Genomic DNA, 144,179 nt, shown 5'->3' with positions numbered 1-144,179 from the left:
TTTCTGTCGTTTAACAATTAATTTTCTTTTCTGACAATGCAGGCCGTTTAAATCCAGTAACATTTATAACTACCCACTATTGTTGTCTGAATAATTAAAACAAACTGTATGAACTCTCTTTAATTATTCAGTTGTGACATATATCTACCTTCATCTCAAAGACAATAATGGACACAAAGTGAAGCACACAGTATTTAAAATAGAAGGTGATGTTCACCCAAAAGTCATGGCCAATTTGCTATCATATCTGAATTTCTAATGTCAGTGTGTACATAGTCCATAGTATGTGCTTCTTTTCTCTTAAGTTTTACTTCAAGTAAATGTGCTTCAACTTTGTTTCACACTTGGGGATCTAAGATCTGTTTTAAAATACTACAAATATCACAAGATTGTGTAAACATAAATGTATGTACTAAGTATTTTTCTGACATAAGTATATGTAGTACATCATATAAAATATCACTAACTTCACATCCAGGTTTGCTTTGCTTTTTCCTTTCAGAGTAAAAACCAATCTTTTCGTGAGTCAATGACTCTGAGAGTAGGGCTTTGTATAATTTTTTTTCTTATTCTGAATACTTGTCACTCATTCCGGAGAGGAAAATTGAACAGATTATCTTGGGAAAAAAATGACTGTGATTTTCATGTGATGAAAGTTGAGTATCAAGTTAAATCTCCATGGACAGAGAGAATTGAAAACCTAAAGCAATTATTCAGCTAATTAAAGAGAAAAAGGGCAGAACATGCTCTCTAACCTTACTCACTGCGGTATTTCAGAATCTTTGCATTACATTATACTGAACATGTAAAATAGTTATACCTTTTAAATAACAAAATTACAATGAAGAAATTAAATATTAACAATAATAATTTTTAGTTGCCATTTATTTAAGTGCTTTGAACAAATCAGTAACTATTTACAATTGCAATATATATATATATATATATATATATATATATATATATATATATATATATATATATATAAATAATTTGTCTGTGTTCTGATTTTTGAAAAAGAGTTAAGTTAGGAAGCAAATGCAAATTTTCACTTTTTTAATGGGTAAACAACTTGGAACATGGGTTATACTCTACAAGTTACTTGATGAACAACAGAAAAAAATACATGAAATTAAAATACATATATATAACTATATATTAAAAGATATATCTTTATAATTATGTGTCTTATTGTTATTAACTGCTGTCTTATTGTCCTGGTACATGGGCGGACATTCATCCAAAATATAAAAACATAGAAAGAAGCTTATACTCTGTGATAAAATAAAACTGTTGTCCAATATTGAACATTTCATCCAACTTCATTATCCAATTAAATTGTTTCTTGAAAGGTTAGTTGATGGAGAGGAGAGGCCCTTGGCCCTGTGAAGGTTTAATATCCCAGTATAGGGAATGCCAGGACAGGGAGATGGGAAGGGTGGGGAAACACTCTCATGAAAGCAGGGGGAGGGGGGAATGGGATAGGGGGATTCCAGAGCGCAAAACAAGAAAGGGGATAACATTTGAAATCTAAGTAAAGAAAATATTCAATCAAAAAGAAAACAAAAAAAGAGGTTAGTTGATGAGAAAATAAATACAACAGCTAATTGTCCTGATAATTATACAAAGGGAATGGTAAATTTTAATGAATTCAGTGTCTTATTTGAATTTCATCTAAGAAGAGTATTTTATGCATTGGTAGATATTTTCATGTCAATTAAGAAAATAAGCATAAAGCATTTGGAATGCTAAGTACACACTTAATATTAATTGCTTGGCAGTTAATCAGCCACCAGCAGCGATGCATTTTAATTCTGTTTTGCTTTCCCTCAGTTCCAAATCTGTGAACTTCGCCATCAGCTATTTGTTTTTGAACAGATAGTGTGTTGACTCGTTACCTGCATAATTCTCATCCTCAAGTTAGAATTCCATTTTTTTCAAGCTCTGAAATGTTTGCTTTCGGTTTTGCCTGTTGCTTAGATTACAGTGTTGCTCGTCTTTGCTTTCTCAGGCAGGAGTAGTGATTTCACAGTGCAAAAGAATGAAATAGTGTTTTAAACTATAATAAGCATTTCAAGAAAAAATAAGGTGTCAGATACTGTAATTCTCAGAAATAAGAGAAATTAATAACAGGATATTAATATTTATGCTGACAACTACACGGAGAATAAGATGCAGATAGAGAGAAGGGAACAATATAGAAAAGGAAGTTGGGTGCTGTTTATTCGAACATGGTTTGAATGTTTGAACATCATAAATAAAGAGGAGGATACTGAAATACAGAGAATCAAGAGCAGTAGCCAGATTACTTAGGATAATCTAGGGCTTATTAGGGAGTGTAGATGAAAAGAGTCTTCCTTCTTCTAATGTCCTTATGTTGGTCTCCAGCAGATGCAGGAATGGTGGTATACACCTTTAATATGGGACACACCTTCTGCTGGAATTCTCTTTGCCTGCTTGCCTTGTGGGACTGAGCAACTGATAGATCCTTGGACTTCCATTAACAGCTCTTGCTGACCATTACTGGAGAGTTGGACTATAGACTGGAAGTCATCAACAAATTCTTTTACTATATAGAGACTACCCATAAGTTCTGTGACTCTAAAGAAACCTGACTAACACAGGAGCATAGTCCATGTTGGAATGATTAACTTTGTTAATGTACAAGTATTGTGTGCTTCAGCTGGTATCTGGTCCAGAGAACATTTTACAATATGTTTTATCTTCTGCCCTGTGGTATTCTTTTTAATCCTACTTTTACAATGTTCCTGTAACCTTGTGCTGACAGTTGATTTAGATGTCTTGTCTATATTTGAATATGCAATTGCTTTTTTCAGGACTGTAGACAGAAATGAGCCTTTGCATTAATCACTCATTGCAATAAGGAGTTTTTCAGATTAAGATTGAGATAAGTACAAATGTGTATACATATATACATATACTATGTATATGCATTCACATAGGCATGCACATATACATGTACATACACATATAATATATATATACACAGCTTAGAGTCATTTAGGATGAGAGATTAGGATGGGTCAGGTAGACCATGGGTACGTCTTGAGTGGACTGTTCTGATTGTTAATTGACTTACGAAAGCTTAACTGTGGGTGGCATCATCCCTTAGGCAAGTGGTCCTAAGATCTCTAAAAGATGTTAGCTGATTATAAGCCTCATAACAACCCAGAAAGTAAGCCATTGGCAAGATTTCTTTATTGTTTCTGCTTTGGGCTTCTGCCTAAATTCTTGCCCTGACTTCCCCCATTGATGGAATGGACCCTGTAGGTATAAACAAGATCTTTTCTCTCCTAAGCTGTTTTTAATTAGAGATTTTGTTGTCACAACGTAATAAAACCAAGACAACGATGATTTTGCAAAACAACATCAATGTATTTTTAGCTTATGACTTTTATGAATTTTGACTATGTTCATTGTACTAGGCAAATGTTCAAAAATAATGGTTTCAATGAAATGTGACAAGAAATTAGCCAACAAGCAGAATTGCAAGTTAAAATGATGGTAGTTGTTTGACTCATAGCAGTGCCAGAACTCAATGTTTAAATATTTTATTTAGATTTATTTAGTAACTAAAAAATTCTAGAATTTCAGAAGCTATTATAACAGTTTATTATGAAATTATTTTACTAAACTGGGGAGAATAAAAACTAACCAGATTTACCTAGTGGGTGTTAAAGACACTAGGGCTACATCTCAAAGGAGAAAAATGCACAATTCTTTGAGAAATAAGAAGATCTTACCTTTAAAATTATGTAAGGAAAACTATGTACACTTCTATTACAGAAATAAGACTAGAGCTGAGGGAAAGGATTGTGAGTAAATTCTCAGAAGAGAAGATTAAAGAATAAATCCAAGAATGAGATCTAGGCCCAAAGGCTCTCAGATCAAAAGCAGCTTTTTGTAAGCCTGTGATACAGATGATGGGATTTGCATTTAGACTCACTAACTAGAAGACTAATATTTCTTGATGTCTACGTATAAAATTAGTTGATAAGATTATAAATTTACTCTCTTAAAGCTTTTTTTCCCCTGTAGTTATGTCTGAACACCAGCTTTACCAATAAGACATGCCAGATATAATTTACATTATGTAGGTATTAAAAATAAATCTTGTGATATTGCTGGCTCTGATTCAGAAGACTAAAGATTTCAAAACCAATGTCCCATTTGGTGGATGAACATTCCATGATCTCCAGTTTTCTGCACTTTGACTGGTTGTCAGAAAACCGTAACCCTCTTGGTTAGGGTTCTAAGATATATTAATCCATAAGCATAATGATAAATGCTTAGTACTTAATTAAATACTGTGTGCACTTAGGAGCAGATGGGAATATCTTCTCTGCTTTAGCTTATGTCCTCTCTAGCCACAGGTTCTTGGCCTCACTACTGTAACCTGTTTCAGGTTCAATCTTGGGGAACAATACTTACGTTATAAAATGGTTAGATACTCCTATGGCATTCATGCCATGATTACATCAGTAAGCATGTTGTCAGGCCAGAATTGTATTGTATATTCAAGTGTGCACAGTAAAAGTGTCAGGTTGACGGATTTTTTTTTGTTTAAAAGCACTCAACATGTTAACTATGATGTAAGTATAAAATTCAGTAATTTTAAGTGACTTTACATTGTTGTGAAACATCTTTTGAATATTTTCACTTTGAAAATTTAAAATCTACATCTGTTATTGATCCCCACTGAACCTGCTCCAATCCTACAACTTTTAAATTCGATTGGCTTTAATGTTCTTTTTAATTAAAGTACTTTAAATAATACATATATATGAAACCATATAGTATTTGCCTTTATGAGCATGGTTTACTTCAACATGTCCTCAATTTTCATTCATGTTATAATATTTAACAAGATTTAAATTTTAACCTGAAAAATTATATTTTAAGTATACTGGTGTTTTATCCCTCATATCTCTGTGCACCATTTATGTGCCTAGAGACTGTAGAAGCTGGGATATGCCATCAGATCTCTTGTATATATAGATGATGATTTAGTCACCATATAGTTGCTAGTATTCAAACATAGATCTCGCAAAGAGCAGCAAACCTTCTCAAAACAAGCTACAACTATGTAAGACATATATATGCATATATAATTATTTGCATATAAACATGAAGAAAAATATATGTATGTATGAGTTTACATATAAATATATATTTGCATATATATGTATACACATATAACACATATATATGTATATTTGGGAGCTTCTAATGTAGTAGATTTCCAAATGATTTTCCAGAGGTCTTTAGCGTTATTTATCTCTCTATACATCTTCTCAAGGGTTAGTATTCATAAAATACTTATTTCAAGAGATGGACACCTAGCTTTCATTCACATGTAGTCTTTAGTGATTAAAGTCATGGTTCTCAAGCACGAAGACTCAAATTTGTCTTCAGAACCCACATAAAGCAGAACAGCATACCATGTGACCAATGTCCCACTGGTCCTACTGGGATATGGGAAGAGGAAACAGAAGATTCCTTGGAAGCTTGGGGGACAAGTAGTCTGGAAAGCCCAGAGGTGAATCACAACAGAGATACAGAGATATCATTTGTTAAGCAATGTAGAAAATGATTGACACCTAGAACTGTCCTCTAACCTTCACATGGGCATGCAACCACACCCCCTCACACGCACCCAAATGTGCACACATAAATGTACTTGGTACCCATCATATAAACAATGAATACACAAACCTGATAGTTATACTTTGTGAAGAGTTACTTTGTGTAAATGTAAGTTAGCATAAAATGTCTATGATGAAATTCTTCATAAATAAAATACTTTAAAATCACATGATTTAAGAGGATCCTGGATAGTTTTCATAATGGTATATTACCCTATTGCTATTTGCAGGGACTATATTAACTGGTAAATTCCAAAAAAATAATGATGAATTATTAACTATTTTAATTATATGAATGTCAGGAACTAAATTTCTTAAACAAACTAGGAGCATTTCTGCATGTGTTGCCCATGGCAACCATGAAGTTGAGCAAAGAGGACTGGCTGCCTGCTAAGCATTGTTTGGAAGATGTAACATCTGTGTATTTACAGAAGCAGAGAGGGACATTGCAAGGCCTTCCTTAGCATTTAGGATATCTGCCTGGTCTTGAAACATAGATTTATGGCTTTCCAAATTATTTTTGCATCTCTCAGCCTTAATATAACCATTTCAATGATAATATAGGTTTATTGTATTGCATTCCTTCCTTCCTTCCTTCCTTCCTTCTTTTCTTCCTTCCTTGCTTCCTTCCTTCCTTCCTTCTTCCTTCCTTCCTTCCGAAGTGTTCTCAATATTTACTATAGCCAGTCAGGAACACTGAGAATGTTACCTCTTGATTATTGGTGCGATTGACCAGATTACCCCTTAGAAAATCAGAAGTGTATGAAATTGATTACATAGTTTGCTTATAGAGTTTATTGTATCCGAAAACCACAATTTTGGTGCCTCTTGGGTGCTCTAGTTTAAACTGCAATTCCATGTGAAACAGACAAAGTACTTATTGATATTTTTTCTAATATTGCCCTGAAGTTGTTGAGTACCACATGCTGTCAAATGAGACAGCTTGCTTGTCCCTGGCAGAGTTTTACAGTGGTTATTGAAATCTACACCTGTTATAATACAACCACTAAGACAGGGATCTCTCTCATACCAATCAGATGTAGTAGAGTAAGTGGCCCACAGAGAGATGTTTATAAACACAATGAGAATATGTTTTGAAATTTTGATGGTATCAGAATTCTCCCTTTATTACTTTCTGGAGCCCCCAAATCCATTTATTCCCGATGAAATCAGAAAGAAGGCATTGCCTTGGGAGGGCAGGAGGATGTTGGGAATGTGAAGATGCATTCCTTGCCAATTCAGGGGAGAGGGGCAGATACAAACTCTGTTACAAAACATTCTCAGTGGATTCGTTAAGGGACACAGATTAAACAGACACGGAAGCAACTCTAGGACTAATAACTGAGAAAGATTTGTTTGTTTTGCTTTGTATGTTTATATGAAGTCATTTTTGGCAATCCTCAGGCCTCTGCTCCTGGTGCTGAGATTCCTGACATATTCTTCCACATCATTTTCAAAGGAGAAAATTTGAACCTGGTCTTTAGAGTCTGCATTTTAACCAGGTCCTGCAGATGAATAGTAGGATTTTTGGGTCACATATTCTAGCCTGCTAATTATTTTCCAGATGAAAAACTAAAATGTAAGTAGTCTAAGAAACTTTAAGAAAACCAAGGAAAAATGTAACAGTGATATTTTAAAAATATTTTTTTTGAAATCAGAAACCAGAAAGGGAATTTACAAGGTGGGGGAGGTAAGAGGCCTGTGTCATAGCTGGCCGTGTTCACGTTTGCACACAGGATGTATCAGTTCCTTTACTTTCTCCTTGGAATGTTCCTGTACCTGTTTATTCTTCAGCTGGGATTTTAAATGTTGTTGACCTGAACTCAGCTTCAAATCACTTGACAAGAAAGACAGGTAATGTCACAATAAGTCTTTTATATTTGCAGTTTATATTACCTGAGCTGAAGACAAAATCAAAACACTGTAAAGGAAGAAATGACTTTGTATGAATAACATTATATTTAAAACCATCTGTCCCGTGGAGAACCTCAGTGATGGTATTTACTTATCAACACCATTGGGATTTGGTTAAATTTCTTTCTAAAACCATGATCTATGATATCCCTATTCACTACAAGGAAATTCATTGTTTTTAACTCTGGTTCTGTTCTTACTTTAGTTTGATGAAAAGGTATATGCACCTCATATAGCAGGTACATCTTCAATGCCTTCTACATTTGCACACTTGTAATATATTTAATATTCTAGTGTATTTATTCTTCATTTCTCTTTAACTTATGAAAACTAAGAACACATGAATATATTCCCTTATTTGAAGATTCTTTAGTCACACAAATTATTACCTTTCTAAGAAAATAGGATTTTAAAGATTTTGTTCTTTGTAATATCATCTTGTCAAATGGGGTTTATTTGCTAGCAATTAGAGAAGATAGAAAAGTACTCTGATGTTTGCTTAAAATAACTGTGACTTGGAAAACTATACAGTTTTAAGTATCATCATCCACACTACACTGGGTAGGGTTCCATGCATGTTGCTTTTAGAAACTGGTGTGTGTGTGTGTGTGTGTGTGTGTGTGTGTGTGTGTGTGCCGTCATATGTACACACAATTATCACCTCCCACAATTGAAGACAAATGTCATTTTTCACTTGTGTGGGGTATTCTGTTTTATCCTCCCATTTCTCTGCAATTATAGACACATGCCTTGGTGCCTTGCTTTACATAAATTCTTAGGAAGGAAACTTAAGTTCTTATACGTATGTAATAAGTACTCTTGCCTATTGAGCCATGTTCATAGTCCATGCAAAATAATATGCATTTAATGTTAAATATTTTATGATTTTTTATTGTTACTGGGAATAATTGGAGGCTTATTCATATGTGAATATAGAGATGTTTTAAATATTAACATAGTTTAAATTAAACTTTATTGTGCTTTAGGCATGTTGTTGTTTGAGTTTTTTAAACATGTTGCTTCCTTAACTCAAAGGCTAATCTCAGAGCATATATTCATAACTGAACATTACAATTCTCAAATAGCATTTATTAGATAAAGATGTGTTATTTCCTGCACAGCATAACATGTTTACTGACATATTTTTCAAATACAAAAATAGAATTAAGGTTTATTTATACCCTATTTTTAATTTTAAAATATAAGATCAAACTTTAAATAGGATTATCAACTATCATTGCTTATAAAAGAAAAGTAATAGAGATGATGTTGGTGCATTTTCCAAAGAACAATGTGCTAATCTCCTGTATTTAAGGTTATTCTATTTAAAGTCAAATTTGCTTGGAAGTAATTTGTTCATATGCTATAAAATAAAATTGAAATGTTGCAATTAAATAAAAAGAACAATGAGAAGCATGTTTAACTATGAAATTCAATAACATGCTACTGAAGTTATTGAACTGGACACCTTAATTAAATATGGGACAAGAATTAGCACAGTTATTGCAACAACAATAATTATGTTATAATCCTTACAAGAACTATTATTGTCACATCTATTTATTGAAAGTCAATATTCAGGACTATACTAAGTAGTTAAAATATTTTGTTAGCCTTAATGGTACAGAATTTGCATAAGTTAACTGTATGATGAGAGATATGATTGTAGTAACAGGAGTAAGAGTAAGACATGGGAAAAAACCAAAACTTCTGATTTAGAGACTAATTTTAATTTTTATAGAATAAAAATATCACCTGAAAATAAAAGTATCAACAGTAATGCATTTAGTTTGTAACTTAGGCTTCAATATACCAACAGAAGCCGTGTGAACTATGAGTGTTGCAATTTTATCATTATATTCTTTTATGTACGTGTGCATCGGTATGAATGTGGTCATTCATATCTCTATGGATGCACGCGTAACAGGCTGGAGGTCAATCTTAGCATATTTTCCTCAGGCTTTGGATATCATTTTTGTTTTTATAGAGGAGTGCTTCTCTTATTGGCAAGGAGCTCATGGTGTAGGCTAGTCTGGTCAGTGGGCAATAAGGATCGATTTACCTAACTTCAAATCAGAAATACAGTGGTTCTGAGTGTGTGTACCACTTTAAAACCTTTTGATTTTAACTTTTATTTTTTAGGTTCTGCAAATTAAATACAGATCCCCATGCTTGTGTGGCAAGTATAAGATGCACTATTTTTACAATCTAGAAGATTGTGGTTTTGCAAGCTATTCGAATGATGATATTCTGTAATGTAAAAGACTAAGTTAAAAGGCCATCACTGGGCTGGAGTGATGGCTCAGCTGTTAAGAGCACTGGCTGTTCTTCCAGAGGTCCTTAGTTTAATTCCCAGCAACCACATAGTGGCTTACAGCCATCTGTAATGTAATTTGATACCATCTTCTGGTGTGTCTGAAGATAGCAACAGTGTACTCATAAATAAAATACATAAATAAATCTTAAAAGAAAAAAAATCCATCATTACTTAGTAGGTATGTGACTTAAAACACAGCACTATTTTCTATGGGCCTTGCTGTTATCATCCATACAATGAGTATATCAAAAATACCAACTTCACGTAAAAATGAAGGAAGAAGCAAGTGAGTTAATACATATCAGGTTTACAGATTGTAGGTAGTACAAAGGTTGGACACAGGGCTAGTATTCTACTACACACAAACTTTGTCCTTCTGGACCAAGACATTGTGGGACAGGTATCAAGTGTCAACATTTGAAAAAATAAAAGAAAAAATTGAAATTATGAAAAGTATGGATGGTTTTTTGGGTATTCTGAGATTTTTGGGCTAGTATCCACTTATCAGTGAGTACATACTATGAGTGTTCTTTTGTGACTGGGTTACCTCACTCAGGATGATTGTTAAAAGTTCCATCCATTTGCCTAGGAATTTCACGAAGTCATTGTTTTTGATACTGGAGTGAGCAGTACTTCATTGTGTAAATGTACCACAATATCTGTATCTATTCCTTTGTTAAAGGACACCTGTGTTCTTTACAGCTTCTGGCTAGTATAAATAAGGCTGCTATGAACTTGGTTGTACATGTATCCTTATTAGATGTTGGAGCTTCTTTGGGTATATGCCCAAGAGTGGTATAGTTGGGCCTTCAGGTAGTACTATGTCTACTTTTCTGAGGAACGACCAGACTGATTTACTCAGTAAGAACTTGCAGAATGAATTTGCAATACCAGGAACCATCATAAAGTAAGAAACAGTAAAGTGAAGGGGAAATGGTGTTTCTGCAACTTAGTGTTTTAGATTTTTATCAGTCAGACAGTGAGCTTAGCAGCAATCTTCAAATACAGCTGTCAGGCTCAATGGTGTTCCTGGGATCTGTTCACCACAAAGATGGAGCTCACTGAAGTCACTGATTCCTTCAGTATTGTGAAAAAAACAGCATAGTCTCAATTAGTCTCTTAGAAACCGTGCCCTGAAAGTAGTTGAAATGTCAATATTTCTAGAGATTTTTTGGGGCAATAGGGGCAAGTAAACGTATGTGAACAGATGCACACTTACTCATATAAAAATCAGTAATATGATGATAAAATCAAAGCCTTGTAAGGGGTGTTAGAATTTGTATTTGTTTTTGTTTTGTTTTTCAGTATTTGGGAATTTCTCACATGCATGGAGTAAGCTTTTTAAAAATCCACCCCTTATTCCCTTAAATCCTGTTCCTTCCCTATTCCTACTTTTCTGCCAAATTCATGTGAGCATTTTTTTTCTTTTTGTTTCTGCTTGTTTTTGCCTACAAATTCTATTTAGTTTTTGTGGATCTGGACGAAACCTTTTTCTCTAGATTTGGAAAATTTACTTCTGTAATTTTTATTTAAAATATTTTCTACATCTTCACTATGTTATTCATCTTTTATGCCAATATTCTGAAGATTATGCCTCTTCATGATATCTAATAGCTCACCTATATTCTGTTTACATATTTTTTTTAAAAATTTACCACTGAGCTTTACTTAGTGATGCAATTTTCTTACTTTGATGTTGATCTCTAATTCTGTTTTCTACATGACTAATTCTCCCATTGACACTCTCCTCTGAGGTCTCAAGTTGGGCCAGTTTATTTCTAACACTGTTGTAGTTTGACTTTTATTCAACTATTCTATCTCTTGTTGAATTCTCTCTCTCTCTCTCCCTCTCTCTCTCTCTCTCTCTCTCTCTCTCTCTCTCTCTCTCTCTCTGTCTCCCTCACACTCACTCTCCAGAGAGCTTTTCTGCAAAAACAGCAAGTATTCTTTAATGATGAGCCATCTCTCCATTCTGAAAATAATTGAAACTGAAAATAAGTTTCAGTGTATGGTTGGTCTATGACATGTATTCTTTCCCTTGCATCCTCAGTTAGAAAGGAGAGAAATGACTCCACACAGTTGACCTCTGATTTCCACTTGTACACCATGGCATGCACACACTTCACTCACACATACATACCATGCACACATATTATTGTACATGATAATAATAGGTTTTTAAATTTTTCAACAAGTAAAATAAGTTGTCATAAATTTATTTTAAGCTAGCATTATTCACATAATAAGTACACAAAGAACCAATTTGTTGAATATTTTAAGATGAAGACTTATTTGAATATTTTTGGTGAACTTTTAGTATTTTCATTATAGCTATTTATCAATTTATGTATTTAGGGTGATTTGGAGTGGTGTGAGGTGTGTGTGTGTATGTGTGTGTGTGTGTGGTGTGTGTGTGTGTGTGTGTGTGTGTGTGTGTGTGTGTGTGTGTGTGTTTAAGAGCCATGCTGCCTGTGGAGCTCAGAGGACAACTTGTAGGAACTAGTTTTCTCCTTCCACAGTGTGGGCTCATGGGATCAAATTAACTTTATTAGGTTTTGTAGCAAATAAGAACTACTTATTTTAATGATGTAGAACAAATTTTAATACTGTGCATGATTTGACATGTAAGTTCATAACTGTGCTTTTATATTTTATAATGAATACTTTGGCACTTGAAACTCACTATTAACTTCCCAGCTCAGCAAGACTTCATTTATGTTGGCTTAACATATATTGCCCTAAAAAGCAAAAATGGTTTTAGTGAATGCCACCATGCTATTTTATAAGGATTAGAATCATAATAAAAAAGTGCATTAACTTTTCATAACACTATGTATTATTAAATAATGCCTTGTAATTCTATTATGCTGAAACCACACAATGATATAGCATAAGCAGTACACCATATAGTAAAAATCATGAGAAGAACTTTTTTACCATCTACCATTCTTTAGGGAAGAACACATAGAAAAGTAGAGAAGAAACCTAAAATGCAACAGAAGATCTCAATAACCTAAACCGCAGTGTGGTATAGATGTGCATATAACTCACATGAATCAATATTCTATAGAATTATATATAAAACTGAATAAAATTTGCATTTTATTTGGAACAGATAATAAGGAAATCATTTTGATCATATGGAAATGAACAAGCAAAAACATGAAAAAAGGATTGTAACATCGCAGAGCCAGTGTTAATGAAGGGCTCACAAGGAGATTGGTTTAGCTCAGATCAGAGAATATTGAGCTCTTATTTCATGGCACATGTGCCCAGCATGCTGAAGGTGGAAGCCACAGAAGACCACAAAGAGTTTTTGTCTCTCAAAATTTGTAATACAGAAAAATTTTGAAGTGGTTGTTAAACATGCTGTCAAGTTTCCTAATCAAGTAAGATGCCCAGGAGAATTGACATCTAATGGTTCCTAAAACCTATTCTGGATTCTGATCCTTAGATAATCCCTTGCCCTGAATATATAGACTGGGATTACTGATTTTTTCAAAAAACAAATAGACTATGTCAGAATTGTACATTTATCCATTTTAAAACAATATAATAAGAAGACTATTACATATATTGGTCATTGTGGCTACTTATGGTAAAGCAAGTGTCATGTATTGCTACCTAGTAACCCAGAGGCCAGAAATAGAGTGTCCAAACAATAGTTAGTAAGAAAAAGGACAGGTTTTCTACCAGTTAGGCCCTTGGCAGTAGAGACTCCTTGCAGCAGCTCTGGATGGATAAACCAGTAATAGTACCCGTATGATATAGAGTTATATAGAACAGTTTATATATATATATATGTTAAGCCATATGTGCTCTGGTGAGCTATGCTGCATTCCTGAAACAAATGTGTAATGTGAAACTGCTAGGAATTAGTAATAATTTACTATGCAGCAGCAGGTGTCTAATGTCATATGGAACAAAACATACAAACACACCAAGCCAGAAATAACAGTAGTGAGCCTAGAAATCTGTAGCATCCACAGAAGGTTGACACTTAGTCAAATTTGAGTTTTTAAAAGCACTTCCAGAAACAGCTATTTAAAATGGTTGGTATGAAAGAATAAAAGCTATACAACTTAAGAGAAGCCTGCTCCAAGTTATTAAATGTATCATTATCATTAAAGCAAGATGTAGTCATATAGCATGTTTGGAAAACACAAATCCTGGGCAAGAATCATTAGATGTTAAATTGCAATACAGAAATTAGCGCAATTCACCACCTGAGGGGGACTTTAGTTTAATTCCTCAGGCACTGAAGGTTTGAACCAATAAATAATCCGATCAATTAGATATGCAATCCTTCTTCTGCACAGTGAATAATGAATAGGAGAGTAATGCATAATGCGTGTGGGGCAAGTAACATAGAGAGTCTTCCGGTTTCCAGTTGTCTTCCTTAGAAACAAGGAAATGGGATTCTGAGAACTTTGTGCAGGACAAGAAAACATAAAAACTGATGATGGAATACACAGAATATCATGTGAGCAGGACATCAGTGAGCACCAGGACCTTGATTTCTAAGGTGCACAAACGAAATGGAAAATACAAGTAAAAACAATGTATTGCAATCTGCATTGAATATGTTAACATTCAGTATGTTGTTTTTATTAATGTAAGAAAAACTGAATTTCTGTGTGGGTGAAAAGATAGCTGGTTTGAAAAAGCACTTTAAATGCCAAGCAATGGGCATGCACATGTGTGTGTGTGTGTGTGTGTGTGTGTGTGTGTGTGTGTGTGTGTGTGTGTGTGAGTGTGTGTGTGTGTGTGTGTCTTAGTTCAGTTTAATTGCTGTCATGGAACATCATGACCAAAGCAACTTTTTTAAAGGACAATATTTAGCTAGGGCTGACTTACATTGGCTTATAGTTTCAGAGGTTCAATTCATTATCATCATGGTGGAAAGCAAGACATCATGCAGGCAGACATTATGCTAGAGGCGCAAAGAGTTCTGTATCTTGATTTAAATGCATACAGGAGGAAACTGCCTCACTGGTTAGACCTGAGCATATATATGAGACCTCAAAGTCCCACCTCCACAGTGACATGCTTCCCCTAACAAGGCCACACCTGCTAATCATGCGACTTTCCATGAGACAGCATATTCAAACTGCCATATGTATATGGTGGTATGGGAAGGGAGACATGTTTTGATTATATCATAATCTCAAAACTAAAGTGCACTAAAATCAAATCAGAGAACTCCAACTCTCTTTGAAGATTACTGTAGTCACTTAACTAGAAGAGAAACAAAAGGACAGGAGTATAAGTCATTGTTCTTCACTTTTTCCACCTTTATGTTGCCTAAATGCAATCAGACATTTTTCAATTATGAGGTCTCCTCTCAGCTTAAAGCCATGAGGTTAAACTGATAGAGCATTAAAGATAAAGAAGCTTAGCCCATAACTGCAAGTAGAGTTTCATCCTGGTATTCTTGAACTCTTAAAATTTGGTTCATTCGTTTGTATTTAGTTTGTGTGTGCACGCACATGTGTGTGTGTGTGTTTACCACATATGTGTGGGTGTCTGAAGGTCAGACATGTATGTAGGATTCATCAGAGCAGAGTGAAATGGAGCTATGAATCAACCTCTGTGGGTGTATAGCACCTGATCTCTACCTCTCTAGATGACAAAGAAGTGCCTTTTAAATATGGAGCTATTTCTCCAACCTCTTCCTCAATGGTTTATGAATTAGAATAAGCATCTGTACTTGAAAATCAAATTTGTTAATATACTTAACCCACAATAACACATTTTTGGATATATAGTTTTCTAAGAGCTTTCAAGTGTCCTTTTGAAGAAATCTCAGTGGGGAATTCTCTACCCACCCTCCACTGCCTTACATATTGCTTAAATTCTCCTATTTCCTGCAGTGCAGAAACAATGGCCCAGCAGCCTGCCCCTCAACCTAAAAGAATTCCTTGAGTAAATCACTGTCAGGAGAATCATAGAAGGAACTGACTGACAGCCATCTGACCCTTTAGTCCCAGACATACCTGTCTCATATGCTCACTAACAAACTGGTTTAAAGGTCAATATGCTTAGCCATTGAATTTAAATTATAACCTTGCTGATGTAACCAGTACCCCTAAGAAGTATAAAAACTGCTTGTAACAGCCTTTTGGGGTCACCTCACCTCTGAATGTAGGATACCCCAGTGCACTGGACTAATAAGCCTCTTGCTTTTGCATCGATTACTGCCTTCCTGTCTCTTTGAGAGGGGGTCTCCTTTAGACAAAGGCTCTCTGATTCTTTTACTTTTTAAAAATTAATCAATCCATTTGTTACATCCCAAATGATATCCTACTTCCCAGTTACCCCTCCACAATCCCTCTCCATACCATCCTATTCTCACCACTCCCCTTTGCCTCTATTAAGGTGCTCCTTCACCCACTTACCCATTCTTGCTTTACCACTCTAGCATCCCCTTACACTGGGACATCACTCCTGCACAGAACCAAGGGCCTCCCCTGCTATTGATGTTAGATAAAGCCATCTACTGCTACATATGTATCTGGAGCCATGGACCCATCCATGTATACTATTTGGTTGTTGGTCTAATTCCTGGGTGCACTGGGTGGTCCAGTCAGTCATCATTCTTCTTCCTATCTTCCCTCTGCTCCTCTAGTTCTTTTACCAGCTTTCCAAAGGGAGTCCCTAGCTTAGTCTGATGATTGGCTACAAGTAACCATATCTGCATTTTCAGGTGACTGAACCTCCCAAGGAACATTTACACCAGGTTCCTGTCAGCATGTGGCCACTATTGTCAGGATCTGCATCACCTGGGCATGCTTTCTATAGATCTTGTAGGCCTGAAGCCTCTGGGTTGTTGCTGTTTTCTAGCCATCCTTTCCCCTGTAAGTAACCATTCATCAAAACCCTGCTAGCAATTCCCCATAAAAAATATATTGGTTCACAAAGTTCGACTCTGGTATAATCATTACTTTGAAGTGTCATGAGTTCTTTTACTGAGATGATGAGAATGTATGTTCCCTCTCCCCGGGAAAAGCCACACAATAATAACCAAAACCCATTTGCTTCATCACAAGCCCATCCTACCTCAGGTGATGTGTTAGGTCAGGTTTTACTGCTGGGAACAGACACCAGGACCAAGGCAACTCTTATAAAGACAACATTTAATTGGGGCTGGCTCACAGGTTCAGAGGTTCAGTCCACTACCATCCAGGAAGGCACGGAGCAGGAGGAGCTGAGAATTCTACATTTTTATCAGGAGACTAGTAGCAAAATACTGACTTTCAGGCAGCTAGGATGAGGATCTTAATCTATTCTATTCCACAGTGACACCTACTCTCACAATGCCACACCTCCTAATAGTGCCACTTCCTGGGCCAGGTAGGTACAAACCATCACTGGTGAAAACTCTCAAAACCTGCAGACCTGAATGCCTCTGTAAAACCTGTAGAAGGATCAATGGATTCTTAGTAAGTTCTTTTCCCACGACTTCTGTTCCCTCAATTCAGAGGAAACTGCCATACAACAGGAGTTGCTTGCAAAATAACAATAGTTGTCAATTTTGAAATCTCCCAGGAAAATGGCAGGTAGACAACTCTAGCTATAGTTAGTATAGAATTTTTTGAAACTAGTTTCTCACTTTTCACCTTAAAAAATCAGGGAAGTAAGAAAAATTGTAATTCTACATCACAGAAGCATATTTAAAAATTAGAATGAAATGATAGAAACTACAACAAAACAAAACAAGCAAGTAAACAACAAAAAAGAAAAACAAAATTCCATTAAATTTTAAAATAATGGTTTAAAATTTAAAAACATTTTGAGTACTTGTTTCTCTTCAAGGGGCCAGAATTCCAGATCCTAGGACCTATGATATCTGCTCACAACCACATATAACTTCAAGTCTCAGATTTCAACACACTCTCAGAGCCTCCACCAGCGTACTCACACACACACACACACACACACACACACACACATACATAAGAAAGAAAACAATTAAATTAACAGAATTAAGAACTGGTCATATAGTAGGTCAAAATGATATTATTTAACCAATCTTCCAAAAGAATAGCATAAAAATTTGAATTTAAAATCAAGAGATAAACAGAGCTAAAATGACCAACCTTACAATAAAGAAAAAATATAAGGACACATTATCAACAACTATATGTCAAAAGTCAGATGACATCAATGATGGTGTCTGTAATAAACCAGTTTATTAAAATATTTCCAAAAAGAAACTAAAACTTGAAATAGTTTTGTAGTAAAGGAACAAATTGTTTTCATAGTTTAAATACTATTTAGTAAAAAGCCTAGTCTCAAATGGCTTAAGAGATAAATTTTTCCAAACTTCTTTGAGAGTTCTTATTAATATTTTACACAGCCTTCCAAAACAGAATTATTTAGTACATAGCACATCTCAGCTCATTCTGTCAGTCCAGTATTATTCTGATGACAGAGTCAGATGAAATGACCATGTTATGATCAGCTACAGCACACTGGCAATATCCAATCCCATAACAAGGAGTTGCCATTACTATCCATAGATTTTTTTAAAGTAATTTCTCTTTAGAAGCTTTCAGCTTGAGTTATGATTATGTGTGTGGATTTGTGCACTTTAGAGTAGCATAGTGAAGGCAGGAAAAAAGCACAACCAGGAAAAAAGCACAACCCATGGGTGAATTTGGGTCCTTTTAAAGAACAGAAAAGACTCATAACAGATGAGTTGTCTCTCCTGTCTCCAACTTTCAGATTTACACCAGGAATATAAGATTATGTTTATGCTTAAAAATCAACCCATGTAGTCCACTGCGCTATCAAAAGACAGGACAGAAGGACCCTAGGAACTAAAACAGGAATAGTCAGAGATGAATATTAAACATCTCTCTTCCAATCAGAGTACATACAGGAGTGCTCCCAGATCAAAGAGAACAAGAGAATTCGCTGCATTTTGACCTTGGCAAACTTTGGTAACTGCAGGGTGTCAGCTGCAGATGACCAGCAGGAAGTGAGTGTGAGCCTGAAGCTGAAGAACACATGCAGGCCTCACAGCCAGGTGCACGTTTTAAAATAAACTAGGTCAATGAGTCATCTGCTGTGCTGTGTTATACTCGAGAAATATAGATACTAATGCACTTCAAAAAATGCTCAAGGGTCACGATGAATTTACATTGTGATGGAAATATTTAAAAGTGTTTTATAACACTAAATATATAGGAACACATTTTATAAGACCTAGAGAGAAATTTTGGTATGTTTTTGGGGTTTTGTTGTAAAAAGTCCTTCATTGGAGAGCTATATTACTTCTGAGTTCTTTTGTTCAGAACATGAATAGATATTGATTTATGGAATGAATATTGCTTTATGGATACACAAATGTCAGTCATAGGGATAGAGAGGAAAGGCAGTGGTCAGGGGAATCTTCGATGACCTCCTGATGACTACACGTGCTTTAATTATATGTAACTTATGGATACTGTTTCTATAACACCTACTTATTTAAGAGCATTTTATGACTGTGTAATGTACATGTGTTCTATACCTATTTATATTTCATGGTCTTATGATTCCATCATTCTATAATCTCAAATAGCTTGAAGGATAAATACATAAATTATTTTAATTATCTTTTATTTTTTAAAAATTTATACATCTAATAAATGTGGCTGAAGACTATTCCACCCTCTCCCACCACCTTCCATACACACCAACCAATATTGCTCCCTCCCAACATTTTTTTTGATAACCCATGAGTCCATTAATCCTGTTTGTACAGAGGTCATCCACACTGAGGCACGCACATTGGCCCCATCATCAATGAATTATGATCCCCTCTTCCCCAGGTCTTCACTGCCAATATCTCTTTCGTATAAGGTGGGGAGACACTGACTGCTCAGCCATACATGAAATGTGTATATAAACTGAAATTTTCAACTTGTTCAAATTATGAGCAAATATAGCCTAACATAAAAAAATAAGAACTTTGATTAACAATTTTTTTAAAAATATCCAATAGGAATGGTTGTCAGGGACTTGCCTTATCTTGGAGAGGGGTTCTGAAAGGAGGGGTGTATGGGAGTAGTGAAAATAAAGGGCTGGAAATCAAAGTATGGGTCCAAGATGGTGGCTTTTTTTTTTTTTTTTTTTTTGTGGACCTCTATACAGCACTTGCTCTATGCTCTGCTTGAGGCAGTTCTCCAAAAGGTTTTCTCTTGCTAGTCTAAAACATTCTCTGGCTATTTCACCTGACAGATCATAAGCCAGCCTGTGCCCTCTCCCCATCTCCAAAAGAATACATGCATCTTCTTCAGGTTTCCTTGTGGTTATCTCTGAATCAGGATCTGATGACCTCAACCCCTTAATTCTAAAAAAAAAAAAAAAAAAAAACCAGCAATAATACATTTTCTTTTAACATTGCAAAAGATTTCCGAGATCTGCCTGCCTTTCTTAAAGCAGGGATGGTAAACTAGTTGGGTGTGACCCCTGAAATTAGCATTTTTCCCACATGTGGGCTTAATATCACTCTATCCCAGGCTAACTTTGTATTCAGGAGCCTGCTGTCCTCAAGTCCCCAGAGTTTACCATTTCTCTGAAACATAAGCCACACTTTCACCTCCTGTACTCATGCTGCCTCAGATTATCATGGTGCCATTAACATTGACAGGGAGCACATTTCTTGGAGGAACATGAAAGTACCTACATTATTATACAAGCAAACCATATGCCTACACCAGCCATCTACAACTGTGGAGGTCCATATCTGCAGGCCCTGTTCCAAGAGCAGGAACCCTGTCATTCTGTCCCTACCAAGGCCATGCCAGACTCTGAAATCGGTCATTATTATACTTGATATTTACATTATCTTGTTTTCTCTGTTGCTATAATCTAAGACAATCATAAAAGGTAGGGAGAAATATGTAATGAAAGAAATAATGTCTGTTTTTATAACAGGTCTACAACATTTATCCACAAATCTAAAATCCTCAGAGTAGAAATATAACAATGCAGTGATAAATATTATAATATTTACTAAATTAATGTGTACTCATATATACTCATAGTAATCTATCATATTTATAGTCTTATGTGCATATACATATGCATATATATTTAACTTCAGCCATCAACCCATTAACAAATTTTTGCTCCTGTGATAGCTAAGTCAATAAATATCTTATGAGCATGTTACAACCTGAGTTCTAGCCTCCACAATCCATATTAAAAAATACAGGAATACTTGTGAATACCAGTAATCCCAGCACTGGGGAGAAAGACACAGATGCATTCTACTCAAACTACTCAAGTCTGAGCACAATGAGAATCCTATATCAAACAAACCACCAACAGCAAAGGAGGGTAAACTACAGCCAAAGTTGTTAAAATTAGACTTCTCAAGGTATGCCACCCTGTAGGTCAAATATTATAATGCACATGGTTGCTAACATTGGTTTTAATAATCTGTTTTCTACATCTAAAATAAGTTTCAAGTATATTTCCATGATGCATTTAGAGCTTTTCTTACTATGATTTAGGCACACAATATGATATTCACTCAAAGCTATACACAGGCCTGCAGTCTCTTATGTTAACAGAACAAATCAAAGGCTATACTTGGACAAGGAGTACAAATCATTCTCAAGCTACAGCTAGTCTTGCTTCCTGAACCACTCAATAAACTGTTGAATTCCTAACGATGATTGACTTGGACCAATGATGTTCTTGTAGCTGAACATTACAGTATCCCAGAGAACAAAGGATGTCAAAGAGAGGCTTTGAAATTGAGTTCTAACACTAACATCAGTAGGTTTTAAAAGCATTTCTGACCCTGCTAATGTGCTGTCAGCATGGAGATAAAGTGGTATAGATTAGAAACAGTACTTACTGTGAACTGAAATCAATCTCAACATCTATTGAATGAACATACAGCAAAGACAGTAGATAAGGCAATTGAATTTTCTAATATTGTACTATTTCTTTAAAAACCATTAATTCAAAGTCTGTTCTCAATTATACATTTGAAAAGAGTGCTCTAAATAAAGGGTTAATTTTTTTTTCATTGAAAAATCTTATTATCTTTTGATCTGTTCCATCATTCTCACCTTTATTATTCATTTATCTTATGTTCATTAGGTTGCCTTACATACAGGTAGTGTTAATGAGGTATTAGTATATCCTAGGATAGGTGATGTATAGATAAAACAAAGTTTTATGAAGTTGTTCTTGAAAGTCATTTCCTGAGAAAGAATCTTCTTGTAAGATCAGTTTGGAAGAACATTATTTTAATAATTTAGGAACTACCTGCATATGTATAATTATGTGCACTTCCTGAAACAATGGTTGCTTCTACTGCCATCAAATGTCTTTAATACTTAAACGTTCTCATAGAAAATATCTCAGTTCAAATGTAATACAAAACATTTTAAAATTGTCTCAGCAGATGTTATAAGGTTGAAAATATACACTTCTTAAAATAATATTGTCTTCAAATCTTGAAGAGCCAAAACAATCCTGAGCAGAGCAAGCAGTGTTTGATGTCTTGTCATAGCCTTCAGATATCCGGAACTCCAGTTACAGGGAATCCCACGCTAACCTGGTCTCTGGGGACAACAGACACAAGAACAGTACACATACATATAAGATAAACTCAAACACAAAAAAAATAAGAGTGAATGAATTGAGTGGAAAAAAATTTCTTAAAATGTAATATTCTCAAGCCTAAAGAGAAATAACTCCTATTATAAATAAGAAAATAATCTGACCTGGCTATAAACAGTGCAATTGCATTACTAATTCTGGTATGACTTGATAAATATGACAATATTTTCCTATAAACAGTTAAATTACATTATTCTTATAAGATGACTCAAATATCAACAAGCAACAAATGTGAACTATTTTCCCAACAAGATTAATCCACGTAAGCCTTGCCCAATGTGTTAACTGTGAGACAGCAGAAATGGGCTAAACTCAAGAGGAAATAGGATCAACTTCTATTCCAACATGACATAATGTTTTCTACTTCCCATCTCCTCTGGAAAGTGTGTCATGCAGGTAGTGTCCATTTTCTTCTATACACAGGAGGAAGTTTATTCATGTCCATTATATAACAGATTTATGCTCCAGTTCCAGAAAACCATTGTTTGAAATATGCATGTCTTTCATGAAGTGATTAGGAGATACTTCACCTTGAAGCAAAGACACATAGTTTTCTGGTTGAGTTGTAGTTGAATGTGTGATGAATTGTTTGAGAAAGTACTTAGGAGTAAATATGTAATAAAAGTTAATATCTGTTTGTGATATACATTCTAAGTTACAAGCTTACGTGACAAACTGTCAAAAGAAAAAAAAAAGAGATTACAGTCTCTGAAGAAAACAATTTAGCATAACTTTAAGAGATTAGTGTAGTCTTCTGTTAACCTAAAATAAAATTAAGAGTTTGTTTTGAGAAAGCTAGGCTTACTCCATGACAGGTTTCAAATTGGCAGTTTAGGAGACTAGGTCTAAGTCAGGCAAGTCAGTTACTAGCAAAAGCAAAACTCAGGCTTCAGGCAGCTAGTCAGAAACGGCCTTGTTCTCAGAGGGTACCCTGACACCTGGGTCAGCAACACATTCCAAAGTTCCTAAGCAATAATTTTTAGACTTCCTCAGCAACTATCCACCTGCTTCATGGTATTGAAATTCCTAGAGAGAAAGTAAGATAAAGCTCACCTACCCCACAATCCTATATTTAAATTGGACTTTCAAGCTCCATTGGTTGTCTCTCTATCATGGCCAATGGTAGACCCCAGCATGCTGGTCTTCTGCAGAAAAACACTCTTTGCATTTACATATGACTGGAGTCCAGAGTATCTATCATTCTTTGGAGGAAATCATGGACCCCTAAAATTTAGGCTAGGTGAACCGGCAAACAACTACTTTATTGTAATGTAAGTAGTAAGTGAGGAAGTTTAAAAATGATTCTACCAATGGAAATAAACAACAACAAAAAATATAAAGTGGCCAAATAAATTCATTGCATTTTACATTTATCTATTATCTGCAAATACCAATACTATAAGAGTTAATAAAGATCATCAGCAAGATATGGAAGAAAACTCATCAACTTTTCAAAATGAGACATCCAAAAAGTAGAAACCTTAAGTAATGTTCCGGGCATATTAAACAGCTGGTGGTTCTGTCCTCAGACTTCAAATATGAGAAAGTTGTAAAAGTTCATCAGCGATATCTTGGGCAGGGAATTGGCAATTATGCCACAGGAATATAAAACAGTATGGACAAAGATTCATAAAAACACAAAAGTGTGGTTTGCTTTTAATTCTCTTTAAAAAGAGATTGTTATTTTAAAGAAGGAAAAAGAAGGAAGGAAAAGGAAAGAGGCCAAATATCTGAAAATTGAGACTCAAATTATGGGAAACCATAAACCCCACTAAAAAGAGAATAGGATATCATCTCTGCATATGATGTTAATGTTTCCTAAAGGTTCATATGATGGCTGTTTGATTTTCAAGTGAGATAATAAAAGAGATTGTGGTAATTTGAAGATCTGGGACATAATGGAAGGTTTTTTTTTTTTTTTTTTTTTTTTTTTTTTTTTTTTTTTTTTTTTTTTTAATACTGCCCAGCTCTATGATTCTGGAATTTTTAACCATATAAACGCTTCTCCTTAGTTCTTATCTTAAAAAGGATAATAGAACTCCACTGAAATTCACAAGTGGTTGAGTTTTTGTTGCAAAGCAAACTAACGATTGTATACTCTGGAGAGACAGCCTAGAGAAGACTTATCCAAAGAGGTAGAAGGGATTTTCATAATTTATCTTCCTGTTGGTATATAATATGCTGACAAGACTACTAAGAGGTTTACCTAACACTACTACTAAGAAGTGGTTTACTTAGGCACACAATTGAAAGATCACGGGCATCAACACAAAGAAGTTAAGGCATCAAGAGATTCCAGTAGGTGGTCGTGTCATTTTTATAGTGAGGAAAGAGGAAACAGAACAAAGAATGCTTCTGTTGAACTCGGCTTTTCATACAGTTTAATACCCATGATGGTTTGTATATGCTCAGCCTAGGGAGCAGCACTATTAGAAGGCGTGGCCCTGTGGTAGTATGTGTGTCCCTGTAGGTGTGAGTTTTAAGACGCTTACACTAGCATCCTGGAAGCCAGTATTCTGTTAGCAGCCTTCAGATGAAGATGTAGAACTCTCAGCTCCTCCTGTCCTGTGCTTGCCTGGATGCTGACATGTTCCCACCTTGGTAATAATGGTTTGAACTTCTGAATCTATAAACAGGCTCAATTAAATATTGTCCTTATAAGAGTTGCCATGGCTATGGTGTCTATTCACAGCAGTAAAACCCTAACTAAGAGAACACCCAAATCTAGAAAACTGTCACCTAACTCAGTTAATTCAACATCATAACCTCTCACAGTTATGCCCAGAGTTTATATAATTTAATTTCACCCTGGTGTACCTCATGGATGGTCTGCAAACTGATGAATATCATGTCTATTTTGCAAACACTAACATCATGGTAGGGTAACATTGAACCTTGATTTATGAAATTTGAAGAACTTTTGATGAATAATTTATGATAGATTATTTATTAGGATATTCATGAGAATAATTTGATTCTTTTTCAGTCTGAAATCATAGGTCTGATTTCCATCTTAGAAGAATTTCATTTTATAGTCTTCTGAAAGACACATAAAAACCAAGATTTATTTTAGTGTTTCACCTCAATACCTGTGCAGTCTATTTTAATAACATAAGATAATCTGACTACCTCCCAGCCAAAAATCATAGTAATACTTTCAAGGAGCCTAAATAGAATTTCAGCAATGCTTCACTACAAAGGTACATTCTAATCATCATGACAAATAGGTAACAAAATTTAATGCAGTTTTCCTTGTTCATTTCACATCTAGCAACTTGACTAATTTCCTTCCTTCCTTCCTTCCTTGCTTCCTTGCTTCCTTCCTTCCTTCCTTCCTTCCTTCCTTCCTTCCTTCCTTCCTTCCTTCCTTCCTGTTTGGTTGTCTTTCATGTGGAAGGTAATTTCCCTGAATGAAAGTATGTGTATCATTTCTTGCCTGACACACAAGAAGACCAGAACAAAAGTTTGTCAGAAGTGGAGCTATAGATGGTTGTGAGCCATGATCTTGGGGATTGAATTAAATTCTGGTCCTTAAGAAGAACAGCAAATGTGCTTAAAAAATAAGCTAACACAGCCCATCCCAGCTGTTCTTTATTCTTGGTTTTTCTTGAGACAGTGGAGGGGGAAGAGCTTTGACAGGCAAAGACTTGGTCTTAAGAGATATTTAGGGTTACAGGTCAATAATAAAACAGGTACCTATCTTAAGTATAAGTCACTCTGCTACTGTAGCTGGACTAACTGCGTTCCTTTTGGGCCAGGAACTGGATCTTTTATCATTGAGCACCTCATTCTAATAGAGCATGATATTAGTAAAGGATTACTTGCTAGAACCTTTTCCTTCTTGTTCTCCCTCTTGCTTGTTAGGCTAGTGTAGGTTGATGTCAAGGTGATACATGATTGGACAATGGAGAGGTAGGTAGGGGAAATTCTTGGAAAATGGAAGAGGAGGAGAATAGGCAAGAGGAAAACAAGAGGGAAGCAGGCAAGGATGTTGTCTCGACACATATCTAGACTGATATGGCTGTTATGATTATTTCTAAGGGCTTCTTTTTCTAAAACTTTTATTGGATATTCTCTGTATTAACATATCAGATGTCATTCCATTTTCCCCAATCTCAACAACCCTCCCCCTCCCATTGTCTTGATGAAGGTGCTCCCTCTCCCAAACACCCTCTCCCACTTCAACACCTTGCCATTCCCCTACACTGGGGAAATGACCCTTCCCTGGACCAAATTCCTTTACTCCAATTGATGCCAAAGAATGCTATCCTCTGCTACATATGCACCTGGGGCCATGGTTCTTTCCATGTGAACTCTAGGGTTGGTGTTTTAGTCCCTGGGAGCTGTGATGGATTTGGTTAGTTGTTCTTCCCATGGGGTTGCAGACCCTTTCAGTTCCTTCAGTCCTTTCTCTAGCTCCTTCAACACTGTTTCTATGTTCAGTTAGATGGTTAGCTGTAAGCATCTGCATCTGTATTATATAGCTCTGGCAGAGCCTCTGAAGAAGCATCTATATCAGGTTCCTGCCAGTAAGCACTACTTGACATCAGCAATATTGATGAGTTAAGTGGGTACATAAGGGGTAGATCCCCAGGTGAGGCAGTCTCTGGATGGTCTTTTTTCCCTGATCTATTTGTCCCTTTATTTTTTTCCCCATGATTGTTTTGTCCCTAAGTGTTTCTGTAAGTCAATTGATTTTTTTCCTGGGTGGGCAGCTTTATATCTTTTTCAGCTGGTTGTGTAGTGGGATTGTGGATTGAGAATTTAACATACAAACCTGTTTGATAACTTAATGATTGTGCAGTCATGTTTTATAGCGGGCAGTGGAGGAAAGTGAGTGAAAACAACACGCAGAGGTGGGTGGAGTGAAGTTAGAGATACCCTGCAGTGCTAAATAGTCCCACAAGAGCCAACCATAGTCTGGGATAAAAGGTTATCACTTTTAATATTTACCTCAACAGACTAGGGGGAGATTGGAGCAATAAATTTCTATTAAATTGGGAGAAGAGAGCTATACTCACTGAGAGAAAACCTTTTGTATGAGAAAATGTGGATTAAACTTACATAAACTCATATACAGATTTATATGTACATATTCTTAAATCTCCATATGAACCAGTTTATACTAGCTTACATGCTGTCTTAGTCAGGGTTTTTATTCTTGCACAAACCATATGATGAGAAAAAAGTTGGGGAGGAAAGGATTTGTGCTGCTTACACTTTCCACAATGCTGTTTATCACCAAAAGAAGTCAGGACTGGAACTCAAGCAGGTCAGAAACCAGAAGAAATGCAGAGACCATGGAGTGATGTTACTTACTGGCTTGCATCTGCTGAGTTTCTCAACTTGCTTTCTTATAGAACTCAAGACTACCACCCCCAGGGTGCTCTCCTATATTGATCACTAATTAATAAAATGTTTTACAGCTGTATCTCACAGAGGCATTTCTTTAAGGGAGGCTTGTTTTTCTGTGATAACTCAAGCTTATCAAGTTGACACAAAAAGCCAGTCAGTACATATGCTGTCTCATAATTACTTACTTATACTAACACACACACACACACACACACACACACACAAAGGAGGGATAGAAGAGAAATGAATCTCAATCTTCATTGCACAGAGAAAGAAAAGGCTCACACACACACACATACACACACACACACACACACACACACACACACACACACACACATATGTGTGTGTGTTATGTGCATTGCCTTGCTATTAAGAAAAGACCTGACCCAGCGGGCCCCTTCATGCAGACCCAGCAGGCACATGTGTGCATAACAGGCACTCAGGCCATCTGCCACCAGGAACATCAGAGATCCAGGGACACAGGCCTGTTGAGACAGAGCTACGAGTAGCAGGGACACAGAGAGATCTGGGTCAAGCACCCAGAAAGTGCCACCCCATTGGTTCAAGGGAGCAGAAACTGTGCCTTAGGGACTTGCTTTCCAACCAGAGGGCACATGCATGCAGAACAGACACTCAGGCCATCTGCCACCAGGAACAGTGGAGATACACGGAAGAGATGGAACCAATCACTGACAACAACAACACTTATAATCACAGATGACAAGATGGTAAGAGGAAAGTGAAGGAACTTACCCCAGGGAAACCAAGACAACCTGGCAACACCAGAACCTAGCTCTCCCATCACAGCAAACAGCAGAATGTCAAACACTCCAGAAAACGAAGACTCAGACACAAAATCATACCTCAAGTTGATGATAGAGATCCTTAAATAAGAATGGGAGGAAAAGCATAAAGAAATAGAAGCTTTTAAAGAGGAAACAAGAAAAACACTCAAATCTAAGAACTAGAGGAAAACAAAACCAAAGAGATGAAAGAATGGAAGAAGAAATTGAAAATGGAAATGGAAACAATAAAGAAAGCACCAAAAGAGTCAATCCTAGAGGTAGAAAACCTAAAAAAAAAATCAGCAGTCACAGATGCAAGCATATTCAACAGAGTATAAGAGATAAAAGAGAGAATCTCAGGGGCCTAAGACAACATTAAAAACATAGACAAAACAGTCAGAAAAGATGCAAAAGCCAAAAAGCCCCTGACCCAAAATGTCAAGGGGAACTAGGACATAATGAGAAGATCAAACTTATGGATAATAAGAAGAGAAGAGGGCAAGGAATATCAACTAAGAGGCGCAGTAAATATCTTCAACAAAATCATAGAAGAAAACTTCCCTACCCTTAAGAATGAGATGACCATGAGCATAAAAGAAGCCTACAGAACTCCAAATAGAGTGGACCAGAAAAGAAATTTCTCCCAACACATAATAGGCAAAACACCAAGTGCCCCCCCCCCAAAAAATAAGAAAGAATACTAAAAGCAGTAAGGGAAAAAAGTCATGTAACATATAAAGGCAGACCAATCAGAATCACACCTGACATCACACCAGAGACTATGAAAGCTAGAAGATCCTGAACAGACATCATGCAGATTCTGAGAGAACACAAGTGTCAGCCCAAGCTGCTATACCCAACAAAACTCTCAGTCACCATAGATGGAGAGACCAAGATATTCCAAGACAAAACTAAATTTATACAATATCTGACCACAAACCCAGCACTACAAAGAATTATAGGTGGAAACCCCAATACAAGGTAGGAAACTACATCCTAGTAAAAACAAGAAAATACTCAAGCAAGAAAACCAAAAGAAGAAAGACACACAGGTACAATTTTACCTCCAAAAGCAAAAATAGCAGGAAACAGCAACCACTATTCCTTGATATCTGTTAACATAAATTTACTCAGTTACCCAATAAAGAGATATAGGCTATCAGACTGGATACATTAAACAAAATCCAGCATTTTGCTTCATACAAGAAACTCATCTCAGAGACAAAGATAGACACTATCTCAGAGTAAAAGGTTGGGGAAAATCCTTCGAAGCCCCAAGAAGCAAGCTGGTATGGCTATTCTAATATTGAATAAAGTAGATTTTCAACCAAAAGTTATCAAAAAAGATAAGGAAGGACACTTTACTCATTACAGGGAAAATTTGTCAGGAAGAACTCTCAATCCTTAACATATATGCTCCAAGTAAAAGAGCACCCATATTCATAAAAGAAACCCTACTAATGTTCAAAAAATACATTGGACCCCACAAAAAATAGTGTGAGACCTCAACACCCCAGTTTCATTAATGGACAGATCATGGAAACAGATACTGAACAAGGACACAGTGAAACTAGCAGAGGTTATGAACCAATTGGAATTACTAGACATCTATAGAACTTATCATCCTAAAACAAAAGAATATAACTTTTTCTCAGCACCCCATGGCACCTTCTCCAAAATTGACCATATAATCATTTGGAAAACAAGCCTCAATAGATATAAGAAGATTGAACTACTCCCATGCATCCTATCAGATCACCATGGTCTAAGGCTGGTCTTTAATAACAACAAAGATAACAAAAAGCCCATATACATATGGAAACTAAACAATGCTTTATTAAATGATAGCATGGTCAAAGAAGAAATAAAGAAAGAATTTAAGGATTTTCTAGGAATTAATGAAAAAAAAACACAACATACCCAAACCTATTTATAATAGGCAGAATCTGGGAAGAACCCAGATGTCCTTTAGTAGATGAGTGAATGCAAAATTGTGGTATATTTACACGTTCGAATACTACTCAGCTATCAGAAAGAATAACTTTATGGAATTTTTAAGAAAATTAATGCATCTAGAGAATATCATCTTGAGTAAGATAAGCCAGTCACAAAAGTACAGACATAATATGCAGTCACTGTTAGTGGGATGCTAACCCCAGAAAGCCCTGAACATCACAGAAACAACTCACAGACTATATGAAGTTCAAGAAAAAAAAAAAAAGAAAAACCATTATGCTTAATATTTGTACACCAAGAAAACTTTGACTATTTCCAGGTTACATCTTGTTTTACAGGTACTTTATTCTCATTGTAATTAGTAAGATTTTAATGCATACTATCAAACCTTTAAAAAAATCAAGTACTGACAAAAATGTATTCGGGTACTTTTATGCATAAATGCTTAAAATCTGTACATTTATCTTTGTTTAAAAAAATAAAGTTGTAAAAAAATACAAAGACTAAACTTTATGAGTAGAACAGAAAAAAATCAAAAAAAAGAAAAAAAGAAGAAGAAAAGACCTGTCCTGACCCACAGTAAGAAGAGTCCTGCCTGCTCCTTCTGCGCTCTCTGCAGCTTCTTCTTATCTCTTTTCCTCAGCATTCTACATATTGCTCTCTTAGTATTTTAAGCTGCCTTATAATTTCTAAGTTATTCCACTCTGCATTCTCCTACCAATCTTTCACTTTCCTCTCCCGCTGATGTTACAATGCTCTGCTTCAAATGTCTTACTCCCAATGCTTTCTCTCTATTTTGTATCTCCCAGTGTGATGTTTTTAATCTTATAAACATAAATTAAATAAGTTACAACAGAGAATGATTACATGCATATCCATTAAGAGTAATTATCTGGCTAAACATTAATCCTCTGTGACCTGTTAGTTCTACAGGTTCATGGAAAGTTAAAAATTATACCTTTTGTGAATAAGTTATTAGTGAAGTTTTGTATAGATTAATCCAGTCAATATTTTGTTTTCTGTCCATTCAACTATAGTAGAATATTAGTTCATTTTTTAAGACCTTTGGTTAATGGTTTTACAACCTCTGTGAATGTTTTCTTAAGAGGCAGATACCCTCTTACTAACTCAGAAATAATTAACTGGTGACACTTGAAAACTGACAAAGTACTTTACGCAGTTTTTGCACCAGAAAGGATTTAATAAATATCCTATTATAAAAGAGCTTAATAATTACTAATATAATAATGTGAATTCCTATAGTATCATCATTAAGAATTAAGAAGTCGTCTTTCTATGTAGCATCACTATAAGACAATATATTTTTGTTAATTTGCAGAAACCTGCTCAAAAGGGTGGACTAATATGTAGTGATTGTTATATATATTTAATAACAACAGGAAATGCATATTAATAACAGGGATCTTTCCTAAACTGAAATTTTCCTCAGCCTTGCCTACAGAAGAAATTATTCATAGATTTCAACCCATGGTGCAAGCATCTCAGGAAGATCACCTGCTAGATATTAGCTTTTCTTTGATACCTCCTAGAAACAAGGTATCATTTTTCCTGCCATTGGGTCCTGTTTTAGCTCTTGATAAATTTTTATGTCTGTTTTTTGCCCACGTGCTTCTGCTATGCTTTGAAAATATTCACCAGGATTCTCACCACTGTCCAAAACAATAGGACGTCTAACCTTGTACTTTCAAGTCATAAAATTATGAGCTAAGTAAATATCTGGCATAAATGATTGGGTAATTTGTTTAATCAATATAGAAAAGACTAATACAGAGAATGCTGGAGGCTTTCAAGCTGAGAGACATAATTAACCACTTATTCCAAAAGTAAAATCTTCACATCAACATGAAAGATTTATCTTATGACTGCATGCTTTCATTAATTTTGAGATGAAGATGGAGTGAAAATATCAATATAGGTGTAGTGGAGCGAGGTTATTATCATAGTACTGAAGAGGTTGACACAAAAAGAATCTAAGTTTTAGGTTAACCTGTACTGTTTATAGGTACCATCAACTGTCAGAGAAAGAAGAAGAAAATGCTCAGTATATGAAACTGAATTTGAGTGAATATTAATTTTTTAATTTTTTTATGGGGATGATTTTTTCACTTTGTATTTTCTATTGAAGTTTTGCTTGCATTTGACTGACAAGACATGGCCCAATATATACTTTAGTTATGCTTTTCTCTCTCCATCCCTCTTCTACTGGTATGATTTCTACAGTTTTTAAAATAAAGACAATCAACAGCTATTTAACAAATGAATTATAAAATGAGGTAATATCAGATTCCAGGGTTTAACAGCAATATATATATATATATATATATATATATATATATATATATATATATATATATATATATATATATATATATAACACACTTGTCTTGTGTTTTGAATGCTTGCCAAAAACCAAGTAGTGTTTCCTCCTGTATTGTCAAAACTGTGCTTTGCTGTCTTGCTGATACCATTACCTGATTTATTAGTTGAGAAAAGGAAAACCTTATTAATTTAAACCATTTTTAGGAAAATCAATTAGATTATTTACAATTTCCCCACATTACTTGCATTCTGATGTGCCCTTTTTCTAGTTGAAGTAAAAGACACACATTTATACTTAACAGAAACAAAAGTTTTACATGATCCCTATTTATATTTCAAAGTTTATATCTTTTGTAAATAATATGGCAGTAAAATAACTATGTCAGCACCAAATGAAGTGAATGTAAGAACAGAACAGTTTGGTAGATACTTGTTATAATCAATGGAGACAGAGCTGTCCACTCTGCTCTCAGAAACTTACTTAAAATACTCAGCTCTAAAGAGGCTACAAGCACGGCCCCTGATCTATATTTGGGGTCTGGTTTAGCATCAGAACTTATGTGGTTTCATATGTCACAGGAAAATGATGGCCCTTAACTAGGAATTTGTATATTTGATCAATGGTATTGAAGCAAATCACATTAATGAATATTGTATTTTTCTTTTGTTGCATGTTGTTCATATTCTATTAAGTCTGTCAAAAGTAATGATTAAAGTTGTAAAAGTAAAGAAAATAAAAACACAAAATATGACCAAGAAAAAATTCAGAAAGGTAGTTTTTAATGAAATAAATCACACCTTGGAGTGTATATACTATAGCATACTTGTGTATGACGTTGTTCATTTACTGCATAAGTATTTTTAAAAATTATTTGTTTTGTTTGTGAGATGATGTTATAATCATATAATTTCCTTTATTCTAATATATAGATATACATTATATATACATATACACACAAATTATATTTACACAAATTATATATAATTATGTATATAATTTAATTTTATAATTTTGTCTCTTTTAATTGTGTGAACTTTTTGATACCTTTATTACTCTACTGATTGGAGATAAAGGTGTAACACAAATTCAAATAAATATAATTACTGTTGTTCTTTCAATTTTTAGATATTATGCTGTTCTTAGAATATAAACAAGAGAAATAGCCTAGTGCAGTTAAGGGGGTATGAGCAGACAAGAAGCATTAGGACAACTAAGAAAGTGTACTCACAGGAGTGCTATGAACAATAGCACTAAGAATTCTTGTAGGCTATGTTGCTTAATTAAGTTTATATACTAAAAATGCCATGTGACAACTAAGAATTCTTTTGAGAGATTATTTATAATTATATTTAAAACAAAGCTAATTGCCAAAGTTTTAACATTAATATAGTAAAAATATGTTTTCTATTACTTGAGCCACATCCCTAGGTCAGAAAAAAAAACTGAACTATTTTTCCATAAAAGTAAAAATAAGTGTATTGATCTTTGTCTGGGAAAATGTATTATATCTTCAGGTAAAAACTATTTGATGCAATCAATGATATAAATTTGTAAAGTAAAAGTTGACTTAATTACACCAGCTTCATTTTGTGTTTCTTATTCTAACTTAAATATCCCAATGCAAGTGGAGATAAAATAATAATCCCAGAAATTATTGAACATGTCCAATCAATAGAGAAACAAAAGATACTACTTGCATTACTGAGATGCCCTGTATGATTAGGACTTCACATTCCTTTAAACTAATATTTAAGGTTTAATGTACTTGAAAAAAATGTTTTTTGGTTAAATCTAGAAGCATATTACTAAGTGGAATAATAAATCACAGATAATCTAGGCACTGAACAAAACAAATAGTGATGGCTATAATAGAACTTTGTGTAACAGAAGAGCTTAGCTTACAAAGAGCTTTAGGAGCATCTGCTCTTTAAAAAGTTTAAATTCATAGGATGATTTTACAATATTTTTCTAAGGCATTTTAATTAATATCTTTTTTATAAAATATATTTTGTTTCAATTATTTTTCTACCCAAACCTCTCACAGATTCTCCAATCTCTTCCTCCTCAAATTTTGTGTTCTTGACATCAAAAACAACAAAAAACCAAAACAAACAGGAACAATAAAATGGTAAAACAAAAAACCAAGTAAACAAACAAACCAACAAATAAAAAAAAACTCTAAGGCAAATGAAACATATTTGAAGAAAGGGAAAAGAAATGCATTTTGTGTAGAGCACCAACTCTTGCTGCCTTGAGTAGAAATGAATAAACACCCAATGAGACTCTTATTGGAGAAAGTTGGTTTTCCCTTTCCCAAGAGGTTATCAGTTGCAAATAATTGCTTGATTAATGGTGTAAATTTGTGGCTACTTCCTCCTCTATGTGATGGGATTTAGTCTAGTGTGAGCCTTTGATTCTGCCAAGTTGGTAGTGAACTTGTATTAAGAAGAATATTATTTTGGAAACACATTTCTTTCCTGGGATTATTTTGACCTTAGAACAAAAAGAAAGAATAGAAAGGAAGTGGTCTGTGATAATGGCGCATGCCTTTTGTCCCTGCACAGGACACAGAGGCAGAGATGGAGACCAGTCTGGTCTATAGAGTGAGTTTCAGGACAGCCAGGAGAAACCCTGTCGTGTGTGTGTGTGTGTGTGTGTGTGTGTGTGTATTGCTGAATAAGAATTATAAAAGAATATTTTTAAAGTTTCACTGTTCTCAGAAATAATGGACTCAACGAGTACAGACTAAAATGAGAGAGGTCCATGGATTCCACCTTATCATGAGAAATGCTTAATGCAAACTAGTGCATCTGAGAGCTGGCCTGTTCACCCACACAGACATAATTGTGCCACGTTGGCTGTACTAATCATTTGCACATTGCATAAGAGTGCACATTTTCTGAGTCGTCTGCTCTGTCCAGAAACATGACTTATACAAGAAAGAAAATCACTACCCTCCAAAAAAGTATCAGAAATATAAAACATGGGTTTGTATTTCTCCAGTTTCAGAGACATCTTTCATGACTGTAGATATTTTTATTCCTAAGACAGGAGGCAGCCCTGCTTGCCAAACTCAAACTTGTTCAACAACATTTTCAGCAGCTGGTACAAAAATAAGTCAGTTTTATGCAAATTAGTGATTCTCTTAATCAATTTTAACTACAAAACTGAATTTAAAAATTTGAGTTCATTTTAATGATATTCACGTTATATTATGCCTCTCATTTTAGAAAATATTTCTGTATGATCAAGGTAGTTTTCTGACCGATGACAATTTTAAAACATGCTGTACAGCTTGTTTTATATGAAAAGGTCAATTTCAACTTTCTTTTTGATAATATCATTGCAAAATTAGTTTTTTACACTACAAATATGACAACATTGCTATATTTTCACAGTAAGTATAAAAAACCCGAAATGTTGACATTAATTATTTATTTTGGATGATAAGGCATCCCAATATAAAAATATTATTTTTGATGCTGAAGCAATTTAGCTTTCCATTGTCTGTGCTGTTGTTTCACAGGGTGAAAATTAAGAAAGTATTAATATAATACACCTTTTTTCTAAAGTGATGAATGTTTTTCAAAGAAACATAATTTGCTATTTTATTATTAAGCTATTCCTTATTCTATACAATATGTGAGATGAAAGCGTCATACTTGCTCACGGGACTTAATCAATCACTGTATGTACATATATACACACACACACTATTTTGTAGTTTCATGTCCTGTGTCCTCAAACATGAAGGCTCTCAACCTAAAATATAATGATCACTTTTGAATTTCTTTGTCTTCAGTACCATTTTTTGTGGAAATATGATTAATAATGCTTTGAATTTTTATGTTCTGTAATAATCAGAAAATGTTTAAATTATTGAATTACGAGATAAAGCAACATAGTTTAGAATCCAGTACTGTAGGATGTGTGCTGAGGTTACTCTGGGAGGATACTGGGAAGCAGCTACATGCTAATGAAAGCATGGAGGACCATTGAACTCCCACTAACTTAAAAAGTTGTAGAGATTCCCAATAGTAAGAGCTGAGATTTTTTTTTTAAACAGGACAGACTTTTGGCATGTAGTTGTCCTTGCTTCTGTGTTTTGAACTGATAGACATCAATGCATATAACTTTCTATAGAGCAGGTCATCCTGATTTGAAAATCAAAGTGACTATTTTTTTACTTGAAACTACCGGTTGTACTTCATACCATACACAGTCCTGTCTGTTCAAATATTTCCTTCCCAACACTGAAATTTTACACTTTTTTAAATATCTAGCACTAACAATAGGATACACACATATTTATCAAACAAAGAAAGTAAAGAAACAGCATCTCCCTTGTTACACTAGTGATGGATCAACTAAGAAAACATGATTATATTCGTTCTAGCTACAATACTATTGACAGATTATATATTTTATACACACAACAGACTTTTTTCTTGCTGTTGCTTTATTTTAATGCTACGAAAACCAATCAGAACACTTAACAGACACAGATGACCACCACAAGGTTTATGATCTGAGTTTCTCTCAATTTGTTGATTCTCTTCCCCATTTGTACTTGCTCCTTCTTGGAATGTATTCTTCCATACTTCATTTATTTTCCTGTGTGCATGTTTTTCAGATTTAGACAGTACATGCTACTTGAATCTTTAGGCTCTGTCATTCTTAGTGCAAATTTTCACCTGCAGATCTGGGTCACATACTTGAGCCAGTGCTCTGTATAGATGAACATTTCTGTAAATGTATTTTTTTCTCCCAAAATTTGACTTTTAACTTGATACCTGACAATTAGAAAGTTATCTGACTTCGCTGAACTGCAGAGTTCCCGTGTGATAAAATGAAGAACCCTTTTCTATATAATTGGGAAGCTTTCTCTAATGGCCTAAGATTTTTATGCCTTCTCTAGATTATGATCTGGTGCTTCCTGTCATTTATGTGCATTTTGTAAAATACCTTCTACCTGGAATATTTGAAATATATATATCTTTTTTCATTCTGTTCTCTACTTCACACTACAAAGATTAAGCTATGTTTTAAAGAATAGATGACATTCTATCAGAGAGGGGAATAGAAAGTGCAATACAATAGCTTATGCAAAGTCAAAGATAAAAAGCAAAATATAGGATAAATGCCTTTACACATTACTCCAGCAGAAATCCTCTATAATTAATTCACACACACACACACACACACACACACACACACACACACACAACTTGTATATGTGTATATGTATACATAAGTACATATGATGAATTTATAATTATGTATTTATATAGATGACTTCATACATACATACACACATACATATGCATCTATAATATGTTAACACATGTAAGTGTATACTAGGGAATATTATGCACTTTTATGTAAGTTTTTAATCTTTGCAAGTATTCACACTTCAGGTGCCAGTTTTTCTTATGTTATCCGCAGGTAATCTGAACCACAAAATATTGCGTCATTCTAAAGTACAAGTAGAGTTGAACTTCAGACCCCACCAGGACAAATCTGAGTCATTGTGGGGGCTGGCAGAATATGTCAAAATAGCTCTCTGTATTTCTGCATCTGAGGTTTAGTTGCGACATATTGCATATCAAAGCCTAGATGTATATTTCTCTATACAAGTTTTTAAAGCATCATTTAAAAATAGAAAAAAAGATCACAAGAGACAATCAATCTTAAAAGTGTTATCTGAAACAATAGAATTGGCTCCTGTATGATGCATTGGATAGGTAACAAGAAAGAGTCGAGTTGCACCAGGATCATCATTTTCCTTCTCTCTGATTAATATCTTCCAGGGATTTTCTTAAACCATAATAATGTAACTATCTAAAGGACTTCTGATTTATGTGCTTTAGAGACAGAAACTCATTGTTTGGCAATAGATTAGTCACATGGATTGGTTTTTACTTTAAAACCTCTTACCCTCTTTTAAAATGTTTTTAGAAAAAAAAAGCAGATGCCTAGCAAAATTATAGGTCTTACACCAAGCACAATGCTTTCTTTCTATAGCCAGAACCTAATAAAAGGGAGTGACTAACAAATTGTTTTTCTTCATGACAAATGACTCAGGCTGGGTGAACTTGTGCCTACACATGAAGATCATGACATCAAGCTAAGGTTTCATGTGGTCAGGAGTAAACACCCAGGGGGACACACTCTCAGATAGGAAGGGGATGGGGTGGGAGGACAAACTATTTGAGGGGGGATTAAGGAGGGGATGGAGTAATCAGGATATAAAATGAATAAATAAATAAATTAATGAAAAAATTAGGGTTTCATGGACCGATATATTGAACTTTCCAGGAATAGTAAAGGAATGAGTTGTGTATGTGAGAAACTCATGAGAAAGTCTAGACATGCCCGCCAACATGTATGTAGATTACTTAAGACCTCCTTTTCAGTTAGATTAGCATTTGTAAATCCCCAGTCCTTTCCTTTTAGGGCAGAATTATGACATAATCATCACCTGAAACATGTTTTGGCCAATAGAATTTAAGAAGATGCAAAAGACTACCAATTCTAGTCTTTACATTTCTAGCTTTGTAAGGGTTCATGGTTGGCTGAAGAATGACACCATGGACTCAAATAGTATGTAAACAGAAAGAATTTTAGTCTGAACAAGTTCATCATGTTAAGGCGTTCCCCATTATCAAAATAGAGAGACTGTAAAGGCAGCTCACAGGCCCAAATTAAAGCACATTGGAATTCTGGTGTGGATGACCTTTGTCTTACTCTGTCTCTAGGCATTCTGAAACCATTACCAGGGCATGAAGTTTGAAGCCTGGATTTTTTTTTCTATTATTAATTGACTTTGTTTCCTTAACTGGCAATTTCAAGTCTGTCACAGAATCAGCCTAGCCTTCTCAGTTTATAATCGACTTACGATGTTCCACAATATTTCTATATGAAGAACCTTGTTTAGACATCATCAACCTAAAATAATGGACTTAACAGAGTATGCTATTTAAAAGTCATCTCTACCACCATTTGTTGAAGATAGTGTCTTTTCTCCAGTGTATTTTGGGATCATTTGAGATTTTCTATTTGTATCTCTTTAATTCCCCTTTCTGTCTGTTGTAATACTTGTCTCTTTTCAATTAATGTGCTATGTGGATGTTTTCCTTTTCTTTTGGTGAAGTGAGCCACAGGCCTGCCAATTTATTTATCTTCTCAAGATACCTGCTCCCAGATTTACTGGTTGTTTCTATTGCAGTATTTTTATTTCATTAGTTTCTACTCTTCTTTTTCTTTCCTTCCATCTACTTGATATGAGTTTAACTTTTCCTCCCTATGCCCCAAATTCTTGAGCTGTATCAACTACTGATGTTCTTTCTTATTTGTTAATGTGAGTGAAGAGTAAAAGTTGTCAAAGGACACTGATTCCTTGCCCTAGGGTCCTAGCCTCTGCAGGTAATTACTCCCGGAAGTTTCTTGAGATTTGAGTTCTCAAAATAACCACAGAAGGTCCGGATGAGCTCTGTGGAATGTTTCTACGCCCTAGGTGTGCCCTGGTGTACAGCTAAAAAATGTATGATTCTTCCCCCTTTGAATTTCCTCATTGCTCCATTTGAATTTCCTCATTTCCCCCTGTCCTCCCCTCTTTTGTGGTTTTTGCCTTTATAAGCCTGTTACAAGTTCAGGCCATTGTCGAACTCCTCTACCCCTGCGTGGTGTATGAGTCTCGACCCCAGCATGCTGGCCTGAGATCTCACTCTGTTTCACTTTCAATAAACTTCCTCGTGCGATTGCAGCAAGTCTGGTCTTGGTGCCTCACTGGGTGTGCACCTCTCCTGAGATTTGAGTGAGGGTCTCCCTTCGGAGGTCTTTCATGAGCAGGCGGAGATGGGAAAACTGGATGCTCACATGCAGAAGAATGATGTGCACACTCAGGTATTTTCCCTCTCAGTGACAAAAATATAGGCGAGATCATAACCAGTTAAAAGCAGATAAGTTTAGATTTATTTGGTGGTGCTTCCTGCTCCCAAGCCAATTCATATATGCCAAAGAACTGAGGAAGGGACATGCCCAGGCTGAGAAATGAAGGTTTTATAGTCCTTAGGCAAAGTATGATGACATGTCAGCTAGGAGCTGGTTCGGCGCCCATGTATGATTAAAAACTAAGCCCCTGAGCAGGTACTTGGGCCTGCTGGCCATGTCAGAAAGGTGGTTTCATTGGCTGCCAGTAATGTGGAAAATGGCTTTTGTCACAATCTCTTTCTCTAGAATTTTCCCAATGTAGGCAGGTGAGATGGAGAAAAGGCTAGAGGACACAGTTTCTAAGCTTTCTCAGGGCCCAGCAGTGGACTCACGATGCACAAAAATCAACTCAAAATGGATTAATGCTCTCAGTGTGAAGCCCAAAGTGCTAAAAGTGACAGAGGAAACTGCTGGCAGTCTGCCCTAAAGACATACTGTGGGGGTCCCGGCCAGTGTCTAACAGGGAGATAATCTGGCAAGGTAAACATGAAACTTATGACTTAGCTGATGACAGGTAAAAAAAGTCTGTAGTCTGACCAAGTGGTATATTTTTTTCTTATACATTTAAATACAGAAAAAAAAACTTTGGATAAATCCATATAATAATTATTACAACAAAGCTTTAGGCATGGTTACATTGAACTCCTTTGCTAAATACTTATCTTTAGCAAAGCTCTTGTGACCTTTTATATAAGAATGAAGTCTATTGACTGAGAAACAGTGTTTAAGAGTCTGAGCCTAGGGAGGAAGGATTTGAAATAAGAATAAAGATGTGTTGTTCTTTTGACTGAGAAAAAATACTAAGGTTAAGGGCCTAGGAGGGAGTTCATGATAAGAATTCTATTCAATGACAAACAATGCTCAGGAATTTGTGGTATTTAGGTGGAGGTTAGCTCCAAAGAATTAGCAAGTTGTTAGACAACATCCACTGCAGCTTTCTGGGTGAGCAAATGCCATTTGTAACTTTGAAGAAAAACAAAACAAAGAAAGAAAGAAAAAAAAAAAAAAAAAAAAAAAAAAAACCCTGTGGTTTCTCTAGTGCCTATCTCTGAGTACAAATACCCTATGTCCTAAAACAGAAGTGTTGGAAAGGACTTTCTGAATAGGACTCAAGTTTCTCCAGGATTAAGGCAAAGAGTTGACAAATAAATCTCTTAACACCAAAAACCTTCTGCATAGCAAAGAAAACAATCCATTGAGTAAAAAGGAAGCTCATTGATCAGAAAGAAATTTTTGCCAGGTATGTATCTGATAGAGAGTTAATACTCACAAGGTACGGAAGAACTCAAAAGATAGAATCATCTGACTGAATTAAACATGGGCTATGAATCTGAACAGAGAGTCCTTAAAGAAAGAAATAGGGAACAATAATCTTTAAAAGTTGGTTAGCATAGAGAACACAAATAAAAGTAAGTTAAAATTTTATTTTAGCATAGTCAAATTGACTATTATTAAGAAAATAACTGATTAAATACTGGTAAGAATGTGGGCAAAGGGGAACTTTAATTATTGGTGGAACTGAAAACTGGTACTGCCATTATGAAGGTCCATGTTGAGGATTCTCAAAAAGCTAAAATGGAATATGCTATATTGTTGAGGCATACCACTTCTTGGCATGTATCACTGTCTTAGTTATTGTTTCATTGCTGTGAAGCAATATTAAGCAATATTATGACCACTGTAACTTTCACAAAAAAATATTCAATGTGTCAGGCATACAGTTTTAGAGGTTTAGTCCATTTTCATCAAGGTAGGAAGCATGGCAGGATGTAGGCAAAACATGGTGGTGAAGAAATAGCTGAGGATTCTACATCTTTTTTCTAACTTAATATACAGTATATTCAAATTTCATGGAGGCCAAATATAAAATATTTTAACAGAATTTATTTTATATTAGAACTGTATCTTTTAAGATTATATTTTTTGTATAATTTAAACTTTTATTTTGCAGTCAAATAACTTTTTTGATTTTGATTGAATATTCTCTGTATTTATATTTCAAATGTCATCTCCTCCCCTACCCCTACTCCCATCCTCCCTCTCTCTCCTCTTGCTTCCATGAAGTTGATTCCTTTTCCAACCACCATCTCCCACCTCAGTGCATTGGGGTTCCTGTACACTGGGCAAAAGAGCCTTCACTGGGCCAAAGGCCTCTCCTCCCATTGATGTCAGAAAATGTTATTTTCTGCTACATATTCAACTGGAGCCATGGGTCTTTCCATGTGTACTCATTGGTTGGTGTTGTAGTCCCTGGGAGTTCTAGACGGTTAGGTTGGTGGATATTGTTGTTCTTTCCATGGTGTTACAAACTCTTTCTGCTCCTTCAGTCTTTTCTCTAGCTCCTTCATTTGGTTCCCCGTGTTCAGTCCAATGGTTAGCTGCAAGCATCCTCTGCTGCATCAGCATGTCTCTGGCAGAACCTCTGAGGAGGGCATCCATATCAGGTTCCTGCCAATAAGTACTTTTTGACATCAGCAACAGTGCTTAGGTTTGTGGGTTGCATATGGGATGGATCCTCACATGAGGCAGTCTCTTGATCTTTTCTTCAATCCCTGCTCCTCTATTTGTTCCTATATTTTTTCCCATGAACATTTTGTTCTCCCTTCTAAGAAGGACATTCTGGCCTTCTTTCTTTTTGAACTTCAAAATGTCTGTGAATTGATTCTTGGGTATTCTGAAGGATTCTACGTCTTAATCCACAGACAGCAGAGGGAGACTATGTGACACACTAAGTATACCTTGAGCATAGGAGATCTCAAACCCTGCCCCCACAATGAGACACTTTCTCCAACAAGGCATTCATACCAAATAAGGTCATCAATCTTAATAGTGCCACTCCTCATGGCCAAGCATTCAACATCATAACTGGTGCAGTAAATATTAAATAGGTTCTGTTGCTACTGGTCTCACAGAGTCTTACTCCAGAAGCTGCTACAGTCTGGAGACTAGCACCTGGTCTGTTTCTCTACAACACTCCCCTAGATGATTAGATATCAAGCCTTGTACACACACACACACACACACACACACATAAACACATACATACACACATCTTATTGTGTTGTCCCTGCACTGGATCTGCACACTCACACTCCAGCTGTCTCTCAGCCATTGCTTTCACACACTGTACTCCACAGCATGGTAATATCATGACTCAACAATCAATAATTTATCAAACAAATTTATATGTTAGATTCTTAATCCACAATCTATCCACACAACAAACATTCAACCAGTTAACAAAGATATAAATCTCCCACCTAGATAAGATAAATGGACCTATAGAAATCTTTCCCTAAAAAGTACACATATCTACCCATGGCTACTCAGAGCCAAGTGGATGGAGATGGGTCATCCTCTTCTTTCATGTTGAAATATCTTGCTTCTTCTTCTCTTCCACCTTACCAAAACTTTGTACTGGCTCAACTCTCTACCATTCAATCGTGTATTGTCTTGACCAAACTAGTGCCATCCCTCACCTATATGTAGATATCAACCTACACATACCTATTCAAACTCCTACTGTCCCCAAAGTTGTACATCCTACTTAACAGACAATTCCCCAGCCATAGTCATTGGCATACTATTCTCTACAGCCTGGAAACAGAAACAATATAAACGTCTTTCCACTGATGGGGGGGGGGTAATGAAAATGTGATGCTTATACACAATGAAACTATTTAGCTCTAAAGAAAATGAAATTGTGAGGTTTTAAGGTAAAATTTTAAACCATTGTACATTGTTTACTAAGGAAATACATTCATCTTGGTTACATAGCCTACAATAAAACCAACGATTCTAAGAAATCACTCGACAGAGTCTTATGACTATAATTGTATTGACCACGATATCCTAGCTTAGAAGTGAAATTGCCTTTTTCTTATTACAGAGTATTTTCCTCTTACAAAATCTGGGAGCTAAATGTGTTTTGAATCAGAAACTTTTTTTCCCCAGCTACTGGGGCAAAATCCTTAAGATTTCAAGCAAGTGTCCTATTAAATATTTGATGCTTCCAGATTTTACATCTGATATAATTATTATTTAAATTCTTTGTTTAGTGAAGTATAATATCAAAATTTCAATTACTCAGATTTCTATTAAGAGTTAATAGTATTCCAGGAAACTATATCTAATCAAGTCTGAAATTCTTCTGTAATTTTCTTTCAGTGATTATCAGGTTATACTTCTCATTCCTAACATTTATCTCTGACCTTCTCAGACTACTAAAAACACCACTGAGGCATGTACTTATATTAGCACTGAGCACATGATACTTGTCAGGAGGGAATATGAATTAAACAATTAATTTTTTTCTCATGAGGCCACAAGTGTTTAATTTTCATGTCTTTATACATTAAATCATTCACACTCTTATCAGACCTCTCTAGGAGATGATTTAGATATATTTTCTTTTCTTTTCTTTGGCAGATGATACAGTTTTTATGTGTAGGATATACAGTTTGCAATTTTAATATGGTTAGCTTCTTATTTTTTATTTTTTCCTCATTTTTTATTATATATTCTCTATTTACATTTGAGATGTCATAACTTTCCCCCACCCCTTCCCATCTATTTGCTTTCACAAAGGTAAAATCCTTCCTAATCACACTCTCCACACCATTGAGAAGTCTGGTGTAATTATGATTGGTCTGCCTTTATATGTTACTTGTCCTTTTTCCCTTACAGCTTCTAGGTTTTTTCTTTGTTTCGAACATCTGGTGTTTTGACACATATGTGTTGGGAGGAGTTTCTTTTCTGGTTCAATCTACTTAGAGTTTTGTAGCTTCTTATATATTCATGGTCATCTCATTCTTAAGGGTAGGGAAGTTTTCTTCTATGGTTTTCTTCAAGATATTTTCTGTGCCTTTTAGTTGGGAGTATTTACCCTCTTCTATACCTATTACCCTTAGGTTTGGTCTTCTCATTCTGTCCTGGATATCCTGGATGTTTTGGGTTAAGAGTTTTTTGGTTTTTACATTTTCTCTGACTGTTGTGTCAATGTTTTCTATGTTGTATTCTGCTTCTGAGATCTTCTTTTCTATCTCTTCCAGTCTGTTGGTGATGCTTGCATCTATGACTCCTGATTTCTTTCTTAGGTTTTCTATCTCCAGGGTTGTCTTATTTGTGATTTTTTATTGTTTCTATTTCCATTTTCCATTTCTTCACCTATTTGGTTGTGTTTTCCTGTATTTTTTTGAGTGATTTTTGTGTTTCCTCTATAAGGGCTTCTATAAGTTAATGTGTGTTCTTCTGCAATTTCTGAGGGCATTATCAACGTACTTCTAGATCTCCATTATCATAATGAAGTATTATTTCAAGTCTAAGTCTTGTTTTTCTGGTGTGTTTGCTTGTGGTGGGAGAACTGGGTTCTGATGTAGCCATGTTGTCTTGGTTTTGCATTGCTTAGGTTCTTTTGCTTTCCTCTTGCCATTTTTTTATCTGTGATTATAAGTAATCTTGTTGTCTGTGACTGTATCCTGTCTCCCTTTTGGGTCTGAGGGCCCGTGGGCTCAGGAAGAAGATTGCTTCTGGGTTTTTGGCTCTTTGTGAGTAGGCAGTGAGTTCTGATGGCAGTGACCCTGTTCTGTATTCATGGGCTCAGGTGGGAGAGCACTTGAGAGGCTGTTCTGGGAGCTTAGCTGTCTGGGAGAAGGTTCTTAATCCTCATGGTGGTCACCTGGCCCTCTAGCTAGGCCATATAAGAACCAATCCCAGACTGCACCATGCTATCTTCTTCTCTCTGAAAGCTCCAGGTGATCCCTCTTGGGACAGCTGGTAGTGTGTGTGGCAAAATTCCTGTGGGTTCAGGTAGAAGAGTGCTTGCAAGGCTGTTCTGTGGGCTCAGGGCCTGAGTCTTGATGGCTGTCACCAGCCCTCTCACTGGGCCAGAAAGGACCTGATCCCAGAGTGTCCCAAGCTATCCCTCCCTCTGAGAGCTCCAAGAATTCCCTCCCTGGACAGCCAGTAGGGTGCTTTGCAGGCATCCTGTGGGCTCAGGTGGGAGAATTTTTGCAAGGCTGTTTTGAGGGATCAGTCATCTGCAGTTGGTCCTGAGTCTTGATGGTGATGATTTAGCCCTCTTGCTGAACCAGAAAGCCTGGATACATTTGCAACCCAGTTTTTTGTTTTTGTTTTTTTTTAAATCACAACTTTACATTCCACTGATCAGTAATCTGAGCTCCCATAACTTCTGATCTTCCTCATATTATTGTTTTGATTTGAACTATCTTTCTTTAAAGAGTCTTTAAAGACTCTGACTGTCTCTGCAAATCCTCCCTCAACTCAGTAGAATAGTGAAAGGACAGATCTGGAAATTGAACTAATGTAGAAATAATCATGTTAGTTTGTTATAAACCAAATTTACATTTACTGTATGGAACTAAAATTCTATTGATAGAAATTTACCAAACATAAATGAAAATATTTGTAGTTAGTTAATCAAACTGGTAATACCCTAAATACCAACTATTTGAAGTGTAGATAATCATTGCTTATATGTGTTCAAATGAAAGACTCCTATTCAAAAGAAAACAAATGACCTCAAGCAATATAGTGAGACTTCCTGTATTAAGAAGACTTAATAAAATATCAATGTTGATTCTATCTTGGAATATTTTTAAAAATCACAAATGCTGGGAATATCAGCAAAGTGTAGCTTGGTGTAGAAATTGCCTAGAAAGGCAATGTAGCAAAATTTTTTTGCAATGTGTCTTAGTCAGTGATCAATTGCAGTGATGAGACACCATGACCAGCAACTCTTTTAAAAGGAAGCATTTAGTTTGGGCTTACTTATAGTTTCAGAGGTTTAGTCCATTGTCATCACAGTAGGGAGAATGGTGGAAAACAGCCTCACATGGTACCAGAGAAGTAAATTGTGTAATTATAAATATCACTTTTATTTCCTCATATGAAGTGATGAGAGGATAGCCATACTCAAGATGTGCAAATATGTGGCTTGGACTGACTATCTAACAATCCCTAGGTGTACTCCTGGGAGTTTCCACCTCCTTACAATATATTCTTCTTCAAGTCAGAGCTTGAAGGCTTCAGCTTTCAGCCTCCATCTGTGAATTTAAGATTAGAATGCTATAGATTTTGAGAGTTACTGCAGAATAAACTCATATTTTCTCTTAACTCTTTTTGAACTTTGGCTAGATGGTTTAGCTCAACTGTGCTGGCTAAAACTGCTCTTCGAGATGACTAATTGAAACTGACTTGTCTTGGCTTCTGACTGAATTGCTCTGCTTAAAAAAAAAAAAAATCTGCCTCTGAATTCCACAAACTGAACTGTTTATCTCAACTGCTCCATTCTGGACTGAACTGATCTCAGCAGCACTCAGTTGAACAGTACTAAACTGAACTTAACTGAATTGAACTTGAAATAGCCTCTCTTTCCTGTCTGTTTGTATAAGAGATTGGTATATCCTATCTGTGACTCATTCTGTCAATTTTTTCTCTGATTCATCTCTTTATTTACCCCTCAATTAGATATTTGGGATTAAACATGTGTACTAAAGGCCTATCTCTATTCCAGCCAGAAGGATCAAAAGTCTGTACTAAGGAGGTGTAAGCATTTCAGCCAGAGACATTAAAGGTAGTGGCATGTCTATATTCCAGATAGACTATATTTTAGAATGTGATCCTTTTCTGGAACTGCCATGTTGTTGGATTAGAATTTCTCTACAAACTCGAAAGTGCCACAGTTCAATCCACAGGCAACAAAACCAGAGAGATACTGGATCTGGTTTGAGCTTTTGAAACACCAAAGGTAACCCCAGTGACATACTTCCTCCAATAATGTCATACCTTCTAATAGTGCCAATCCCTAATGACCACATATTTAAATATATAAATTTATAAGGGCATTCCTATTCATACCACCCAAAATGATGATATGGTTGTGGTCATATACTTGTGTCAAAATTCATGACTTTGTATCATAATTTTCCAAGGGTGGGCATATAAGATCCTACCCAACTTGGCTACTAAGTCAATATTCCTATAACTGTAGCTCATGTTTCATTGTTTTAGAATCAATGGAGACACTTTAAGGGTAAATGGCTAACCAATGATGTGGATCAGAGGACAAATCCCTACACATTCCCAGTAAAAGAAATTTCTGTTTCTATGGCTTAGGATGTGGTTCTCTTTAGCTACCTGGGCACTTTCAGCTTGGAGGCTCATCATCTTATAGTTTTGACTTTCACAAAATTCTAACATACAAGCATAGCTACTTATGAACTCAATTACCTCCTGCTCTTTTCAGGCTTAAAAGTAAAACGTGTCACTTCCAATCACAGATTAACCTTCTATTGGTCAGTCCTTTTCACAAGCAATACAGCAACTACTTTAGAATCAAAACTACTGCCATCACTTAGTAAATTACAAAGGATTATAGGTTCTGTGTTAGGACCTAAATTCATATTCTTAATATATATTTCTGATATTATAATGTGTCATAAGCCTCACAGACTAAACTATGAATGGGAGGATATGAGTGATATGTATATATACACACACACAGAAACATATGCATATATATATAGCCTAAAATTTCTCATATATATAATTTATTCATACATTCATAATATTTTACAATAATTGTTAGAACAATTTCAACCAGTATTCTTACTAACCAGAGATTCTTTTACTCAAAGCAACTACTTCTTTCCTGGCTACAAAATGGTAGTTGTTTATAAGAAATATATTCCAGTCATATCATTATTTTGCATTTTACTATGTGAAAGTACAGTTTGTGCTCTTATAATTAATTATTTATATTTGTAGTCATGACCTTGTATTTTATGAGTTAGATTAGATTAGTATTATTACTCCTCTCTAAGGTCAAATTTTTAATATGTAACAAATTTAAATATTTCAAACTACCTTTGTTTCCTTTGGTATAAATTTATTTCTTTTCTGATGTAACAGGAGACATTTTCATCCAAATGCAGCATCTTTAGATGTATCCATTTTCTTCAAGAACTTATTATTTTTCTTGGAGAACAGTATTAAGAATTCCAGATGTGAAATATGGCTCATTGATGATGAGGTTATCTTTTTTTTTAGGTTTCTATATTCATATAAAATGCATGAAAGTCCACTAAGTTAAATTGAATGTGTATTTAATTTATATATTTAAATAATGAGTTTATTTGAAAGCCTTCAATTTTATTCTAGCACCAGAAGATTCATCATTGCATTTCCCTTGTGTGACATGCATCACTGCATATTTTAAATACTTCTATATCAGTAAAAAGGCTCCCTCTCTACATGAGTGATTTCTGCATTATTCAAATCATTTAAGATATTCTATATGTATAATTCAGCTAATGCTGCTGGGTAAGATGATGATATAAGCATAGGAAATTACTTTCCTTTGGGGATTCTACTGCAAGGATCAAATGAAATCCTAAAGGTGTCTCTGGAAAACAGAATAATTTTTAGAAAGAATGATGATAAATTCTAACTAGATATAGAGAAAAAAAACAGAGTATAATTTTTTCTTTTTGAATGTATTTTGTTACTATATAGTAAACATTTTTTTCATCATAAATGTACTCTGAGTTGCAGAGCAAATATTAAGTCTTCAGTAAAATATGAATAAGCATGATTTGAGTGTGGGAATTTGAGTGTATGCATACAAGAATATAAAGACTTAGCTGATGTCCAAGCAAGTCCTGTTTTCTCTGTTTTAAGTGCTTCAACCAATCAAGTATGAGGGAGTTCAGGTATACAGAGATTAGAAATACATGTATGTGAAAGCCCTCAACTTTAAGCCACAAGGAAAGGGCAACAAACAACCTTTAGAAAGCTAAAATATCAATTGAAGAAAAAGTCATGACATTGAGCAATAGCACGAGGAAAGATACTGACAGCAATGTCACAATGATTGGTGATCCACTCCCCTTATACAAGGAAACATAAAATACAGAAACATCAGCTCAACATCAATAAGAGCAGGAGATGTAAAATTCACAAAATGAGTTAAGTCAAGCAGATATAAAAGAATTAATGCTGGACTAACAAATTCAGAAATATAAAAAAAATCATAAACAAAACAAAGCCAAACATGAGAATATGTCCTTTCCAAATTATGGCATTTCCCATTCTTAACAGACTTTAAAAGAATTGCATAGGTTGGCTTTTGCCCTTTGCTCTGCCTTTTTTCATTGATGAATAGGTATGTCCAATACAGCCTCTAGTCATTTATTATGTGCTTCAAAGACAGAAGTCATCTGAAGCCTGTCTGAATTGTCCAAAGCTGGCTCAGCATTACCTGATTGATCTAAGCAGTATTCTAACAGAAAACAAATGGTAACATCAGAAAACTATAATTGTGGCATTCATTTTGGATCAGGTAATGAATATAATGTTAACACCAAAGTCTAAGAAAATGGCAAAGAATAGGAAACAACGGTGAGATATATGGGAAATCTGATAGCCTCAATAATTTACAAAATACATAATATATCTAAACAACACATGGTTACAAAAAGATTTTTGAAAGTGAATGGAGTTTTGTTTCTTCCTCTTCTTTTTATTTTTGGATACATGTAATATGACATTCCAAAGTAATAGATGATTATAAGGTTTGAGAGTGGGACAAATAGGGAGAACAGAAGAGAAAAGAAGCTATATTATATGTAAAGTAAATGAATAGCCTAACAAATGATGACAATTGCTTTCATTTTTAATTGTGAGTGTATGCATGTGCTTATGTGTGAATTTATACACGTGAGTGCAGTCCCATGTATGCCTGAAGGGAATATTAGATTGTCTGACATCCAGGAGTTACAATTAGTTATGAGCTATTTGATATGGGTGCTGAAAATTAAATCTAGGTCCTTTACAAAAACATGTATTCTTTTAACTGCTGAGATAATTCTAAAAGTTCAGACCCAGATTCTTTCTAAAGAAGAAATAAAAAACAGCACAGAAATTCTAGAATTTGAAGAAATATATATAGGATTCTCATTTCCAAATAACAAAAGAAAAATGCCAAAATGTCTTGACTGTTCTATATGCAAAGTAAGGGCATAGTGTCTCAAGTTTTATTTTCAAGATTTTATTTATTAATGTATTTAATATAGACATATGCTTACACGTGTCCATCACATGCACTCTGTACCATCAGTGGCCACAACAAAGCATCAAAATTCAAGCTTCATTTTGTTAGCCTCAGTGTAGATTCTTGGACTTGAATCTGGCTCACTTGTAAGAACAACAAGTGATTATTTCATGATTCAATTCGAGTTCTTCTTCCCTGACATTAAGTCAAGATATGTGTGCACTGTATCAAGTTCTCTCCTTTAGACACTATCCACAGTGAAAAGGCACAAAGCACTAAACAGAGAAGAACAAAATATAGCATCAGAAGTCTAGAGAAAGTAAAAGTAAGTGCTAATTTGTGTGAACAGCTGAGATTTTAATGTGGTGAGTTGGACAGGAAGCCTGGCTGAATGTAAGTGGGTTTGTGGTCATTCATAATTAGGCAGTTGCATCATGAGGATATAACTCTCATGAATGTGACTAGTGTTCTTTGAAGGACAGGAGTCAAGAGATTGCTCTGCTTCCTCCTTCTTTTAGCCATATGAGGATATTTTAAAAAGGTTGGCTTCTGCATTTCTGGAAGAACATCTCTCCAAACTCCAAAATTGGCAGCACATTGCTATAGATTTCAGCCTCTTGAATTTGGAAATATAAATATTTATTGTTTTAGGCAACCAATCAATGATAACTTCTTACAGCAGCTTGAACCAACTAAAGTCCATGCTCGGTGAGGGAATGAATTTTAAAAGATACTTAATAGTATTATGAATATTTGAAATGTGTTTGATATTATGATTCATTAAAAATCCAAAATAACTTAAAGGAAGTAAATGTCTAAATAGACAGCTGTTTCTTAAAGACTGAAAATATGACTTATCAGTAAAAGGCTTCTATGCCTAGAAAGTTTTATAAACAAGTTGATTCCAATCTTTCAAAGAAGATATTCTTCCTAAATGATACATGTGTGGTATTCAGCAATTTACTAGGATATAAAATCATCACAGAACTTATTGTAGTCTCTATAAAGCAAGGAATTTGTTGGTGACTTACAGACAGTAGTCAAACTCCCTAACAATAGTTGGGAGCAGCTGTCAAGTCCAAGGATGCTCAGTCCCACAAGGCAAGTAGACTAAGAGAGCCAGGCTTCCTTCTTCCAATGTCCTTATGCAGGTCTCCAGTGGAAGGTGTGTCTCAGATTAAAGGTGTGTACTACCACATCCAGATCTGTAACTTGCTTTGTCCCAAATGACCTTGAGCTCAGAGGTCTCTTTGCCTTAGTGTCTTAAGAATTATACCCTCTATGCCTCAAGATCAGGATCAAAGATGGGCCTCCCAATTCTGGATTGTGGTTCATTCCAGATATAATCAAGTTGACAACCAGAAATAGCCACTACACTCTCCTTCAGTATTCCAGAGTTAACATTCTTTAAAATATATAGTTCATATCTGTTACCCAAGATACCAATTGGAGAAGTGGTCAGTAGGGTAACTTATCTGAATTCTTACATGGTTGAATTCATTCTATGCCCATCTCATGGCAATTCTTTTTCTTCTGTTTCTCCTCCTCCTCCTCCTCCTCCCCTCCCCTCCTGCTCCCTCTTTCCCTCTTTCTTTTTTTAAATCCCCATACCCATGATTCCTAAATGTCCTGCACTTGTCTGTCCTGCCAATTCATTGGCTGCTGGCATCTTTATTTACCAATCAGAGCAAACTGGGAGCAAGTTCCCTCAGTGTTCTATTCAGAGACACTCTTGAAGCAGTTTGGGGGAATCAAAATTTATATAACACAGCAGGATTAAGCAAAACTGACTTCATGTCCCCCTTTTGCTTCAACTAAAAGGGTTTTTTTGCCTCTCAGACATAAATTGAGCACAACCACAAAAGTCATGTAAATTACAAACTGTGGTAAACAGTTAACAAATATATAGTCCATCCATCATGTCTGTCAATTAGATCAAGTATTATACCATCTATTCTAACTTAAAGAGTTTACAATTCCATACCTGAGTTATTTTCTGATTTTAATTTGCATTACCATCTGAAAACCATCCTTTCAAATCTTTATTATCTCTCTCAATGCTAAGCAAGTTAAGTTTGATTATGAAACTGTAACTGTCTTCAACCATGTCAGAAATCCAAGAACAAAATAATTATAACCAGAAGAACAAAAACATAGCTTCCAAAACTTAAAACAATTTGTGGAGACAGCTGACTGCCTGTATAGGACCTAATTTCTTATAAGTAACAGTGGAGAACCTGTTTTTGACCTTTGGGCCAAGAACTATTTTACAGACCTTGAAATAAAGCAGAAATATTTAGGGCTACCCTGTCTGACCAGAACTTAGCAGTTGACTATTTCACATCTCTCCAAATGGGCAAAGGATATAAAGACATTTGTGTCCTGTGTAAATGCCCATCAAAAGTTGATTTCAGCTGAAGAGGAGTTTAATAATCAAGTAGATAAGATGGCCTGTTCTGTGGACAGCCAGCCTTTCCCCCAGACGTCCCTGTCATTGCTCAGTAGACACATGAACAAAGTGGCCATGGTGGACAAGATGGAGGTTATTCTTGGGCTCAGTAACATGAACTACCACTCACCAAAGCTGACCTGGCTAATGCTGCTGCTGAATGCCAGCTAAGCCAACAGCAAAGACCAACATTGAGTCCCAGATATGGTACCATTCTTCGAGGTGACCAGCCAGCAACCTGGTGGCAGGTTGACTACATTGGATTGCTTCCTTCATGGAAAGGACAACGTTTTGTTCTTACTGGAGTAGATACTTATTCTGTTTATGGATTTGCCTTTCCTGCATGTAATGATTCTGCCAAAACCACCATCCATGGACTTACAGAATGCCTTATCCATCGTCATGGTATTCCCACCTTATTGCTTCTGACCAAGAAACTCATTTCACAGCCAGAGAAGTGCACCATTGGGCCCATAATCATGGCATCCATTGGTCTTACCATGTTCCCCATCATTCTGAAGCAGCTGGTCTGATAGAAAGATGGAATGGCCTTTTGAAGACTCAGTTACAGTGCAAATTATGTGGCAGCAGCATGGAGGGCTGGGGCAGAGTTCTTCAGAAAGCAGTATATGCTTTGAATCAGCGTCCAATATATAATACAATTTATCCCATAGCCAGGATCCCTGGGTCCAGGAATCAAGGAGTAGAAAAGGAATAGTTCTACCGACTATCACTCCTCATGACTCTCTAGGAAAATTTTTGCTTCCTGTTCCCTCAACTCTAGGTTCTGCTAGCCTAGAAGTTTTGGTTCCAGAGGGGGTAGAGCTTCTACCAGGAGCCACAACAAACATTCCATTGAACTGTAAACTCAGATTTCTCCCTGGTCATTTTGGGTTTCTACTGCCATTAAACCAACAGACTAAAAAAGAAATAACAGTGTTGGGGAAGGGGGGGGGGGATTGATAGATTCAAATTACCACTGGGAAATTTGATTGTCTCTTCACAATGGAAGTGAGAATGATTATATCTTGAGTGCAGGAGATCCCTTATGGCATCTCTTAGTACTACCATGTCCTGTGATTAAACTCAATGGGAAACTACAACATCCAAGTAGGATGACAAAGAACACAGAACCATCAGGAATGAAGGTATGGATCATTCATCCAGGAAGAGAGCCAAGACCTGCTGAGGTGCTTGCCTAGGGTAGAGGCAATACAGAATGGATAGTAGAGGAAAGTAATTATAAATACCAGCTAAGGCCCTGTCACCAGGTGCAGAATAGAGGATTAATGAAGTAATATGAATGCTTCTGTTTCATTTTGTTAAGAACACATTTGTAACATCAATTGGAATTTAAGCTGAGACACTAAAAAAAGGTTTTCTAGGGATATTGCCCCATTATTACTTACAAATGATTTTGCAATTGTACGAGGAATAGTTAATATTCTGTTAGACTGGGCGTCATGAATTTTTGTCTAACCATCTCTTTCTTTTTTAATCCTCGCTCTGCAACTGGAGAACCCTGTTGTTTGACTGAGCTGGTATGGTCATACACATATGTAACAGTTGTGCAGTTTGGCCTCCATGTGGAACTTTTAACAGCAGGAACAGGGACTGAATCTGCCTCTGTTGCCTGATTTTGGACCTCTTTCCCCTAACTTGGCTGTCTTGCCTAGCTACAATCAGAGAAAATGAACCAAGTCTTACTGCAATTTGACATAGCAAGGCAAGTTTATATCCATGGGAGGCCTTCCCTTTTCTGAGGAGAAAGGGATGGAGAAAGATGGCCGTGAGAGTAAGGGAGTGGATGGATAGGAGGTAGGAAAAGATATAATTGAGATGTAAAATAAATTTAAAAATATTAATTAAAAAGTTTCCCTACATTCTAATGACTGTCATAAGAATGAATGCTCTTTTAGAGTTATCTTTATACCAAACAAATCTTCACTACTTCAGAAAGGCCATTATAATCACATAAACATTTACTGAAATTTATAAAATTTGTGTGAATGTGCTAGAATGTTTTCCTTAAATGAGTTGTGCTATGCTTCTACTTGTGACTTAGAATAAATTGATTTTGTTAAATTATTTTTAAGAATATTGTAAAAGGAAAGCACCATGCTCAAGAAAGTCACTCAGGTTACAGTGTCTTCTTTGATTTCTTTGATCTTTAAATTGCTACCATGCTTGAATCTGAAAATGTCAGTGAATATCTGTTATTCTACATAGCATTCTTTTCCAGGTGCTATTCTGAAATACCTCAGTAAAATAATTTTAAAAAGTGTTCATTTTTGTTTATATTGTAAGACCCAAATTGAGTCTTATCTATTTGAGGCTCCCATGAATGAGATGAGAGATCTGGGATTGATGCAAAAGCAAGGGGTTTATTATTCCAGTGCACTGGGGTGGCCTACATCCAGAGGCAAGGTGACCCGAAAGGCTGTTACAAGCAGTTCTTATACTTTTTAGGGGTACAGGTTATATCAGCAAGGTTATAATTTAAATTCACTGGCTAAGCATATTGGCCTTTGAATCTATTGGCTAACAAGCATTTGACAGGCCATGGGACCAGAGGGTGAGATGACTATCAGTCAGTACATTCTGTGGTTTTTCAACGTTGTTGCTCCTCCTGAGAACTGTGATTTGAGAATGGAACTTGGCCTAGCCTTGACCTGAGGTACTGGTTGTAAGGCTGGCAAAAGCCTCTTGGGTCCTTCAATAGTTTAAGGATATAGGCTCTCATGACAGGGAAGTCAATGAGGCAGAAGTTTGTAGAATCTGTTTTCATCCCATCCCCAATCAGAGAGCAGAGAGCTATGAATACCTGCTGCTGCTCAGTTCCCTTTTTGTACCTATACAGTTAAGGATCCCAGTCAGAGAGTAGAAGAATGTTTGTTTAACTTAATTAATTTAATTAAGAGAACCTGCAAACATTAAGCCTAAATTCTCAAGTGATCCTAGAGTAAGTCATATTTATAACATTAACCCACATGGTTTTCAAACCTTTACTTTTAACCAAGATACACACACACACACACACACACACACACACACACATACACACACACACACACACACACACACACACACACACACACACACACACACACATATATATATATATATATATATATATATATATAGAGAGAGAGAGAGAGAGAGAGAGAGATTATATAGTGGTAGTTTATAAGGGTCTGTACAAGGGCATACATAAGTATTTATGTCAGTAAGTAAACCATTCTTTAATATACCTTGAATACCTTCTAGATTACTATCTGCATCTACTAAACTTAAAAAAAAAACGAACAAGCAAATATCACTTATTTTGAAGAGTCTTAAGCAAAATAATTTGTTTTAGACTATTAAAATCAAAAAAAAAATGTGGAATAGAAATATGTATACTTTTAAGGCCCTGTGAATTTTTACTGATAATTTGTACAGATTGATACCCAATATTCAATCAACATCTGGTGTCCCTGTTTTACTTGTAGCTTCAAAATCACTGACAAAAAGACACATGTTTGAGATTGGGGCACAGGAGATGCTTGGAAAATGCAAGAAGTGATTACGTCAGAGTCAAAAATTACTTTATTATAAGTACAGAAAGTATCTGTGGCTGAATGTAGTATATTCTAAACACAGGAAAATTACTTTGTCATTCACTTTCACACCAATATTAGATTTTGGATTTGGCAGAAGTAGCAAGTTACAATCCACATTGACTGATTTCATGTATGCTACAGGGACAAAAGTTCCAATTTTCCTGGAACTAAATACAATGTGTGATCTAAGAAACCAGGGACCTGTAAGTCTACCCCTTTTATAATACTGTGAGGTAGAGGCCAAAAACAAAGAAAAAGTGTCAGAGATGATGATTTTGTCTCCCTTTATCTTCGAGTCCTCACAAATCTTGATCTGATCTTTGACTAATTGACATTCCTATTATCAGAATCTCAAATGTTCTCCGTCCAATGCTCTGGTTTCTAAAATGCAAAGTAATTATAGAGGTGTTTTGATGCCATGACTCCTCCCACCTTGCCTGTGTGTGTGTGTGTCTGTGTGTGTGTGTGTGTGTGTGTGTGTGTATTTCTATCTGCCCTATTACTTTGTATTTTGCCTAAGATTTTGCTATCTCCTAATCTCTTTTCTGTTAATAATTTTGTTGGAAGACTTTCCTCTATTCTATCTGATTACTATTGATCTTCTTTTACATAAGCATGCTAGCTCAGGTGTAAGATCACACAAGGTCAAATATAGCCAACCTTTGTAGTGTGTAGAGCTCAAACCAAAACCAACTTACTGTAAATGAACCTCAAATTTTGCTTTTCAAACTCAGATCAGAAAAGGGTTTTGCAGTTATATGAGTTATAACAAACATTAGAAGTGGAGGCTGCATAGTCAAAGGTTTAAAATGAATAATTAAGAAACTGAATCTAATAGATAAAACATAGTCTTTGTTTCATTTGTTTGTGAATATATATGCACATATATGCACGCACACACACACACACACACACACACACACACACACACACACACACATTTGTATAGCATGTGCATCTGTCCTAATAGAACCAAATGTTAGTGTCCTAACACCCTCAGCCTTATTTCCTTGAGATAGGATTTCTCACTAGAGTTAGGCTGACAGCAACCACTAAGGTCCAACGATTCACCCATTTCTGCTTCCATGAGTGTTTGACTTTATGTGTGTGCTGGGATCCAAACTCAGGTCCTCAGACTTTATGAACCAAGTGCTCATATGCTCATATTCACTACTCCATTTCTCTCCATTCCAGTGTGTGTGTGTGTGTGTGTGTGTGTGTGTGTATGAATAGTTATATGAATATATATATATATATTCCCTTAAAGCAAATACACTTAATTTAATGAAAGAAAAAAGTGTTAAGATACAAAATACAACTAAAACCTCTAATATAATTTAATTAATAAATATTGACATTATGAGGAAATGCCATCATAAATAATGAATAGTAAAACTGAGTTGACAAGCAGGTTTAAATATCATTCCAGGGCTAGTGTAGGATTATTAACTAAGAGCAGAGAAGCAAAGCGCGAATGCTTTTCTTTCACAAAATATGTAAATAAATGGCTCTGGAGAGAAAGCCCAGAATCCTTTACCTCTGGCTAGACTTCTTACAGATTTCAGGAAAGTAGCAGAACAGGGCCCTTACAATCTTTATTCTTGCCTTTTAGTTGAGTGGGTTAGAAGACATGTTAGAATGGCAGGGGTGGAGGGGGCGTCCAATTTGTTTTGTTGGCTCTGCTTGGGGCTTCCCCAGATCCACCCAACATCCCGCTGCTCTGTGCGCTGGGAGGAGGACGCAGCGGGCAGCCGCAGTGGCCTCTGCGTCATGGGATGGTGGGGCGGAGAGGCGGATCCCAGCCTGCAGACCTGGCTGGATCCTTGGCGCCCAGTCCCCGCCCGCAGCCACCTCCTCTCCCTGTCAACCTGTCGGGGGACGCGGCACAAGCGGGCTGGGCACGTGGGAGGCTCCGTCACACCCTCACTCATACACACAGACACACACACACACACACACACACACACACATGCACGCAAGCACACATACACACATGCATATACACACAGTCACTTAACACTCACACATACACACATACACACACATACACAGGCGCCCCAGGAACCACACACCAGCATCCCGTGCAGTATCCCTGGCAGACACTGTCGCTCACGAGTTTCTCCGTGCCAGCCTGCAGGGCAGCGACTCCCAAAACCAAGCCTGCCCTTGACAAGCTGTTTCCGTTCTCCAGACAGCTTCTGTGCGGCCTCCCGCACCATCACCTGGATCCGACCCTTTCGCGACCTAGGAACCCGGGGGCTGGGAGAGGTGCTGGATCAAGAAGCACCAGAGGTAACCTGCCTTTCGGCTGCTGGAACTCGCCGGGGGTAGGGTGGGGCTCTCTATTAGTCATCCGGGAGTCCGGCGCCAGGAAGGACGGCAGGATGCCTGGATGGGGCTGCAGAAAGACTCAGTCTGGATCCCGGGATGCGAGAAGGAAGGGCGATGGGAAACGGGGAAGGAGAGAGTGGTTTCTGAGTATATTCTCTGGCTCTGTGTCCTGCACCTGTACTAACTGGGGTTCGGGTGGTGGGGGTCGGAGGCAGCACTTGTGGGGAGAAGCACGTGGTTCGAAACGTGCCGCCATCCTTCCTAACCTAGGTGGAAACTGCCTCGTGCATCCGTGGAGACCTAGTGGTTTCCAAATCAAGTTGGGGGTTCAAGGGCGGGGTTCAACGGGGCAAGTCCGAGAGGAAAGTTGGTGTCAGGGCAGAGATGCGCTCCCGGGAAAAATTGAGATTCAGTATTCCTACGAGTGGGCGGTGAGTCTGGAGAACAGCGAGTCTCCTTCTCAGGGCTTGCGGATCGTTTGCAACAGCAACACAGACTATCAAGGCAGTGTATTCACGTGACCCGGATTTGGTTCTCTCCCTCTTTAGACATCCTGTGATGGGTTGTCCGAAAACCGACCTTTAGGCGTACTGTCAGCACGTGTCTGCTGGAGAAAGCACAGCCTGGGGCTTCTGTGCACATCCTGAAATCGGAATGGGTGGTGGAGAGGGTGGAGGAAAGGATGGTGGCACCGGGAAATTCAGGAACTACTGGAGAGGAGCTAAGGATCCTTACGCCTTCTGTGCAGTCGATCCACTTGGCTGCGTGTGATAGCGCAGAAACGGAATATAGCACACAGAAGAGAAAGAGATGCACTTTTAACTTGCGCTCCGACCTCTAGCAGAGGAATGAATCAGAATCTCAGAGGGTTACTTGGGGTTAAGGGAGACCGGCTTTCAAAGCCTGCATGGGTGGTAGTTTTTTTTTCCGGAATCCTGAAATGTTATTGAATGTGCTCATTAGCATAACTCATCTAAGAAGCATTCGCAGCACTTTGGCTCTTTCCCTTTTCATTCTCCACCCTAGTGGAGAAAGCTAGAGTAAGACTGGGCGGGGCCTGGAGGCCAGCGTGGTGACGTAGTAAGTGTTTGGGTGCTTATGCTAATAAGACTACAGCCACAGCCTCTAGTCCACCTTCTTAGTATCCTCAGACCTTAAAGTTATACCCTTTCCTGGGTCTGAGTTCTTCCCTGCGGAGCTGAGAATAAACAGAGGAAAGAAGGCTTTCCTTTGGGTGCAACATTTGGGTTCGTTTTAGTTTTCTCTGTAAAATGTATTTTAAGACTGCCTGTGCTCAGTAGCTTTCTGAAGAGCCAGGGCCAGAGTCCCAGCAGTCCCATTAAGCTTCAACCTTCAAGTGTCTTATTTTTTAAATATAGACATAATTACATCTTTTCAAGCTGGTATTACCCTGGAACTTTAAAAGGCAGTTTACAAATACTTGACAGAACAAAGTTTCCTGTTTGTTCATTTACAGTAAGTCTATTTCTTCCCCAGTAACTCAGATGATTTTTATATTACTCTATCAACTTTAAAATTAAACCCACTATTTTTCTCCGTGTGAAACTTGAAGTACATTCCTTTTGTGTTGCTAGAAGACTTGAACTAACAAATTTTGAATGAATATATTATTTTAGGTTACCTAGTTCGCTTAAGAATCACTGTATAATTACAATATATACCAACCCAAGTTGGAAATTTTAATGGAATTTAAAAGGCATTCATATATGTTTCTGGAAGACAAGTGTTTTATTATCTAATTAACAATAAATAGGGGGGTTTAAAACTAGATGATTTAGATCTTTGGAGATACCAAAATAAAGACAAGATGCCTTTCTGTAAATTATTGAAATATCTAAAAATAACTAAAAATAAACACTACATCTTGAGCTTTATGGTTATACCCATACACTTTTACACAGTCTTAGCCTGAGCATGTTAAAAAATGTCTCTGTCTTAAAAAATGTATAAATAGATGATACATTGATGTTTCCCTAAACACTGAAGTTACTATATTACCTGTTTAAAAACATCATTTCCTTAATGTAGCAAAGCTTAAAGAGATCTCGGTGGTTATTAAAACCTCTTGGTTTTTCCTTTTACTTCTTCATTTATCACTCAACTTTTAGTGATTACGTTAATTTTTTTACCACTAAACATTCGGGATTGGCTATAATGACATATTAATATGCAGACTTGGCTTTAAGTGATTTCTAAGCAGATGGAACTGTTAAAAAATCCTTTGGCATAGTCTGATGCATGAAAGTTACAGGCATTTTCACAGCTAGAATTTTTTAATGTAGTCTTAATTTATTAATAACATTACTGCTTTGTTGTTATTTAATAATTCCTGCTAAACATTCTATGCTGAAATGTGACTTGTGGCCAGTAGTTATAATTTTCTCTGAAGATTAGCAACCCTTACAATAAGGTTGCAGGATTTTTTTTTAATAAATAGTATTACTTAAATGGAAAAGAGAAAAATGCTTTAGTCTTAATGGCCAGGTTATTTTATTTTATTTTATTTTAATGTACAAATCTGCCCCTTGAGTATGACTGAATGTTATCTCTGGGTAGAATGTTCACCCTGGAAGCTTTCTCATGTATCAGACTGGAAGTGATCCCAAAGATGACTCAGAGAGCATAAGAAGACACAATCACACTAAATGTTTTGTGTAGTTATCAAAACTGAGAAAGTTTTATAAAGAATTACTTGATAATGCTTCTCAGAATTATAAAATTGGTTCTGATCAGTCAGTTTCCGTTCCAGGAATTTATTCTATAGGTTTGTAAATGCAAGACATGCGAAGCAATTTATTGGAATCTTATAATATAGATTATCAGATACAACATATGTCCAGAAACTCACAGAGTATTGCATACTTACTAAAAGAAGTCTACTATGTTAAGAACAAAAGTGTTGGACTGGAGAGATGGCTCAGTGGTTAGGAGCACTGACTGCTCTTCCAGAGGTCCTGATTTCAATACCCAGAAACCACATGGTGGCTCACAGCCATCTGATGCCCTCTTCTGGTGTGTCTGAAGACAACTATGGTGTACTCCTATAAATAAAACAAATAAGTCTTAAAAAAGAAAGAAAGTTCTCTTTAAAAAATAAAAGAAGAAAAGTGTTAATATTTAACATCAAAAGCAAAGAAAATGCAGATCTGGAATTAAATAGTTGTGTGAAAAGAAACAGGTCTGAGAAGAAATAATTGTAAAATGAGAGATGTAAGGAGAGGCTCCTGAGAGAATTAGTGTTTAGCCATGAATCCAGGCAATCAATGTAATGAACTACCAAAGTCAAAGAATATTAGCCATGTTACTGTTGTTTCCAAATTTGCAAAGAATTTACTCTTTGAATAAATTTTCACCATTTGTTTTATTTATGGGAGATTACAGTTACATTATTTCCTCCCTTCCCTTCTTCCAAACTCTCTCATACAGATCTCTTTGTTCTCTTTCAAAATTCATGGTCTTATCATTATTTTAAAATTGATTGTTCTTATCTACATATATACTTAAAAGATGCAGTAAGATGTTACATGTATGTATATTTTCAGGGCTCATCACCAGTTGGTGAGATCGTCCCTTGGTAAGAGTGTGTCTTCTGCTTTACTCTTAGCCTAGTCCCAATGGCTATTCCTCCAAGAAACTGCTATACCTCAGGCTCAAAGAACCTTGAGGAAGAAGGGATAATAGAAATTTAAGAGCAAGAGGATCAGGGAATTCGCTCTGAGATACTTTCTGCAGGTAATGTCAGAAGCTACATCCACAAAGTAACCAACATGGCTACCTAAACATGAGCTAAACAAGGGCATAAAAATAGACATGGTAAAGTTGTGCGGGGAAGCCCACAAGACCTAAATATTACTTTATAATAAAATTGTATAGGAAGAAAATTTAGATATAGTCTATTACCTATCTCACAGTTTAATTTAGAGTAGATGTAGTTGGATTGCTGGATTTAGCCAGGTAAATAGGGACATAAAAAACATAGTCAAAAACATTCATGGATGTAAGATTTTAATTTTAGTTTTGAGACACTTACTGAATCATACGCAGTTGTATGATTATGTTGTTGTATCATACAACAGAACCCTCTCATCACACAGAAAACCCTGGGTTTCTTTTATTATGACTAAAGCCACTTCATTCTATTTCTCTTTCTACATACACATTTGTCTTCATATTCACTCTTTTTGTGTGTGTGTGTGTACCAGTAGGTCGCTCCATGGCTTGGGTGCATGGGGATGTAAGCATTCACTCACAGGATGACATTTGGGTTATTTCCAATCCGGAGCTATTATGAGCAAAGTTTCTAGGGAAATTCCTGCACAGGTTTGTATGGAACCTATCTTTTAATATATCTGGGGCAGTTGCTTAAGAATGTAATTGCTAACTTAGCAATTGCATGCTCAATTTTAAAAGTTTCCGTTAATAGAAGTGCCCAGCTGTTTTCTGGAGTAGTGACCATAGTTTACAAAGTCACAAAGGATAAATCAATGATCCACTTCTGATTTTGAAAAAAAAAAAAAATGCCTTTTCTCCTGATATGTAGTGGCATTTCTTTGTGGCTTTGTTTTTCTATTTGAGGTTAATATTGAATCTTAGTTCATGTGTTTGCCTTCCACATGACATTCAGTAGTTTCTCGCCCACTTTGTACTTTGCATTCTTAAGGAATGAGTTGAAGGACCTTTTATATGCCCGAAGTACTAGGCTTTTTCTCACTACATGCTCTTCAAACATTTTTTGCAGGTGGGGACCAAATTCATTTCCTTGCTCTTGTTAGGCAAGTGCTTTACTGCTTGGTTCAAAGGTCAGTACCTTCACTCTTTATCTTCATCTTGTTTCTTTATTATCTTTTCTTAATTAATTGAGTAATAAGTAACATAATTACATCACTTTTCCCTTCTTTCTCCTTAGTCCCTCGTGCGCAACCTCTCCTATATTCTATCTCCATCCCTCAGATTCATGATGTCTTTTTGATTACTATTGTTTTATATGTATACACATATAAGTACAACCCACTGAGTACATTTACTGTGGGCTGTGTGTATATCATTTTGGGACTCACCATTTTGTATTAGATAACCAATAATGGAACATATCCCTGGGAGAGGCTGATTTTCCCTCTCTCGAAGTCATCAGTGGTATGTATTTCTTTGATTAAAGGTGAGACATACCTTCTTGCGATATTCCCCTTCTGCATTAATGTGTTATGGTTCTGGTATGGTTTAGGCAGCTATATTGCTCAAACATCATGGATGTCATTTATCTGTCATTTCTAGGAGATGCAATCTAACAGCACATTTTGTTTTGTGTTCTGGTTCTCGTATTTCTGCCTTCTCTCCTCCAATATTCCCTGAGCTATAAGTGCAGGAATTGTGTTGCAGAAGTGTCCTTTGGGGTATCTGCCATGGAGTCTATTGATCTCTGTATTACTTTGTTGTTGACGTTTTTAATATTTACTTTTTATCATCTTAACAGGTCTTTTTGTTGTGAAAAATGATTTATATTTTGAAGCATAACTTATTAATTCTTTTGCTTGGATGTCTTGTTTTTGATGTCATATCTGAGACATCGTTGCTCTACGTTGCAAAGATTTCCCCACTGGTTATGTCTTTTACATTCAAGGCAATAAAACACTTGAGTTAGCTTTTATGTATTATTTTAGGCTTGGCTCACTTCACATTGTAGTTTTAACTAAGGATGTTGAGTTGTTTTCAGGTTAATTTATTAAAATACCTGTAGTTTTCCCATTGGCATTACCTTCATATTTTATTAAAAGTTCATTGGGCATATTTTATCCATGCACACGTTTTTCAGGATAGAGTGTTCTGTTCTGCTGATCTATCAATCTGTTTTTGTATGAGCCTTCGCTCAAACTTTTCATTTGTAATAATTTATATTTGTTGTGTGCTGTTTGTATTCTAAGTTCTACCTCATGTCTTAATAGTCATGGCCTTACACTTCTTAGGAGAGTCTTTCTGCTCTGTTAATTCCTCCTTTAAACTTATCATATTGATTTCTGTATATTCTTTATATTCTTTGATTTGATTTTTTTATTTTTTAAGGGTGCTTAGATTTTTTTTTCTTTTTTCTTTTCCTTCTTTTTTTTTTCAGAGTATGAAATGTAGTTTTGCCAGGTATCTTAGGTTAGGCTGGCTGCCACCATACTTTAGGATTTGAAAAGCATTAATCCAAGGTACTTCTGGATTTCAAATTTTCCAAAAAATAAAACGAAATAAACCAGCTATTCTGATATGTTTTCCTTTATATGTGGCTTGAATTTTGACCTTTTGTTCCCTGCAGTTTTCAATACTTTTTTTTTTTTTTTTTGCTATTTATACTTAATGTTTTAACTGTAATATACCACAGGCATTTTCTTTTCTAGTCTTGTCTATTTGGTGAGCTGTGTGCTCCTTATATCTATTTCGGTGTGTCTTTTCATAGTTTGTAGAAGTTTTTTTTCTATGATTTTTGTGAAGAACTGGTCTATGCATTGACTTGGTGACTTGGATTTCTTCTGCCTCATCTATGCTGGTAAGAGTTGTTTTGTTTGTTTTTTTCCCCTCTTTTCTCATGGTGTCTGGTATCTCACATTTTTTTGGATTTTTGATCATCTGTTTCCAGAAGACAATGTTCTATCAATTGCTTCTGATTTATATTTTTCTCAACCCTCTTCTCTAATGATGCATGAGTTTATAATGAGGTGTATGTGTATTCCATCTATCTATCTGTCTGTCTATCTGTCTGTCTGTCTGCCTACCTACCTACCTACCTACCTACCTACCTACCTACCTACCTATCTATATCTATGTATATCTATCTATCTATCTATCTATCTATCTATCTATCTATCTATCTATCATCTATCTATCTATCTATCTATCTATCTATCTATCTATCTATCTATTGCACTACTGCAAATAGAAGCTTCTCACATGAGGGCTGTAAGATATATTGGTCTACTGATATAAATGTGAGTTACTAGGAGTCAGTCTTATATTATGCCCAGTTAGTAAAGTGATATAAGTATGTATCCCCTATGTGCTGTCTATGCATAAATTTTTGACTTTATAATGGCCCTAGATATGGGTTTCTTCTTGAGAAATGAAATGCAAATCCAACCAGAAAGTAGTTGTTTGCTGTTGTGATATTCCTGCTACTATTGTACCCCTGGACATTTCTTGGTAGGATTGTTATTACTGTAGCCAATGGGGTTCACAGATGGGCGTAATTACTTTCTTCTTTGATAGTGGAAATATAGCACCCTGGAGACGAACTAGGAGAGATAAAGCTTTAAGGTGTATACCAACGTAATTTTGCCATGTTCTATAATTCGGTCCTTTCTACAGTAGGATCTAATTGGTAAATTCAGAATGGTAATCAAGAGTAACAATAGTAGCTTGTAGTATTTAGGGGTTGGTCTATGGAAACTCATTGGCTAACAACTTTAAAGAAGTAACTAATTTCTGGCACCATACTTTTAAAAATTGGTTATTTTATTTATTTACATTTCAAATGTTGTCCCCCTTTCCACTCTTCCCTCTGAAAACTCCTCATTCCATCCTTCCTCCCTTTTGTCTCTAAGATGGTGCTCCTCTCCCTCCCATCAACCCACTCTGCTTCACTCCTCTAACATCCCCTTTTGTTGGGGCAACAAGCCTCAGAGGACCAAGTGCCTCTCCTCCCATTGATGCCAGATAAGGACATTCTCTGCTCCATATGTAGCTGGAACTATGGGTCTCTTCATGTATAATATTTGGTTGGTGGTTTAGTGTATGGGAGCTCTGAGGGGTCTGGTTAGTTGATACTGTTGTTCTTGCTTTGTGGTTGCAATCCCCTTTAGCTTCTTAAGGTCTTCCCATTCCAGTGGGGTCCCTGGGCTCAGTTTGATGGGTGGCTGTGAGTATCTACATCTGTCTTAGCCAAGTACTGGCAGAGCCTCTCAGAGGACAGCCATACCAGGCTCCTGTCTTAAAGTACTTCCTGGCATCAGCAACAGTGTCTGGGTTTGGTGTCTATGGATGGGATGAATGGCAAGGTGAGGTGGTCTCTGGGTGGCCTTTCCTTCAGTCTCTGTTCCATATTGTTGACCCCACATTTCCCTTAGACGGGAAAAAATTCTGTGTTTAAAAATTTGAGATGGTGGGTGACCCCATTTCTCAATTGGGGAGCCATGCTTATCTACTGGAAGTGGTTTCTTCAGGTTCTCCCTTCTGTTGAGTATTTTGACTAATATCATTGCCATTGGATCCTGGGAGCCTCTTGCTTCACTGGTGTCTGAGACTCTCTAGTGGCTTCCCCTGTGCTCCCTTCCCCCACCACCCACTGCTACGCATTTTTATTCATTCTCCTGGCTTTCTGGACTTCTCTCCTGTCTCTTCCCATACCTGATCCAGTCCCTCCTTTTGCCCTTCTCCTCTGCTCCCCTACCCAGGTGCCTCCCACTCTCAACCTCCCATGATTATTTTGTTCCCTCTTCTAAATGGGATTAAAACATCTACATTTTGGCCTTCCATCTTGTTAAGCTTCATACGAACTGTGAGTTGTATCATGGGTATTCTAAGCTTTTGAGCTAATATCCACTTGTCAGTGAGTACATATCATGTATGTCCTTTTGGGTTTGGGTTACCTCACTCAGGATGATATTTTCTAGTTCAATCCATTTGCCTGCAAAATTCGTGAAGTCATTGTTTTTAATAGCTGAGTTGTATTCCATTGTGTAAACATACCACTTTTATTTTTTGACAGCTTCTGCTGTCTAGTACTTTACTATAGCTCTGTGTGGAGTAACTACATTCTAATTATTCTTATTTGTATGTGTGAAGCTCTTATAATCATAGGTTCCCATATTTCCTTTTTGAAGGGTCTTTAATGTTATTTATCTCTTTCCTGGCCCTTCCTATGTTCTTCTTCTTCTTTTTTTTTCTTTCAGTTTAACACTTCCTACTCCATGATTTTCATTTAACCCTTTATACAAACATTCCAGCCCCACTCTAGTGTAAGCCCTGCCCAGTGGCCTCATAGTGATATGCTGACCTCTAGTAACTTTTCATGATTTGTGTTCAGCATAATTTTCTGATATCTATTCAAACTGTTTCAGGCAAGAATAGTACTTACTTTTGTAATGCTGACTATTATTCCATGATATGAACTTAGTTTCTTGTTTAAGTATTCACTCATTTAGGAACATGTGTGTGATTTCTGGTTTGGGGTCTTCTGTGGGTGAATAATTGCTATTAACATTGTGTGTGTGTGTGTGTGTGTGTGTGTGTGTGTATGTGTATGCCATTAACATTTTATCTAAATTTTGTAAAGTTTTATTTCTCTACTATGTATAATGGGATGCAGACAGTGGTCACTCTAAGAAGTTTATTGTTAGGTTCAGAAATAATGGTGTAGCTTTATTCATATTAGTGGTATCATTTTATGTTGTCATCTGTAATATGTAATATGGTAGCTTCTTTACAATCTCACCAGTATTTGGTGCTAATGCTTTTTTAATATTGATTTATTCTGATAGAGTATGTCAAAGCTTATATTAAATAGATATGGATTATAATTTTTGGATTGTCATTTAAAAGAATTTTTCCCTCTCAACTTCTAACATACCCTTAGGTTATCTTTTTGCTTAGTGCAACATATATAAATATTGTCATATATAATTAAAAAAATTAGATTGAATTATACATAGGTAAAATATTTTATTATTTGTCAACATCATTATCTCAGTAAAACGCTTTAATCTGTTTCCTTTTGCAAATACTCTGCCACATTAGAGCAAGCAGCAAAGCCTGTCATTTTTATCTGAAGCACTATGAGGCTCAACAATTTTCTTTTACTCTGGTAGTTTGTGGTTCATATACTATGTGTTAAAAGTAGAAAATGTACTTAGTTGAATCCTGGATGAATTTCAAATTTAACGCTCAGATTACTATGTAAAGAAAATTTTTTCCAGTAAAATTTTAATGTGTTAAAATTGAAATTTTTCTAATTAGATTCATGGGTGTTCTAGTGCCTTATAAGCATGAAGCTTTTGCGACGGCCAAAGCTTAGTCAGTTCTAGCTGGTCTGTCAGAACCATCCCTTGCTGTAGTACAAGAAATCAGTGCAGCTTATCAAATTATATTTTAGTTCAGTGCAGTCAAGCCTGTAGGGGCTATCCTTGATACATCTATAACACGCACGTGTGTCTCTCTGTCTGCAGTGTCTCTGCATATTTTCATTACACATGTTATAATATAAATTACACATTATAATATAAAACATATTTTCAAAGTTTAAGACAAGCTTGGTTTAAAATTTGAGCTACAAGAGAAACCCTGCCTCTAATAAAAATAAAACAATTTTTAAAAAGAAAGAAGGATATATATATATATATATATATATATATATATATATATATATATATGTATATATGTATATGTGTGTGTATATCTATGTGTATATACATGTATGTATCAGTCCTTTGTTTATCCTACCTTGATAACTGGCTTGATGGTCAAAACTGTTTTATGCCAAGGATGCTGTTTTGATGAGGTGTGGTACCCACACTTTTCTGAATGCAGTCCATAATTATCCTGTTATTGCAAAGTGGCCATACTAGATACTTTTCCACAGTCTATGACCTCACTAGTTCCAGAAAGCTGGCTAGTTCCAGGTATGATTTCCCCCCTGTAGTTGGCTAGACTGCAGCCGGTTGTCCCAGCCTATGAGTGTCACACTTGCCAACTCAGAAGCTTGGATCTGGCCTGGGTAGGAGCTGAGCGGCTTAGCATGCCATCTTTCCCTCATCTGCTCCTTCAGGGGGAGCTGCCCAGCACTGCTCACGACTCTGAATAGGCCAGCAATTGCAGTGGTGGACAAACCCACAGACCCTCATTCCTGTGTTAGGCACAGGTTGACAATAGGCACTGGTTTGCCGCCATGCTACCTACTGCAGACTGAGGATATCACTCAGTGTCCTGCCAGCCTTGTGACAAGCCTGCAGCCAGAGCCGCCACACTGTGTAAGTATGGAGTGGACAGATGAGAGAGAAACAGAAGTAGGGCAGCTTGAACATCATGAAAACAAACTGGAGGCTTGAGGGTGACAAGGAATAGACTGCTGTGAGTGACCAGCTTTACCAAGGAGGGCCATGGTGAGGTCCCAGCCTCAGCTGTCACTTCTGAATCCTTGGCAGTAGGAGGTCAGTGTCGATGTTTGTACTTTAATTCTCACTATAGCACATGGGGATGTCACTGGTCGAGGTATCTGCAAGGGACCACATGGATGTCCAGGAGTAGGAGGACCTATCTGGCCCTCCCCCTCACTGGCTGAGGTGCTCTGGAGTGCCGGCCCCACTGCTCACCAGAGTCAGCACATTGGAAGGTAGGCACTGTGCCTCGCCCAGGCAGCATAGGAGATCTGGTACCCCGATTAAAGCAGTCAGGAGAGCTACCCACAGGATCATGAATACTGGAGAATGAGTTCTGTCTCACCAGCTACAGCACTCATGAAAGCAGGCCCTCCCTCAACAACACAACTCCTCTAGGGTGAGGTGTAAGTGAACACATCCTGACAGAACATGGGCGAGCAGGTCGCAGCACTCCTGTACCTTGAGGCGGCATGGCTGTGGGGGTGATGCTGTCCTCCTTTCACTCCTAGCCACCTTGGCAGACATGGCCCAGGGGTCATAAGAGTGGGTGAGCTGGCCCTGTCCCTCACTGACATTAGGAAGAGAGGATTCTGAACCTCTCCCGGGCAACACAGTAGAGCTGACTCCGGAGGCATGGATGCTAGTGAGCCAGCCCAGAGGGCCGGGGAGCAGACCTTGCCCTATTGTGGATAACTACGTTGATTGGCTAGCCATGTCAGAGTAGTGAGCAGTGCCGCAGAGCGCCCCCTGGTGGTACAGACAAGAGTGCAGCTTAGCTACTATACAGGCCCAGATCCAGGGCTTAGTGTTATCTCACTCTGAAATCTATATCATCTGCAAATGACTGGGATATGTGAAAAGGCCAGTCCTGCTGATTCAAAGCTTCAGGACCTCCATGACACAGGGCAACAGCAGGATAACCAGGAGGAGGCCCAGTGAAGATCCAATATTGATAACGTCACAAAAGCCAGGGGCCACTAACCAGACCAATGGCTCATTGCAATGAAAATTTGCAAGGGATACTGTGTGGACAGAGGGATGCACTGTGACACACACGTTGACATATTACAGCTTCCATTGCAAAATGTTTTTCTATGCTTTGAAGTGTGTGTGTGTGTGTTCCTGTGGGGGGGGGAGGTGGTCAATTTTGCAAGAGAGAAGGATGGATATGAGGGGAGAAAGCAATAAACAGGACTGGAGTACATGATGGGAAACGAAGAATCAATATAACTTAAAAAAAGAAAATATTTGTGTGGCTTGGAGGAAGAGGGGGAGGAAAAAATGCATAGAGGAGTCCTATTACCAAATTCATGAAAAAAAAAAGGAAAGAAAAGGGTAATTGCTTTTTAAAAAGCTTATGGGATATCAGCAGTTACTTTATACCAGTAAAGTTGGGAAAATGGACAAAATCTTTGCTAAGTATGGCTTCCTAAAACCAAGGTAACAAAGACATAATTTAAGTAGCTCTGTGTCAGAGAGATGAATTGAATTTCTAAATTAAATATATATTCTTAAAGGAAAATCAATTGCAGATGGCATTGTTGGTAAACACTGTGAAACAGTTAAAAAGAAACTAAGCTGATTCTACACATTTTCTCTCAGAAAATAAGTGAAAACCATGACAAAACTCCTTTTATAAAAGCATTTAAACTAGAAAAGCAAAATATAACACAAACATTACAGACTAGCATTCTTAAAAATATCTGTAGTAAAATGTTCACTTGTATGTGTTTGTGTGATTATGATCACAATTTGCTATGAGGAGAAGCATCTTTGATAGTTGTGGCACCCACACATATTTGTGGGTGTAAGGATATAATTTAGAATGTAGTAAGTAAATATTCTGTTCTAGCAGCAAAGTGGCCATATTAGATTCTTCTCTACAGTTGAGGACCTCACTAGCTCCAGAAAGCTGGCTAGTACTTGGCACAATTTTCTTCCTGTTCAGAGGCCTTAAGTTAACTAGATTGCAGTTGGTTGTGCAAACTTGTGAGTGTCACACGTGCATCTTTGATTGTTGTGGTTCTGAAGTACTGCAGCTGGGTAGAGCTGTCAGTCACCTTCCCTTAAGTCAGCTTGCATAACATTTCTGGAGCTGTAGAAACTAGATCCCAAGTAAAAATGTTTCAAATGAGGTACAGTTCAAATCACCTGGATCCTGTGTCCTACATGTGTGGGAACCTCAGCAATGGAGACCCATGATCAATCCCCAAGAGGAAACCAATTATAACATAGATGCCTATATTGTTTTGAGAGTGACTTGAACTATTCTGATAAACTATTTCACAGGAGGTTTCTTGTGAGTGGAAACAATGAGCTCAGTCAATGAATATATGTATATGTATATATATGTATATGTATATATATGTATATATATGTATATGTATATGTATATATGCATATGTATATGTATATGTATATATATAAAGACTTTTATTTATATGAGTACACTGTCGCTATCTTTTGACACACCAGAGAAGGCACTGGATCCCATTACAGGTGTTTGTGAGCCACCATTTGGTTGCTGAGTATTGAACTCAGGAACCCTGGAAGAACAACCAGTGCTCTTAACTGCTGAGCCATCTCCCCTGCCCCTGCAGCTCAGTCAAAAGTGATAAATCTAGATTCTGGCTCGTATCTACGGTTCAGGGGACATCACAGAAAAGGAGGCAGGAATATTATAAGAGCCAGAATACTGAGCATTCGTCTATGAAACATTATTTCCTAGAAATAGCCACATAAACAAGATGGAAAACAAAAACAATATTCATGGACATATTAACATATAAGTGAGAATGTTTTGTGAGGTTCCACCTCTAGATAGGGAACTACAGGTAATGATGCTAGGTGGAGAATCAGCCTATCCCAGACATGAACCCCCTTCATGGTTATCAGATTCAGAGAAGTCAGCCTTGAAACTATATACAAAACAGAAAGAAAATGAATTCAGAAGGCTGTATTTATATTTGCATGAGCCCTTACACCCCCCCATACAAGCACACATATTAATGAAGAAAAAGAAGCTACCATATCAACTTGAGAGGGGGCAGGCAAGAGTGAGGCTGGAGGAAGAAATGGAGGAATCAAACGGTTATAATTTACTTTCAATTAAAATATATTAAAAAAAAACATATACTGGAGCCAAGTCTCAAAAATATTTTTCACAGGCTTGTTCTAGTACCTTACACATGAAGTGCATGCAATGAAATGTAAACAAGGGTATATTTATCAAAGGATATTATGAAACATTGTCTGGGAAAATTTATGGATACCCTTGTAAATGTGATGGACCAAGTTGCTGAAATGGAAATCCCAAACGTTCAGTTGCCATTTTTACCAAATGAATTTATGTAACTGATGCAATTCTTTTTAACATGGCAAAGCATTTGGTTTTAATTAATTATTTATGATTAATTTTTAAATTTATTTTTAAGCCCTATGTCGGTGTCACTCTTTGTCTCTCTCTGTGTATGTGTAGTACACATTACATGGGTAGGTGAGAGGAAAGCTAACAAATGTTCTCTTCTACCATGTGGGTCTTTCATAAGAAACCCAGTGAATCAGCTAATGTAGCTTGGTGGGGAGTGCATTCAGTAGCTGGCCTTGGCCTCCCTCACAGGCTCTTTTTTGTTATTTGGTAGACCTTGACAAGCTGATTTCAACACATACATAGGAAGACAAAGACCCAAAAGAGATAAAACATTCTGTAACAAGAAGAAAATATAAAGTAGTTGGGTTGTGTTGTGAAAAGAATTAAATCAATTTAAAAATGTAGTGATGGGAAAACTTAAGTATGAATTTAAACAATGAAGTTCTTTACCAATGTGTTTTTTCAAGTGGATATTCTCATACACAGAGTAACAGAGATAAAGTTCTTCAGTTTTTAAAAGTGCTGTGTCATTTAGAGTTCCTGTTTGCAGGGCAGGGAAAACAATGCTGGCAAGGAAGCAAATGAACAACAATAAAAAGATGCAGGCATAATTTCAGGCCTCAGAGGCACAACAGGATGCTTGGCAGAGAGATGGAAAGGGCAAAGAATGAGAGTCTGTAAGAGTCAGAAAGCAGAATCCATGACTACAAAAGCAGTTGGTTTTGATGGAACCTAAGGCACCACCCACTTTTTGATAAGGTTGTGTCTCTTTACTATTAACAACACAAATAAGGAAGATAAGTAAATAGGACAAACATGGAACATCCTTTTCAAAGACAGTCATGGTAGTTTTTTTTCCTCACTTGTCACACAAACATGATTGTAATTCTTAGTTGCTATTTCCTTTAAAAATGGGATTTATCTATTTTTTTATTTTTATTTAAACATTAGCTTGCACTGGAGTATGGTGACATACGAGTTTAATCCAAGCACTTTGAGACACAGAGACAGTCAGATCTTGGTGACTTTGGGGCCATCCTGACCTACATAATGAGTTCCAGAATAGCTAGAGCTATATAGTAAGACTCTTTCTCAATACTCAGTGCAAACAAACAAGCAAACAAACACAACTCTTAAAAAAATAGCAAAGGAAATAAATGGCTTCATTATGATGTTTCCATACATTCTTTGTATTAGAATTATTTCCCTTTCTGCCCCTGTCTTCGACCAACCTTTGTGCCTCTAGTATCCGTCTATTTTCAATGTGTCTCATTCTTCTTTCAAATAACATGTGTCTGCTATCTTCCCTATCTCCCATCCTTAAAACCTCTTCTCTCAAATGGATTCCTTTTTTTTGGGTCACAGCTTCATCTGCACTCACTTTGATGCATATATGCATATGTAACACTAGAGACCAAGGTCTGCATGAAAAAGAGCATGTGGCATTTGTCTAAGACTCCCATGGTTTATTTAATATAATTTAATTTTCAGATATATCGATTTTCCTATAAATTTCATAATTTGCTTTTTTTAACGGACAAGTAAAGTTCTCCAGTGAATATGCACTCCATTATCAATTCATCAGTTGATAGACATCTTAGATGATTCCATTTCATGCCTATGATGACTAGGGCAGTGACAAATGCGAATGTACAAGTATTCTTGTAGTCAGATATAATCATTTGGTTGTATGTCAAAGACTGGAATATCTGACCTTATACTTCTATTTTTAATATTATTGAGAAAAAATTCAGACTGATTTCTATAATGGTCTCACCAGCTCAGATACCACACATACATAGGATATCTTTTTATTGATATACTTACTACATTTTAGATGTGTGTTGACCACATATATCTCTTCTTTTGAAAACTTCCTGATTATTTTGGTCTATTTATTTAGGGAGGTTTTGTTTTGTTTTGTTTTGTTTTCTGTTTTCATTGTTTTTTCTAGCTAGTTTTGTTTTTAACCTTTCCAGCTCTTTAGATATTCTTGATATTAGAGTCATATCTTCAGTTCAGCTTGCCAAGAATCTTCTCCCATTCTGGAAACTCTTCACTGTGATGACACTTTTCTTTCCATGCACACTTTTAAAGTTTTATGTAACTTGAAAACTTTCATACAATTTTATAAGTTAAATGTTATTTCCTGTGCTCTTAAGGTTGTATTTAAAAAATCTTGCCTGTGACTTGAAGGACATTCCCTGTTTTATTCTAGAAGCTTCAGTGCTTCAGATTTGAAATAAAGGTCTTTCATCATTAAGATTGATTATATATATATATTTAAATTTATTCTTTTGAAAGTCAATAGCCAATCTTGTCAGCACTATATGTTGAATAGGCTTTTTCATAAAAAATAATGGCCATGGTTGTGTGGTTTTGTTTCAGGGCCCTGTATTATGTTTCATATGTCTGGATATCTATCATATCCAAATAAGTGTAAATTTTATCCTGCATCCACTTTTGACCAATAAGTCATTTTCAAATATGGCTCTGAGGCTTACTGGAACATTTGCTTGGGCTAATCTTCTGTAGACTAGTGTTGGTAATCTGTGTTTACAATATAGACAGCGAAAGCCAACATTTTGGAAAGACTTCATCTAGGACAAATACAGTGACATGGATGCTCCTTTGTCTCCTGAATGGTTGAGGTGAAGTCTCTCAGACCATCATACTGGAGATCATTGTCCAGTAAAATAGCCAGGGATAAGCAATGCAACCACTGTTATTCTCATAGACAGTTGTTGCCCTGGTTATTCCTTGCCATATTACTGGCCAGTGATCCCCAATCAGGAGAGGATGGGAAACACTCTCATTGACGCTGATGGGAGGGAGGAATGGCATAGAGAGTTTGCAGAGGCAAAACTGGGAAGGGGGATAACATTTAAAATGTAAATAAATCAAATAACCAATAAAAAAGAAGACAAAATTAAAAGAAACAAATCTGCTGAAATGTGGAGTATTTGTTCTGGACATGCAACTAGTTAATTATAGGTTAATACACTTAAAAGAGTGAACATAGTCACACTTGTAAAAGTGGACAGTTATTACACCTTTTTATTGTGGTGTTTCCAAAAGAGTAATTGGTGGGTAGGCTTGCTATCATTCTCAATTTACAAATGAGTTAAATTAACGTGAGTATGAGCACAATATTTCTAAAATTTAGGGAGAAGATTCAATTGCTAAAGGACTATGTTTTATTATTTTAAAAAGCATTTTATTTATTTTTACTCCATCTGTTGCTTCCCCCCCCCCAACTCTGCTCCACAGTTTCTCATCCCACACCTTCTCCCTCTTGTCTCTGAGAGGGTGTTCCTGCAAACTGCAACTCCTCAATCCCTGATCCCTGGGGTCCCAAGTCTCTACCGAATTAGGCACTTCTTTTCTCATGGAGGATAGACCAGGCAGACCTCTGCTATATATATGTGGAAGGGGCGGGGGAGGAGAAACTCAGACTAGCTTGCATATGTTTTCTGGTTGCTGGCTCAGTGTCTGGGAGCTCCCTGTGGTCTGGGTAAATTGAGATGACTGGGTCTTTTTATGGGGTTGCCCTTCCCTTCAACATCTTTAGTCCCTCCCCTAATTCAATCATAGAAATCCCTGAATTCATTCTAATGCTTAGATGTAGGTAGGTATCTGTGTCTGTCTCAGTTAGCTGCTGGTAGAGCCTCTCAGGGGACAGGAAAGCTAGGCTCCCGTCTTCCGTATCTTCTTAATTTTTGTCCCTGAAGTTCTTTTATTATTATTATTATTTTAATGTTAACATTTATTTTATTTTATTTTTATTAATCATTCCATTTTTTATGTCTCAAATGATATTCCCCTTCCTGGTTACCCTTCCACAACTCCCCAATCTCACATCTATCCTCTACTTCTTTTTTGCCTCTATAAGGGTGCTCACACACTCTAACTTCCACTTTACACCCACTACTGATCCAGCATCCACCTATTCTGGGTCATCAAACCTCCAAAGGAATAAGGGTCTCCCCTCACATTGATGTCAGACAAGGCCATCCTTTCCTACATATGTAATTGGAGCCTATAAGCTCCTTCATTGGTGGTCTAGTACCCGGAAACAGTGGGTGGTCTGGCCAGCAGACATTGTTCTTCTTAGGGGGTTGCTATCTCTTTTGCTCCTCTAATCCTTCTGCCAGCTCCCTCCACCAGGGTTTCTCACCTAAGTCTGATGATTGGCTGAGAGCATCTACATCTGTATTGGTCAGATGCTGGCAGAATCCCCTTGCTTGCAAGTCTTTTAGAAAGTAAAAATTCTGTGTCAAAAATTTTGATTGTCAGTAACTCACGCCATCATCCCTCCATTTGATGCTCTCTCTATGCACTGGAGGTATCTCTTTGACTTCCCTCTCCCCAGTTTTGCATATTTTGGCTAAGGTCACTCCCATTGAGTCCTGAGTGTCTCACCTCCTGGGTCTCTGGTACTTTCTAGCAGGGCCCCCCCTCCTATCCCCAAAGCTGCATTATACCCACTCATTTTTCTGGGCTTTTGAGCTTCTCACATGCCCAGACCCTCATACCTGATCTGGTTTCCCTTTTCCTCTCCCCCGATTCTGCCTTTTCTTCTCTCCCTTCCCTCCCACTCAAGTTCCTTCCTCCATCTCCCCTGCTTATTTCCTCCCCCTCCCCCTGAAGGTCTATCTTTACAAACTAGATTTAAATATTTGGAACTAATGAGTCTCTTCCTATGGGCAAATCAGTCTTTATAATATTCCTTTGTCATACAAAGAAGAAAGCTCAACTAAGGCCATGAAGAGATGAATAAGTTGAGGACAGTATGTTCTTTAAGATTATGAGTGCCCTGTCTAAAGAGTGCTACCTCTTGCATAAAATCACAACAGCGTTTTAACACATTAATCTCTGTTATTCTTCTAGTTTAATTTCCCAATCTCAATACCTTAGTTTACATTTTAACCTGTACATAATTTCTACACATTATAAGTCTTATTTCCTATTAAAGCTTCAGCTTCTGTATGGCTTTTATTAAAGGGGGTCCTTGCATTCTCTTTTATGACTGGATCCTGTGATACTATAGCTCTGTTTCCTAATCTGTTGTTATGCAGGGGTCCTTACTTGTCTTGCAGAAAAGAATATTTGCCAATAGCATTGAAAACATTGATGGCAAAGTAAGTTGTATTTGCTCAAATGTGATCTCTTTGTTACTTGTCACCCAACTCTCTCAATTGTACTTCCAGTTTATATTTCTCTTGGTGCTTCTGCATATTCTTCAAGCAGTACGCCATTGTCCCTTGTGCTTACAAAAATACTATTTCATTCATCATAATGACTTATCAGTGAAGAGAAGGAGCGAATACTACATTGGTATACATTTTTAATAAAGTCAGCACTATCATACAAAAAAATATAAATGAAGGTGGCTGGGGCCATTTACTTCTGAGACTAAAGTTCATGTTTTAGAAGAGAGGCTTGAAAGTATTTTTTGTGAAAAAGTGTCATTGTGAAATTTAGGTTTTGTAAGCCATAATAGCAAGTCTTCTGTTAGTCTATTGGCAAGTAAGTGTTAGACACTACTTACAATTAAAAAGTTTGGATGAAAATGAATAGTAAAGCTGTTCTGAAATAGGTTAGGGGCATAACAAATATAAGGGACAGTCTATAAACAGAGGCAGGAAGTTACGACATCTATGACACTTCAAAGTGTTCACCACCAAGCAGTTTGACAGCATTATTATTTTAAATTTATATGCAACATTTCCTGTTTTTTATCTATGAAAAAATAGAAGAAAAGTAAATATAGCATATGTGCACATAAACAGTGCTGACTTCTTTAAGGTTGACAATATATGAATGGTTTTCATCAATGATGAACAGGCAAGATTCATACTTTTGTCATTTAATGCTTCAGAAAATGTAAATGATAAAATAACTTTAAATAGATTGGAAGAGGAAAGAACTATCCTACACTAGGCTAGAGTATTAATGAGTCAGACAGATACTTGGTTTTAGTTCATTGTCTATACTGAGCAGGTAAAATCATATTGAAATACCCTGTTGTTGTATAGTTACTTAAGATACACCTTTCTTTTTATTAGAGAGAAGATCCTTAAAATTAGGCACTGCATATTTCTTTATTGTAACCTATAAGCTAGCTTCACAGTTAATAGTGAGCACATAAATGTATATAGAGTAAGTAATAAATCCGTGGAGGAGACGACAGACAATAGATTTACAAGCTGGACTTGAAATGTATATATATATATATATGAGTGTGTGTGTGTGTGTATAATTTGTAATGAGAAAGCAATAATAGATATAATCTTGAATTAAAGTGTATTTTTCAAAAAAAAAGTTTAACCTAAAGAAAATGTGTGTGAAACTCATACTAAATCATACATTTTTAAAATTATTAAACTCTGAATGATCAAGGTCAATCATGTTTTATAATCTCAGAAAGAGACTCTATCATAAAATGGGCATGAAAGGATGTTGAAGTATTGTTTACATTTCTCATTGTTAAATATCACATTTTAACTTCTGATTTTGTAGATATATACAGAGTATTGGGATCAGATCCGGGACCCATAAGAATTTTTCACCTTGATTCAAGGACTTACATGATATTTTTCTCAGATTTACTAGGTTTTAGGTAACATTTACAATATATATTTGCCTCAAGGTTGTCTTTAAGAAGAGCAATTTCCAATGCCTAAGAATAACAAAGTGGTAAAGAGAGATCTGGATGATGATGTTATTGAATCTGTCAAAGACCTCCTGTCCAATGAAGACTCAGTGGAAGATGTTTCTAAGAAGAGCGAACTAATCCTTGATGTTCAAGAAGAGAAAGATACAGATGCTGAGGATGGATCTGAAGTTGATGATGAAAGGCCAGCTTGGAACAGTAAGCTGCAATACATTCTGGCCCAAGTTGGATTTTCTGTAGGTCTGGGGAATGTGTGGCGGTTCCCATACCTTTGCCAAAAGAACGGTGGTGGTAAGTTGTGTTCATTTCTTTGGATGATGAATTGCTACACTAGTAAACTACGATCAGTTCTTTCAGGTAGCTGGACTTTTTGCTGCAATCTCATTAGTCCTAGAATTGTGAATACCATTAGAAAGCTAGGAAGATACAGTTGTGGGAAGTCAGCCCAGCTCTGGGTTCAGACAAAGTTTCCATAGGAACAGATTAGCGTCCTACAAATTCTCAGGGATTGCTTAAGGCAACGCGTTCTCAAACTTTATTCCTTGGATACTGTAAACATTGCTGAAATACTGACAGGAAATATTTTAACATGTGTTATGTTCTTTATGCGTGCCAGACTTTTGCTTTCAATAAGGATCTCAAGCCAACAACACTGATGAAACGTGGATTTTCTCTCCATGACTTATAGTCACTAAAATTTTAAGTTGTCTCATTCTTTGCCAAAAGCAGAACTCACATGTAATTTAGAATGATTACAGTCTTTAATTTGGGGTTAGCACTTTTAGAACTCATGAGAAGTGTAACCAGATAATCACCATAATGCTAGTCAATCTTTGCCTTTAGAGATTTTACACATTGATTCTAGCTCTATAACTCAGCATCAAAAAATAAAAAAGAGAACACTATTAACTAAAGAAAAACTAGTTTCATCATTATAAACATTTTTATTATGCAAATGTGGGCACATGATTACCAATACTTTTGAAAGAAAAATGCTGTCTAAAAAAAAAATCTATTGGGGAAAATGTCAACACACAAAAACAGGAAGTTCAAATAGCTCTGTAGTACAACTCCAACCTCAAACCAACCAACCAAAGAAACAAAATCCCTAAAGAAACACTTGATGTGGTTGTAGTTTTATTTGACTATAATTATAATCCATGTCAAATAATTATAATCCATGTGAAATGACTAGAAATATTCATGTATAATTTTTCTTAGTTGCTAAGATAAAAGTGCTAAGGTAATGTGGTGATTAAAGTGTGTTAGAGACAAGTGGATAATTCCACCCGGAACACAGTAAGAGTGTAAGCAACCTATTAAACAGATTTACTTTCGAGAGAGCAAAGAATTTAATTGTATATAAAATGTGCGTATACCACTCATTTCTCAGAAAACTGTAATTCCCTAGCAAACTGATAATATTGTATGGTAATTATTTATGGTGTCAAGGATTAGTGTCTGTGTATGACTTTTGTGAAATGTTTGTTTGCTTTCTAGATTTTTGTTTGTTTGATTATCTTTTGCTAACACTGGCAGAAGAGAGTTCTGATTTTGAGACATTTCACTTTCAACACCTTACTAGATACTCTGCCAAGAATGAGGGTGGCCTCAGCTTAGAGTCAGATTTCATTCCTTTTAACATGACATCCTCCTTGATGGAGAGCTATTACAGAGCTGACATATAGTTATTAGTTATTAGGAAAACAAATTCGTCCATTCTCTTGATAGAAATTAGAGTCAAATATTTTCTCTATTATTGATTTCTTGCCTAGAAATAAAATTGGAGAACAATACTTCCTGTCTCATGAGACACACAGGCTGATTGGCCTAGGACAAAGAGTGTGCAACACAGTGTTCTAGAAAGTTGAGGAGTTTCTTTAAAAGCACAGAACAACCAAAAACCCCTACTCATGAATCATTTGAAGCATTTTATAAATAAGAGGGAAAAAAGAGAGGTCTAATATACGTGTTGATTTATGCAGATGTTACATTTAATGCACAAGGCTAAGCTAAGTCTTAGGATTTGGAAGATTCATTTTATTTTTGTAGACACTCTGACAGACTTGGCTCTTTCCCGTGTTTCAAGCCATCTGAACTTTCTGTATCTTGCTCATTTCTTCAGGCTCAATTCCTAAGCCAGTACAATGGGATTAGTAATTGTAACACACTATATTTGTATGAGTGTGTGTGTGTGTGTGTGTGTGTGTGTATGGGCATGTGTGTGTGTTTGTGAGTATTTGTGTGTGTGCCTGTGTGTATGCACTCTGTGCAGTCCACAAGACATTTGTGGAGGTGCATGTTCCTGTGCACCTAGGGAAAGTAAAGGATGACATTCTGTGTTCTTCTACTGTGTCTCTGTCCACCTTACTCCTTTGTGACAGGGTATATTCGCCAATGAATCCAGAAGTAGACTGCCAGCCTAGATATTTGAATACATGAAGTCCAATGAGAAGGTCATTTCACACTGACTTGTAATGTTCTCATATACAAATATACGCACATAACTTTATCTGACAAATTAAATGTAAGAGTGACATTATCAAGCTATTAAATTGATTTGGAAATCACTAGTTATAATTTACACATGATTTTGATTAAAATTGTTTATTTTCTTAACTGTGAGTGTTCAGTTACAAATATAATGCAGATTCACTTTACTGACAGATACAAAGTATGTTAGTTTAGGTTAGTATTTAGTAAGCAATTAGCTAATCAATTGAATAGTTTGACAATGTTATTCTATTTAATTTGTGAGATAAAGTTATGTGCATGCATTTGTAAACACCATGTGAATATGGACATGCATTTGTGAAGCCTTTTGGCACGAAAAGCTATTTCAAAGAATGGATCCTTTACTTTCCAATGAAGCTTATTACCCTTTCAACAAGAAAGTTGGGTTTCTTATAACTGCCTTTTAATGATTATTCTACCAGGCACTACAACTTAAAAAAATTAAACTTTGTTGTTAATTTGTATGCATGTGTTTGTGTGTGTTGCATATGTGTATTGGGGGAATATGCATACAGAGTTCAGAGAAGATTTCATGGGTCAGTTTTCTCCTTCTACTGTGGGTTTGAGGACTCAAACTCAGTTCATATGACTTATGCAGTATAAGGTTTACTCTAACTGCCCTGAGGTATTTCCTAGAGTACTCAAATACAGGATTCAAAGTTTTGAAAGTTTAAAGAAGGCCAGTTCCATTTTCTTCAAAGACTTCTGTTTTATATAAAAAGGAAAACTCTAATATGATATTGAAAATATGACCCATTCTGTTTGTTGTCTCCTTAGGTGCTTATCTTTTGCCATATTTAATTCTACTTCTGGTGATAGGAATTCCACTCTTTTTCCTGGAACTTTCTGTGGGTCAAAGAATTCGGAGAGGCAGCATCGGAGTTTGGAATTACATAAGCCCTAAACTGGGTGGAATTGGATTCGCAAGCTGTGTAGTAAGTTTCTCTCCGTAACATTTGCTCTTACCTGTGCTGGTTTAGATTGAGGGACTCTTCATCTCTGTAAACTCCAAATGGACTGTGCAGTCATGTTTTAGAAGCTACTGAGGTATAGAGAGCCTACTATACAAAGCTATCTATGACAATGGGACAAAATCTGAATTCCATAACACATTTCAATTCAACAAAAGAGATATTGTGTTAAAGAAATGATCACGTCTTTTAGAAACAAACAAACAAACAAACAAAAAGATGAAGACGAAGTTGTAAGGTGGCGTGAATTGAACCCTGATGTTTTAAGGGGAGAGACAGAGGATACATGATGTAATCCCATCCTTTTCTTTTGCAGGTGTGTTATTTTGTGGCTCTTTACTACAATGTCATCATTGGCTGGACATTGTTTTACTTTTCTCAGTCTTTTCAACAACCTCTTCCTTGGGATCAATGCCCCCTGGTGACAAACGCATCTCATACTTGTAAGACATATGTTATATTGTCTTTGTATATTTAACATTTTAAAGAACAGTAAAGGCAAAGACTTTCTTTTCTGCTTTTTTAAAAAAAATGAACAACTTTATTTTAAAACACAGATAAATGTATAGATTTTTAAAATAATTTTTGCATAAAACTCTATGGATATATTTTGTCAGTAGTTGATAATTTTTAAAGGTTTTTTTTATGCATTGAAATATACTAGTTTTATGGAGCATAAAGTACTTAAATACCTTGTTTCGTAAAAAAAAAATAAATCTTTGAGAGGAACATCATAGTAGACTTTCTTCTGCATTTGGAATGGCCATTTTCTTTAATTTTAGGAACATCCAAACCAGAAAGATAGAGTAAACATGTTTAATTTTATTGACTCTTTTCAGATTAATTTAATGCACTTAAGGCTTTAGGGCTTCAGGTTTCTGTTGTAAACCCTGAATACCAAGTTAAGCCTCATATTCATTAAAATCTACAAAAGGAGGGGGCACTGATTGAACTGAATTTATTGTTTTTATGCAGTTGGCTCTACTGTTTTGTAGGTTTTACTTTTTTAAACCTTAAAAAGTAAAAAAAAAAAATTCTATAGAATGCACCTCATTTCTGAACTTAAAAGTTTTCTTTTAGCCATAGGATGTAAAATGTAACATTTTATTTAATACGGTATATACATAATGCACAAAATTACCATTTGAACTTACAGTGTTTTCAAGTACTATTTTGTTAGCATAACAATTTGCATTCATTTTTATGCAGCAATTTAAAAAATGCTGTTTGAATTTTAATCTACAGCACCTGTCACTTCATTCTAGTTCTTTTTTTTTTTTTTTTTTTGGTTTTTTTTTGTTTTAAACAAAATTCCTTTCACCAGTGGTTACTGTAGGGCTAGTGTGTCTGATAATTGTGGATCTGGAAGTAGAAACAGAGATTATGTATTTTAATTATTTCCCTAAGTAGTTCATATCTATTTTAGGAATTTTTAATGCATATCAAAGAGGATACCTGTTTGCTGATTTGACAAAGTTTTCAAATTTTTGCTGCTTGTTGCAAACAGACTGCTGTTGTGAGGGTAGTGGTTATTTTCTAAGAAACAGTAAGAACTATTGGGGTTTGGTCTGCTTGTATGTGTTTGTAATGCTCAATTCTATGTCTGAAGGTCTGGGACTATGAGTGACTTCTCACACTTAACAAGCTTTCATTTGTGTAAACTTTGTTCCTTGGTGTAAAACTATTGGTTAAATATAAGTGGCTTCAGCCAGTCACTGGAGGGATTAAAGATAGGTGGGTTTGGGGTGACCGGGTTGGAGGTGTTGGGAGAGATGAAGGGAGAGCAGAGGAAGGTGCCATGAGGGGAAATGGACTAAGAACATATGGCCAGGAGAAACAGCAAATATCTGGGGTACAGGCCAGCAGTAAGAAGAGTATACTAGGGGTTACCTCCCAGTCATTGTCAAAGCCAAGCAAAACAACCGTAGTATGAATGTCATTTATTTGCAAGCTTAAACTGGTTGTACTACAAAATACTGGCTTAACGGGCTTGCTGAACACAACCCAGTTTCACTTATCCCTGTACTGTAGTCTGAACCTAGCATTTTGTCTCACCCCTCCACAGATATTGAGCCAGAATGTGAAAAAAGTTCTGCCACCACCTATTACTGGTACCGGGAAGCACTGGATATCACCAGTTCCATCTCTGAAAGTGGAGGCTTAAACTGGAAGATGACCATTTGCCTTCTGGCTGCCTGGGTCATGGTTTGTTTGGCCATGATAAAAGGCATTCAGTCCTCTGGAAAAGTTAGTATGTTAGAATCCCTCCTGATCTTGCTAAGCACCATTTGTGGGTACTGTCAATCCCTTTCATGTACCACCAAATTCCACTGACAAATTGTCTGAATACTTTGTCTAGGCATTTACAAATTGACCCAAAGTGGTACATAAAAAAAAAAAAAAAAAAAAAAAAAAAAAAAAAAAAAACTCTAAAAAAGGCATAAGTAACAATTAAAGAGTTTTATAGTGTCATTTAATATCATTCATGATATTTCTTTATTCCAGCATTTGAAAGTCTGTTTATTTTGCTACTTATTCATTATCTGCTGCTTTACCTCTCTGAGTACCAGTCATCCCAGTCACAGAAACCGCTGGAGTGAAGAAGTCACTTTTTCTGCTTGTTTAGTTTTTATCATTTCCTTCTTTCAGGTATTGATTTTAAGAGCTAATTGCATAGTGAATATTCGAATTATGAACTGTTGTGTGTTTCTTAACGTTCTTGTTGTCCTCAAGTAGTTAGAATAATTCAGACCAGCAAAACAGAATAATAAAAGATGGTAAGAACAAAAACAAAAACAAATTTAAAAATACAGTGGCTAAAAGGACATCAGTGGAAGTGGGAAGTCTACGTAGTTTGTTGTTTTTGTTTTATGATTCACCGGGAACATGATTGCTGTCTATTCCTTTGTTTTCAAAAGCATCAGAGTCCTGTTTGTACCACTGCCTCTGTTTTAAAGCTGTTTTCATGTCTCAGCTGCTTCATAGCAAGAATTTAGTGTTGGCTCTTCTCTCTGGTGCCTGATTGTGTGTGTGTGTGTGTGTGTGTGTGTGCGTGTGTGTGTGTGTGTGTAAATGTTTTTTAAAAGGGCAACTCTAATTACTTTTCATTCTAATGAGGCATCATAGGTTAGCAGCGGTCGGAAGAAGACAGTTGGACTATTCTCTATTATTATTAGTGATAAGAATAACTAAAAACAAAAAGCATGCTGATTAATGATGGTAATAATACTAATAATTGCCATTAGTACTTGTGATTTGAGTAAAACCAGTATAAGGCACATATTTTTAGTATATCCTTTGTATTCTTTTTTGTTCTGGGAACAAGTGATTTCTATTTCACACAATCCTAAAAGCTCTAAGATGTAGTTGCTGCTTTTAGAGGCACTTTATTGATGTTTCGAAAGAGTCTGAGAAATTGGAAGGTATACTTAAAGTTCATGAGAAATCAGTCTGAAGGCTCAAATAGGCACATGCATATAAAGAGGGTTTTACTGCCATCCATGTGGTAGGAAACTAGCCATGTGTCACCTTGTCTTGCTGTCCCTTGTCTTTAATTGAAGAGTCTGAACTGGGGCACTGTATGCTGCTTCTTAGTATATTTATGGTCACCCAATGATGGCTTGGGAGTGGAAGTGAGGATGGACAGACGTTGGTCTAATTCACAATGCCTCCTGTTAGTTTAATTTTAACAGTAAATATTGATGCTATTTTAGCCTGTAAACCATAATTGACAGGTTCCTGGCCCCCTTCCCCCCCCCCTGTGGCTGCTATATTTATTTTGCATGGAAGTGGGTGAGCAGGTAACCCAACTGAGTGGCTTTAAATCTTTTGTTAAGTGTTAATTTAGTAATTTTACACAGTGCTTTGATGGAGTGTACCTTGACTATGCAGGAGTCACTGAAGTTAGATTATAAGTAAAGGAATAAACTCTTAAACCATGTCTGGTCACATGCATGTAATTGCTATGATAATGTTATGTGGGAGGAAGAGCCACCTCTGGGCAGGCAAAGCCATTGAAAGCCATCATGATCATGTTTGCTAAGGTTTTCTAAGTTTGGGTCTTATTGTAACTTGAAGAATATTTACTTCTTTAAAATATATACTAGTTTCCACTATGCTAAATTTACAAGTTGTTATTGTATATGTGTATGAAATCCAAAGCTGATGCTACCACTGAGGAAGGGAATGTATGATAATTCCAACTAATCGACATCTCTGTCATATCAATTTTTATAATGAGATTATTTGAAATTTCCTCACAGTGATATTGGTGGTAGTTTCCTATTTTGTCTTTGATATCATGTAATAAAAATGATATCAGTAGAATGGGGTAAAACTTACATAATACATGTGATTTACTATTTCATTGGCAGGCCCTTAGGGAGAGAGTGTTACTGAGGCAGAATTTCAAACAAGTCCTTGCTATATTGTATTCGATGCTCTGATAAACTTCAGGGTCTCTCTCAAAACCATTTTTACTTTTCCAAAACTGATTTCGCAGTTCAGATGGGACAATTTCTAGTTGAACTGAGTGTCTAAATCGACAGTTCTTCAGTATAGAATAGTAAGAGGAACATTTAAAAGAATGAATGTGAAGTTCTGTATGTGCACTAAACAGCTAAGCAGAAGCCTGGAGAAATAGTCACACAGGCTCTGGGTAAGGAGGAGTGCTAAAGGATGGCTGTGCAAATTGTCCTACAGGAGTCCCCAGATGAATGATGGGAATTTGTTACATAGTTTCTTAGACCTGCAAAAACAGGAAGGGAGTAGAAGGAAGGATGCTAACTGAAGCCTGAGTGACAAGAGGGGGATGCTGGCAATCTCTCTAGCCAGGTAAACATATCCCATAGGCAACTTCTGATAGCTTTGGTTTTCCTGCCTTTACTATGGAGAAGAGAAACTGTTGGTCTGTGATCACAGTCAACAACCATTTGAATTAAAATTAGGCAGTATAGTCACAAAGAACAGGACCATGACCAACAATCAGGCTATAGAGGGAATAAAAGTGATAATAGATCCTCAAACAAATAATATTTTTCATAATTCATGATGCTTGGTGTCAGTGAAATTGCTTGCCTCCATAGTAGAGAGCTCAAAATTATTGTGTTTGGCCTAAAAAAAAGAAGCATATCTCAATTTTCTGATAAGAACATGTACTTTGTAGACTATACAAGGCTCATGGGTAATTCAACCTACCTAGTTACTTTGCAAAAGTATTGTTACATTGGGTATGTTTGGAAACTCTCTGGGCCCTTGTTGCAACATTTGATTGAATTCCTGCTCCCAGATTAGACAACTGAAAAAGAATGCTCTCAATTTGCTTCAGCTCTGGGGTGATGTTCCTTGTTAGTATTTCTTTATTATTGATGCACTGCTATGGTAAATACGTTGCATATACTGTTTTCTTTATTCTGTCAAATGGCTTACATGCTTTAACTCTAATTTACAACCAAGTCAATGAATTCAGGAGTAAGTTTACTGCCCGGAGTTAAATACCTAATATATGACAGAACTGAAGCCAAGCAGCCAAGTCCTCAAAAGTAAGATTTCTTTTCTGAATGTGTCTTTATAATAAATATTTTAATATAATATAAAGGAAATAAATTGAAATCTTAATATATTTTTTAAATTCACTAGTTTCACAAGATGAAAGTATCCTATATAATATTTTGCTTGATAAACTAGACTATACAAGGCTCATGGACACCATCTATTTATCTATTTATTTTGCAAAAATATTGTATACTTGCTTTTTACTAGAAACTGCTTTAATGCAAGAAATACAAATAGGAAAAAAAAGCCTATACTTCAGAAGTTTCTGTTCTAGTGGCAAATGCAAACCACAAATTTGTAGAAACAATTTCATGTACTAATGTACAATACCAACGTATCTATGCATGAGATTTAGGTAGCAATATACAATTAAGCTATTATTGATAACACTGTACATGTGTCTATAGTATATACAAGCATATTTAATTAAAAACTTATTAGTTCGTTCAGAAAAGAGTTTGCTATAAAATAGGCTCTTTGTATAAGTGTAAATTTGTGTTCATCAAAAGTGTGGTTATTTTTCATAGTGCTTAATTCAGAAAGATTCTTTTAACTCTTAGAATTGTAAATTAAGTACATGAATCTTTATCTGCCTAGAGAATAACATAGTCAAAGGTTCGGCATACTTAATAGTATTCTCCTGTTTGAAATTCTGACAGTTCTCACAGTTTAATTAGAAATATTTTGATTTTTTCTTAATAACACTTTAAATTCAGATTAGTGTGTTTAAGAACACAGATGTATATTGAACTAATAAAAATGTGAATAATTAGGACCAGATATTTACAATAGAATGTTAAAATATTATATAATAAAGACACTGTATTTTAGAGAATGTGTATATAAAAGAAACCTTAAGCTTTCTATAAAAAGTTTATCTTTTATCTATAGTATTTTTATGTACAGTATTTATTTAACATACCATATTTTTGAAAATCTACTGTCACTGTTGCACCAGTGAATCCCGATATTAATCAAGCACTGTCTGTCCTCATAAAACCTACAGTGTAAGGAGCCTTGCTGATAACTGATGTATTAAGTATAATACTGGAGACAAAGAAAACATGCACTAGGCAGTTATGGAGTTTATGATCCTGGAGTTTGGAAGGAGTCACAAAGTAGCTAATTGGGGAGTTTTGCTAAGATTGTTGGATGAGAGTTACCAGAAGGTTCAGAGACAGGTCACTCACTGTAGGCACAAAAACCATCAGGCATCAAGCCCAGAGGATGCCAACTGCTCCCCTATGAGTGACATAGAGTCTGGGGAGTGGGAAGGAGATAAAGAAAGAATCTTGACCTGGTTGCTTATGGCCACTGAAGTGTCTGCAGACACTGGTCAAACAATAGGCTGTTATATAATGAGCGCTGTAAAGATTTGAAAATGTTTAACAATTAAGCAAACAATAACATCAGACTCCTAGAAAACTCCATAAAAATGAGGGATGGATGCTAAATCTCTGGGATGCAGAGAGGGGAGCCAGCAAAAGAGTCCGGAGAATACATGACCAGGAAATACATTGAGAATCAGGAAAGTCTTTTTTTTTTTTTCTTACCACTTTATTTAAAACAAGACAGAGATACATATACAGACTTTTAAAGGCATTTTGACATAACATTATATGAATATTTTTGTCCATATTTAATTCTTTTAGAGGTTTGATAGCATGCATTAAAATCCCACTAGTTACCATAAGCATGAACTACATGTAGGACAGAACGTAACATGGAAACAGATTTCTTGTTGGGTATAGATTAAGCATAATGATCTGTGAATACCAAAAATTGCCACAAGGTTATTATCTTAGCTCTTGGATTATTAATTATTTGAGGTCAAGGTGTACCACACTCTGAGAGGGTGCTATACATTTATTTATTTATTTTCCCTAAGAAGGACTGAGGCTTTCTTTTTCTTTCTTTCTTTCTTTTTTTTTTCTTCTTTTTTTTTTTTTCTTTTTGGCATTTGTTTTCTTGAGCTTCATATAGCCTGTGAGTTGTTTCTGGGGTGTTCAGAGCTTTCTGGAGTTAGTATCCAATTATCAGTGACTGCATATTATGTCTGTTCTTCTGTGACTGGGTTACCTCACTCAGGATATTCTCCAGATACATCTATTTTCTTAAGGATTTCATAAAGTCATTGTTTCTAATAGCTGAGTAGTACTCCATTTTATAGATATACCACAATTTTGTATCCATTCATCTCCTAAAGGACATCTGGGGTCTTTCCAGCATCTGGCTATTACAAATAGGGCTGCTATGAACATTGTGGTGCATGTCTTTTTGTTGTATGTTGGAGGGTCTCTGGGGTATATGCCCAGAAGTGGAATAACTGGGTCTTCAGGTAGTACTATGTCCAATTTTTATAAGGAATCGCCAGACTGATTTCCAGAGTGGTTGTACCAGTTTACAACCCCACCAACAGTGGAGGAGTGTTCCTCTTTCTCCACATCTTCGCCAGCCTCTGCTGTCATCTGAATTTTTGATCTTAGCCATTCTGACTGGTGTGAAATGGAAGCTTAGGGTCATTTTGATTTGCATTTCTCTGATGACTAAGGATGTCAAGCACTTCCTTAGATGCTTCTCAGCCATTAGATATTCCTCAATTGAGAATGTTTTGTTTAGTCTGTACCCCATTTTTAATAGGATTGTTTGATTCTCTGGTGTCTAACTTCTTTCAAGACAGTTACGAAGCAGCAAACTGAGTGTGACTGAAAAATGTGCAGAGAAAATTTCATGCTTTTGGTAGCCTCAAAATTGTGAAGAGTTATGATCAAATGAAACCCAGGCACCTCTCAGATTGAAAGGTTGCTAGTCATCAGAGAAACAGACAAGTAATCCCAGTTCTGAATCCACCCCAACAAAGTGAAAGTAGGAAATGAAATCATGTTATCAATTGCAGAAGACAATCTAATATTAATCAAAGATAATTGGAAAGATGTCTGTTTTCACCAATGAAAATAGTTATTCTGTTAAAATATTGATTTTTAACACATTGATTTTCTATGCATAAAACTACCTTGAGCTTCAGCTTGCTCAAGTATAACTTCCAGAGGAAGCACACACAAACATCCTGTTTGATACTGCAAGGTCTTTACAGTTACTCAGCAAACAGTTGATTGACATACTCCCTAGTCCAAGTCCTCCCTGCTTTGACAGTGTCCCCTTCATTCTCCAAGGGTCCCTTCCTTTCCTGTTTACACACATTCATATTGTGTAGCTGTTCCATGTTTGTAAGGCTTTTAAAAGTTCAAAATCTGGTAGTGACCTGGAAAGGCATGGTCTCCATTCCCACAGAGCTCCTATAAAAGCCGAGGAGACAGAGCAAGAGAAAACTCAGGTAAGGTAATGTTGGCAGGGATACATGATGTCACAGACAGACAAAGCCGCACCTAATGGTAATACCTCCAAGGTGATTTCACCTCTACTTTGGCAGAAGTGACAGCAGATGGTGGAGTCTGGTTGGAAGAAGAAGTCTTGGGGAGCTCAGCATGACTTCTGAGTGAAGATGGTTCTGGAAGGAGAAGAGAAGCAGTAAATGTGCTTTTAGGCAGTGACTGATCATGCTGAGCCTACTATGTTGCAAGAGCTTCAGGGTCTGGGCTCTGCAGCAAGAAAACTTATCAGGTTAAAGCTCTGCAGGGCTGAGGGAGCAATTAGCGATTTGCTCAATGCCATTAAAAACACTTAGGTTGCACTTAGCAGAAAACAACTCAGTCGGGATGCTTATCTGGAAACCACTTGCATATTGCAGATTCACTTGGAAATCAATGCATCTTTGACTTGAGCACTTGGGTGACTAGAGCTCTTCTCTGAAACAGAGGGACCACAGCTTGGAAGACAATTTCAGAAGTTTTCTTTTCCAGTGGAAAAAATTTTAGACCTATTAGACATCCACAAGGATATTTCAAGAAGATATGTAATGATGGGGTAAAACGTTTCCTTTGGATGACAGCAATTTCCTGAGTTCCTCAGAGGCAAATATTGCAGAAACAAAGGGTTAAAGGATTTACATTGAATGCTATGCATAAAGATCACTCAGTACATGGAGGCTTTACAAGATTACCACAAAACACTGCTCAAAATGTGTTTGAAACATTAACCAAGACTTGTCAGGAAATTCATGACATTTCTTTCATAAATATTGCTTTTAACTATGCATTACAAACAAGCAGCACCATTCATCCTACACCATATTTCTGCACTAACCAGAGGAAAAGTAAGTCAGTGCTTTCCTGTGCAGGCACACAATGAGTTACTATTCAGCCACTGAGTAGAATTCAATCCTGCTATTTGAAGTCACATAGAGAGTAAACATTTTATATATTTTTATAAATTCTGTGCACATGGATGTACACACACACACACGCACACACACACACTACATTTTATTAATCGACTAAATAGAGTGAAGTCTTGTCATTTACAGAAATATGCACAAAGCATAACTTAGGTGAGATACACCAATAAGAGAAACCCAAATTCTAAGTGTTCTTTTGTCTGGATGCTGAAGAAGTCTATTACATAAATATAGAGGGCAGAATAGTAGTTATTCTAGAGGTGGTGGAGGGAAAAAAAGGATAAAAAGCTATTGGACAAGGCACCCAAAAGACAAAAGATCACGACCTAGCATTCTGTCCCACACTAGGGCGGATTTATTTACAACATTTCACTGTGCATCCTGAAATGATTACGAGAAGAATTTAAAGATTCACATCAAAACGTTAATTGTCTTAAAATTGTTGTTCAACATTTTATGAAAGCATTGTTTTATGCTGCACCCCATACATATCTACGACACTATGAATCAGTCTAAACAAAGTATTATTCATCTCTCCAATAAGATATTGAAGAAGGCTGAATCTAGAACAGTCTCCATAAAATGTGACCTTAAGGGTTATCAGTAGTGGTAAATAAACAGTGGCTATCCAGAGTGCAGTGGACTGTTAAACATGGTCACTGGTCTGTCTCATCTATTACCATTTCTCTGTGTTTGCAGATCATGTATTTCAGTTCTCTGTTCCCCTACCTGGTACTTATATGCTTCCTAATAAGATCTCTTCTTCTAAATGGATCAGTTGATGGCATCCGACACATGTTCACCCCCAAGGTATGTACCTTATTTTCCATGCATCCCTTGTAAAAATATCCCCACAGCTATGGTTAAGACTCAATTGCTTTAATATCAATATATTAGATTTCTAAAGTCCAATATGCTAACCATCTCAGAAAAGTGGCTTTTCTCTATTTTCAGTTGGATCTACTTCTTTTTTTTCTTGCTATTTCTTTTAATTAAACAACTTTATTTTAAAAAAACAGAGATAAATGTACAAATTTTAAAAGCATTTTGCATAAAAATATATGAATATATTTTTGTCAGTATTTGATTTTTTTAAAAGGTTTGATAGTATGCATTGAAATCTTACTAGTTACAATGAACATAAAATACATGTAAAACAAAACGTAAAATGAAAATAGTCAAGTTTTCTGGGTTTGTAAAGATTAAACATAATGATTTTTAAATATCAAGAATTGCCACAAGGCTGCATTCTAAGCTTTTGAATTATTAATGATTTAAGGTTTAGAATCTACTTCTAAATTTTAAGACCTACAATTCTGGTTTCATGAGTAAGTTTGTCATTATTTAAATGTGAAAATTCATTCTCCTATTGAAATAGCTTAAGTTTTCACATTGATAAACTTGGGAAACTTTGATCCACATTTACCCATCAACCTCTAGTTGAAGGGTTCATATCCAACTTGAGTAACAGACTGATCATTTGAAACATTAACAACAGCATTTTTCTGCTAGAAGAACTAATGAGAACCTTAATCTGAGGGTCAGCAGGTTAATGATAATATGAAATATACAGGCTCTGGGAAAGGCTGTCTCTTTCCCAGAAAATCGTCTCATGGAGAAGTAGTGTTTTCTGGAGAACATTTTACCCCCTCTGGAGTCTTAGTTATAATGTTATGTGTGAAAACTTTTATAGACACACACATATTTGAGGAAAATTTTTGTTAGCTTCATAGAGAGTGTGAAATTCATACCACTATTCTATGAAATAGATCTAAGCATATTCCTGTGTATCTTGACCCTGGTTACTCATAAAGAACTTGTAGACGTAATGATGCCTTGTTATTTTTAACTGAAGGGAAAACATAAATGTTTGAGAACCAATGTGTTTTTGTGATTCACCAAATTAAGGTATCAGCTCACCATTAACTTGTTAAGATTCTGGTAAGGAAGTCATAAGATACAATCAAAATAGTTGAGACACTAGAGGTTGTACAGAGGATGAATGTGGTGCTGGGTGTCTTGTAAGCAGGGATGTAGGGGGATTAGCTTCTGTGGAATTCTTTGTCAGCTGCCTTGTTTGGAGGTAAAAGAAGCTGTGTACTTTGCATGTCTGGTTTTTAGTTTGTATTCATTTCGTAGAAGCAAAAATGCTGATGTAGGCGTCTGGTTTTCTTCTGTAGTTCAAAAGTGCTCTTTAATATTTGGTGCCCTTGAGAACTTTCAACAAACACTGCTTTAAATTCATAAATTTCAACCACCTTAAAATTAAAATCCTCTACAAGCCTTACCTACTTAAGAACCAAAAGTATTTATATTCAGAGCACTGAATAACCCATTTCCTGTGTTCAATGCAATTCATTCCTCTGGATAAACTTCTAAAAACTACTTTCTAAGCTCACAACTGTATGTCACACACTTCTGCAGTTAGATTTTAGAATAAACTTTAGAAGTGACATAACCTTTTAAATGAATTTAGCATTTAAAATTTAAGCATAAATCAACATTTTTAGTTTGGCATAGGGATTCATGTTAAAATTTTAGTTCCTTTCCTTTTCTTCCCTTCCCTTCCCTTCTCTTCTCTTCCCTTCTCTTTCCCTCCTTTCCTCCCTCCTTGCCTCCCTCTCTCCCTCCTTTCTTTCTTCATTCCTTCTTTCCTTTCCTTTTTTCAGATCACTTTCCAGTTACCACTGATGAAACAGTGTGAGTTTACTCTAGGACAGTGGTTTTTAGCCTGTGGATTGCAATCTTTTGACAAAGTCTGAGCTCCAAAAATATTTACATTATGTTTTATAGCAGGAGCAAAATTACAGTTGTGAAGTAGCACAAAAAATAATTGTATGGTTGGGGTCACTATGACATAAGGGACTGTATAAAGGGCTGCAGCATTAGGAAGGCTAATAACCACTGGTCTAAAGTGATGCTATAAAAATGATAATAATTACACTTTTTGCTTGGTTTCAGTCATCCTTGTTGGTCTCAAACTTAGTTCAGACCGGCACCAAACCTATGGTCTCCTGTTTCACCTCCTATGTTCTGGGATTGTGAGAATGAGCTACTGAATTGGCCATATGTTACTTTTAATTAATATGGTTTATGGAGGGAAGAAAGTGACTAAGCAGACGAAGTACCTAGAAACAGCAAGTGGAAATTCAATTTGGAGGCAGGCAGAAGGAATTGTTGGAAATATCTCTTTCCTGCCATCTAGTGGTAACTCTGTGATAGACAGTTCAATGTATTTGGAATTAAGCATCACAATGATACCTAATAGCAACATAGAAATAGTCCACAAGCAAAGTATGCATATTAGCTAATTGCTTAAATTATGAATACAATAATTATATTTGATAATAATTTGTAAATGATTTTAAATTAATGCTAATTAAAATCAACTGAAGCACGACGTCCCAATATCTGAGGAAATGTGGGAGTTTAAGTGATCACCTATATTACTATTCACTTCTGCCTTTGATTTGCTGTGTATGGTTGGTCTTGTTTCTCATCTTTACAAAGCCTCAGATAACACATTTAACAACTACATGGGCTCTTCTTCATATTAAAGAAAGGAAAACTTGAAAAGTGTTTACCTGTGTTTGCCACTCACAGTTTGCTTACACTTTCTATGCTGGACAATTAGAATGTGTCTGATAACTTTGGGGCACAGAACAGGGCTCGGCCCATCTGCCATCTGGACCAGAAGTTCCTAAAGTTTTAAAGACTGGTGAGTAGGAGATCTGGGCAGCCAGGGAGCAGAGAGATCTCTGCAGAGTGCGCACGGAAAGCGCACCCCAGCTCTGCCTGATCCAGGGACCAGGAACACAGCATTGGAACCTCTGATTCTACCCGGCAAATTTGCAGCGCAGAACAGGGCTTGGCCCATCTGCCACATGGACCAGTGCAGATCCAGGGACACAGACCAGATACAAGGGAAAGGCAAGAACATATCACTGACAAAAAGATGGCAAGAGGAAAGCGAAAGAGTATATCCCAAGAAAACCAAGACAACCTGGCAACACCAGAACCCAGCTCTTCCATAACAGCAAACATTATAATGCCAAACACTCCAGAAAAAGAAGACACAGACCTGGAATCATACCTCAAGATGCTGATAGAGATGCTTAAACAAGAATGGGAGGAAAAGCAAAAAGATTCAGAAGCGCTTAAAGAGGAAACAAGAAAAACACTCAAAGAACTCAAAGAACTAGAGGAAAATAGAACCAATGAGATGAAGGAATGGAAGAGGGAATTTAAAATGGAAGTTGACACAATAAAGAAAACACTAAAAGAGATAACTCTAGAGGTAGAACACCTAAAAAGGAAATCAGGACTCACAGAAGCAAGCATTTCCAATAGACTACAAGAGATGGAAGAGAGAATCTCGGGGGTAGAAGACAACATTGTAAACATAGACAAAACAGCCAGAGAAGATGCAAAAACCAAAAAGCTCCTAACCCAAAATGTCCAGGAGATCCAGGACACAATGAGAAGACCGAACCTAAGGATAATAGTAATAGAAGAGGGAGAAGAGTATCAACTAAAGGGCACAGTAAATATCTTCAACAAAATCATAGAAGAAAACTTCCCTGTCCTTAAAATGAGATGACTATGAGCATAAAAGAAGCCTTCAGAACTCCAAATAGGTTGGACTAGAAAAGAAATACCTCCCGACACATAATAGATAAAACACCAAGTGCCCAAAGCAAAGAAAGAATACTAAAAGCAGTAAGGGAGAAAGGTCAGGTAACATATAAAGGCAGGCCAATCAGAATCATACCCGATTTCTCAACAGAGACTATGAAAGCTAGAAGAGCCTGGAGAGACATCATGCACACCCTAAGAGAGCACAAGTGCCAGCCCAAACTGCTATACACAGCAAAACTATCAATCACCATCGATGGAGAGATGAAGATATTTCAAGACAAATCTAAATTTACACAATATCTGACCACAAACCCAGCACTACAACGAATTTATAGGTGGAAAACCCAATACAATGAGGGAACTACATCCCAGTAAAAACAAGAAAACACCTAAGCAAGAAAACCAAAAGAAGAAAAAGACACAGACACAACTCAACCTACAAAAGCAATAATCGCAGGAAACAGAAACGATTATTCCTTGATATCTATTCACATAAATGGATTCAACTCCTGAATAAAGAGACATAGGCTATCAGACTGGATACATAAAAAAAAAAATCCAGCATTTTGCTGCATACAGGAAACTCATCTCAGAGACAGAGACAGACACTATCTCAGAGTAAAAGGGTGGGAAAAAAATTTCCAAGCAAACAGCCCCAAGAAGCAAGCTGGAGTGGCTATTCCAATATCAAATAAAGTAAATTTCCAACCAAAAGTTATCAAAAAAGATAAGGAAGGACACTTTAAACTCATTACCGGGGAAATCTGTCAGGAGGAACTCTCAATCCTTAACATATATGCTCCAAATAAAATAGCACCAACATTCATAAAAAAAACCCTACTAAAGCTCAAAAAATACATTTCACCCCATACAATAATAGTGGGAGACTTTAATACCCCACTTTCTCCAATGGACAGATCATGGAAACAGAAACTGAACAAGGACACTATAAAACTATCAGAGACTTTGATCCAACTAGAATTAATAAATATCTACAGAACATATCATCCTAAAGTAAAAGAATACAGCTTCTTCTAAGCACCCCATGGCACCTTATCGAAAATTGACCACATAATTGGACACAGAACGAGACTCAATCGATATAAGAAGATTGAAATACTCCCAAGCATCCTCTCAGATCCCCATGGTCTAAGGCTGGTCTATAACAACAACAAAGACAACAAAAACCCCACATACACATGGAAACTAAACAATGCTCTGTTAAAGGATATCAGGGTCAAAGAAGAAATAAAGAAATAAATTAAAAATTTTCTAGAATTCAACGAAAATGAAAACACAACATACCTAAACCCATGGGATGCAATGAAAGCAGTACTGAGAGGAAAATTCAAAGCCCTAAGTGCTTCCAAAAAGAAACTGGAGAGAGCATACATCAGCAACTTGACAGCACAGCTAAAAGCCCTAGAACAAAAGGAAGCAGATACACCCAAGAAGGGTAGACAGCAAGAAATAATCAAAATTAGGACAGAAAGATCAAATAGAAATAAAAAGAACCATTGAAAAAAATCAACAAAACCAAGAGCTGTTTCCTTGAGAAAATCAACAAGATTGATAAAGCCCTAGCCAGACTAACTAGAGGGCAAAGAGAGAGTATACAAATTAACAAAATCAGAAAGGAAAGTGGAGACATAAAAACTGAAACTGAGGAAATTCAAGAAATCCTCAGATCCTACTGCAAATACCTATTCTATACAAAGTTGGAAAATCTGGAGGAAATGGATGAATTCCGAGACAGATACAAGATCCTAAAGTTAAACCAGGACCAAGTAAACCATCTAAATAATCTCATAACACCTAAAGAAATAGAAGAAGTCATCAAAAGCCTCCCAACCAAAAAAAAAAAAACCCAGGTCCAGATGGGTTCAGTGCAGAATTTTATCAGACATTTATTGCGGATATAACACCAATACTCTCCAAACTATTCCACAAGATAGAATCAGATGGAATACTACCTAACTCATTTTTTGAGGGTACAATAACCCTCCTTCCTAAACCACACAAAGAACCTACAAGGAAATAGAACTTCAGACCAATCTCACTTATGAACATCAATTCAAAAATACTCAACAAAATCCTTGCAAACCGAATCCAAGAACACATCAAAACGATCATTCACTATGACCAAGTAGGATTCCTCCTTGGGATGCAGGGATGGTTTAATATAAGGAAATCCATCAATGTAATCCACCATATAAACAAACTCAAAGAACAAAATCACATGGTCATCTCACTAGATGCTGAGAAAGCATTCGACAAAATCCAACACCCCTTCATGTTAAAAGTCCTGGAAAGAATAGGAATCCAAGGTCCATACCTAAACATAATAAAAGCAATATACAGCAAACCAACAGCCTACATCAAACTTAAAGGTGGGAAACTTGAAGCAATCCCACTAAAATCAGGGACTTGACAAGTGTGCCCACTCTCCCCCTACCTATTCAACATAGTACTGGAAGTCCTGACTTGAGCAATTAAAAATCAAAAAGAGATCAAGGGAATACAAATCGGAAAGGAAGAGGTAAAAACATCACTCTTTGCAGATGACATGATAGTGTACTTAAGTGACCCCAAAAATTCCACCGGAGAACTCCCACAGCTTATAAACAAGTTCAGCAAAGTGGCTGGATACAAAATTAACTCAAACAAATCTGGAGACTTCCTATATTCAAAGGACAAACATGTGGAGAAAGAAATTAGGGAAAAGATACCCTTCACAATAGTCACAAAAACTATGAAATACTTTGTTGTGACTCTAACTAAGCAAGTGAAGGACCTGTATGACAAGAACTTCAAACCTCTAAAGAAGGAAATCGAGGAAGATCTCAGAAAATGGAAAGATCTCCCATGCTCATGGATTGGAAGGATCAATATTTTAAAAATGGCCATCTTACCAAAAGCAATCTACAGATTCAATGCTATCCCCATCAAAATTCCAACCCAGTTCTTCATTGAGTGGGAAAGATCAATGTGCAATTTCATATGGAAGAACAAAAGACCTAAAATAGTGAAATCCATCCTCAACAGCAAGAAAACATCTGCGGGAATCACTATCCCTGACCTCAAGCTATATTACAAGGCAATTGTGCTAAAAACTGCATGGTACTGGTACAGAAATAGGCATGTGGATCAATGGAATAGAATAGAAGATCTAGAAATGAGCCCTCATGTATATGGTCACCTGATTTTTGACAAAGGAGCTGTAAACATTCAATTGAAAAAGGACAGTCTATTCAACAAATGGTGCTGGTCCAACTGGCTCGGACTGCCCCAGAAACAACTCACAGACTGTGTGAAGTTCAAAAAAAAAAAAAAAAAAAAAAAAAAAAAAAATAGAAAAGAAAAGAAAACAAAACAAAACAAAAAAGTCATGCTCAATCCTTACACACCAAGAACACATTGACAAATTCCGGGTTACACCCTGTATTACATGTACATTTTGCTCATTGTAAAAAAAAAAAAAAAGCTACATTTCACAACCACTGTGCTCTGCTTAATGGAAATTAGTAGCTGTTTATTAAAGTAAGAGTCTATATGTAATACTAAATCTGAGAATTACTTTTTAAAATTTTATTATTATAAATCTTATAGTATAATTGAGGGGGTAAAAGAGATTATAAACCATCACATGTTTTTGGTTTTTATTATTATAGTCACAAATGTTCTGAGAAAAGCTTTGAAAAACAAGCCTACCTCAGTGTTTGAATGATTTCTGGTCAGGAAGTCTTCAGTAAATATGATGATAAAATGAGCCATGACTTATGAACTTCCCAGTGCATTATAGTAGATGTTTGTATCCCAAGTGTTTAGAGGAATTGTATCTTTTAAATGTATGTAGCCCATAATTTAGTTAAAATAATTTATGGTTGAGTCAGATCAAGGTGCTGGTGAGTTATTGTGCATTTTTTGTTATTGCTGTTTCCTTCTTTTTATGTGTATTCATTTCTGTTTCTGTTTCGAAAACTCTGGCCTTTATATTTGTTTTGCTTTAGAAGGGAAACAAAGAAAGAGAATCAAGAAGATATCTTAGTGAAATTACCAGTGAATAGAAAATTTTATTGAATCCTAAAGAAACACTTGGCTGGTTTAATGTTGGTTTTTACACGTGTTTTGACACATACAAAGCACACTGATTGTTTTAACTCCCTTATATCTGTCTCACCCCTATTCATCCCTACCTTTCCTCAACTCCTATCTTTAAAAAAGAGTACTATTTCCCAATGAACCGACATTTGCCTGTCCACAATCATTATACCCTTCTCCAAAAATCCTTCAATTCTAATTTGTGCTATCCAAATATTATTAAATGTCTGGTCACCTAAAAGAGAGTAATCAACATATATATATATATATATGCTAGACTACAGCAATCACTCCACTCCCAGTATCTACACAATTTCCAGTAAGTCTATTGCTTGTGAAGAAATATATTGCCTGACTCCCCTCCATGCATTGGTTTTGCAGAGATTTATGCATGTTGTCCCAATCACTATGCGTGTATATGTGTTCCTGCCATGCTGTCTCTGGAATACACTGCCTCATGTTGTTTTGCTCTACCTGACTTGTGCCTTGAGGGAGGAGGAATGCAATATATATCTTATTTTTAGGGCAAGGATTTTCTCAGTCTCATATTCTCTGTGTCACTGAACATTGCGGGTCACTGTAGTAAACAGCATACAGTGAAAACAGTCATTTCTTGGATGAAGGAGGAGAACAATTATGATATATGGTTGTAAAGATAAAGCATTAGGACTCAGTTTAAAATTTAGCTTCATAATAGTAGTGTTTCCCTAGAATCTCCATGATGATAATGGTTCCAGGTTCTTAGTAATGGCTCCAGATAAAGGTTCATCCTCTGGAGCTTGCCTTAAATCCACGAAGGGTATGCTTGTTTACCATTTGGGATTTACACCTTGATCAGACCAGAAGCCTTCACAGCTTGGAAAGACAAATGATTTTTTTTCTGAAAACTAGTCATCAGAGATTATATTTCTAGTAAGTTTTATCTTGATGTCTCCATGTTTTATAATTCAAGTACATGATGTCTACCGCATGGCATGGTACCATGCAACTGTAATTATAGTGCAAGAGAAAAAGAAACAAGAGCCCTGCAGCTTTGGGTCCATCCAGTGTAGCTAAATCAGAGGGTTCCTGTTTCAAGTACTACCTCACCTGAGGATCCATCCCACAGCCACTAAACCCATACACTATTGCTGATGCCAAGAAGTGCTTACTGGCAAGAATCTGATATGGATGCCTCCTCAGAGGCTCTGCCAGAGCCATACTAATACCGAGGAGGATACTTGCAGCTAACCATCAGACTGAACATGAGGACCCCAATGAAGGAGCTAGAAAAAAGGACTGAAGGAGCTGAAAGGGTCTGTAACCCCATGGGAAGAGCAAAATTATCAACTAGCCAAACCCATCTCAGCTCTCAGGGACTAAAACTCCAAACAATGAGTTCACATGGAAAGACTCATGGCTCCAGGTGCATATGCAGCAGAGAACAACATTGTCTGACATCAATGGCAGGAGAGGCCTTTGGTCCAGTGAAGGCTTGTTTTACCAGTGTAGGGGAATGCCAAGGTGCTGAGGTGGAACAAGGTGGTTGGTACAGGGCACATCTTTATGGGAGCAATGGAAGGGGGAAGAGGTAATATCTTAAATGTAAATGCAGAGAATTTCCAATAAAAAATGAAAAAAAATGAATGTGTCTGATACTATGGAGGTGATTTTGTTTGGAAATTTTCTGTTGAAAACAGCTGAATTAAGAGGACTACTATATGTCCTGGCTTGCTCTTTTGTTAAATGACTTACTGGCACCATGATCTGAAACTTGGTAGATTTCATATTCTTAGCATTGCCCCTGGATATCACCCTCAATAAAGACAATTTGACCTTAGTGTTAGAAAAAGAAACAAATACCAATTAAGCATTGTTTTGTGGCTAGAAATGAATTTGTTTATCTGCGGAGGTCCATGTCATTGTTCAATAATGCCAATTATTTCTTTAACTATTTTATTACATTGCTGAAAAGATTTGATGGTGTTATAGAGACGTAAGGCACAACCTTACGAGACTTGTTCACACATTCAGAGCACTAGTGATGCATTTATTTTATAATAAAAATAAGAGACTTTCTTTTATTTTTCAAAGAAAAATAAAAAGAAAATGAACAACAAAATTGGCAGGTACAGTATCAGCCGAATGCTACCAATTATATAATGGTTAGCTCCATTAGCAAATTTTCAGCAGAAGCCTCAAAATTGGAGAGACTAATGATGTGAAGGAACTCTTTCACTTGTGCTCAAAATTGGCTTATTATGCTTTGGAAAAGACAAAAGAAGATATGTAATGGGAAATTATCAAAGACTAGTAATTTCTCTGTCATACTCTTCTGTGATGACTTAATAGAAAACACTGACAAGTTTTTTGTAAGTAGAAGATCTCTATGCAAGGGCTTGATATTTAATATTTCCTGTAGCTTTCCTAGAAAATATAGTTATTTATAGTTATTTATCACACCATTTTATATAACGTTTAGGTATATATATATATATATATATATATATATATTTATATTAAATGTAATATATATTTATATTAAAATGCTCTAATTCCATATAAGCCAATTTCTCAGATCTAGGAATTTATTACTGTTTATTCTGTTCTCTTCAATTTCAAATAGCTTGAAATGATGCTGGAGCCCAAGGTTTGGAGAGAGGCAGCGACTCAGGTCTTCTTTGCCTTGGGTTTGGGGTTTGGTGGAGTCATCGCTTTTTCGAGTTACAACAAGAGAGACAACAACTGCCACTTCGACGCTGTCCTCGTGTCTTTCATCAACTTTTTCACTTCAGTCTTGGCAACACTGGTGGTGTTTGCAGTTCTGGGTTTCAAAGCCAATATCGTAAATGAAAAATGCATCTCACAGTATGGACAATTAATCCCCAGTAGCATTTTATACTGTAATTCTCTACAAAATACGGATCAAAGAGGCCGGATGCTCATTCTCAACCTGTCGTATTTTTCAGGAATTCCGAGATGATCTTGAAACTTTTGAAAATGGGAAACATTAGTTGGGATGTCATTCCCCATCACATCAACCTTTCAGCTGTCACTGCGGAAGATTATCGCTTAGTTTACGACATCATTCAAAAAGTGAAAGAGGAGGAGTTTGTTCTTCTTCATCTCAATGCCTGTCAAATTGAGGATGAGCTAAATAAAGTTAGTAGGCCATGTCTGATCAGTCAAAGAATTATTATTTAGTTAAAGTATGCTTCATCTGAAGACTTCATCAGGAAAGGGGATTGCAAAAGGCCTGGGGATGCACTTTCTAAATTCTCAGATAACTCTACATATCATAGAGTATACGTACAAAGATTTTCATTATTAAAAAAACAAGAGTCTCATTGATTGAGTCACACTACTGTGCAGTCTTGGCATAAGTCTGTCAATATCCATTCCAGAATGAATCCTAATCTCATACAGATTTCAGTATAAAAAATTAGTGCAGAATTTGAATTTTGATTCCTGAGTTCTTGACGAATGAATGATAATTTTGGTTATTTTGACAGTTAAGTTAAACAAAATCCAGTTATCCTTTTTTTTCTTAGACTATAATTTATTTTAATCAATAGGAAATTGCAGAAAATAATCGATGTTCTTCTATTGGTTGCTATTGTTTGCTTACCTTGCTAAATAGAAAGATAGAAATTAGTCTTTAGTGGAATGGGACCACAACACTGAAGATCCTATTACTATGGTCAAAGCTATAACTAACTTTGATAATCTTGAATTCTAAAAGAAAATATAATTTCTAGATTTTTGTAATTAAAAAAATTGCCAACTGTTGATTTAGTGAAATAACATAGTAACGTTGTTTAGAGTTTTCCTTTAGATGTGTCACTGTGTGTGAGAGGCAGAGCATGCGTGGGAGCTACAGTCTCTTGTGGGCCTGTGTAGCAAGGTCTTCAGATGTTTTTGTTCATCAATTTGCTGCCTTGTGGCATGAGCCTGGGTCTCTGCCTGTGTGTGCCACAAAACCATCACCCTGGGCTGCAGTGATCACATGGCAGCAGGCCTGACTTTTACAAGGGTGCTGGGGAATTGTATTGAGATCCTCATAGTTGTGTAGCAAGTGTTTTCCTCACTGACTCGTGGCCTCGGTTTTTCATTAAAATTTTATTTTTTTCCCCACAGATGGATATTAATTCTCTGCATTTACATTTCAGATGTTATCCCTTTCCCCCAATCCCATCTCCCTTTCCTGTCCGATTGCCTCCATGAATGTGCTCCGTCTCCCAACCACCCTTTTCCACCTCAGGATCTTGGCATTCCCCTACACTGAATAAATGAGCCTTGCTGGACCAAAGGCCTCTTCTCCCATTGATGTCAGAAAATGTTATTCTCTGGGGAAAATTTCCTAGTGGTTTCCATGAAGATTGGACTAATTTCATTCCTACTGGTGACGGATTTAATTCCTTCTCCCCACAACCTCACCGGTTTTTGTTGTGATTTCTTAATGACTTGATTTCTGACTTGAATTAGATGGAATCTTCTCAATATACTTTTAATTTTTATTCTTTAAATGGCTAATGAAGCCGAGCCCTTTCAATATGTTTATTTGTACTTAATCTTTTGAGAAATATGTTTATTTAATTAGACCATTTAATTCTTCAGTTGTTTCACTCTTATTATAAAGCAGCTAGTCGTCTTTGTATGTTGTAAACATTAACCATCAATTAGTTGTATAGCAGGCTGTCTTTCATCTGTGGCCTATCTAGTCACTTGATTGTTTATTTTCATTTATAGAAATTTAACCATGATAATTTGTTTGAAGTTGTTGGCATCATTTGATGTGCAAATGAAGTCCTATTTTTAAGGCCTTTTTATATACCCATAACTAGTGTGTTTCTCCTAACATTTTTTCATTTAACAGTTTCAGTGATTATAAAAGTTATCACATTAACCTCATTTTTTCTAAATATTAGAACATAGGCATGTTATATTTGGATAAAATACATATGAAATAAATAACTTATTGAAAAATGTGGGGATTGTTCACTTAAATTTTTGTTGAAAATAAATTCTCTCATACAATACATCTTGACCACAGTTTTCCCCCTCTTCACTTCTTCCAACACCTTCTTTCAAGCCACCTCACCACTCCCCTTGATTCACTCCACCTCAGGTTTTCTATTTAAAAAATAGCAGGCCTCCAAGAGACAACAATCAAACAGTTTAAAACAAGATAAGACAAGGCAAAAGCTCTCATATTCAGGCTGGAGAAGGCATCCCAGTGGAGAAAAAGATGTGTTTTCACACAGGGCATTCTAGTCACATCTTTCCCACCTTGAGGCTCTTCCAGCTTTTACCTACATCCCACTCACCCAACCCCATGCTCTTTCATCTCTTTCTAATTAGAAATCAAAACTCAAACCAAACAAAAAGACAAGCAAAAGACAGGCAAACAAAAATACCAAAAACTGTATATTTTATTGATTTTCTTTGAAATAGATTTATTTTATGGTTGAAAGTTGACATTCTATAATTCAAGAATTCCTTTTAGTCTTGGCACTCTTTCGTGTTAAATGTTTATTCTTCATATTATCTGTTTTCTTTATTCTAATTAACTAAGCTACTTCATGGGCTGAAATATTTGCACACATATATATTTTTGTTTGGTTTTTATTACAGCAAATCAATATTTATATTCATAAGCCCTAAGAAACTTAAAAATACCACATACTTATTAATGTATTATATTATTCTAGAATCTTTGAAATAACAAGCAATGTCATATAGCTGTGCATTTTGTTTCGCAATCCTGAACAATATCTCACTCTCTGGTTACTCAGTATTATCCATCTTGGGTCCAGGGAATGGGAACATGACTTGAGGAATAAACACATGTTAGCACATTTCTTTGCATTGGCTCTGGTCATGACATTTCCACCTGCACTGATGAGAATGGTTTGTGTTGCTCTTTTCTGTGATCCACAGGCTGTGCAGGGCACTGGCTTGGCTTTCATTGCCTTTACAGAGGCCATGACACATTTTCCCGCATCTCCCTTCTGGTCAGTGATGTTTTTTCTTATGTTGATCAATCTCGGGCTCGGCAGCATGTTTGGAACCATTGAAGGAATCATCACTCCTATTGTGGACACATTCAAAGTGAGGAAGGAGATACTCACTGGTGAGGTTTTACTCTTGACTTCGATGAAGCCCATTCCTGTGGGTGAGAGGTTAGGGACTGCAATTGGATTGTGTTACCTCTTAGATGTTATTGATAATCTATACAATAATAGATTATAATTTATAATACTACTATAGTAGGCATAATTATTTTAGTGTATTACTTTTTTTTTGGGGGGGGGAATGATATACTTAATATAAAGTACATTTACACTTCCATCTTCTCCAAAACGTGGTTTGTATTTCTGTCCTATATCAGTTACTTTCCAACTGCTGTGATAAAACACCATGTCCAAGGGAATGTATAGATGACAAAAATTCATTTGGTTTGAAACTTTGAGTGGTTTAGAGACACTGAGGGACCAGGCAATCAGACCAGCAGCTGAGAACTCACATCTGGATCCACAAAGAGGAAGCAGAGAGAGCTATACCTTGCTGCTTTTAATTTTATTCATCTACATTAAAAGGGGATTGAGAGATATAATAAGTCATGGTTTATTTATCTCAAGTGTCAAGAAGCCTAAGATAATGGCTTTAAGTTCTGTGGGAAAGTCCCATGATTAAAAATGTATCTGTAAATACATACATACATACATACATACATACATACATACATACATACATACATATGTGTGTGTGTGTGTATACAGTTCCTAAGGTTATGAATCCATTTCTTAGATGTTGAGCAGAAAACAAGGTTTATATAGTTTCTTCCTAGTTGTTGCTGAGATACTGAAAATATTCAGGCATGTACTGATCACTTTGCACACTCAAAGAGTTCAGGCAAGATAAACATGTAAATATGGGTTGGTGGTGATGCTTTCTCTGACTGAATTTTCTCTCTGTTATGTTTACTGATAATATTTCAATCAAACATGAACGTATGCAGTTTGATAATGTCATCACAATCCATACTAGGCTCCACTATTAATTCAAAATTGCATAGGAATTTGAGCACTACAGAACTTAATAAATGTACTAAGCACCGATGTCTTCATTCTTTCTGGGAGGTCACTTTTCTATTAATAATAGACGAAATGTATAAATATTTACCTAAATTTTAATACACTTTCCCCTCAGTTATTATTTGTGCTTGGTAGATGGGATTTCATAGGATAAAAGATATGAGTTATGAACTATTAAATGTACTAGACATTAACCATGTGTAACCCAACTCCCAACATATAATTTTTCATAGAGCTAGAGAAGTTATTGTGTACAAAATTCTAAAAATGTTATTTAAATGTAATATTTTTGAATGACAGACCGGGTTTTGTGTAGAGGCTAATTTTTATTTTAATTTCTTTTCTTTAGTTATCTGTTGCCTCCTAGCATTTTGCATTGGCTTACTATTTGTGCAGCGCTCTGGAAATTACTTTGTTACAATGTTTGATGATTATTCTGCTACATTGCCTCTGCTAATTGTGGTCATCTTGGAGAATATTGCTGTAAGCTTCGTTTATGGCATAGATAAGTAAGTATACTTGATTGCAAGTCGTTATCTTTCAGCTCTAAAGTTCAATCAATACTTCATTTAAAAGGGAAGAGAAATGGAGAGGAATGGATCTTCAGCTAGTCAAATACTTCACAGTATTTTTTGGATATTTTTTGTATTTACATTTCAGATGTTATCCCCTTTCCTTCCACTCCCATCCCCCCTTTTTCTCCACTTGCTTCCCTGAAGGTTCTCCCTCTGCCAACCACCCATTCCCACCTCAGCACCTTTGAATTCCCCTACACAGGGAAAATGAGCATTCACTGGACAAAAGACCTTTCCTCCCATTGATGCCAGACAATGTTATCCTATGGATATGCAACCGGAGCCATGGGTCTCTGTGGGAGTACTCATTGGTTGATGTTTTAGTGTCTGGGTGCTCTGGAGGGTTTGTTTGGTTAATAATGTTGCTCTTCCTGTGAGGTTGCAAACATTTTCAGTTCCTTCAGTCTTTTCTCTAGCTCCTTAACTGGGAGGCAGACCCTTTTCCATTTAGTTATCTTGGTTGTCCCAAGGTTCATTCTTTGCTAAGCATAAAGGAAGCTGACTACTTTGCAGTTGATATATACTATTAGGGTATTGGTGCTGTATAACTAAAAGGCTGATTTTTCTCTATAAATATCAGTACAAAATATCCAGATAAAACCTAAAAAGTTAATCTGACCACTACTCTGCTTTTTTTTTTTCTGGTTTATTAGTGAATAGGAAAGAAACAGGTAGGTTTGTGAAGAAGAAAAAGGATATGGCCTCAGACATTTGCCCCTGGGAAGGTATAGGACAAAGTAAAGACACCATCCTTTAAAAATACAAATTAGAGGGGAGGAATTGAAGAATAAGATTGGATTTGAAAGATATTGGAGTAAATTACAAAATGGCAACATTGTTTCAGAAATCCAGTACTAAAAAAACTGAAATATTTCAAAATATATAAACACCCATTGGGGTATTTAATGATAGCACAGGATCAATATTTTTCTTTGTAAAATGATAATGAGGATGAGTGACATAACAGAACATTTTTATATTCATAAAATAATCATCCATTGTACACTTCAGTAATTGGCCAAAGGTTTTCATTAACCACAATAATAGCTTCGTTTTATTTTGTAAGTAAATATTCAATATGTAAATAATCTTTTATTATGAATTTCTACATTGTTGTATTTATGCATATATTGAAGGTGAGTGTCTGTTCTTGTGCTTGTGGAGAGCAGAGGTTAACATTGAGTTTTCCTATTTTATTGCCAGCCATATTATTAGTTAATGTATAATATCTATTTATTTATTCGGGAAATAATCTCTCACTTATCTAAGTGCTTGCTATATCAGCTGCACCAGATGACAGGTAAGCCCCTGGGATATGTTAGTGTTCATTTTCCTAGCACTAAGGTTTAGATGCATCTTCCTGTGCCTGGCTTTTTATGTGGTTGCTGGAATCCAAACCTGGGCCCATATGCTTGAATGATATTTTCTTAGTTCACAGAGCTATCCTTTTATTCCTTGAAGCTATGATTAGTACAAAACTTACTAAAGTGTTTAAATATTGATTTCTGTCAAGGAATTAAGACACTGAAATAAGATGGAAGGATAATTAAATATTTTTTCTTTTTATCCAGGTTCCTAGAAGACCTAACAGATATGTTAGGCTTTGCTCCAAGCAAATATTACTATTATATGTGGAAGTACATTTCTCCTCTAATGTTATTGACATTGCTAATAGCCAGCATTGTGAATATGGGATTAAGTCCTCCTGGATATAATGCATGGATCAAGGAGAAGGTAAAACACAAAATACAAAAGCTTATTTTAAAGTGAAACTAATGCCACCACTTTGTATTTTATTTTATTGATTTGTAGATTTTTTTTTCTGCTTTGAATGCACTGCTTTGGATTGGGGATGCTAAGATTTATAATATGTACTTCCCACAGCTGTGATATTTACACAGTGTGAATATATACAGTGTGACAAATGAGACTCACCAGTCTTTCACTTAAACTAGATCTCTTCATCTCATAAGCAAAAAAAAAAAAAAAAAAAAAAAAAAGTGTTGACCGAGCATTTGACTCCTGGAAACAGAAAACTTCCAGAAATATTTTTGTATAGAAACTCATTAGATTTCAGCTACTTCCAACACTTAAAATACATAGTAGTGATAGAGACATAATTTAAATACATACATAGCCAAGGATTTATTAGAATTGTTTTTAAGAGCAGTAACTATGGAAGGTCTGTTTTTTGGATAGCATTAATCACATTAGTTCAAACATGAGATCTGTGGTATCCGTTATAGACCAGTGTGCTTACTTTAACTATTCTGTGCTCAACAATTCTACCAAATAAAAATAAATTCATAATGGAAACAGAGACCAGCCTATCATCCTTTTCAAAAGCCTCAGGATCATATGTGTTTCAAAGTCTAGGTTTTCAGATTTTTGAAATGTAGTATGATACACACAGCACATGTCTATTGCTTAGTGATGAAATGCACCAAAACCTTATCTGTCAGGTTTTCTGAAATACTTTCAATTCTTCTGGGTTTTCCCAGGCTAACAGATGCTGTTGCATTCAGGTTGGGAAATGGACCTCTGTCCCTCTGTCCCTCTGTCCCTCTGTCCCTCTGTCCCTCTGTCCCTCTGTCCCTCTGTCCCTCTGTCCCTCTGTCCCTCTTTCTCTCACCCTCTCCTGTGTGTGTGTGTGTGTCTGTGTGTGTGTGTGTGTGTGTGTGTGTGTGTGTGTGTGTGAGAGAGAGAGAGAGAGAGAGAGAGAGAGAGAGAGAGAGAGAGAGAGAGAGAGAGTAGGTATGTCTTTCTCTAACTCCCCTTTCTTTATCTTAGTCTTCAGTTCTATCAAATGTCACATGGCCAGCGCAGAATTCTAACCACAGTATGAATAACTGGACCCTATAATCATTAAATTTGTCAAGTGTCACTTCAATTACTTACTGTCCACCAGAGAAAGTGATATAATTATCCAGAAATTTAACATATAAACCCAAGACCAACCTAACTCCTTCATATGAGCCACATTGAAAGATGGGTGACATTTATTCTTTTTCCGGCTTTATTAGGCATCAGAAGAATTTCTGAGCTACCCAATGTGGGGGATGGTTGTCTGTTTCTCTCTGATGGTGCTGGCCATCCTTCCTGTCCCAGTGGTTTTCATCATTCGTCGCTGTAACCTCATAGATGATAGTTCTGGTAACCTGGCCTCTGTGACCTACAAGCGCGGAAGAGTCCTGAAGGAACCCGTGAATTTAGAAGGAGATGATGCAAGCCTCATCCACGGAAAGATACCAAGTGAAATGTCATCTCCAAATTTTGGAAAAAATATTTATCGGAAACAAAGTGGTTCCCCAACACTGGACACTGCTCCCAATGGACGCTATGGGATTGGGTATTTGATGGCAGACATGCCAGAAATGCCAGAGTCTGACTTGTAGCTGAGAGGAAGCTGGGGTTGAGCTTGCTTGGTTAATTTTTATCCATGAGCATTGGTTCTACAATGAGAAGCATTGGGCTTCATTTATCACAGGGGGATCTCAGGGTTCCATGGCTGTGATCTTTAATCTCAACAGTTTAAGACAGTTCAAGAACAGCAATCCTCAGTTTACATTTGCAGACAAAGCTTACCTTGACTGAGGTCATATTTTGCCAGGATTTTTTAAAAAGCACTTTGGCATCTTTTCAAATATTTATATCTCTTCAAAAAAAGGTGTTACCTCAGTTTCTAATGATTTCTGGATTTAATATTATTGGCAATTTGAAAAAAAATCTCCTGGTGTATCTAAAAATTCATAATTTTTGCATTCAGATTAGGTTCCAGAATTACCATGAACTGTTGTGTGAGTTGGTGCCTCTCAGCACATTACCATGAGTATGTTCTGTAGATAGTCTATACTTAACTCTGGTAGCTTTGAAACCTTCTTATAGGCACTTAGTTGGAGAAAACTGCAAAGTATTTTCTTATATGATAGCTGCATAGATCAATAGTATCAAAGAATAAAGAAGGCACTGAGGCTGGATGACAGGTTAGGTCAAAGTGTGATTGAGGGTTCCATGTATTGGCTGTATATTTTGTGTAAAATAGGTGTGTGGAAAGGAATCCAAGGGAGTGGCTCCATACTCTCAAGAATTATGCATTTTCCTTATGCCGTGTGCCTAAAATCCTAACTTAATATTTATTGTGGTTTTGAGATCACGTATAGTATATTTATATAATATACTTGCAAAATATAGAGATGCATATCAAAACTCTAAGTGCTGATTTGAAAACTTGAAGCAAGATAGATTTTGATTTCATATGTTCCTGTTTTGCTTCATTTTATGCAAATACAAATTCTTTTTTAAGTGATTGTTAAAACTGTATGGCATTACATTTTAACCAACAAATAAACAAAATTTAAACAATGATGTCTGTTTTCCTCATTGATTTTGCTTGGGGTCAGCTGAACTGGATTATGCTTCTTGCAAACTCCTCAGCTAGACTGTCTTGCATTTCAACCAGAACTTAAGCACTTTATAATCATCATCACATTCCAAGTCAGATTAGCGAAGTCACAGGGCTGAGACCACTTTCCAGACAAATAAACAAGAATGTAATAATTGAGTGGTGCTTTAATGTAGTCTCCTAACACGGAAACATGCATAGAGCTTATAGTAAACTGTGTATTGCAGTTCTGGGTATTCATCTTTCATGTCTGTGATTAGCTAAAGAACAGGACATGTCCACAAAACACTTTTGAGTTCACATTTCAATATTATTAATTATAATCAGATTTTTTAGGTCCCTGCCTTCCTTCTTTCCTTTACCAGATATTAAACCCAGTGTATTGTGCATTGCAGGCCAGTAATTTATCACTGAGTTGCAATGCTTTATCAGCCCTGTTAATATCCAACATTGAGATTAGTCATCCACATTCCTTCATTACACAGAATTCTAAGTCTATTTTTCCCCATTTCCTCTCCAACCCTGATGCTGGTACCCTACTGTTCTCCCTTGGTTTCCAACAACATTGGTGACAAACAAACATAAAACAAACAAGCAAACAAACAAGCTTGACTTTCTGTTTCTGAAGACTTTCGAAGCATTGGATCCTGCTGTGCTGTCACTCATGGTAGGACCTCGATTTTTAAGTTAAATAATGCTCCTCTGCTCTGTGCTTTGGCAGACACATTAGTTGTTTCCATACTCTCAGTCTTTCGCATGATGTTGCAGCAGACGGAGCTCTGTGAGGGTGTGATTTCATTTCTCTTCTTGTAAACTTTGTGTTTGAGATCCTTTTAGTAGTAAAAACAGATCTCTATCCTCTACTTACAAACACGAGGGACTTTAGTCAATATGTTAAAGCAAACTGAAAGGCCTCCTTTATAATACCGCCATACCCTCAGTCCTTTAGTTTTGTCCTTTCAAGTAGCCTTTGCCTTGATTTCAGTAAAAGTCTGAGCAAGGTATCATGGTTCTTGTTTGTGAGCCCAGGTCTCAGAAATGATGCAGGGGCATTGCTGTATTTCATATTCAAACTTATCTACATAGTGAGATAGATAAACACCATGCTAGATAGAAGTCCTGTCTCTACATAAATAATTAATAATTAATAAAAATGAGCATCACTACTTATACACACTGAGTCAATGCAGTATGTGTTAGAACCTAGGGACCACCGTCATTTGCTCGCTCATTCCTAATTACAGTGAGAGTTGTATCTGTCCTTCCCCAACAACTGTTGTATATAGCAGGAACAGCTGCGGCAACAAGAGACCGTGATTTAAAATATCCTTCTCTATAATCTGAAATTTGAAGTCAACTGTTCTTCTATACTACCTCTTCAAGATCAGGCTTGAATTTACATCAAGGAGTGGCAAAGCTAAGTGATGTCTCCTTGCAACTACAAAGATCATAAAGTGGTAGAATTCCTTTTTCTTTTCTTTTTTTTAATTGAAGAACTTTATTTAAAAACAACAAAGATAAATATACAAATTTTAAGCATTCTTGAATAAAAGTATACGAATACATATATTGGCTTTTTTAAAAAATAAGGTTTGATAGTGTTCATTAAGATCTTACTAGTTACAATGAACATAAAGTACATGTCAAACAGATGTAACTTGGAATTAGTCAAGGTTTTCTTGGTGTGTAAGGAGCAAACATAATGATTTTTTCTTTTCTTTCTTTTTTTTTCTTTTCTTGAACTTCACATAGACTTTGAGTTGTGTCTGGGGTATTCAGAGCTTTCTGGGGTTAGTATCCAATTATCAGTGACTGCATATTATGTCTGTTCTTTTGTAACTAGGTTACCTCACTTAGGATGATATTCTCTAGATGCATCCATTTTCTTAAGAATTTCATAAGGTCATTTTTTCTGATAGCTGAGTAGTATTCCATTGTGTAAATATACCACAATTTGTGTATCCATTCATTGACAAGTGGTAGAATTCTTAATGTGGTGCTGAGAAGAACATGAAGGATGAGAGGGGTTACTCAGTGTAGGAGACATTGTAACAATACAACTAGGTTATGGAACATAATCACATGAAGATGTATTTGTGTTCCTGTACATTTGTGTATTTTTTATAGCACTTGCTAATGTTAAGTTTTTTTTTTTTATATTGGTGAAGTGATAAATTTCTTGGATCAGCTTCTAGTGCATGGGTGACAGGTTATTTATTGAAACATGAGCATTTGGTAACAACTTCATTACTGCAAGTCCTACTCCATCATGTATAACAGCACGCACAGTACATCATGGAGTTCCCTTTCAATCAACTTTTCACTTTCTATGCTTTCTAGTGTCTCCCATGATTAGTGGCAATGAAAGTTTGGCAGGAAGATGCAATGAATTCAAATATAAGATCCTCTCATTTTCTAGTAGCAAGTGGTGATATACATTGTAGGTTACATTCAGTTTTAGGGTAAGGAAGATAAAATTGTGTTAAGATGTCTCAGTAGATTAACTCCAACACTGACAACAGGAGCTTAATCCCAAAAACCGGTAGGGTAGATGAAAAGACTTCTGCTTGTGTGTTACATTTACACACACACACACACACAAGTAAAGGTGAAAGAATATTTTTATCTTAATTTTTATTTTTATTATATATATGAAATATTGTTTTTATTTCAGGTCCTTTGCATATACACTATGGCTTCCAGTACAGTTTGTGTGTGTGTGTGTGTGTGTGTGTGTGTGTGTGTGATTTCTTAGTTCGTGACAGAATAGGTCCCTGGGTCAATATCTCTTTCTGTGCCCATTTTAGATATGACTATTTTCCTTTCTTTCTTTTTTTGTTCATGCTTCTGATGTTCTGATGTGTTAGATTTCATTCCATCTTCTGATATACTTACTTTATTACCATCACTTGGAAGTTGATTTGTTTTCTAATGAAAGACAGCAAGGGAGTAGATCTACATGAGAGGGTAGGGAAGGAACTAAGAAATAGAAGGAGAAGAAATGTTAATTATATATTATTTGATAAAAATATTTTCAATAAAAGGAAAAATAAAATCACAATTTTTCTATACACCAATGACAAACATGGTGAGAAACCATCACAACCACACTTCCATTTACAACAGTGTCAAAGAAGATAATATACCCAGGAATAAACCTAAGCAGAGATATAAAAGACCTCTACAATGGGAACCTTAAATCTCCAAAAAGTAGAGAGAGGTGCCAGAAAAATAGGAAGTCCTTCTGTGTTCGTGGATTGGTAAAATTAATAATATGAAAATGATCATTGTACTCAAATCAATACAGTCTAGATACAATGCACTCACAATCCCTATACCTTTTTACATACAAACACAAAGATTAAATGGTATGTATTCAATCTTTCCATCACCTTGCCTCCTGCATCTCAACAAAGCAGTACCCTTGTTCAAAGTCTGTGGGCACATTTTATCTTTACAATGATGGGTTATGTTTTACCCAAGAAAGTACTTTTCAGTTCCACAGACAAAATAATACCCTTTAGTTTTCCTTTACTACCAGGTATCAGAACATATTTAACAGATAAAACAACCTGTACTGCTGAAATATGAATTTCCACATTAGAAGCAGTATATTTTATTTTCATACATCCATATTTCCTTTATTATAAATGAAATGACTTTGTTTTAGAAATCTTGGAAAACTTGAAAAAAACTGTTACAAATACAGAAAATAAAACAATTCTAGCTTTAAACGTCATTACAAAAGATTGATACATAGTTATAAGAATAACATTTCCTCAATAAAGGCAACTGTACTAGTCACAAAGAAATTGTCTTTCAGTGTCCAGTAAATTATATTCCAGTGTAACATAACCTGAAAAAAATGATACTCCAGTGTTCCTTGACTTGAGAAAAAACAATTGCATATATTCTGACATTATATTGTGTCATGGTATCATGTTATTGTATTATATTATGTCATATTGGTGCATCCTGTGTGAGATCATTATACTCTGTGTTCTGGAGCCTAAATTTATATTACTCTAGTAAATCATGATTTGAGATCATCGTGCCTACCTTAGGATAACCTAAGAGGCCAATGAGGCTACCTTGGTTTAACATCTTCTGAGATCATGTCATCCCAGCAGACTCTCAATTAAAAGAATGATTACTAAGTGTACACTGACCTGAAATCTAAGTATTACAGTCCACCTTCTTCTAAGAAGCAGACATAAGGTTGAATATTCTCAAACAGGGTTGGAAATGTGGTATCTCTTTAATCCTTCCCTCACTAGCATTGTTCCCCCAACATTGGAAAGGTAAATTGGATCCAAGGATGCAGACATTCACTTACAAAATTGTGAAATAAGGAGACAGTAAGGAGGAGCCCCAATAGGGAGGTCATTACTAAATGGATTAATTAAAAGTGTCTAATTTTTAATTTTACAGTTGCCCAATACAGCTTTGGGTAGAAAAATTTGAATTCAGCAATTTTATAAGATTTTTGAAATTTCCCCATATCAAGCATTTTTCCTGAACTGCTATAGGAAGAACCCAAAGCACAACACAGCTAACCAATGCACTCTTTTCAATAGCAGTTATCCATCATTTCCTCTACCCAGGTCTAGTCACTAGTAAAACAATCTGTGACTTATATTGAGAAGACAGCTAATCCTTTACATAAATGCTTACCTTAGCAACATAGTATATGTTTAGTCTCTATTTTTAAAATTTATTTATTTGGGCTGGAGAGATGGCTCAGGTGTTAAGAGTACCGATTTGCCTTCCAGAGGTCCTGAGTTCAATTCCTAGCAACCACATGGTAGCTCACAACCATCTGTAATGGGATCTGATACCCTGTTCCAGTGTGTCTGAAGAAAGCTCTAGTGTACACATATAAATAAAAATTATTTATTCACTTTATGATCTAATATTAATATAGTACCCCTTCATGCAAGTCCTTCACCCATTCCACATTTCTTTTGAGAAGGTAAATTTCTCCTCTGGGTGTCTTCCTTCACTGTACTCTAGTGGAGTGAAGTGGACCATTTTTCACTGAGGCCAGACTGAGATGTCCAGTTAGGGGTCCAGGATCTACAGGCAGACAGTCTAAATGGTTGTGGACAGTTCCTAAGCCTGTTATAAGGAGAAACATATGAAGACCAAGCTGCACATCTGCTATACATGTGCTCGGGACATGACTAGCCTGTGCTAGAGAAGGAGGAAGAAAACCATAGAGAAGTCTTATTATCAAATTCATGAAAAAAAGGAAAGGAAAGAAAAATTTGTCCACACACATCTTCTAGCAAGACACACTTGGGTCAAAGGTTTTCTGGGTGGGGTGCTTTCTTATCCTTCCACGAAGAGGGATAAAACCCTCTTAGGGAGTGATCACTTTTAGATACATATCCCCCACTGCTAGAAGTCTCTGGTAGTGTCATTCCCACAGATCCTCTGGGGACTACCTCCTCCCAGGTCTCTGGCATCTCCTAGTTATTACCTCCCCACCCCCATATTCACATATTGATCTCCCTTCTCTCTACCCTGTTTTCTCTACATATTATCTCACTCTCTCCTCCTTATCCCAATTTCCACTTCCACCCAGTTCCCTCCATTCATCAATCTCCAATATCTATTTTGTTTTTCACTTCTGAGAAAGATTCAAACATTCTTTCTTAGTCCTTCCTTGTTATTTGGCATTTTTTAAAAAATCTATTGATTATAACATATTTATCCTGTATTTTATGGCTAATATCCACTTATAAGTGAGTATATTCCATGCATGTCCTTCTGGGTTGTGTTACTTCACTCAGGATATTTTCTAGTTTCATTCATTCACCTACAAAATTTATGATGACCTTGATGTTAATGGTTGAGCAGTAGATATGCCACATTTTCAGTATAAATTCTTCAGTTGAGAGACATGTAGGTTGTGTCCAGTTTCAGATTATTGTGAACAACTTACCATGAATATAGTTGATTGAGTATATGCACAGGAGTGGCCTTGAGGTAGAACTATTCCAAACATTCTCAAAACTGACAAATTGACTTGTAGACTGTTTGTACAAGTTTACCCTCCAACCAACAATGGAGGAATATCTCTGGTTCACATCTTCATCAGCTTGTGCTATTGGTGAGATTTTATCTTAGTCATTCTAATGGGTGTATGGTGGAATCTCAGAATCCCTCTGATTTGCATTTTCCTGATAACTAAGGACATTGAACATTTCTTTAGGTGTTTCTCATTCTTTAACATTTCTCTCAAGAATTCACTATTTAGCTCTGTACCCCATTTTAAAATTGTGATATTTGAATGTTATTGTCAGCTTCTTGAGTTCTCTATATATTTTAGATATTAGCCCTCTCTTAGATTTAGGGTTAGTTAATATCTTTTCCGAATATGTAGTGTCCCGTACTACCATCTCGCTAGCAAGAATGCACACGGAACACCAGGATCCTTCTGCAGCAAAGCGTTTATTGAATCTTGAAGAGGAAGACCACGAGGCCCCGCGAGCTGTCCCCTATATAGTCCCCAAGGCTGCGTGTCCACGTCTAATTGGTCGCTTACTCATGATCTCACTGGCACGCCCTGGGGTGGACAAAGACTTGGCTCAAACACACTCTTGCACATGCGCACACAGTTTGTATACAGGAAGGGGCCAGGCTGCCGCAACGGAAGTCAGCACCATCTTGTGATGGCGAATGCTATCTCGGCTTTCCACAATGTAGGGTATCATTTTGTTCCAACGATGGTGTCCTTTGACCTACATAGGTTTTTAAGTTCCATGAGGTCCATTTATTAATTTTTTACCTTACTGCCTAAGACATTGATGCTATGGTCAAGAAGATGTCTTCTGTACCTATGAGTTCAAAGTTATTCCTCACTTTCTGTTCTATTAGATTTAGTGTGTCTGGTTTTACATTGAGGTTTTTGATCCATTTGGTCTTGAGGTTTGTTCATGGAGATAAATATATATCTAATTCAATTTTTTATACATACAGATATCCAGTTAGACTAACAATATTTGTTGAAGATGGTATCCATTTTTCTTTATATGGTTTTGGCTTCTTTGTCAAATATCAAGTGTTTCTAAGTATGTGGGTTTATTTCTAGGTTGTTGTTTCCATTAATCTACATGTCTGTTTCTATACTAATAGCATGCAGTATTTATTACTATTGCTCTTTAGTACAGCTTAAAGTCAGGGGACAATGATACCTTCAGACACTCCTTTGTTGTTCAGGATTGTTTGAACTATCTTGTATTTTTCCATATGAAGTTGAGAACTGATCTGTAGTCTTCTATCAACCAGAAGTGGGAAGTGGAACTGGAACAAACAACTTCCAAGAGGCTGGACTTAAAAGCTTAAAAAGTATTACAGCTCTTAGAAGAGAAGGGTGGAGATTTGGTTAGCCTGGGCAGGGGTTGCAGCTGAAATCCTGCTAGGAAAGTACCAGTGCCAGCAACAGGGGTGGCAGCATGAGCCTTGCCTGCAAGGTCTAGTGATAATTTTTTCCTCAAGGTTTACAGCTTAATAAAATAGCTACTCTCGGTCTATCCTTGGTGAAATAACTTGTGCCCTTTGTTCTGTGTAGACAGGAATTATATAAATATGAGAAGGGTTTTGGGATAGATGCTTTCAATTACACTATTGATGTGTGTAGTTCTATGTGTGATTTAAGCTTTAGTAATGTTTCTTTTACAAATGTGGGTGCCCTTGCATTTGGGGGATAGATGTTCAGAACTGAAATGTTCTCTTGGTGGATTTTTTTCTGTGATGAGTATGAACTGCACTTCCCTATATCTTTTGATTGTCTTCGGTTGGAAGCCTAGTTTATAAGATATTAGAATGTTTACTCAAGCTTGTTTCTTGAGCCTGTTTGCTTGGAAAACCATTTTCCACCCCTTTATACTGAGACAATGACTATCTTTGTTACTGATATGTATTTCTTGTATATAGCAAAATGATGGATTCTGTTTATACGTTCATTCAGTTAGTCTGTTTCTTTTTACTGGGGAGTTGAGTTCACTGATGTTGAGAGATATTAGTGATCAATGATTGTCGCTTCCTGTTATTTTGTTATGGAATATTTTTTTCTCCATCTATGGTGACTGAAATTTTTGCTGGGCATAATAGTCTGGGCTGCAAATATGTGATCTCTTAGGGTCTGCAAGACCTATGGCCAGGTCCTTCTAGATTTTAGAGTCTCAAATGAGAAATTGGGCATAATTCTGATGGGTATGCCTTTATAGGTTACTTGGCATTTTTTCATTGTTGCTTTTAATTTTTTCTTTGTTCTGTATATTTAGTGTTTTGAATATTATGAGGTGGGAGGATTTTCTATTCTAGTCTAATCTGCTTGGTGTTCTGTAAGCTTCATTTACCTTTATAGCAATCTCTTTCTTTACGCTAGAAAAATTTTCTTCTATGGTTTTATTGAAGATGTTTTCTAAGCCTTTGAGCTGGAAATTGTCTTTATTATTATTATTTTTATGTTTGTTTATATGATGGTGTCTCAAATTTTCTAGAATGTGTTGCCATGAACTTTTTAGATATTTTATTTTTGACTGATATATTGATTTCTTCTATTGTATCTTCTATACTTGAGGGTCTTTCTTCCATCTCCTGCATTCTGTCAGTGATGATACATAAATATGTATGTCCTGTTCCCTTTTTAAGATATTTTTCCACCTCCCAGATTGCCTTAATTTGTGTTTCCATTTTTTTTAAAGATTTATTTATTTAAGTTATTTATTTGATTACCTTGTGGCTTTCTTCATATACACTGGAATAGGGCATCAGATCCCAATACAGATGGCTATGCGCCATGACGTGGTTGCTGGGAGTTGAACTCATGTCCTCTGGAAGAAGTCAGTGCTCTTAAATATCTCTCTAGGCTATTGTGCTTTCTTCATTGGTTCTATTTTCATTTCCAGGTCTTGGACAAGGTTATTCATAGCTTTCATCTATTTGAGTGTATTTTCCTGTATTTCCATAAGGGATTTATTCATGTCACCTTTAAAGTGGATTTAAATTTTTTTTCTTGTGTTTCAGGTTCATTCAGATGTCCAGAGTTTGGTTGTAGTAGAATTTTTGGCGTCTGTGGAATATATATTGCCCTGGGTCTTGTTTACTGGAATTTTACACTCTCCTATAGACATCTGTTTTTCTGTTGTGTTTCCTGTTTGATACTAATGGTAGCAGGAATCTGTAAGATATCCTCGACTGTCCAACTGTGATGCTGGACAGATTTGACTTGGATGGGATGGATAGAGCATGGTTCCATGATGGTTAGTTTTGGGACCCCCAAAAGTTTCCACAAGGAGGTAAAGCACAGTACTGACAAAAATGTATAATTTTAAGCAAAAAATGTTTAAAATCTGTACATTTATCTTTGTTTTGTAAAATAAAGTCATTTATAAAAAAAAAAAGAAGAACTCTTGCTTTTCTACTTTTCTCACCAGACTTCAGTCAGCAATGAGGCTGTATGGACAAAATTGTTCTTAGAAGAAGGTGAATTGATGAGATACTGATTTTTACCATTCAAATTGAAATAGGATATAAATTTAACTTTCCCTTTAAAGTAATTGTCCAGACTTGAGAGTTTTGTCAAAAAGAAGGAAAACTGACATGTTTATAGACTAAATTTAGTCTAGTAACATAACACACACAGACACACACATGCACACACACATAAAACCTATTTACTTAAATATAGACTTATATAAATACATATATATGTATATATTCTTCAAAGGTAAAGTTCTTTAAGAATGAACTCATTAATTCTACAATCCCTTTCAGAATGAAAAACAAGCATTGAAGGTCTTTATATAAATATTGCTTTTGCTTGTAAAGAGATTAGATTGTAAGCAATTTCTCAAACCACACAAAATGTTAGCTTTGGTGTTTAATACCCATGTGAGTAATTTACATCATTTCTTCATGCATTCACTTCAAAATCTAAAACCGGAATTATAGTGCTTAATCCTCAAGGTTTATATAAAAGTATGCTAAGCTATTATAATGGCATCATTAGCTCTGAACCTAGAACAACAGTGACAATTAATACATTATTTCATTCTGACCTAAACATAATTTTTGTTTGTGTATGTGTGTGTGTGTGTGTGTGTGTGTGTGTGTGTGTGTGAGTTATAGGTAAGGATATTCTCTTCCTTTCCATCTTGCATCTGGAGACAGAATCTCTTGTTGAACTGAGATCACTCATTTAAATATACAGGATGGTCACCAGGCTGTCTGGACCCTCCTGTCTGCTTCCCCAGAGCTGAGATTACATGAGCATGCCACAATATTTGGCTTTTAATGTGAATGCTGGGTACTCTAACTCGTGTCCTTATGGTTGGACTGCAAGTGATTTATCAATTTAGTCATCTTCTCTGGTTCCAAAGTCTTATTTTCTACTTTTTTATGTATGTTGTAATTCTCTCTATATATTGGAGAAAGGGTCTCATTATGAAACCCTAGACATTCTGGAAGTAATTTTGTAGACTATGTTGCTTCACACCAATAGAGTATAAAGTTCAGACTAATTTTACCTAAGTGCCGAGTTAAAGGTAAGCACTACCATGCCCAGCTTTGTTCTAAACCTTAAAGGCATTATGTCTCATTTGTCCAATAAATTTCCAATACAAGTTTGAAGAACACAACCTGATAAAGATTTTATAGTAATAATATAGTTGTTATTATAGGGGATGAGAGGCAATTTAGAAAAATTTAAAATATATTTCAAACTCATTGACTAACAAAACAATAAATAAATATAATAAAACAAAATGATTGCTATTTATCTGTATACAGACATGCAAAGTTCCTGTAATACAAGTATCTTCCAGAAGAGGGAGATAGCACATTTCCTTACCACTAGATCATTCTAAGTATGTTATGTCCAAGTCACTGAAGATAATAACTTAGTACTGGAAAGTGTTTTTATTATTATTATTATTATTTTGATAAAATCCTTTCTTTTCTTGACTTATTCCTTTATATTATAAGCATTTGCTAGCAAGTATCTTAAAAACTGAGGATTTTATTACTATGCAGAAATGACATGAAAAATAGAAAAAGACCAATATTATTGTTTTTTCTTTTATGAATATTTATTTTTTTCTAACATAATGCATTCTGATTATGGTTTCTCTCTTTACCCTTAGCCTCTCCCCATCTGCCTACTCTTCCAGATATGCTCTCTCTCTATATTTAGAAAGAAAAGAAACTTCTTAGTGATCATAGTATAATATAATATATGATATAATGAAAACTAAAACATCACCAGCATGAGACAAAATCCTAAGAAACGGCACAAGAATCAGACATAGATGCAGACAGTCAGTCATTCACACACATACAAATCTTATAAAATGGGAAGATACATAAAAAGGTCATATAGGTAATAAGAAGAGAAAAATATGAAAAGGTAATATAACATAATAGAGAAAAAGGCCCTTAGAGGATATTATGAAACAAGGAAATCCCAATGATGTGGTTGTATACATTTTCTCCTGACCACCTACTCCTTTACTTATTACTACGTTGTTTTGTAAGTGAGACTCCCTTGGAGAAAACTAAATTTTTATCTGTAAATGGTTACCAAGTGAAGATTGCTTCTCGGTTAGTGATGAAGGTATGTGTAAACTTTCTCTTTCAGCTCTTGGAACCACCTGGTGTAGACATGTTAAGGCCTTGTGTGTGCATGGTGCCTCGATATCTGTGAGAGCCTCATCAGCTCGGAGACCCCCACCTCTCCTGGCTCTTACACTTGTCTTGCTTCCTATTCTCCAGTGTTCCCTGAGCCCTGGGGCAAATTATTTAATGGTAACATCTCTTTAGGGTAAGTGTTCCAAGGTATTTCACAGTATTCATATTGTTGGCTCTGGGCCTCTATATTTCCATCCTCTGCAGGAGGAAGCTTCTCCGATGATGACTGAGCATGGCACTAATCTTTGATGACAGCAACTTGTTATTAGGAGTATTTTATTTCTAAGTGCTTTCAGAAAAGCAGTCGTATTTAGTTTTGTTGTAGGTCATTGGACTATCTAATCTCTGTGATGGTTAGCCAAACAGTGATGAGTGTGGGTTCCATCTCAAGCAGTGAGTCTTAAGTCAAATTAAATAGTGTGTGGCTACTTCCACAAGCTTTGTGCAATTATTTATTACACTGGCAGGTATGACACTACTGTAAATAGACTTTTTTATGTTTGAGTTGGCGTTTGCTTTTCTCATTTGGTAGCATGTTGAGTACCTTCTTGTATTGAAGACATTCATTAACAAGTAGGGTTGAATGCTGTACATGGGCAGCAGCTCCACATCTCCATGTTACATGAGTCATGTAGATGTTGTCTTTAGCAATAAGACCTTACTATCATTGTGTGGAGAACAATCTTGACAACAACCACAGTTGTTTGGCAGTGACTGTGACCTGTTTGGGCAACTCAATTAGATATAACCTATTTATCATACTGTCGACAAAAGATGTCCAGTTGGGGCTCTGTTCACCTCATTATTTAGTTATTTTTTTAAAGATTGCCATTTACCTGTATGTAAATTTGGAGGTTTCTTCTGTTCATAGCTTTCGATATGACCCCTCAAATGGTCCTTAATTTCAGCAATCTTTCATTATATTTCCTTCCTCATCTTATTCATTTTTGCTCCCCATTTGGTCCTACTGTTCCAGGTCCATCCATCCATCCATAACTAGCTATTGTATTTTTCTTTCCTAGAAGTATCTATTACCCTAGTCTCTACTGTATATCTAATCTCTGTATTTCTTAACTTGTAGCTATGCTAAAATTAACTTCACAGCTAATGCCTACATATAAGTGTATATACACCATGTTTATTTTTATGGATTTAACTTACCTCACTCAAAATAATTTTTTAATATTTCTACCAATTTACCTGAAATTTTCATCTTTTTCATTCTTTTTAATGACTGAGTAATATTCCATTCTTAAATGTAAAATTTTACTTTATGTAGTCATATGTTGTGGGACTAGGTTGTCTTCAATTTCTGGTAGAAATGAACATGTTTAAGTAAGTGTGTCTGTGATATTATAAAGCATCCTTTGGGTATATGCCTAAGAATGGTATAGTTGGATCTTGAGGTAGAAAAAATTTCCTTCTTCCTGAGGACTGCCACACTGATTTCCATAGTGGCTATATATATATATATATATATATATATATATATATATATATATATATATATATATATATATATATTGAATTCCCATCAGCAATAGATGAGTGTTCCTCTTACTTGACACCATTATCATCAGGAGCAGTCATTTCTTTCATTGATATTAGCCATTGTAATTTATTTCTAGGTTCATAATATATAATATATAATATGTATATGGAATGTGTTCTCTATCAGATATGTCATTTGTGAAAATCTTTTTTTTCCTTCTGCAGGCTGCTGCTTTATCTGAACAATGGTGTCCTTTGTCTTTCAGAAGCCTTTTAGTTTCAGAAAGTCCCATAGACTTATTGATCTTATTACTGGTGCTAATAGTGTTCTGTTCAGAAAATCTTTTTCTGTGCCAGTGATTTCAAAAGTATTATACACTTCATCTCAATTGATTCTGTGTATCTGGATTTATGTTGAGGTATTTGATTCATTTGGAGTTGAATGCTATACCTAGTGATGACTGTAGATTTACTGATATTCATCTACATGTTGACATCCAGGTGGACCAGCACCATGTGTTGAAGATGATGTCTATTTTACTGGCTTCTTGACAAAATCAGGTGTCCACAGCTATTTAGATTTATGTCTGAATCTTAAATTTCACTCCATTAACCAATCAATGCATAGGTTTTGGTAACATTATTATGCTATTTGATTTAGTATATTTTGGAAGTACAAATTTGAGATTGAATCTCATAGGATTGTTTTACCTGTCCTTGATATCAAAACCACAAAAAGATTCAACCAATAAATTGAAAGACAATTACAGACTAATTTTTCTTATGAATATAACTATAAAAGTTCTCAATAAAATACTTGTAAACTAAATTCAATATTATATCAATAAATTATCTACTATAAGTATGATTAATTGCAGAGATGCAAAGATGGTTCAAAATATGTAAAATTAATTTATGTTAGTCCACTGAACAATCCAAAAAAAAAAAAAATGAGACATTTACTTCATGAGTTCCCGAAAAGGTGTTTGACAAAACATGACATACCTTTTTTAAAGTGTTCTGCAGAGATTATGGATAAAAGGAACATACCTCAACACAATAAAAACAATTTACAGCAAGGTCATAGCCAATATCAGCTTAAAGGGAAAGAAACTTAATCCAGAAAAAGGCAATGTTGTCCATTCTCTCACTACCTATTGAATGTATTGCTTGCAATCTTACCTAGAACAACTTTAAACAATCAAGGGGATACAGAGGGGGGATGACATAGGTGGTTTGTGAAGGGAAAACCTGGAATGAGGATAACTTTTGAAAAGCAAATAAATAAAACAACCAATAAAAAGAAAGAAACAAACAAACAAAAAAAAAAAAAAAACTAAATGCAAAGTAAAAAGTAAAAGTATTTGGAGATGGTAGGATAGTTTACCTAAGTAACCTCAAGATTTCCACTAGGAAATTCCTACATGGGATAAAGCCATTCAGCAAAGTAGCTAGAAAAAATAAGTAGCTCTAAAAAATGTAGTAGTCTTCCCACATATAAATAACAAACTGGCTGAGGAAGAAGTCAGGGAAACAAAGTTTTCAAAGTATCTTCAATTAATATAAAATATCTTAAGGTAACTTGAACTGATCATTTGAAAAACTTGCATAAAGAAAAAAAATTAAAGATGTCTGAAGAAGAACCTTTCATATTCATGGATCAATGAAATTGATATAGCGAAAATGGCCATTTTACCAAAAGCAATTTACTGATCCAATGCAATTCCCTTAAAAATTCCAACACAATCCTTAACAGATATTGGAAAGATTATCTTTAGCTATATAGGGAAACAAAATAGTATTTATTCTTAAACGAAAAATACAGAAACTGAATAAATGACGACATCTTGTCTGAAGCAAGTTAAAAGTTAATAATAGATTGCTTTTGTAGCTAATTGTTGTGGATATTATATAAAATACTATGTTTGTTAAAATAAGATAGTTAAAAATGTAATCAAGCATGTTTCAGTGCTTTAACAAGTATTAGGTGAGTATGTTGCTATGGGAATATGGATTAGCAGGCACACATTATCATAATTAACTCTAAAACAAAGGATACTTTCTTCATAGTTTAATGAAACTATTTACAACATTCTGAACAACACACTCAGAAGTAAATAATAGTTTTCATTGTTAAAATTTGATTTAGACAAAACAAATGTTCAGGTTTTTAATGGTAATTTTACACTTGGCCATTTTGGCTTTGAGAATATGCATATTATTTCAAAAAAGGGAGTTAAGTATTAACCACATATCATCTGAGTAACCTTACAAGTATTTCTCTCCCAATCTCTCTCTCTCTCTCTCTCTCTCTCTCTCTCTCTCTCTCTCTCTCTCTCTCTCTCTCTCTCTCTCTCTCTCTCTTCCCTCCCTTTCATTTTTTTTCTGCAGGGTTAGTCAACACAAGCATTATTTTAGCCTTTAAGTTAAAAACCTGTGTCTCAGGTTTATGATGACTAGCAAGTCCCAAAGTAATGCCCCAGGGAGTCTGAGGTTTAACCAATAGTTTAACAAATATTCTTAAAATTTGCAACAAATTTCTTTTCATAAACTAGGACATAATAAAACCTAGGTCATTAATATTCCCCAATCTACACTTAGATTTTGGAAATCTCTCTGTGTGAAAGATTCATTTTAAATGTTGTTTGCCCTTACACTAAATCTTTAATGATGAAAACTACTAATTTCGTTTTTTTTTAACTTTATTTTAAAAAACAAAGATAAATCAACAAATTTTAAACATTTTTGCATAAAAGTATACGAATACATTTCTGTCGGTGCTTGGCTTTTTTTTTCAAAGGTTTGATAGTGTGCATTAAGGTCTTACTAGTTACAACAAGCATAAAGTACATGTAAAACAGGATGTAACCCAGAATCCCAGAATTAGTCAACGTTTTCTTGGTGTGTAAGGATTGAGCATAATGTTTTTTTTCTTTTTTCTTTTTTTTTTTCTTGAACTTCTCACAGTCTGTGAGCTGTTTCTGGGGTGTTCAGAGCTTTCTGGGCTTAGTATCTCATTATCAGTGATTGCATATTATGTCTGTTCTTTTGTGACTGGGTTATCTCACTCAGGATGATATTGTCTAGATGCATCCATTTTCTTAAGAATTTCTATAAGTCATTGTTCCTGATAGCTGAGTAGTATTCCATTGTGTAAATGTACCACAATTTTTGTATCCATTCATCTACAGAAAGACATCTGGGTTCTTTTCAGCTTCTGGCTATTATAAATAGAGCTGCTATGAACATTGTCGTCCATGAGTCTTTGTTGTATATTGGACTATGTTTGGGGTATATGCCCAGAAGTGGAATAACTGGGTCTTCAGGTAGTACTATGTCCAATTTTCTGAGAAATAGCCAGACTTATTTCCAGAGTTGTTGTATCAGTTTATAACCCCACCAAGAGTGGAGAAGTGTTCTTCTTTGTCTACACCCTTGCCAGCATCTGCTGTCATCTGAGTTTTGGATCTTGGCCAATCTGACTGGTGTGAGGTGGAATCTCAGGGTTGTTTTGATTTGCATTTCCCTGATGGCTAAGTATGTCAAGCACTTCCTTAGATGTTTCTCAGCCATTTGATATTCCTCAATTGAGAACTTTTTGTTAGCTCTGTACCCTATGTTTTAAAAGGGTTGTTTTATTCTCTGGTGTCTAGCTTTTTGAGTTCTTTGTATACCTTGAATATTAGGCCTCTATCTGATGTGGGGTTGGTAAAGATCTTTTCCCACTTTGTTGGTTACCATTTTGTTTTCTTGACAGTGTCCTTAGCCTTACAGAAACTTTGCAATCTCATTAAGTCCCATTTGTCAATCTTTGACCTTAGAGCACGAGCCATTGGTGTTCTGTTCAGGAAATTTTCTCCTGTGCCTATGTGTTCTAGGGTTTTCCCTACTTTCTCATCTAATAGTTTCACTGTACATGGTATAATGTGGTGACATTTATTGATGACATAATACCAATACTCTCCAAACGATTCTACAAAATAGAATCAGATGGAACACTACCTAACTCATTTTTTGAGGCTATAATAACTCTCGTTCCTAAACCACACAAAGACCCTACAAGGAAAGAGAATTTCAGACCCATCTCACTTATGGACATTGATGCAAAAATACTCAACAAAATCCTTACTAAGTTCAATTGGAATCTAACTTATCAGATATCAGGGTAGCAAAGCCTGTTTTTATTTGCCTTGCATTTATTTGCTGACAAGGATGATTTCCAATCTTTATTTCTTAGTCTTTAGGTTTCTTTACCAGTGAACTGTATCTCTTGGAGCTAACAGGGAGTTGGGTCTGGCTCTATAATACAAGCAATTAGTATGCATTTTTTAAAAGGTGACCTGAGATTACCTACATTTGAAGATGTTATCCTAATATTGGCTATTCTAAATGCCAATAGTTCTTGGTTAACTGGATTATTTCAGTTATTTTTCTTCCTACCTTTTATCTTTAGTAGTTTCTCGGATTATTATGCTGGGCATAGAAATTTTTTTTCTAGCTCTGTTTTGTTCAACATTTTTATAATCAAATCTATTCTGTCTACTTACTGATTTGATGGTTGTGACTCTCTTCTCACTCTCAACATTGTATTCTTGTAAGATTTATATTATAGTTAACAAGTATATATTGGTTTGTAATATTTGTTCTCTACCAGAGCTCCATACAAAGGAATTAGTTCTAAGATGTGTAGAGAAAACAACAACAATGAAAAATGGATTTGGGTTAACTTATTGTCTGGAAGCAAGAAAGCTCATTCTGTATCACTAATGAAGGGATTCTGTACCAACATATCACAGAGATACTTTTATGTCTACATCTACCATTTTAGTATTCAAAATATTAAAAATTCAAACTCGCCTAATTGTCCAGCAGCAGAATAGTGTATCTATACATATTGTGTTCTTTACTGAAAATGTATATACCTAGACCATTATGTTAAACAAAGTAAGCTAGACTCAGAAATAAACACTGTATGATTTCTCTTATAAGAACAATTTATATTTAACTTAAACACTAGAAATATGTGTTTAAAATATATGTTTTTAATGTATTTAAGGGTGACTATGGGAAAGGAAAAAGGATCTATCAAGAAAGATAGAAAAACAGTGAGGAAATATGTATGAAACAGAAACAGGAGAATTATTTGTAGGCAGGGCAGAGAAAAGCGAGAAGATAATGAACATGTAAGCTGTTGACATGTGCAAAAGTACTTCTTTGGTTTTTTTTTTAACCTGTATAAAGTAGTTCGTGTCTACTGTAATGCTTTTAAGCTGTTATGCTTTTATATTGAATGCTTGATGAGGAAATTACATAGCTCTGTATTGTATTGTGCTGGTGGAAGCTATGTCATTAGTGAGAATTGAGATTCTGCTAAGTAAAATAAGCCAAACAGAGAAAAAAAGGTTGACATAATCTCATTCATATTAAGAATCTAAAAGTGACCTCATAAATTTTGAGAGTTGACTTCTGATTTCTAGAAGCTGGGAGGATATTGGGGAAGCAAAGATGATAGTCAATAGGAACCGTGCTAAAGAGAAGGTAAGAAGTACTGGTGTTCTATTACACAACATTGTGACTATAAAAACAAGGTATGGAAAGAGACAGGGGAAAAGCACAAAAGCCACGAGAATGAATGGGAATATGTGGGTGCCAGGGTCAGGGAGTAAGAGGGAACCTTTAGAAAGTTCCAGAGAACCAGAATGGTGGAGGATCCCAGTACTCACTGTGGATGATTTTACCTAAAATTTCCAACACTGGGGAGATGAAACCTAAGAGAGCACCTCCAGCAGTTAGTCAGGACCTTGTGAAAGGATGGGGACACCAACCCAATTTTAAAATTGTCAACCCAAATTGGTAGTGTCTAAAGGAAGTAGACCAGAGACTGAAGGAAAGGCTGACAGGTGACCAGTTCAACTTGGACCCACCCAATGGATGGGCACTAAACCCTGACACTATTACGGATGTTATCTTGTGCTTGCAGACAGGAGCCTATCACAGATGTCCTCTGAGAGGCCCTACTAGCTGCTGACTGAGACAGATGCAAATACTTATGGTAAGAGAATACCAATAAAATAAAAGCTCAGAGCAGGTGACCATGAGGTGTTTTTTTATGGCTTGTAGTATTACACATCATTTTAGTGACAAGAGCAAAGCCGAGACTGTAAAACTACCTGCTGCTAAACCTGCCAACCTGAGTTTGGTCAGCACCCACACATTAGAAGAAGACAACTTATTTGAGCACATTGCTCTCTCACCTCCACAGGAGCACACATGGATACACACAAACACACAAAAATTTTTCTTTTAATTGGTTACTTTATTTCAATTTTAATTGTTATCTACCTTCCTACTATGGGCTTGCAACCCTCCTATTCCATCCCTTCCCCCACCCCGTTTCTTTGAGAATGCTCCCCACCTACTCACCCACTCCTGCCACACTGACTTAGCATTCCCCTATGCTGTGACATCAAGCCTACAGAAAGCTATTTTCCAATGAACAGAATCAGCAGGAAGCTAAGCAATCAGTGTTGTCCAAAGGGAGCACAACATATCTCATGTGCTACAGAGATGTCATTCAGCATCCTTGAGAATGATGACAATAGCCCTTCAAGGATGGGAAATATGGAGTAGTGAACCTAAACCATAACATCTTCCTGGTTTTAGAAAGCTAAAATCCTATGCTTTTACATCTGGGTTTCAGGTAAAGTCCATAATCAGCCTGAACCTTCCAAAATGTTTTGTATGGTTCATTGATCAGTGATATCAGTAAACATAAACCAAAAGAAGGAATTAAAAAGCTTCTAATCAAGAATAACAATATCTGGAATATTTTTTATCAGGATGGGGATGCTGATAAAAATCATATTTTGGGGGTTATATTTTTGCTATACATTTATAGAAAATAAAATGTGTAGTTCTAACGTCAATTCATCAGAGTATTTGATAATTGGTTTTAGAAAACTTATGCTGTTATTGTGGTACTTGATACGGTTGTCCTAGTGGACAAAATTTATTCAGTTGCTCAATGTTCATTGGGAACTTAAATATGTGAGAAACACTATTAGGATTCAGGAACAGAAAACTTGCTAGTAGACAGTGCTTAACATTCCATGTTGCTTTTTGTTAATCTCAGACCCTTCTACTTTGTCATTTCATTTCCTTGATCCTCAGCATCCACTTGTGAATTCTCTGAGTAATCACATCTGTGCCTCTGCTTGTTTGATCTATTGTTTTTGCTTCTCATTAGTTTCACCAAGCACAGAATAAGGGAAGAGAGACACCATTAGGGAATCCCATAGGTCAGAGGCATATTCTTGCATAGAAACAACTCTGTTAACTGTTAATTAGGACATATCAGCCCAGCTAGTTACTATCACTTTTTTTTCTTGCTTCAGTGGCATGAAGAATATGAAAGAGCCAGGTATCATTTCAACTCGCAGAGCTCTGAAAACAATGGCATGATAGTGTACGTTCATAAGGATCACAGAATCTCTGTTGGGCATCCCTTTCCTACTGTGTTCTCAGGAACATTATGCACCAGCTGGAAATCCATATTTATATGAGAGCTGTCTGCCAGCAAACACAGTGCATCCTATAATTCTAGACCTGATATTCAGGTGGCTTCACAATTGCTTATAGAATCACATAATGAAAGAGGCAAGGGTGTCTTCTCTGACATATTGTATTGGGATGAGGTTGTATGAGTTGCCTTGTCTGTTAACCTCATTCTTACCATTTCATTAAGGATTATCATGGGTGAATATCTCTACACTTCTTTCTCATATTAAGGTATATTTAAATAGATTTTTTGATTAAAAGGTGAGACAATTTATGTTTTGATATCCCACTGCTGGAATCTTGTTAGCCCTTTCTGAGGCAAGGTATTACTAATAATCAAGGGAAAAGGATAAAGGGCTGATTGCTTTTACATGGATGTCAATATGTATATTCTCATGTCAAGCCCTGACTCATTGTGTGCTTTCTGATGCTATTGTAATTGCTGACACCATTTCTCTGAGCAACAGCAGCTTTTCTAGTTTTCTTCTGTTATATACCTTCCCACACACCCTGACAGTAGAGGTTCTAGGTCCACCTATGCAGAAACCTCTATTTACACATCTAAAGTCTAATCTCTACTAAGAACTGGAGTTGAACTCTTTCAACACTAGCCACCTGCTATCAGCTTCAGTCTGGAAGGATAGATTCCAGGTAGCTGAGATGTTGCTTTCTCTCTCAAATGTGGTATCAGGACCTTTCTTAAAATTAAGGCTTATGCCTGCTAACTTTTCTTGTAGTTACAATGTAAATGCTCTTATGTGTTCTTTTAAGATTATCTTCAATCTTTTTAGATAGTCTAGTCATTATCTCCCTACCACTCAGTTCAAGAGGATGTCCCCTAACTTCCTACACCCCCTATACCCTGCCATGCCTCCTCATTCTTTGGGGCCTCAAGTCTCATAAAGATTATGTGTGTCTTCTGTCTTTGAGGCCAGACATTGTGCTGCATGTGTGTCAGAGTCTTACACCAGCTAGTGTATGCTGCCTGGGTAGTAGCTCAGTACGTGAGAGATTTCGGAGGTCCTGGTTTGTTGAAACTGTTGGTCTTTCTATGGGGTCGCCCTCCTCCTCAAATTCTTCTAGCCTTTCTCTAATTCCACCACAGGGGTCTGTGTTTTCAGATCATTGGTTGATGTAAGAATCTCCTTTTGTCTTGTCTCAGACAGTTGCTTCTTGGGCCTCTTGGAGGGCAGCCATGCAAGGGGCTTGTCTGTAAGCACATCATAGCAACAGTAACACTGTCAGGCCTTAGAGCCCCTCCTTGATATGAATCCCAAGTTGGGCTGGTCAATGAACCTCCTTTCCTTCAGTCTCTACTCCTTTTTTGTTCCTGAGTTTTTTCAGACTGGAACAGTTTTGGGCCAGAGCTTTACAAGTAACTGTTTAATCATACACATTTTAAACATATCCAAACAAGAAAGAATAATAGTTAAGTGATATTTGTCATACTTAAATAATTACAAGGAATTTGCCAATTTTTAGTCCATTCAATAAATCATTCAGTAATAATTTAAAGTCATATTCAGGGGTACTAAAATTTCATTACCTAAAAAAAAAAAGCTTACCAGGAACCATATTTGAATCTACATTGAATTTTTTGTCTCTGATCTTTAACATGTGTTGAATGTATGCAGCTTTTATGCCACACTTTGGAAGATCTTACTCCTAATTAAAATGGATTTTATTTTCTTCCCTTGATAAAACTCTGATGGAGGACTTCAGGGTGCAAAACAGAGCTTGACCCATCTGCCAGACAGGCAGCTCCTAAAGGTTGAAAAACTGGTGAGTAGGAGATCTAGGCAGCCAGGGAGCAGAGAGATATCTACGGAGTGCACACGCAAAGTGCACCCTCCGACCTGCCTGATCTAGGGACCAGGAACAGAACTTTGGAACTTCTGTTTCCACCCTGCAGCGACTTCAGGGAGGAGAACAGAGCCCCACCCATCTGCCACTTGGACCAGCAGCTCCTAAAGGTTGAAAAACTGGTGAGTAGGAGATCTAGGTAGCCAGGGAGCAGAGAGATCTCTGCAGAGTTCGCACGGAAAGCGCACACTCCGACCTGCCTGATCCAGGGACCAGGAACAGAACTTTGGAACTACTGTTTTCACCTGGCGGCAACTTCAGGGCGCAGAACAGAGCCTGGCCCATCTGCTACTCGGACCAGCAGCTCCTAGTGGTTGAAAAATTGGTGAGTAGGAGATCTAGGCAGCCAGGGAGCAGAGAGATCTCTGCAGAGTGCGCATGGAAAGCACACACTGTGACCTGCCTGATCCAGGGACCAGGAACAGAACTTTGGAACTTCTGTTCCCACCGGTGGCGATTTCAGGGCACAGAACAGAGCCAGACCATCTGCCACTCGGACCAGCAGCTCCTAAAGGTTGAAAAACTGGTGAGTAGAAGATCTAGGCAGCCGGGGAGCAGAGAGATCGCTGCGGAGTGCACATGGAAAGTGCACCCTCAGACCTGCCTGATCTAGAAATCCGGAACAGAAATTTGGAACTTCTGTTCCCACCCGGGAGCGACTTCAGATCAAAGAACAGAACCCGGCCCATCTGCCAGTCAGACCAGCAGCTCCTAAAGGTTGAAAAACTGGTGAGTAGGAGATCTAGGAAGCCAGGGAGCAGAGAGATCTCTGCGGAGTGCGCACAGAAATCACACCCTCCGAACTGCCTGATTCAGGGACCAGGAACATAACTTTGGAACTTCTGTTCTCACCCAGTGGTGACTTCAGGGCGTAGAACAGAGCTTCGCCCATCAGCAATTCGGACCGGAAGCTCCTAAAGGTTGAAAAACTGGTGAGTAGGAGATTTTGGAAGCCAGGGAGCAGAGAGATCTCTGCAGAGTGTGCACAGAAAGGGCACACTCTGACCTGCCTGATGCAGGGACCAGGAACAGAACTTTGGAACTTCTGTTCCCACCTGGCAAAGCTGAGGCATAGAACAGGGCTCAGCGCATCTGCCATCTGGACCAGTGGATATCCAGAAACACAGACCAGATACAAGGGAAAGGCAAGAACATATCACTGACAACAAAATGGCAAAAGGAAAGCGAAAGAGTATATCCCAAGGAAACCAAGACAACCTGGCAACACCAGATCCCAGCTCTCCCATAACAGCAAACATTGGAATGCCAAACACTCCAGGAAAAAAAGACACAGACCTGAAATCATACTTCAAGATGCTGATAGAGATACTTAAACAACAACGGAGGAAAAGCAAAAAAACTCAGAAGCTTTTAAAGAGGAAACAAGAAAAACGCTCAAAGAACTAGAGGAAAACAGAACCAAAGAAATGAGGGCATGAAAGAGGGAATTTAAAGCAGAAATTGACACAATAAAGAAAACACTAAAAGAGATAACCCTAGAGGTAGAACACCTAAAAAAGAAATCAGAAGTCACAGAAGCAAGCATTTCCAATAGATTGCAAGACGTGGAAGAATCTCAGGGGCAGAAGACAACATTGTAAACATAGACAAAACAACCAGAGAAGATGCAATAAACAAAAAGCTCCTAACCCAAAATGTCTAGGAAATCCAGGACACAATGAGAAGACCGAACCTAATGATAATAGGAATAGAAGAGGGAGAAGAGTATCAACTAAGAGGCACAGTAAATATCTTCAACAAAATCGTAGAAGAAAACTTCCCTACCCTCAAGAATGAGATGACCACGAGCATAAAAGAAGCCTGCCGAATTCCAAATAGGTTGGACCAGAAAAGAAATACCTCCCGACACATATTAGTCAAAACACCAAGTGTTCAAAGTAAAGAAAGAATACTAAAAGCAGTAAGGGAAAAAGGTCAGGTAACATATAAAGGCAGACCAATCAGAATCAAACCCGATTTCTCAACAGAGACTATGAAAGCTAGAAGAGCCTGGAGAGACATCATGCACACCCTAAGAGAGCACAAGTGCCAGCCCAAGCTGCTATACCCAGCAAAACTATCAATCACCATAGATGGAGAGATGAAGATATTTCAAGACAAATCAAAATTTACACAATATCTTACAACAAACCCAGCACTACAATGAATTATAGGTGGAAAACCCAATACAATGAGGGAAAATACAGCCTAGTAAAAACAAGAAAACTCCTAAACAAGAAAACCATAAGAAGAAAAAGACACAGACGCAACTCAACCCATAAAAGCAATAATAGCAGGAAACAGAAACAACTATTCCTTGATATCTATTAACATAAATGGACACAACTCCCCAATAAAGAGACATAGGCTATCACACTGGATACATAAACAAAATCCAGCCTTTTGCTGCTTACAGGAAACTCATCTCAGAGACAAAAAAAAAAAAAAAACACTCTCTCAGAGTAAAAGGGTGGGAAAAAAACTTCCAAGCAAACAGCCCCAAGAAGCAAGCTGGAGTGGCTATTCTAATATTGAATAAAGTAAATTTCCAACCAAAAGTTATCAAAAAAGATAAGGAAGGACAATTTTTATTCATTACTGGGGAAATCTGTCAGGTGAAACTCTCAATCCTTAACATATTCCAAATGAAAAAGCACCCACATTCATAAAAAATACCCTACTAAAGCTCAAAAAATACATTTCACCCCACACAATAATAGTGGAAGACTTTAATACCCCACTCTCTCCAATGGACAGATCATGGAAACAGAAACTGAACAAGGACACTGTAAAACTAGCAGAGACTTTGAACAAACTGGAATTAATAGATATATACAGAACATATCATCCTAAAGTAAAAGAGTACACCTTCTTCTCACCACCCCATAGCAACTTCACGAAAATTGACCACATAATTGGACACAGAACTAGCCTCAGTCGATATAAGAATAGTGAAATCTGCCCATGCATCCTCTCAGATCATCATGATCTATGGCTGGTCTTTAACAACAACAAAGACATCAAAATCCCACATACACATGAAAACTAAACAACAATCATTTACATGATAGCAGGGTCAAAGAAGAAATAAAGGAAGAAATTAAGGATTTTCTAGAATTCAACAAAAACAAAATCACAACATACCCAAACCTATGGGACACAATGAAAGCAATACTGAGAGGAAAACTCATAGCCCTAAGTGCTTCCAAAAAAAAATTGGTGAGAGCTTACATCAGCAACCTGACAGCACAGATAAAAGCCCTACAACAAAAGGAAGCAAATAGACCCAAGAAGTGTAGACGGCAAGAAATAATCAAAATTAGGGCTGAAATAGACCAAATAGAAACAAAAAGAACCATTGAAAAAAATCAACAAGTGCCGGAGTTGGTTGTTTGAGAAAATCAACAAGATTGATAAACCCCTAGCCAGACTAACTAGAGGGCAAAGAGAGAGTATACAAATTAACAAAATCAGAAAGGAAAGTGGCGACATAATAACTGAAACTGAGGAAATTCAAGAAATCATCAGATCCTACTAAAAAACTTATACTCTACAAAATTGGAAAATCTGGAGGAAATGGACGAATTCCTAGACAGATACATGATCCTGAAGTTAAACCGGGACAAAGTAAACCATCTAAATAACCCTATTACATCTAAAGAAATAGAAGAAGTCATCCAAAGCCTCCCAACCAAAAAAAGTCCAGGTCCAGACGGGTTCAGTGCAGAATTTTTTCAGACATTTATTGCAGATATAACACCAATACTCTCCAAACTATTCCAAAAGATAGAACAAGATGGAATACTACCCAACTCATTTTTTGAGGCTACAATAACCCTCATACCTAAACCACACAAAGACCCTACAAGGAAAGAGAACTTCAGACCAATCTCACTTATGAACATTGATGCAAAAATACTCAACAAAATCCTTGCAAACCGAATCCAAGAACACATCAAAACCATCATTCATCATGACCAAGTAGGCTTCATCCCTTGGATGCAGGGATCGTTTAATATAAGGAAATCCATCAACGTAATCCACCATATAAACAAACTCAAAGAACAAAATCACAAGGTCATCTCACTAGATGCTGAAAAAGAATTTGACAAAATTCAACACCCCTTCATGTTAAAAGTCCTGGAAATAACAGGAATCCAAGGTCAATACTTAAACCTAATAAAAGCAATATACAGCAAACCAACAGCCAACATCAAACTTAAAGGCGGGAAACTTGAAGCAATCCCACTAAAATCAGGGACTCAACAAGGCTGCCCAATCTTCCCCTACCTATTCAACATAGTACTGGAATTCCTGGCTGGAGCAATTAGACAGCAAACGGAGATCAATGGGATACAAATCACAAAGGAAGAGATAAAAACATCACTCTTTGCCGATGACATGATAGTGTTCTTAAGTGACTCAAAAATTCCACCAGAAAACTCTTACAGCTGATAAACAAGTTCAGCAAAGTGGCTGGATACCATATCAACTCAAACAAATCAGTAGCCTTCCTATACTCAAAGGACAAACATGTGGAGAAAGAAATTAGAGAAAAGGTACCATTCACAATAGTCACAAAAACTATGAAATACATTGGTGTGACTCTAACTAAGCAAGTGAAGGACCTGTATGACAAGAACTTCAAACCTCTAAAGAAGGAAATTGAGGAGGATCTCAGAAAATGGAAAAATCTCCCATGCTCATGGATTGGAAAGATCAACATTTTAAAAATAGCCATCCTACCGAAAGCAATCTACAGATTCAATGCAATCCCCATCAAAATTCCAACACAGTTCTTCATGGAATTGGAAAGATCAATGTGCAATTTTATATGGAACAACAAAAGACCTAGAATAGCAAAATCCTTCCTCAACAACAAGAAAACGTCTGCGTGAATCACTATCCCTGACCTCAAGCTATATTTCAAGGCAATTGTGCTGAAAACTGCATTGTACTGGTACTGAAATATGCATGTAGATCAATTTAATAGAACAGAAGATCGAGAAATGAGCCCTCGTGTATATGGTCACCTGATTTTCGACAAAGAAGCTGTAAACATTCAATGGAAAAAGGACAGCCTATTCAACAAATGGTGCTGGTCCAACTGGCACTCAGCATGCAAAAGAATGAAAATGAACTCTTTCTTATCTCCTTGTACAAACCTCAAGTGTAAGTTGATCAAAGATCTCCACATTAAACCAGATACACTGAAACTATTAGATGAGAGTAGGGAAAACCTTAGAACACATAGGCACAGGAGAAAATTTTCTGAACAAAACACCAATGGCTCAAGCTCTAGGCTAAAGATTAACAAATGGGACTTAATGAGATTGTAACGTATCTGTAAGCCTAAGGACATTGTCAAGAAAACAATATGGCAACCAACAGAATGGGAAAAGGTCTTTACCAACTCCACATCAGATAAAGGCCTAATATCCAAGGTATACAAAGAACTCAAAAAGCTAGACACCAGAAAATCAAATAACCCTATTAAAAATGGGGTACAGAGCTAATTCAGTTGAGGAACACCAAATGGCTGAGAAACATCTGAGGAAGTGCTTGACATTCTTAGCCATCAGGGAAATGAAAATCAAAACAACCCTGAGATTCCACCTCACACCAGTCAGATTGGCCAAGATCCAAAACTCAAATGACAACAGATGCTTAGCGAGGTTGTGGAGAAAGACGAACACTTCTCCACTGTTGGTGGGGTTGCAAACTAATACAACCACTCTGGAAATCAGTTTGGTGATTCCTCAGAAAATTGGATATAGTACTACATGAAGACCCAGCTATTCTTCTTCTGGGCATATACCCCAGCGACTGTTTAATACACAAC

At 36.3% G+C, this 144,179-nt stretch overlaps 1 protein-coding gene across 1 annotated transcript; it reads left to right on the top strand.

The window, feature by feature from the left end:
- Positions 1 to 81,607: 81,607 nt before the first annotated feature.
- Positions 81,608 to 114,722, top strand: SLC6A15 (solute carrier family 6 member 15; the record flags this gene model as incomplete). Its single annotated transcript, XM_080935756.1, has 11 exons — positions 81,608 to 81,896; positions 84,897 to 85,054; positions 85,407 to 85,533; positions 87,156 to 87,337; positions 95,637 to 95,747; positions 106,282 to 106,523; positions 106,625 to 106,817; positions 109,596 to 109,788; positions 111,102 to 111,261; positions 112,899 to 113,061; positions 114,351 to 114,722. The coding sequence occupies 11 exons, from the start codon at positions 81,608 to 81,610 to the stop codon at positions 114,720 to 114,722; spliced, it is 2,190 nt and encodes a 729-aa protein (XP_080791882.1).
- Positions 114,723 to 144,179: the final 29,457 nt, after the last annotated feature.

This window comes from Micromys minutus (assembly GCF_963924665.1).
Source record: "Micromys minutus genome assembly, chromosome: 22".
Lineage (NCBI taxonomy): Eukaryota > Metazoa > Chordata > Mammalia > Rodentia > Muridae > Micromys > Micromys minutus.
This window is presented reverse-complemented; position numbering and strand designations above follow the sequence as displayed.